General features: G+C 39.9%; 2 protein-coding genes across 2 annotated transcripts; one reads left to right on the forward strand and one right to left on the reverse strand.

Moving 5' to 3' along the window:
* Positions 1-36,051: 36,051 nt before the first annotated feature.
* On the forward strand, positions 36,052-42,449 carry c21h2orf40 (chromosome 21 C2orf40 homolog). Its single transcript, XM_023950551.1, has 3 exons — positions 36,052-36,316; positions 40,850-41,019; positions 42,184-42,449. The coding sequence occupies exons 1-3, from the start codon at positions 36,247-36,249 to the stop codon at positions 42,280-42,282; spliced, it is 339 nt and encodes a 112-aa protein (XP_023806319.1). The 5' UTR covers positions 36,052-36,246; the 3' UTR covers positions 42,283-42,449.
* A 92-nt stretch (positions 42,450-42,541) lies between these two features.
* Positions 42,542-104,395, reverse strand: uxs1 (UDP-glucuronate decarboxylase 1). The gene is made up of 16 exons (XM_023950550.1): positions 104,100-104,395; positions 103,689-103,847; positions 99,432-99,459; positions 98,112-98,160; positions 91,387-91,430; positions 90,096-90,156; positions 85,611-85,791; positions 72,961-73,065; positions 70,827-70,886; positions 58,735-58,856; positions 52,256-52,375; positions 50,434-50,477; positions 44,567-44,627; positions 44,427-44,484; positions 43,417-43,520; positions 42,542-43,204 (listed from the first exon to the last, which is right to left on the reverse strand). Exons 2-16 carry the CDS (start codon positions 103,774-103,776, stop codon positions 43,073-43,075), a joined length of 1,257 nt encoding a protein of 418 aa, XP_023806318.1. The 5' UTR covers positions 103,777-103,847; positions 104,100-104,395; the 3' UTR covers positions 42,542-43,072.
* Between the last annotated feature and the right edge of the window lie 12,457 nt (positions 104,396-116,852).

The raw sequence follows: 116,852 nt of genomic DNA on the forward strand, positions 1-116,852 counted from the left end.
ATCTAGAAACGAGGATTTCCACACAAGCATTCAAAAAGGGAAAAATAAGCTAAAAAACTCATCTGTAAGATAGAATTACTTAGTTTAATTTTGTACAACTGAATAAAGTTTTGTATTTGAGTTTTTATGGAAAAATTGTAGTTTATATTGATAACAGTGACAAAAACTATATATAGGAGAATGTCATTTAAGTACAAGTTGGGCCATCTTAATAAATTCTCATAAAATCTAAACCTAGCATTTATCTTAAGAACAGAAATCAACATTTTTGTGTCCCAAATATTACAATGAATGCCAGTCTCACATTGTTTGAACTTCCTTAAAATTAAACCAAACATTTTGTTTCTGTTTAAGGTTTTTTTAAGTCTTGAATCAAGTTTTTCCTATTGTCAAGAATTTGAAACAAAAGGGTTTGGGTGCATTTTAATAATCATTTCCTTATTTCTAAATCCTAGCTTTTAATGGGGTAAAAAATGTTTGACTCTCCTGATTTTGTGAAAGGTTCGGACCGATGTAGACAAAATCGAAGGTAAAACAAGTTCAAACCTGGCAAAATATCTTGTACTTTAAAACAAAGTTTTAGGTTTAAAGTCTGTATCTACTAGTTTACTGTAGGTGCTTGTATTTATTTTTTATCTGTTGCTGCAACACAGATGTAATGAATCTCAATGTCTCTGTTTTAAAGTCCCACTGCGATCTTCTTTTGATCTATTACCAAACTGTTTCCAGTGCTCTTTTAATTATAACGATGTAGTTGTTTTTTCGCCTAAACCAACCTAACATTACCGGTGCTTAAAAATGGAGAGCGACATCAGAGCTTTCCAGCCGTGCAGTTTAGATCCAGATTCCAGACTTCACTTCAGCTGTTGCGTGTTGCCACACATTTTAGAACGGTGTGTGAAATGTGGAACAATTTTTCCCGAATATAAATCCTGCAAAGAAGTGTTACCCCTGCTCAATTTGGACTTTCATCAAGTCAGTCTGCAGAGTGTAAACATAGTCACTACAAATGTTAAATGCATGAGTTGACGTTTGAGTCACTGAGCACAGGATGGCGCTGCTGAGTTGAGTTTGACTCATTTCAGTGAAAGCAGTTGTTCAAGGATGGAGCTTCAGGGGGGCAGATGTCAGACTGCCTGCCAGCGCAGTCTGCTAAAGGAAAGGGGCTTTATTGATTTGAATGTAATTACTGTCTAATTTGCTTATTGCTATTATTGGCAGTGTGTCTCATTTTAAAGGACGAAAAAGAACTTCTCAACAGGAAGGCATCTCTGTGAGCTGAGAGCTATGTGGGACTCCAGTCTCCATCAAAGAGCTCGCTCTTAGATGCCAAAAGAATTCAATCTTGAGAAAAATGTTTTGATTTCTACCCCGTGGATGCCGTCGACGCTCTGTTTTCACCTCTAAAACCGGTTGTGCAGACTGCACTGTGGTAAATGAAGCTCACACGCCAACAAGCGTGCAGAACTTCAAAAAGTTGAAGAAAAACAGTAAAGAAGAAAGTTGAAATGTGTTAAAAAAAAAAAAACGACAAAGCATAAAAACATTTGTTCCATCCGTGTCTTACAGTTTCAGATGGATGTCAGATCCACTATTAAAAATAAAATAAAATAGCTCTTTATAAGTAGTCATTGTGCCGTTTTCTGTCCGCATTACTGACTGGAACCTTTTCACCTTATGTGTTACAATGCGACATGATGCGTTACAATACCATACCATACAATACGATATAATTATATTTTATTACATGTGCTTTGCAGGAAAAATAGGGTAAGAAAAAAACAAGCAAAAAGAAAAAAAACAATAATTATCCAAAAGAGAGTGGGAAAAAGTTAAAGTCTTATAGATTCTCTCCCCCACGCCCTAGACCAGATTTATTACCACAACCAGTGAACCCACCATCTGTTCTAGTCCTTTTCCCTCTCTATTAAGTACACTTTACACATATAGATGCATGCACGCATGGAAATATCCCACACACATTTGTCATGTATAAACACTCACTTTGCTTCTAAAGCTAAATCCAGATTCACTCCTTTGGAATCTGCACATGTAATGGAACTGGATCCTGTTCTTCACAGATCATTCAAATATATTGACTGCCAAGCTTCAGCTGTGAGGAGATGAGCTGCATTCATAATTCTCTGGTCTTCCAAATATGGTGCTCTGTGTCTGAGTGGATGTACCCGCAGATCTGAATTGGGATAGATTTGAGTCTACTCGATGATTACTGATATATGATAAGACCTCAAATCTTGTATTTCTGTTTTGGTGTTTGGAAATCTGTTCAGTCTGGAGGTCAGTCTTTGCGTTTGATGAAACGTGGGACCCATTCCGAGGCATCCACTCGCAGACAAATAGATCCATCCACGTCTTTGTTTTCCTCGTCAAGAAGTAGGAAGTTGAGAGGTGAACTGGAAGTTCATGCATGTGGAGGAATCCGGTGGGTTTCCATCTGTTTGCTGTAAAAACATTCAGGTTAAAATGTGGAGTCATTCTTCTTCAGAAAACATCTTCTTCCTCATTTTTTCCATCACATCGAGGTAACAAAAAAACAAAACAAAAAAAATCATTGATTTAAATTGAGAAAAGCCAACATTCATTGGTGACTTTTTTTTAATGAGGATTAAGAAGTCTGTGTGGAGCATCGATGTGGCTGCAGATTTGCTTTTCTGTGCAAGCTTTACCTTCTGCACTCATGACTGTTCATCATCAAGCCTGCAGACCCCTTCATGTTGCAGCCAAAAGGAAATATCCACCCTCAGACCTTCACCTTCGCTCAGAAAGAAACTTTGCTATGGGAGAGATCATTTTCTGTGCTATTTTTTTTTAGTTTGCAGCAGCTGGCATCAGGAGCCTCGGCGGCTTTGCATCAGATGTGGCCTTTGGAATCATTTCTTGCCTTGTGGCTAATTATCAAATTTAGCTGAGATCACACAGCAGAGCACGTGCAGAGGTGTGGACAAGCTCTAATGGAAAGACGAAGGAGAAATGAAAGGCAGGAGATGAACCCCCAACTTTGTCAAACTTCAATAAATAAGCCAAACAGGCTATTAAATTCCGAGCTGATGTCTGATGATTATCATAGCATGTCACTTATCAGCATGTTGCCGGAAAAAAAAAGCCACATCACGAGTCAGAGAGCTTTCTTTCACTGTCAGTCAAAGATAAAGATGCAAAGCCCTTAAAGTACAGAGTGTCTCGTGTAGCAATCGAAGCCTTCATTAGACGCTTTGAGCGGCGTCTCCTGCCGGGAACGGTCACACCCCAATGAGGCTTGATGAGAAGACACTTCTTTAAGTAACACAGGTAGGCCTCTTAAGCATGTTTTATTAATTAAAAGAAATTAAAAGTTGGAGTCAAAGCGGAAACTTCTGTAACTGACAAAAAATTGAAGTGTATAAAAAAGAGAAATGTCAATAAAAATGACAAAACATTGCAAACCAGAATGTTGTCTACCTCAGTTTACTACAAGTATACTTAGTCTACACCAAAAGTAAGGCGGTATACGTAACCGTTGTGCTATCCTAGGCACTTTAACATTGGGAGTTGGGTCATCTAGAGTCTAGAGCACTGTCTAGTGGGTCTAGATTCTAGACCCACTAGACAGTGCTCTGAACCTTTTTTCTTCAATGATTTGTGATCTTCACTGGTGTCCATGGATTACATGAAATCTTTCCACCTTTATCCACCTTTGTCTTGGTAGGGAGAACACGTCAATGTAAGGGTGGGGTCAGCTTAGATAGCACAAGGGTTAAAGTTTACTATTTGTAAACATTCTATATTTTATAAACTTAAAATGTTAAAAAGTATTCAGTTAGTATACTTGCTACACTACACATACATGGTCTATAATATACTTGCCATTCTTTTACTCAAGTACTATTTATAAAAAAAAACGTTTTACTAACTCTATCATAGTTTGCTGAAACAGTTAACCAGAAAAAGACTTTGAGCGTGAAGAAGTGCCGCTGTCGTCTTTTATCAAAACGTTTGGATCTCTGGACGAGGGGAGGAATTCATCAGCAGCTACTAAAAGTGAAGAAAACCAACCCGAGCACGGACGGCATGGAAAAACGGCGCTTTTAAAACCACCCTGACGGTTGGAGGCTAAAGAAGTTACCTTGACAGAATGGAAAGATTTCATGGTGGGAACACAAAAAAGTTCAGGTTTCAAGATAGACTGAAGCGATGACTGGCGCTCACTCATTTGCAAGAACCTTTGTGATGCAGGGAGATGAACATGGCGAGGCCGGAACAACAATTACGAGACGCCGGTTTTCCTGTTGCCATTGGCCTTTTCAAAAACCAGACGACAGTAATAACTCCATGCTTTCTGTGTCCCTTGTTCGTGCATTCACTGTAAAGGATGATTGTACTTCCTGCCAGCTGTGCTGTGATCTGCCTCTCAGGGATAATGATTCATTTGACCAGGAATTGGAGGAAGCATCACGTTACGGGTCCTGTGACTTCAGACGATGCCGAGGGAATCAAAACTGAAAGAAAAAAAGCAACAGCTCAGCGGGAGGAAGGTTTTCTTTCATTTAAAGTATCTTCCAACGAGTTCTGGAGAAACACAAACCCATCTATCAAGCAAACAACAATTTCTTAACAAATAACCCCCATTGATTTTGTGTGAGGCACTATTCACACTGTAACAGCGTGGGCTGGAAAGGCTAACACCACAAACTGGCCAATCAACAAGTTAGAGGACATGAGTGACTTAAAAAAAGTGACTTAAAAAAAGTAAAACTACCACCTTCATATGACTAAAGCCTATGCAAATGTAGACTTAGTGTACAATCAACATACAACGTGGCCATTGGGACCAAGAGCCTGTATCATGACTTCCTGTTTAAAGCACATTTAAAAACCAAAGTATGTGGAGCTTTGTGCAGTTCTCAAACTAACCAGTAGGACTTTTTTTAACATGCATTTATTTACTGTATATGTATGTGAAAAATAACATTTGAATTGATTAGTAAATTGAGAAGCCAAACCATAAACCTTCCTGGGCTTTTAAATTTTATTTGACATTTTTTGTTTGTTTGGTCCTTTGGGTTGAAAGCAATCAACAGCATCTTCATAATAATAATAATAATAAGAAGAAGAAGATTTAGAATAAGAATAACAAGAATAAGAATAGTTATTATTATAACAAAAGTAACAAAAAACAATAACAAAAGCAATGACAACAAAAACAATGATAATAATAATACTAGTTATAATAACAATAATGTTATAATAACAATAACAATACTAATCACAACAATAATAAAAATAATAACAACAACATTAATAATGAAAACAACAATAACAATGAGAACAACAATAATATAAATGTTTTCAAAAACATGGCACCAAAACTTGACCTTATGGGTTCTCCAGGGTTAAAACTGAGGCGAGGTCTTTTTGAGTAACAGAAGCTCAAATCTTCAGCACTCCAACGGTCTCACTGAGCATCACCACCATCTTTCAGGATCAGTCATCTTTCACTATTTACCTTTTTTATGTTTTGTATCTTCAATTTGTTTTCAAATCAGCTCAACAAATGGGTAAAAACACCTCTACAATCTTCAAGCATGCCATAAACAGTCACTACTAAGTAAATAGTAGTGTGTAAATGTAAATACTCAGTGTTTCAGGTTGTAATCCTGCACTTTTAGGAAGAAAGAAAACTTTTTGCTTGAGGAGTAAAATCTCTGTGGTGTTTGGTGCTGCAGCCAAGCTGAAAAAGTTTGTCTTGACTCAGATTCTTCTGTCTCTTTTAGTCCTTGATTCTGTTCCCCCAACAGAGGACAGTGTTGCAGCTTCAGTCTCCTCCAGGGGGGTATTCCAGAAAGCAGGTTATGCTAGCTCCCACGGTAAGTTTGAGGCTAAAAAAGTATACAACCATCGCTTTCGGTTCCAAAAACAGAGGTATGTTTCAGGGAATGTCAAGTTGCCATAGCAACTCATGCTCTGAACATATCCTGGTCTGGAGCAGGTTTAGTTGAAGGTTAGTTTGTTTTCAGAGAGGTGAAGCAGCATGGCGTGTCCATTGAAGATGATTTAGTGGATAAAGAAGCTCAGATAATACTTCTTCCACCATGAGAGGGTGATAAGACCACATATGGATGTTGGAAAGATAAACCTTTTTACTTTGATCTAACTTAATTATTTGCTTCAGTTAAGATATATCAATTCTTTTTAGTTAAGTCATCTTAAAAATAACACGTGGTTTTCAGACATTTATTTTACTTTCATTCAAATTCAATCAATTAAGTAGGTGTAACTTTGGTGCTTCTGTTAGATTGGCACCGCAAGGAATTGTGGGATACCATTCCCTTTGCTTATCTGGACGGAATTGTGTTTAAGTATGGGTTTTTGACCAAATTTGTTTAGTTGTTCAGCTGTTTTACTGTGTTTTGCAGGGTTATTTGTACTGTTATGTTTACTTCTTTCTGCACCATGAGTGAGAGGGAGGGAAGATTTGTAATGACAATGTTGGAAAATTGGTAAATACATGTTTGTACACTGTATTATGCATTTGCATGTATTTATTGTTATAAAAATGACAATATCTGCCGGCTCAAACTTAGACATACACTCAAAAAACGTTCACTTTGAATGAACATAAAAAAATTATGGAAAGGATTTCCACATGATTAGATTGCGTTACTTGAACAAAAATGAATCATGTTGGTCCTACTTAATTTATTTAGGTTGGGTCAACTTAATGTATTTAGGTTCAAACTAATAAATTTAAGTTGATTCAATTTAAATACAGCAGTTGCACCCAACTTTAAATTGATATTGTTGCTCACTCCAAAAAGAAAAAAATTGATCCAATTTAATTGAATCACTTCAATTGGTCACACCTAAATAAATTCAGTTTATTTAACTTGAATTTCCATTTATTTCTTTAATTCTATTTATTCATCTGTAATTGATATGTTGTTCCAAAGTTACAACCAATGGGTCTTTTAATTTTCACATCAAAGACATGAATTACCCAGCAAAGTCCCACATCACAAGACTGGAGCTCAGATTCTGCGAACTCTGTGTTAAGTATTGGAACATTAACAGTTTGCCACACAAGGGGGTTGGTCATCATCCTCTACCAAACTTTAACTCATGGTGCAAAAAAAAATAAACTTAACGGTTTAAATCACTAGTTAAAACAGAGTAAAACAGCTAGACAATAAAACCCATGGACAAAAACTCACACTTAGACCCCAATCTGCCCAGATAGACAAAGAAAATGGTATCCCACAATTCCTTGCGATTACTAATGCATCCAATTTAATGGTATCATGTTGGATTAACATGATTGAAATTAGTAACTTTTAAATGGATTATTTTTATGTACAATCGACATGATTCATTCACGTAAGATTTACATACATAAATTTTTCCGGTTGAAATGACAAGTTACTTTTTCGTTAACTTAATTGGCTGGTAATTTCCTTTTTTTGAGTGTATGAGAGTTCAAGAAGTACAATAAATTAAAAAGAAAAAACATTTAATTAAATAGGAGTACAATGACATTTAGTCATATTATTCAGACGTATATACACATTTACATATATACATTATATATACATACATACATATATATATACGTTTAGACATACATACATACATACACACATATATAAATATATATATATATATATATATATATATATATATATATATATATATACACATATGTATATATAGGTATAGAGTATATATACACTGACCAAAAATATAAATGCAACACTTTTGTTATTGCTCCCATTTTTTATGGTATGAATCAAAGATGTAAAACATTTTCTCTGAAATATTGTTCACAAATCTGTCTAAATCTGTGATAGTGAGCACTTCTACTTTGCCAAGACAATCCATCCCACCTCGCAGGTGTGCCATATCAAAATGCTGATTAGACAGCATGATTATTGCACAGGTGTGCCTTAGACTGGCCACAAGAAAAGGCCACTCTGAAATCTTCAGTTTTGTTTTACTGAGGGGTCAGGGGACTCAGACAACCAGTCAGTATCTGGTGTGACCACCATTTATCTCATGAAGTAGGACACATCTCCTGTGCATAGAGTTGATCAGGTTGTCTATTGTGGCCTGAGGAATGTTGGTCTACTCTTCTTCAATGGCTGTGCGAAGTTGCTGGATATTGGCAGTTCCTGTCTCACTGGAGTATAGCGCTCTCTTTTTTTCTCCACGCGTTTCCATAGTGACTCCGGAAATGTACTTGCTGTGCACGTGCATTAACCCAGGGTTACCAAGTCAAGTGTAATTACGCTAACTCATATCCGTTCTTTTAGAACCCACATACCCAGAGTAAGTTCAGGCGGATTTTTTCAGAGTTCAGGGTTAAAGTCAGGGCAGTTTAAACATGCTTCCTGGAATACCCCCCTGCTGGGAGGTCTGCAGCATCGTGGTCCAAACGTACAATGATCTCTGTGAAAACGTCAAATCCTCACAATATTTGTCTGAATTGTTGCGTATTATAAATTTTTTTAAAACCATTTAAAAAAAATCTTAAACACTTCCCTGAAAGATGCATTTTCTCAAATACAGGAGAAAAAAATCCTATTTATGTCAGATTTATTTTTCAATAACAAGTCATTCAGGCAAATGGAAATATGACATGCCTAATCCAAACGTAATAATGTATTCTCACTCTTGAAGGTATGTAGTTGAGCTTTCTTCACCACTGGCTAATTGCATTTTCATTTTAATTTGCTTAATAGCTGAACAGCTTTTTACTTGTTACTCCAACTGAATTTTGCTTGAACTACATGAGTGGTTTGCTTTTGGTGGAAAAACAGACATATGTTTCCAAACAGGAATAAACTGTCAGACAGAAGTCGTTTTCTGATTATGCAAAAAGAAAAAAAAAACTCTTCAATTTTTATTTATTTTACTGTTTGGACAAATATTTTTATATCTGATGTTTAAGAAAGCAAAATGTGAGGCTCATCTAGATTTTTCTGTGGGACGTTTCACGAGGACACGTTGGCAGTCCGGGAGAAAGTGTACATGTCTGCCAGATTTTCAAGGAGAGCTAACCTGAGATCAGGGCTGTCCCACCATGCTGCAAAAAGTCTGTGTTGAAAATGAAGCTTGAAGTGGAACCGGCCATTTCGACCAAGGTCTACTCTCTGCACCTTTAACAACGTTCCAAATGTGGGTGGACAAAGTGAAGCGAGTTTTATTAAGTCCATTCATCACTCCCTACTAACACAACAAACCTTGCCTAAAATACGACTCACATTGCAGCTCTAATAAAATCGAAATTGTTGATTAAAGAGACATTCATTCACCTAAGAAAGACAAGAAGAAAAACAGCAGGAAATGTCTCCCACATTTTCCCAGTTGCAACAAACACAAGTTGTAGTTCCTTAAATGACCACTAGAGTCTGGTGGCACCATGTGAGTCCTTTTCCCACTGAATCCTCTGGTTGTTTCGATGTTTAAAAGTTGGGTTTTGAACCAATCTTGGTGTCACAAACCTCTGAGAAATGCCCCCACTTGTCATTGGATTTTCTACCTCATATTAGGCACTTAGGTTTCACTCTGACTAACTCCTAATAGATGTGTTTAACTAAGTAGCCCCCCATTCTTTGCTCGTTTTGGCAGGAGAAAGCACTGCAGATCGGTCCCCACCTTTTTTCTTACCTCTTTCAGCTTCACCTTTAAGACTAATTTTCTCAATGTTCTTTGTCAGAACATCAAGACATTTCCTTTTTGGTCTTTCACCACTCCAGCTGACACACAAAACCAGCAAAGGCCTCTGCTTTTGAGCTCACTTCACTCTTTTTCAATCAGTAGGTTTTACCTTTAATGTGCTTATAGATGTGGAACCAGTTTTTCTAGTTTCTCCTGACAGGCATCAGGAGTCAGAGCTCTCTGTCTTTCCACTTTTCTTCTTCCTTATTTATTTTTCTTCTTTTTTTGTCAGAACTATACAACTTTCTTTCTCAAAACACCCTTTATTAATATGTACTCAATACTAAATTACATGCATTAAAATGTACTCAATCTTAAATACCTGTCACCGCTGTTCATAGGATGTTATTTATAATGTCTTGTGTTTTGGATATTTATCCTATTCTTTGCATTTATTTACCTTTTTATAGACTCTTACTGTGACAAAAAAAAGTAACTATAGCTTAATTTACTCTAAAAAATGGTCTGTACTCTTTCTAAAAGTCACACTGTCATTGTAGAAATTAACCCCATTGATTGCAAAATGGCCCAACATTTTACTTACCCTATCATGGATTCCACCTAAATGTCTAAACTAAAACCACTCAGCCTTAAATTTTTTAAAGATCACAATTAACGAAGGAAAACAAAAATAAAAAGATAACATTATATTTCAGAATTCAAAAAATCCCAAACACCAAAATGTAAAAGTTTTTTGGTGCATGAATAAAATGTTTGTGTGAAATTAAAAAAAACGTAGGAATTATGGGACATCACTGATTGAATGTTATTTTATTTACCATGGCAATATCTTTAAGATATCTCTTGAGGCTTCTGGCCACAGACACGGCTAAAGTTTGATTGTTTGATTGTTCAGGCTTCTGCTTTCCCTCTTCTTCAAAACTCAAGCATCATCATCCAATCAATGATACCCCAAACATTTTTGTTTCCTTTTTTAACATGTCATTTTCATTTCTGGAAATGACTTGTGTCTCCACCCTTTCTTTTATTTATTTTTTTACATTTTTGTTTCTGGAATGTCTTTTCATTTCTAAAATGTAATGTTTTTGTATTATATGTTTTACCCTTTTACTTGTCATTGTGATCCTAAATATGCTGCATTGATTTGTTAATGTGATTTGCACTTCAGGGCCACCGTACCAAACCCCAGAACTTTTTTTTCCAAATTCTCCAAAACGCCTGATAGACATGTGCTTTTGCTTACAAATTCATCCTTTTCTCTCTTCTTCTTCTTTCTCAGCTGCCTCCTTGTTTTTCTGCAGCTCTCCCCTCAGCACGTTTTTATATGAAAAGCAGGGCTTTGTCTAAATGAAGTTGTTGCAGTAATAAACCCAGGAGAGGGCCCGAGGGTTTGGGGATTACCCGTCACTGCAGAAACAGTGTGAAATCAAATCAGAAAAGCCATTCTGGTGAATCACATCTCAAGTAAAGTGGCTCGCAGACCATTCAGAGATTTGCTCATTAAGTCCACACTCCCAACATCAGAAACATTTATATTAGGGAGTAGTTATGCATAAATGAGGTTTATGTTCATCTGCCTTCTGCTGGGTTTCCTTTTCCACGTTTTTTAGAGTGCTTTCTATTTAATTTTATGTGCAAGAAAAAAGGCTTTTATCCTGTCTTCTTCCTAAGTTTTCTGGTTTGCTCTCTCTGTGCCAGTCTGCCTCCTCATCAAAACTGTAGGTATGGAAATTGTGAAATATGAACAGCTCCATAAATCCACAGAATCAACCTGAAAAGAATTGAAAACACTGGCACAGGTCAAACCCCCTTATCCTACGGGATCCTGCAGGCTTAGCCCGAATGAGCCTCTCACTGGGGGGTAAAGGTGCTGTGGGGGTCAGGCAGCAGTCAGTGAAGAAGGCTTTGGGGTTCTGATTTTGGGTTAGCAGAAATGGCTTCTGGGACATGGAATGCCATGCTTTTGGTGAGCCTAAACTTGTGCAGGCAGTTAAAACCCACCTTTACTTCCTATAGAAGTACTTCCTGAGAAACAGGGAAATGCCACTTTTGTGAGCTCACCACGCTAACGCAGTTCAAAATCTACAACTTCTAAATCCAACATTTTTTCCCAAGGAACTTCCCAATGATGATCGAGGAGTTAGGAGGCAATGGATCAAAATCCCTAGGAGGAGTTTACATTTGTAGAAGATCTTAAAGGTGACCTTTTTCTTCAGCCTCTTCATGAGATAAAATGCTAACAAAATGTTTGTTGCGGTTGTGAACTTGAAAATGACATACCAGTCTCCAATCAAAACAGCTAAACAAAATGAAAATTCATGAAGAACATTTGAACAAAATTGTTTTTTTTTTTCTATAATGTGGAATAATATGAAATTCACCGGATCTCACACTCTGGAGCCGGTTTAGCTCGTGCTGGTTTGTGGCGCCTTCCATCCGTGAAACCAGGGTTCAACTCCGGGCTGCTCCCTGTTCCCTTCTGTGCCAGTCCCAAGCCCGGTTGCTTTGAGAGGGTTGCATCAGGAAGGGCATCCAGCGTAAAACATTGCCAAGTTTACCATGTGACTCATTCGCTGTGGCAACCCCTGATGGGAAACACAACACCAGATTTCATACTCTGCCACAGAATGACCAACAAGCTCTAGGTCCTTTAGTCATCCCATAATATTTTCAAAACTTGCTTTCCCTCTGGTTTTGTTGGTGGAATTTCTTTTTTTTCTTTTCTTTTTTGAACCCCAAAAGACATTTTGGTCCCATTCATTTTTTGACAGTTTCTCCTGCTGTGGTGTCATCTTTTTTTTTTCTTTTCAAAAGTTTTCACCAGGGACTTGGTGCATGTAAATTTTGGTGAGCTTTTACTTATCGGGCGGGCTGAAATTTTTACAAGAAGCTGTAAGAAAGAAGAATTACAAAAACAATGTGGTCCCTGCAGTTCAGGACTGCCATACGTGACAGAATAAGCTGGCAGAGAACACTCACAGTCGTTCTTTACTCTGTGTTATGCAGATAAAGCCAAAAGCAAGAAAGGATTTATCCTTCTTTGTACTCTCTGTATTGAACAGAAGTTGGTTTGGAAGGACGTTTGGTGATGTTCTGCCCTGATGTGTGTGGGAGCCCCATCAAAAAGCTGCTTGATATGCCAGCAGTGTCTGAGTTTTACCCAGAAAGAGACAAGATGGGCAGGTGTGGGACTACTCTTCCCACCAGAGCAGTTGGAATATTTCTGCTGGATAAAAGGGTCTTTTACCTGTGCCTGTGGGTGGAGGGAGTCCTGATAGTACAGAGGTGTATTGAAGACATGATGAAGCAGCCTGACTCTCCCTTTATCAGCACGAAACGTGGAAGGACAAATGACAGAATCACAGCGAGGAAATAACTAATATTCCACAAGCGCACTGAAATGATGACACTCAAGTTTTCTTTTTATGTCACAAGGGGAATTGACCATATTCACATGTGGGGCATCAATAATGCAACTTATAGGAACAATTTTGGGATCCCCAAAAGAGCTCTGATCAATTAAAAGCAGAAATATGTTAGAGCACCATGTCAACACACAACCATCGCAAAAAAAAGCTGAAAAATGAGGAGGTTTTGTGTTAAATGAGCAGAACAACCTAAGAACAGAGATGGGGTTTAAAGCTTTGGTAACACAGTTTATGTCTAACCCTTGTGCTATCTTGTGGGGTCCAGATGACCCCACCCTTACATTGACGTGTTCTCCCTACCATGACAAAGGTGGACAAAGGTGAAGAGAATTTCATGTAATCCATGGACACCAGTGAAGATCACAAATCATTGAAGAAAAAAGGTTCAGCGCACTGTCTTGTGGGGTCCAGATGACCCAACTCCCAACGTTAACATGCCTGGAGGCACGTTAACATTGTAAGTCACATGCACCTGCTGTATGACGTGGGGGTGATGTTGTTGTAAAGTGACCTTACGCTGCACTTTAGTCCTCAGGGAAGTGCGCGTACTGACCCCTTACTGACCACACACAAATGCTGCACTAACAGGGTGTGCAAGTGATACGCAAGTGCCCACAGTAGTATAGGATGCCCACATAAACTACACTGTTTAAATTTCTCATTTCTAACAGTCAGGCTGCCTGCACAACTAGCATATAAGGAGTGCACACTTACAGTATCACTTGAATAGCAATAACATACGGAGCCCGTGACCTGACATGGGTAAAATAATAAATAACTCGTTCCCACAAATTAATATCTCGTTCCCACGCAATAATAAAGTTGTGCAAACGAAATAATTATTCACGTCATAAGTCATTCATAAACACGGATGTGAGCAATATTTGGATTTACAGCAGATACCTTCACATTTCTGTCTGTGCGCGTCTCATTGCATTGCATTGAAGACACGGATGGTGTTGTTTTGTGGGAACGAGATATTAAATTGTGGGAACGACATATTTCTTTTTTTACCCATGTCACGGGCTCAGTACTAACAGGCTCCTTGCGCAGAGCTCAGGTTTTGGGGAGGTTAAAAAGTTTTTTAAAAATCTGTACGGCATGCACTCTTTGATTTATCTGTCTACATCCAACAAACTCAGAGGATTCCCCCTGGTTTGGAGAGGCGATAAAAGAAAACTGATTACTGTCAATGAACACCCGCTCAGGACCTTTGCTACTTTGCCATCTGGTCATAGATGTTTCCCCCCACTAGTGACACGGAGGGGATCATTTTAAACATCCACAAAACTATATTAGGAAGTTGGTTCAATATTCAGATTCTGATCTGTTGTTTTTCAGTTGATTTTTAGATATTTCTTTGCAAATGCCATGTATTCTGGTAATGCAGCAAACCAATTTCCCTTTTCCATCTTTGTGTTTACGTTTCTGTGTATTTTCATAGAACGTTTGTGTCTCTTTGCTCGATCTGCTGAAAAACAAGACAATGTTTGGCTTCCGTCATGGAGCATCTTCGGCTTTCAAGAAAAATGGCAACAACAAATGTCCAGGGGATTCAATGGCTGGCCCAGAAAAAAACACAAAAAGTCAGTCAACTAACGTTGCACCTGTTTGCTGAATGTGAGGAGTCTGGATGGAAGGTGTGAAAACTGTCTGTGGCCACTCTTTTTTTTCACTGTCTCGTCCTTTGCTTTTCTCACATTTTCTTACTCGCGCCTCAGATGAATGCCTCCATCCATAAAAGACGAGAAAACACACAAGTTGTTCTATGGATGTCAAGTGACCTGCACATTATTTAATCAAGTTTAGGACAAATCCAACATTTTCCTCTTCTGATTTGAAAGATTCCTGATGCACTCAGGAGAGGCATCAAGCCGCTGTGAAAATGAAAAACAAGTCTGCTCTCACTGAGATGCAGCCATCATCCTCACATCAGTGGAGAAAGGGCAAATAAAAGGATTCATCAATTTGTTTAAAATATGGCTTGTTTATAATCCCGAAGTCATTTGTAAATCCTACATGCTTTCTACTGCTATTTTCTGCTGGGCTCCTCACTTCCTGCTGGTGTGTCTCAGATGAATGGAAGGCTGACATGAAGATCTCTGTGTGAAGCATGTTCACACTTCCTGATATGTCTCTCCGCTTTGACAGGAGTGAAGCAGGGTGAAGCTGCTGACAGCAGATGTGAGAGGGATCAGTCACTGAGCCAGCTGGGTCTGAGGTCGTCTGAGGTCATCGGACGGTTGCAGGGACTGAGAGTCTGAGATAAGTGAGAGTCCTGAACCCAAACCTTCATCTAAGAAGTAAAATAAAAAAGATGCAAAAGGGAAAAAATGACATTCACCATAAGAGTTATGATGTTCTTTCTGTGAAAACCAGTATATTTTGGAACAATCTCCTTCCCCCCCAACGCTACAGACTTTCAAAACCCACCGTAACCCTTGTGCTATCCTAGGCACTTTAACATTGGGAGTTGGGTCATCTAGACCCACTAGACAGTGCTCTGAACCTTTTTTCTTTAATGATTTGTGATCTTCACTGGTGTCCATGGATTACATGAAATCCTCTTCACCTTTATCCACCTTTGTCATGGTAGGGAGAACACGTCAATGTAAGGGTGGGGTCATCTAAGATAGCACAAGGGTTAAAAACTCAGATCTTAAACTCTCACTCCCATCATATGTTGATCTGTTGTAAAATCGTTTCCAGTGTCTTATTATTACAAAAAAAACCTGTATCATTTCATTTAGAAATTCACTTCTGAGTTGTGGGTGGGACTGTTGGTGTGGAGTAAGCCCTCCCCCACTTTCTGTCACACATCTATTTACCCCCACACACCTCCAACCTGTTGGTGCAACAAAAATGGCGAGCAATATTGGAGCTATCCAGCCGTACAGTTTAGAGGCAAGAATTGAGAGACCTTATCTCTTCTAAAGCTTTGCTGGCCTGGACATACCAGTCTCCAATCAGACCATTAAACCCTTTTTCACAGTGTGTCAGGAAACTGTGAGGGCTCACAGTTTCACAGAAGTGATGCAGGCTGTAAACCTCCCTGAACTAAGTCAGCAGAGAAATGCTCAGAAAGCTCTGTCAGGTTTAAATTCACTGTTCCTTCAAATAAGAGGTGTCTCTGAGGAACGCAGTTTTATACTGTTCGTTTACTTACTGGCCTCCCCTGTGCCCATGCAATCCCATGCTGAGGGAGAGAAGGAGCACAAAGAGAACTGCCTGAGTATGAAAACAAATTCCTCCAGAAACCAACCAAAATCTGCTGAAAAGCCTGAAGAGAGGAGTGGAAGTTTGGAGAGCAGCTCCGGCTTTGTGAGAGAACAAAGTCCTTGAAGGTGTCATGCTGGACATCACAGAACTTTGATCCTACAAACATTCGGTGGAAAACCCCTTGATTCTTTTCAAATCCCCAGGCTGATGCTCAGCTGTTGGGTTTAGCTCATTTTTATTACACTGAGACTCCACTTTATGAATCACACCTGTTCGATTGTTTGTTAACCAACGGTTGTGGAAGAGATGCAGTCAGACAAGGTCACAGGGGCTGCTGATCTAAAGTCAGTCTTACTCAGCGGTCAGATATGGCAAAAGAAAGCCTTTACCAAATTGAAAAAAAAGGGTGAACATTTTTCCAACATACAATCCCCGTCCAACAAAAACAAACACAACAACAAAACATTGAATTTAGCAAAGACATGTGACCATACAGTGTGCTAGAATGTTCTGATATTGTTCCCTTTGGATTACATGGATGTGGAAAAACAACAGTAGGATGATCTACAACGAAAATGTAAATGGATTTGACATTCATTCTTGAGGAATTTATTGCAATGAAGAGATAAAGAGAGGTTGAAAAAATGTGATCAGACGTCCTGTGGCGACTGAACTTTGGCAAAGAAGATGTGGACCAATCCGGTACTCAGCTTTGACACATGACATGTTTGGCACATGGCTGATGACGTGATCAGTGGGTGGACTACAAAACCAATATGGAGGAGAATCTGATCTTTCTACTCCTGAACTGTATCATTTTTATCTTAGAATAAAAAAAATTGTCTGATTATATTATTCATTTTATGTTTTCCCTTCTCGCACTGTTGCAGGACAGCAGTCCATCAAACGTAGTCATATAGAGACAGGAGTGTGCCTGAAAGCGCTGTCATTCAGATGCAGCTCCTGCAGTAGATGGTGAACCTCACCGTACTGGGAGAGTCTCTGAAGGATCTCATGAACTCAGACATGGAGACGTGTTTACCAATGCTTTTGTAAAACTCTTCAAAACAAATGAACCTGATCTCTCAACATCAGCCGTGTCTTCCATACATTGTAAATGAGATGCACAGTCAATGGTTCCATGCAGCCGTGAGGCTTAAAAACTTTAGGTGCTACCTCCTCCTACATGCATCTGGAGCATCTTGTTTATGAAGATATGTTTGGACAAGTGTCCAGCAGCAAATTTGACGCATGTGAAAAAGAGAGGTGTGCAACAAGATTTTAACAGGTGAAAAGTGTACAGTATGAATGCAGCACAACGTGTGGCATGTTCAAAACAAGTTCTGGAAATACTGACCTATGGACTTAAAGTGTCTCTGACTCTTTGGTCTCCCTTACTTCGCCCTATAGTTCGGTGTGCCTGATTTATAACATAAGTTCAAAAATAGACCATTCTTTAATCCGGTCCGCCCTACAGCGCAGAAAATACAGTATTTTAGAAACTTTCTGTCTACAGTTGATTTACAGAAGACAACTTCAAAAAAAAGGAAAAAGAACCAGTGAGTCTTCAAGACCTGTGATCAAACAATCCCTGGTTAATGTCAAAAGTCAATGTACAGTTCTATACCAAAACACAGAAACTTTGGACCACGGCAGGTGAGGACCAAACCTTTTGCCATTTCTAGCAGGGAAGAACAGGAAACTGATGCTTCAAATCAAACAGGAACACAACAGTTTGACATTTGAAGATTGGAAAAAGGCGGCTTCTTCGGCGGATCAGCTACAACATTTAGATGAAAAGGTCAGAGCAGGGTTTATATTGAAACCATCCTGTCTTTGGGTTAAGACAGTTGGGGGTGGTGGTGTACAGGTGTAACTTTTCTATGTGCAGACGGCATCACTCAGTGTTTAAACCCCTCAGCCTCACTGCAGAGCAGCTTCAGTCAGAGACTGATCCACTCTATCTGTGGATCTTTACTTCCTGCTGCCGCCAGGCTCTAGAATGATCTACAATTACAAAATCTGCACCCAAACACAACCAACACAGTACAATATGATTCCCAATCTTTTACTGGTGACTATGACGATGATAGGATCAGCACAGCCTTGTCCTTTCAGATTAGAAAGCAAAAAGTGATAACTTTTGAAGGAAATTGTCCTACAAAGAAGCATAAAAACGGCAAAAAGCCTCATTACAAGATAACTTTTATAGACAATTATAACTCCACCCACATTATTCAGAAATTTGTCTTACATGTGATGTCATTTCATTCAGACCTGGTCAAAGCTTCAGCATTTCTTACCAAACAGAACTCATATAAAACTTGTGAATTCGACATAATCACAAACAAAAATTCATAGTTTTTGAAAGAAAATGATTAATGATGAATTTGATAATGACTTTGTGCACCTTGAGGAGTGACAAAACTTTAGAGGAAGTAAGAAGCGTTTTTATTCAACTTTTTTGAAATTGGGATGTTCTAAAAATAGTCGATGCCAATCATGATCAAGATTCAAACGCATCTTTTTCTTTTCTCAAAAGCATGTTTTTATAACTGACTGCAACGGGTTATGTTGCTAGAGACACTAGGCTGGACCGCTACCTTTGTCCAGGATACGTACAGAGCGACGTCAACATGGTCATGTCAGTAAACAAAGAGATACGGCTTAGCAGATACAGTAAAATGACCATAAATCCAGTTTTAAAAAGAAAAAAAACACAAAATGATTGTAATTTCCATTCAAATCTACACACAGACTAAGGTATACACAAACAGTTAGACTCCTCAGTCCGTGTTTATAAACGGGTCGGGTGGTTAGTTGATACTGCCACAGATGGTGCGGCAAGAGATTCGGGAGGCGTTTGCCTTAAAGCACGCGCTGACCCGAGACTGTTGCGAAGCATCGCCGCGGAGCAAATGCACACGTGGACCCCACCCAGCCTCGGGCCGGCAGGTTTCTATATGCCACACGTCTCTGTCCACCCACCGGACGGGGATTCTGCACTGGGTTCTTCGCTAGCCGCCACTGAAAGAATTCTGGTTAGTTTCTTTTCCTCTACTTAATACCTCTGTAATATGATTAAATCCAGCGGGTCATCTGGTCTGATCTGAAGTCGAACACATACACAAATACTAAGATCATCCTCCAAAACACCTAAAAAGATCAGTTGTCCTGCCAAAAAATGCAGAAAAAGGGTAAAGTCAGCTATCATTGACTTTGAATAGGGTACAAGATCAGCCTAAACATCAACTATTGAGAATAAACTCACTCAGATTTTCCTAAAATGTTTCCCATAAGTTCTCCTTTCTTAGATGACAGTGATAATTTACTTGTGAAAAGTCACATTCTTGTTTTGCCAGCTCTGTATGCCAGTCTCACATTGAATGTTTAAAATGTTTGATTGACAGATTCTCTCAAGCTTACTTTGAGAATGGTTGGGGTGTCTTCCAACAAGCTCACTCCTGATTGGCGAGAGTGGTTGCTTTAGAAACACTGACTAAGACGACTCGGACCAATCCCTGCTTGATGATGATTTCGGGTTCCAACATGGCGACATCCGTATCACAAAAAATGGCGACTGAATTGACCTCATTTGGTATAGGCCAGAAGTGAGCCATGTTCTACGAGTGACATAACGCTCACTCGGTCCAGTTCTCATGTACAGTCAAAAGATTTTATTGGAGAAATAAAGGAAAACAAAATCTTCTTTTTCTTTCCCTTTCGGATTTTCCCTTCAGGGGTCGCCACAGCAAATCAGCTTTCTCCCTCCCTGTCTTCTGCATCCTCTATTCTAACACCAGCTCCCTTCACGTCTTCATTCACGTCTTCATTCACCGCATCCATAAAGCTCCTCCATGGTCTTCCTCCACACTGTCTCTCCTCTGGACATGTCCAAACCATCTCAGTCTGGCCTCTCGGACTTTATCTCTATAACCTCTAACATGAGCTGTCTCTCTGATGCACTCATTCCTGATCCTATCTATCCTGGTCCCTCCCAAAGAGAACCTCGGCATCTTCATCTCTGCCACCAAATTACAGTTAAAATGTCAGTGACCGTCTGTTTAGCTTGAGGAGGTCGTGGAAAATGAGATGATCATGATAATGAATAAAATACACACACACTATCTTGCTGCAATTATAAACTGACTGAAATGCTGGATGAACAAAGATGGGTAGTTTCCACCTTCACCCGTAGAGGCGCCATTCCTTAAAGTATGGCGGCTGTAAAAGCTCAACTAGCTGGAAATTAGAAAGCAATCCAATTATTCAACAACACTGCAAAAACTAAAAACTGACTGCTGAAGTAGGCTTCTGATTCAGTCAAGAAACATTTATATGGTCATCTTAAAACTGTCTGAGACATGTACACATTCAGCCTCTTCTTCTTTTTGCCAAGGTGCGAAAAAAGACTAAGATTGGAAAAATCTGTTGGTCTGGATCAAGTCCTGAACCTTCCATTTGGACTGTATTCAGTCTGACTTCACCCGGAGATTTCTGTTCCAGACCAATGCTTGTAAACAAAAGCACTTGGTTAAAGATCTCTTGGGTCATTAGCCAGCAATCATGAGGGTGGGGCAAAGCAACAAGAAAAAGAATAATGGAAGTTCCACACTTTGCAATCCTTTTTGGGATAATTCACTGATTCAAACTTTATATTTCACTGACCAATTTTGAACATCTGTATCAACGTCAGGCTCGACACTTTTTACTCACTTTCTTGGTCCGGTGGAGTCATGCTGCAGGACGATTACTGGCAAGAAAACGTCTAAGATGTTACACTAATAAGTGTTTATGACATATAGATTTCGGGGAAAACAGTCAGAAGCAATGTGGATCACGTTAAAAGTGGTTTTAATGAGTCTGCATTCAACCAACCACGTTTAAATAAGTTGTTGTGTGTCATAGATAGATAGATAGACAACTTTATTTATCCATTTGGGAGGTTCCCGCATGGAAATTGACATCTCCATCGCATACAGCACTGGTTGACATACATATAGGAAAAAGGAAAAAGCAGCACAGTGACTAGAAAAATTAGAAAGATTAGAACAGTAAGAAACAATTTAAATATCTGCAAAACAGCATTTACAAAAAAAGGTCATTCAGGCCCTATCCCTTTCCTTTTCCGTCTTCCTCCCCCCTCGTAAGTGGAGGTTAAAGAGTTTGATGGCACAGGGGACAAAGGAGCTCCTCAGTCTATTAGTCCTGCACCTTGGGAGGAGCAGCCTAACGCGTCATCGTCATGGTTGCTACGTTTCTTCTTTGTTTAAATCCCGTAAAGACTGGCTATGGTGGCTGTTTTGGTTTAATTGTTCCTCTCCGGGAACAGATTGTATTCAGATTGAGGAATCTCAGAGAGAACCGAAGTTCAGTACGATTGGAAACAATCCAAGACCACCTCAACAGATGGGTCAGAGAGCGGTTCCTGGACCCGGACCAGGATCCCCTTGGGTGTATTCAGACTGAAAATTTGTTATCAGGGGAAAGGTTCTTGGTTCTGGACCAAATGTGTCTAGTCTGAATACACCCTACATGCCAACAAAAAAAACCTCAAATGTACAGTTCATTGGAACAAACCATATTTTGGGAAAATTAATAACTTTCTTTTGAAAAACATGAGTGATGGGTGTTTTGAGTGTCCAAAAAGATAAAAGAGCATAATTCTTTAGAAATGTGTATGTTTTTATTCCTTAAAGAAACATCAAGTGATGAACTAACCAAAAAACTCATTCTATTCAATAATTTAAGAATATTTAATTTATTTTAAAAGAAAACTCCTTTTGATAGAAAAAAAACGAATTTTTCTAATATGGACTGATGGATTATTGATTCACGCATCTTTTTAAGTTTGTCTTCTCAAAGCAAAATGTTGACACTGTTGCAATAATTATATTTGCATTAAATCAAGATTGTTGTTTTTCCCAATAAGCATGAAAGAGCATGAATTCAAAAACAGAAAAGGATTTTAAAAAAAAGAGAGCATGAATGAATCCACACTGAACTGAGTTTGTTATCAGAGAAATCTGAGGACCGCGTCAGGGTTTCCCCCCCTAACATTTAATTGTTCCTTTTGTGGGTTAGGCTCTGCCCAGGAAGGGGGCGGAGCATTTTCCATGGCGTTGATTGATTTAGGATACAGGAGCTGTCTCTGGCTCCTCACTACTGTTGGCTTGTTTTGGAGCTTTACTTTGTTTTAGCTCAATACTGAGAATATTCTAGAATATTCTAATCATGATTGTTTAGTTTTCTAGAGGGTTGCGATGTTTCTTTTAAATTACCCAGCCAACTGATTTTACTTCTGGATCTTCTTGCATCTGGATTTCCTCCTGCTACCTTCTGAAACCAAATTTGATACAAACCAATAAAAGACAAAGATTACAGTTTTATAAAAAAAAAAAAATTGGCAGTTGCATTACTGCAAAAATGTTCCTCCCAAAGTGAAGTCTGAGTTTAAATATAAATTAATATTTAAACATTTTTTTAAACACAAATTTATTTTATGTCATATTCAAGACTGGCAAAATATTCAGGGTGTGCCCCACCTTCGCCCAACAGAGGCTGATGCAACCTAGTGACCCTGAAAGGGATTAAGGGGGATCTGAGAATGGGTGAAAGTTGCACACACTTGTGAAATATGGGTGATTCTGACATTTGGTGCCCTTAACTAGTACTTAGAAGCAAGTACTCCCCCCTTAGTGCTGCCCATGGGACGACCACACAAACTACACTCCAATCGTCTGATTTCCTCATTTCTAACTGTCGGGCTGCACCTAAGAAGCATGCACTTATCAGCACTAACTGGCTCCTTGCGCATCTTGCAAGATTTGGGGGGTTAAAAAAAAGGAAGAATGTGTGCCTGGGTGTCACCTACCCCCCCTGCACTTCCCCGCACGTGTTGTTTAAGTGTTTGCCACAATCTGCTCACAGCATGCCCGTAGAAAAATGTCCATGAAGATTTTTGCACTACATTTTGACATTTTTTTATAGTTGGACAGAGCAAACTCTCCCCAACATTAGCATGGTTATCTTGCTGTCAAATATCATCAGTTCAGTGGATGCACAAATCAAAATATTTAAACATTGCCAAAAAGTTTAACATTTTTTCTCATTAGCATCAAAAAGAGAAACATAAATGTTACATTGCATCATTATCAGTGTCATCCCTTCTCTCAGTAGTGATAACGCTCTCCCAAAGTTTGGGAGGCAGCGTCAACAACAGACACTATTATGGAGTGGAAATGACATCAGCGTGACGTCTATGATAACTTGATGTCAATCATGTCCCATTGGGCTCAAGCCCCACCCCCACATTAAATTTGTGTTAACTTTAAAGGAAAATACTGAACTGAAACTGTACATTGGGGACTGAAAGCAAAGAGGGAGAAAAATGAAAAAAGACAAAACTAAAAAACAGCAGCTGTTACAAATAAACAGTATTCTAATTAGGTAACAGTTTTAGTTTTATTGTAATTTTCTTGACGTTTTTGATTATTTACCTTTTCTTTTTCAATTTTTCACAATTTCTGACAAGTATCCAATTTGTACTTTTGAGTTTAAAACTTTTTACAAATTTACCTTTTTTTTCCAATTGTAGTCTGTTTTTGTATTCACTTTGGGCTGATCCTGATTGGACCTCATATCAAAACCCTTTATATTGTTTAATTTAGTAAATATCACCCACACATGATGACAACTTAAAGGTTATCTCAGAAAACTACAACTTCTGAATCCTGTGTTTACTTTCCATGAATACTTGCTTTGGCCTCCTTTTGCATGAATTTCTGCCGTGATGTGGACGTGATCAGCCTGTTGCTCTGTGCAGGTGTCTGCCACCACATGCTTTTTTTCTAAAACCTTTTCATTTTAAACGTTTTTTTTTAACAGTTACAGCAATGATTTTCTCTTGTTGTGAATTATTCGTTGTGTATAATAGGCAAACATTTGAAGCTTCAGAGACTATGAAAACGTACTGGAATGTTCTCTGAGCTCTCAAAGGTCTGTGTGAGTCTGTTGAACCACAAAGAGACCTTTGAGGGAAACACAGAAACTCAATTTTAGTTTGGATCTGTACATTTTTTGAGGAAAAAGGCTTTTCATTGAACTTTTTTTCCTGATTTTTATCGTTCAGCAGAGAGGCTTTTTAAGCTTTAAAAGACTTATGTGAAGTTGTGCATCGGGTCACGCTGTCTGCTCTAACGTTAAGAACTGAAAGAGTAAAGCTGCAAGCAAGGAGGAGCAACAAGAGGAAATTGTGTTTTAGGCCAAAGTTCAATGTATTTTAAAAAAAGAAAACCTTTGATGTTCTGATTTCTAATTTCCGGTGCAGCTAACATACACGCAGGAAGAAAGTACGAGGGGATTACCCTTTGTTTTGCAACAGCAAAGATGCTCATTTTATGGGCTGTTGGACGACTTCCAACACAAACTCCTGTACCTGGATCAGTTGTTGCTGTTGAGTTTTCTTCTCCCCCACGGGGGGATCCACTTGAATAAGCAGGTTCAACCCAAGAGTCAGAGGAAAAGTTTAAAGAGTTTTGGAAGCAGATAGTCCCTGTTTGCAATTCCACTTCTTTAATTCTACTCTCATGCTCATGACTAAAAGGAAATGTGACATCTAAGAGGAATGAGGATGCCTTGAAGATTGACAAAATGACTTCTCATGAAAATTTAAACAGGGTTATTTGGGGATTCACAAGCATCTCTTCATTTTTTATTTTATTTTTTTTATCTCTAATTTGAAATATGTGACCAGAAACTGCGAATCCCTGAAAAGTCCGCCTTGTGGAGCCATGACAAATCACATCTTTGGGCATGCTGCTGCAGCATAAGCAGAAGCTCCACAGAATCCCACCATGACTCAGCATGAAATCACACGGTCCCTGGGAGCTGTGAGTGGGCAGCCGGAACTTTGTGAGTGAAAGGGCAGAGACGTGATGAATGGCTGTCTTCATAGAATCAATGAAGCTGGCCCTAACAATTAAGCAGCAAACCTTGACGAATATTAATCCATCTCATGCATTTCTTTATTTCTTTGGTTTCTTCCTCATGTGTGCAATTTGCTCTGCTCACCTCACAAACTCAACAGGGAAAGCTTTCAAATCAACTGGAGCTGCAGGCTTTTTCCATTCCAGCTGTGCTCCTGAAACACAGGAAGACTGTCTGTCCTTCCAAAGCAAACACTGACTTCCTTAATGTACTGTTGGAGTACAGTAAAGTGTTTCCTTTATGTGATGTTCATGTCAAATGCAGAGACTCTGCAGCCGCAGGTAGAGGAAAACAGTATGCAGCAGGGGTCCCCCACACTTTTTTGTCTACTTTTGAAACAACCAGCTCCAAAAGATCTACTTTCATGTACACAAACCTACCTTCATGTAGTACCGGGTTGGATCCCCTTTTGGCTTCACAATGGCCTTAATCTTTCATGGCATAGATTCAACAAAGTACTGGAAACCTTCCTCAGAGAGTTTGGTCCATGATAACAAGACAGTATCACACAGTTGCTGAAGATTTGTTGGCTGCACATCTATGATACTGATCTCCCGTTCCACCACACACCCCATTCTGATGCCCAGTTTGAGCTAAAGCAGGGGGATATTCCAGGAAGCATGTTTAAACTAGCCTGACTTTAAGCCTGAACTCTGGCCGAAGTCCGCCTGAACTTGCTTACTCTGGGTATGTCGGTTCCAAAAGACCGGATATGAGTTGGCGTAATTACGCTCGACTTGGTAACCCTGGGTTAATGCTCGTGCACAGCAAGTACATAAAGACATTCTCAATGGATCGCCGAATTCCCGAGTCACCATGGAAACGCGTGGGAAAAAAATAAAGCGGGACACTTGAGACGGAAGTGAGACGGAGTCTGAGATTTTAATGACGGCGGATAAAGATTATAAATCCATCAAATTAGTAATACGGCTGCATCATCAAAAAAAAAGAGTTTCTGCTTCGAGAAAAATAACAAAATTTCTGATCTTGTTTCCATTTTCCTTGTGACGCATATATACATACATACATATATATATATATATATATATATATATATATATATATATATATATATATATATATATATATATATATATATATATATACATATATATATATATATATATATATATATATTAACTTAAATAAATTTCTTCTATTAGTAACAAATAATTTAGTTAAATTTATTCAACCTAATTTCTTACGTCTATAAAACTCAATAATTGTTTATACAACTCAAATTTATGTATTAATCTAACTAAATGTCACATTACTCCATTAATCTTTTTTCCATCTTAATTAATTATATTTCTTGAACTGTCATATGTCTAAGTTTGAGCCGGCAGATATGCTCATTTTTATAACAATAAAAAGGACGGGAAAAAATGGAGTGCAAAAATTCATTAAAGAATATTCTAACAATGTCATTACAATGTATTGTGGTAGGGGTGGTACATAAACTCATCATCCTCTCCTTCACTCTCACTCATGGTGCAGAGACATAATTGTAGTAGGACAAAATAACTCGGCAAAACATGGCAAAACACAGTAAAATAGCTATACAACTAAACACATTATGTTAAAAACCCACACTTAAACCCAAATCCATCCAGACAGGCAAAGGGAATTATATCCCAGAATCCCTTGCGGTGCCTATCTAACTTCAGCACCAAAGTTACACCTACTTAATTGAATTAATTTGAATGAAAGCAAAATAACCGTCTAAAAACTACGTGTTATTTTTAAGGTGACCTAAAAAAATGATTTATCTTAACTGAAGCAAATAATTAAGTTAGATCAAAGTAAAAACGTTTATTTTTCCAACATCCATACATGGTCTTATCATCCTTTCATGTTGGAAAAAGTATTATCTGAGCTTCTTCATCCACTAAATCCTCTTCAAATGGACACGCCATGCTGCTTCACCTCTCTGAAAACAAACCAACCTTCAACTAAACCTGCCATGGTAACTTGACCTACCCTGAAACATACCTCCATTTCTGGAATCAAAAGCTGAGGTTATCAACTTCCTTAGCCTCAAACTTATCGTGGGAGCTAGCATAACCTGCTTTCTGGAATACCCCCCAGATCACCTTAACCATGTCTACATGCCTGACTTACTGCTATGTGATTGGCTGATTAGAAATTTGTGTTAATGAGCAGTATGACAAGTGTGGCCTAAAGTGGCCATTGTGAATGTATATATACAGTAAGGACCGTAAATATTTGGACAGAGACACATTCTTTCTAATTTAGTTTCTGTACATTACCACGGTGAATTTTAAATAAAACAACTCAGATGCCATTGAAGTGCAGACTTTCAGCTTTTATTCCATGGGTTGAACAAAAAGATTGCATAAAAATGTGAAAAACTAAAGCAATTTTTAAACACAATCCCTTCATTTCAAGGGCTTGTAAATAATTGGACAATTGACTTCCATGCTATTGCATGGGCAGGTGTGGGCAATTCCCTTGTTATGTCATTATAGGTGAAGCAGATAAAAGGCCTGGAGTTGATTAGAGGACTCTGTGAACAGACAACATGTGGTCAAATGAGCTCTCTTTTTGAAGTTAATCAGACAAATATTTTTAATGAAATGTATAATATATTTAAGATTATAACACGATAAAAAGTTCATCTGCTATTTGTTCTTCTACAGCTTATGAATTGGACCTGTGTGTTCATAGTTGTCATGTCAACGATGCTGCATGGCACAATGTGGCGACAACAGAAACGTTCTGTGTGTATTGTGCTCGAGGTTCTTTTTGAGTGACTGATCTGGAGCCAGTCGAGAAAACATAAAGTACAGTAGCAGGCACATCTACGGTTAAGGTGTCTGACGTTGAACGTTCACATTTCTCTGTAGAGAAAACGCCATACGCCAACGGAGGAGTGTGACGCTGAGTGTGGTCAAACATGCATGTGCACGTATATTTCAGAGGATTTGATAGGCTGTTCTGCATGTCAATCAAGTGACATATTCCACAGCGAGGGTGATGCTTGGCTGACATTTTTTAAAATATACATCTTTTTTTTTGGTTTATTCATTTTTTTGTTATTTTTTATTTTTATCTATTTTTTTAACTTGTTCTGTCCAACAGCTGAGCAAACAGATTCGAGCTGAAGACTTTTTGTGTTGGACAGGTTTTACTATCACAAAAAGAGGTTATATAACTTCGACAAACCCGGGTGTAGATTTGTACAAAGCCCTTTTTGTATATTATTTTTTATTTATTTGTTACATTTATTGTGTGTGGGGAGGGAGAGGGGAAGAATGGGGGGGGGGGGTTGGAAGAGAGTAAAAGAAAGAGAGGTGGAGAAAGTGGGGGATACAAGTGCTGATTTGAATAAGTCATCATTTTAAGTTGTAACAATTATACCAGATCTGCTGGAAAGACAAATATTACATCAAAGGTGAAATTCTGATAAAAGATGAGCGGAAGATTTCTGTCCATCAATACACTGTGGGTTAGGAGGAGGGATGAAGCAGACAGGGAGCAGTGTGGTAGTGTGGGGGTGGAGATACATGCACGCTGCCGAAGTGAACCATGTGTTCATAAGGGGAACCAGATCCTCCCCAGCCCAACCAGCCAGACCAGGAGAGGGGAGGAGAGATCCCCAGGCCAGGAGCACCCCCGGCGTCGGGACCCAAGCAGCCCGGGGGTGGGGAGGGGACCACCCACCCACCTAGCCAGGCGCAGAGAAGCCCCCCCCTTGCTCCCAGTGGCATAGGCAAACCCCGCGTCCGGGCCCCTAGGCCACAGGACAGGAGCGCTTAGCCGTACCAGGCGGCAGCCATGGGGGCCACTGGGCGCCAGACACCGAGACAAGGGCCAAGGACGAGGCCAGGGCCCCGAGAACCCATGAGCCACCCACCACCACCCCGTCTCCGCAAGCCAGCCCCGGCACCCGACCCGAGCAACCCAGAGATCGCCGCGCACCCACAGCCCCCCCCATTACTTTGCCCTCTACAACCCTCCTCACCCGCCATATTATCCGACCCCTCCTCCCATAACCCCCCTAATGCCCTCCCCACTCTGTGATGGAGAGGGAGAGCCCCAGCGAGCTAGCCCCCAGGTCTGTCCCACCCATGCACTCTCGCACACACACTCACAATCCGATCTGGTTTATTCATTTTTGATTGCCCGCGATCTACCCACACTTCCTTTGGTTCATCGTGATCAATGCATTGGGCGCCCTTGGTATAAAGTAAAACTAGCAGACCTCTCAGCTGGCTCCGGTTATTGAAGTGACTTTGACCTGACTAAGTGCAGTTGAATTGAGACGGTGTTTTTCCATTTGACCTGCAGCTCCTCAGCTGTAGGTCCATTCACACCTCCTGTTCCTAACAAACCCTTTATTCTGTCTTTTTGTGTCACAGAGTAGCAGTTTTTCTGTTTTAGAATCATTTTTTTGAAAAACACATTTTGCCTGATCTACTGAAGGTTTTTGTGGATGATGGCAAGAAAAAGATTTATTAACCAGATTCACTGAGGATTGTTTTTTTGTTCAATGTCCCTAAACAAGCACACAATCCGTTTGTCCTTTTGTCATTGATGAATCTGCAAAACAGTGGAACACAACAATCTAGGAGGAGCAGTTGACATCAGTACAGCACTTGCATTGTTACACAGTTTAATCTCTTTTCATGTTCTAGTTTTGCCATCTGCATTGAATGTTTCACAAAAACATTTGTTTTGACTTCTTGCAATGTTTCCTTTTTTCTACCCAAGTTCTCTGTGCTCAGACTTTGCACGTCCAAACCACAGTTAAGATCCTAAAGTTGATATTCTGTGATCGTCCTGCACTCTGCATAGTTACTTATGTGATGGTGAACAGGATATAAAAACTGCATCTCACAGGTTTTGACCTGTAAACATGCAAACACGCACGTTTTCTTTAGGAGCTCCAGAGCGGATTCAGATCATCAGTTGGGTCCTATAGCATCACATCACAGAGCCAACAGTAACTCTTCTGTGATCAGAAAGGCGTGGAGAGTCCGAATAAAACACTAAAGGGTTACGGTCTTAAGGCCCGTTCACACCGGGACGAATTTCGCCGGCGATTTTCGGCGACGTTTAACGCCTCGTGACTAAACAAAGGGCACCAATGAGAGTGTGCACACCGACGCGAAAAAACGCCATGCGTCAAAGCGTCAAAAAAAAAAAACGCCTCGGGTTCATTTTTTTTTTTTGACGCCTCGCGTCGAAATCTATTCGACCAATGAGAATGGCGCTTTTGCACACGTGTCTGGAGCTTCTGAAGTTACAGTAAAACACCACTTGGGGGCGCTCAAACACAAAACTGCCTTGCTGAGCACACATACCATCGAAGAAGATAGATACCGAGTTGCGTCTACACTGCCGCGAAGAAATAATGACGGACATTCTAAAATATCCCTGAACCAAGCTCCAGTTGGAGCTACTGGTGCTTGAAATATTCATGTTTTCTTTGTATTATTCTGACAAGCGCGTAAATACTTGCTCTCTTCTTCTGAGTGAAAAGCGACTTTTAGAAGCGTAAAGTTGCGCAGCGCCACCTTGTGTACAGGAGTATTTCTGTTTACATTAAGCGCCATCTAATGTCAGGAAATGAAATTGCATGTTCGCTCGGCTCATCGTCAGCGAAAATCGCCTGGGTGTGAACACAAAAAACGTGGCGAAAAACGCTGGCGAATAACGCCTGGCGAATATTCGTCCCGGTGTGTACGGGCCTTTGTCACATGCACTCGTACGAGGTTAACCCTTACAGGTGCTGCAGGTTTTTGGGCTGTCTGGTCTATGGAGGGTCGTAGACAGGAGTGGATGCATCTTAACCCGTGTTTTATCTTGTGGGGTCCAGATGACCCCACTCCCAAAGTTAAGGTGCCTCCAAGGCACAAAAACAATATTTTCTAAGTGCCAAATGAAAATACGAAATTTTTGCTTTCAAAAAAAATTTTTTTGCTTCAGAAAAATATTTTTGCGCTTGCAACAAAAATATTTACTTTAACAAACTTTATTTTTGCTTTCAAAAAATATTAGTGCGTTTGCAACACAACTGTTTTCACATGCATTGTGTCTTATCTCGCTTCCTCCCTATTTTGGATTTTGCGTTAAGTTTCATTTTAGCGTGACATATCTGCCATCAAACAGCCTCCTGATTGGTCTAGATTCTAACCAATCAGGTGTCTCTGTCTCTTATTGACAGTGCTTGGCAGCAGACATGGACTTTGGACTTTGTATCTGTTCTGTTCGAACTGGATTCTGGAGTCTTTACCCGTTCTGACTAATATCTCTCAGAGTAAAACCAAGAAAGAGCAGCAAAGCCACAAAGCCACAAAAATAAACTTAAAAACGACGTAGTTTTAGAGGATGGAGCACAGAATCACGGAGACAAAAGAGAGACGTTTCGCGACTGTAAGAATAAAAGAAATATTTATGAATAAAAAAAAGATGAGAGCAGACACAGTGAAGAAGGTAAGAAAACAGCTCAGTTAAAACAAGTCCAACAATCTGAGCTCATTGCAGATGTTTAAATATGAAAATTTAAATATGAAAATACTTCATTCTACAATCTAGTTTGAATAAAAAAATAAAAAAATCGGACAGCACAGATGCAGGACCGATGATATAGCACATCGGACATTAATAAAAGAAAATACAACAAGAGTTATCCCGACAACCGTGTTTCGTTCATCCCTTCAGTCATGTTTAATTAAAATATTCAGTGTTGAATTTTCAGCAGATGGATTGTAAAAAACACTTTTCCAATTTCTCTCTACAAAGACACCACGCCACACTGGAACATCTGAGAAATGACAACGACCTGAGCTGCTGCAGAATGGACTAGGCCGTGCAAGACTCATAAGAAAAATAACTAAAGAAGGAATATTAAATGTGAACTTCACAGTCGTGCCTTGTTTGGTCGCATTTATCTGGAAAATGACACCACTTTTTTTTTTGCATTGAATCTCTTTCATATTTATGAGTCTGCCTCTCAGCTCCTCTTCAGTCCTTCCTGGACTCTGTAAACTAAGTGATCGATGTTTTAAACAAGAGCATAGAAAGCCTTGAGAATTTCAATGTTGGTCGCCGCCTTAAGAAGCACCTGCCATCATTTGGATTAGCGGTAATATGGTCCAGGACGAGAAAAAGACCAGATTCTAAAGCAGACAGACCTTAAAGACAAGAGTCACAGTTACTTTACCGCGTCTTTTCAGACCAGATACTCCAGCAGAGACAAATCTCAGGTCTGATCATTTAGCCTCTGATGCAGGAATAAACATCCAATACCAGCTTTGTTCCTTAATTAACTTTGCTATCGGGCCCAGGAAACACGTGTGACCCTGGGTCATCGGAAAAAAGAAAAGGATGAAAATCAATTAAAAGTTGATGATCCTCCGCAGACCCTTGCAAACTTCTGGAGTGAGAACAACATCTGAGCTACTTTTTCTCCTGTTTTACAAGAAACCTGCTGGGATTTAAGCCCTAAACAGAAACAAACAAGACGTGTGTTTCTGATTTTTATTAAATGTTAACAAACTGTTATTGAAAGATGTCAATGTTTTGAAATTGATTTAAGAAAAGTAATATATTCCCCATCTTTTTTTTATCTTGAAAAGGACCAAAAAAAAAAAAACAGAGCCTATCATCGCACAAACACTATTTTAGGACAAGTCAAATTCCTCAAAACTATAAATGACAATCTAAACATTAGAGGAGATAAAATGATACATCAATAATCATACTGAATGACAAAAAAAGGACCAAAGAAAAACAGGTGAGGCAGGAAGTAACAGAAAGTAAGACATCACATCAAAATATTTTAAAACATTTGGCAAAACCTTTAAAACTTTGAATAACCTTTTTATTTTATTTTAAATTATCCCACATTGTATGGAAAATGAGCAGCAGAGCTAAGAATTTCTTAAATGGAGTTTTCTTTGCATTGCTGTCATCACGTGTGTTGTCACATGGTCACTTTTAACCCTTGTGCTATCTTAGATGACCCCACTCTTACATTGACGTGTTCTCCCTACCATGACAAAGGTGGATAAAGGTGGAAAGATTTCATGTAATCCATGGACACCAGTGAAGATCACAAATCATTGAAGAAAAAAGGTTCAGGTCTGGTCCCTCTAAAGTGTCAGGGGGCATGAATGGTGGTGCAAGGGTTTCCTGGCCTTCGGGTGGAGTGCTGGGCCCCTTCCTGTTGGGGAAAAAGACACTTTTGCACAGCTGTTTTTAAGGAGAGATTTCCTCTGCATGTTGCATTTATTTACAATAAAATGTGGTGGTGTTTTGTTTGGAAAACTTTGGAAAACACTATGAAAAAATATGTTTATCACCACGGAATGAGGATAATAATTTACTTTTAGCCAAACATTTTCTTGTAATATTCAGCCTTAGCGGCAGTGCATGCAGTGTGATAAAAAGATGGCCTGGATTTAATAATCAAATCAAATGACCTCCACTTAATAAATGCAATGCTGACTTATCATTTAAAATCAGAAATCAAATAATTGATTCCATTTCTGGTTAAGAAAAAACATCTTTAAATTTGTGCTGTATTTTTTAAATAATTTTCTTTGTGCTGATAATACTTTGACAAAGTTTTTGCGTATTATCTAGCTTCCCCACATCTTTATTTCAGAAAAATGTCTTTGTTAAAGTGACAGACACACAAAGATTTCTTTTTTCTATTGTTCTTATTTGAATTCTCTTCTGTAATTAAAGAAAGGAATTCCAAATATGCTCTGATTGAAGCTGCTTGCTCACCTTTCTATTAGTAAAATCACTTTTAATGAAAAGCCTCTTGCGAATTTTACAAAGACAGGACTTCAAAATAAACATTTTGTTCGCTCTCTGTTCTGTATGGTTAACTACTGTCACTGCAGCTGCTTTTATGAGTTTCCTCAAACTTCAACATAATGTGTAAATTATGGAATAACTAATGTGGTTTATGACAGTACGAGAGATGATTAAACCAAGTTATACTTTATATTTTGACAAAGTCCCACCATTGAACTGGACTAAGTGACGCCTCCCCCCTCACGTTCCAAACAGGAAGTACCTGCTGGTTCCAAGAAGCCAAAATCCTATAGATTTCTATAGAGAAAAAAACAGCTGTTACTCAGTCAGAATATACATTCTTGCTCTGTTACCTGTTTTTTTTTTTTTTTACAATATATTGTTAAAACTAATTTTAGAAGTGTGCCTTATAGTGTGGAAAATAAAATATTTGTATATAATATTAAAATTTACTTTAAATAAATATGAAGCACAAAAAATTGAGTCAGATTAAGACAAATATTTTTTTTACAAAAACACGAAAAACAACTTTAACAGGCGTTTACTTAAACAATTTAAATCCTATATGTGTGTCGTCGCACACCTTGGGCTGTGTGGACATTTTGAGTAATAAATATGTCACCTGCATGAATCCATCTGAAATACTTTAACAGCACCCTGAGTTATCTCATCTACTCTTTATCCTTGACCTGAAACAGACCAAAAGATCCATGAAATTATTTCAAAGGTTTTACTTTTGACCAACTCGTGCTGTTGGACCGTGTGCAGACCGGGGCGTGGCTCAACGAGGGCGGGGTCAATCGTGCACGTGATTCTTCTTCGTCAGCGCAATTATCGTATTTTTCTTCGCATTTTATGAGTTTCCTCGTGCAATATTGACACCTACCGGACTCGGGAGTGTATGCTGAGATGATTACATTGAGGCTCACCATGTTCATGTTTCTTTATTCAGAATTGAGTGACACTGGAAAAAGAAGCTAAATCTGGAACCACTGAGAATCTTCTCCTAATCAGAGCAGATCATTACCGACTGAAGAAACCAGATCAGCCTTTAAAAGCTGAGAAACTTAGTATTTTTGAATGGCAACCTTTGCTGTGACAAAAAATCACTTAAAGTGGGCGGAGTGCGACGCGCTTAACTCCGCCCACATTGAGGCAAACTGCAGCCGGGGGCTTCTGGACTGAACTGCATTAGAGCTGGATTTGATCCATGGTTTTTTTACTTGTGTTTTGCCTCCAAAAATTACATCTGATTGTTTACATTTTGGGCACTTAAAGATGCTTTTTTTTTTATTACACTAGCAGTGTACTTTGCTACTGGATGTTTAAAAAGTCCCGTAAATGTCATCTGGTTACATGTATCAACTAATCTTCTTTAGTCAGATGTTATCAGGTGGTTTCCTGCTCTCAGGGGGAAGAGGCTTCATTCCTTCCAGAGCTCTTAAGGCAAACCTCCCTGTGAAAGACTGGTACCTGCAAACTCCTCGCATTTTGGCCGTGTGTTGTCTTTCCCTGCAACTCTTCGTGGTGAAGGCTGAATTCCTGAGAGATTTACATGATTGTCAGAATAAATGAACTCAAGCCATGCAGCAGCAGTGGCACAGGTGGAGAAGTTATCTTCTAATCGATTCTTCAGTCCTTCCTCCTCGTGTCCTTGAGACAGACACTCCAGCTTGTAGCAGATGCAAGAGTGTGCAGACTAAACATGTAGACACAGAATCAAGTAATCAATAAAACACCTTGAAATTCTTTGTATTATTTAAACAAGGTCAACAATTGTGTTAGTGTTGGTTGACAAAAGCCGTTTCTGATGATGATGCAGTTTGAAAAAAAGGGAGAATTTACCAAACTGGGACTGTTTTCACTGCATGAACCTTTTCTGCTTTTTTCCTGCCTGTCTGCTGCTTTTGTCCTACATGTGTTCATGGAAAAGTACTTAGTAAAAAGAATTCCTTTAAGAGCGGAAAATGCTCCCAGTTGTGGTTCTGCTGCTGTAGGCTGGGAGGTAAATGGCATTCCAGTGCCGCAGGCCAGTTTCCACTTGGAAAGTCTGGGTTTCAGCCCACTGATCTCTTTGGTCGCTGAACAGCTTCTGCACAGTTGTTGCTTTTCGGGAGCATTAGAAAAACTCAAGAGTGGGTCCAACATGGCATCGCAGCAACTCGGCCTGAGGTTGTTGTTCCTGGTTGTCGTGGCAATGCTAACACTTCTTACAGGTAAGCTCAGTGTCCATATTCCTTCCTCTTTGCTGCTTTCTTGCTTTGTTGTGTGCTCCCATGTTTATTTAAAGCTACTTCAGTCAGCAAGCTTGGAAATCTTTGCAGAGATCTCAGTCTCAAAAAAATCTGAAATCAATTTTTTTTCTCTTTTGTAATCTTCTAAATTGTGATGTATTTTTGTTTTTGACACAACTGTATCGGCCTCTACCACGACTCATGAGAAACAGTGTGTACGTTTCTCTTTATCTTCACGGCTTTTTACCCTGGAAGAAAGAGCGTGGGGGAGGGGGGGCATGCATACCTAACTCATCCCGCAGACCATGGGTGCACACATACACACACACCCCCCCACACACACACACACGTATTTAGACCACATGGAGAAAAGTCTGCAAATGCAGAAAAAACAACAACAAACTAAATTCAACTTTGGAAGCTTCTGCGTTCCAGGAAATTCCTAAATTCTGGAATCCGTTAGCCAGGAACAGGAGGAACACAACAAGTGACAAGATACCCAACCCCCACTCCCTGTTTTGTAGGGAAATTTTGGAAAATGTTTTAACCATGGGTTGAACATGGTGACATAGCACTCTGGCCTCACAGTGAGAAGGCCATGGCCCTGGTTCAATTCCAGGCTGGTACCTTTTTGTGTGGAGTTTGCATGTTGTCCTTGTGTGTTCTGGAATGGCTGGAACAAGCCAGACACTCCAGCTTCCTCCCACAGTCCAGAAACATTCTGCAGAGGTTTATTGGCTACTGTAGAAGGGCATTTGTGACCAGTGCTTTACCATTGCATCATTTTTTCAAAGCCCAAACTGAATCTGATTTAAATGGTGTTACAATACTTGAAGAACTAGGCTCACTATTAAAAAGCCAGCCATTGTGTGTAAATTAAACCACACTGCAAAGATTGGGTGACCAAATATCTCCAGATTGCTTTCAATGGCTTGTTATTGTAAAAGCTTGACTGCAGGGGTTGCAGCTAAGATCCTGCCAGCCTAAGGCGCCTTTTACCCAAAGATTTGTTTCCTTGTTTATTATAAAACACGAACAATTAAAAGCATGAATACTTGCCATCTTTATTAAAAACATAACATTTTTGAATCTAAAAGATATAGTGCGACAACATGCAAACAAATGAGAATTCAGGACCGAATTCTTATTTAACCTTGGGAGTTGGGTCATCTAGACCCACTAGACAGTACTCTGAACCTTTTTCTTTAATAATTTGTGAACCTCACTGATGTCCATGGATTACATGAAATCTTTCCACCTTTATCCACCTTTGTCACGGTAGGGAGAACACGTCAATGTAAGGGTGGGGTCATCTAAGATAGCACAAGGGTTAAATGACAGCTGGTGGAGGAGATTGTGATGAAGGGCCTCAGATAGAGGTTAGAATCAAGGAACCGCAGGTGTTGTGCTCCTGATCTGAAGCCCTTCATGAATGGTTTGTATTTATGCCTTTAATAAGGTTGATAGATAACAGAGAGCATGAAGGCTTTTCCAGAATAGAGAGGAACCGGACGGCACAGAGGTAAAAAGAAGACTTTGATAGTTTTTTTAATTTATGACAACTTTGATAAGTAAGCCTGAAAAACCTATCAAAATGTCTTCTTAACCCTTGTGCTATCTTGTAGGGTCCAGATGACCCCCCCCCTTACAATGACGTGTTATTCCTACCATGAAAAAGGTGGATAAAGGTGGAAAGATTTCATGTAATCCATGGACACCAGTGAAGATCACACATCATTGAAGAAAAAAGGTTCAGCGCACTGTCTAGTGGTCTCTTGAAGTTCTAATGGCAAATGGTAATTGGCGAAAAATGTATTGCTCTTTTTTTTATCTTCCTCAAAGGCCCAAAGCGCTTTACAGTCACAAACCCATTCACCCATTCAGACACTGGTGGCGCCAACCTTCCACCAGAGGCAAGGAAGGGTTCAGTGTCTTGCCCAAGGACACTTCAACACATGGCCGGGCAAGACGGTGATCGAACCTGGAATAATAATAATAATGCAGTTCCTGCATCTAGTCTGGATTAGATTAGTTTGTCTTTTGCTTGCTTGTAGATTTAAAGATTTGTTTAAAGTTCCACTCCGATCGTCTGTTGATCTATTGTAAAAGTGTTCCCAGTGGTCTTATAATTTCTAATTTTAGGCAAAATCTAAAAACCTGTGTTGTTTTCTGGGACATAGTTTCTGCAGAGCAGCAGTACTTCATTATACCTCTGAATTGTGTGAGGGACTGTTGGTGTGGAGTAAGCCCATCCCCACTTCCCGTCATCCTTTTTCTTTTTTTCTAGCTCACAGCCCCTCACATCCCCAACCTTACATCATTAGCACAAGAAAAATTGAGCAATATTGGAACTCCATCATTAAAAAAATGCCACAAGAACAAGTTGAAAACACCAAAAACAGCCTTTTTTTTTTATCACAGTGGGTCTTTAAAGTTAATCAGCTGCTTTTGAGAAACACTGATAAAGCACCAGCAAGGTTTATTGGTGCGCTAAGGTCCTATATGAGGAACAAGCTGCTTCAGGCCAACTTGCTGAATAGGTTAATGGTGATTCTTGTTGAGCGTGCATCACAGTCGATTGTGCATGACTGTGGATGACCACCGATGAGTCAGAGAGGCAAAAATGACCTTATTAGCTCCAGAATCAGAAAACAAAGAACTGGAAGTTGGTCATCGAGTCTCTAGAATCACATTTTATTCTACATTGTGTGGATGGACACAGAAAACAACCCACAGTGAAGACTCTATTCAGGCTTTTGTTTGAAGTTTTACTAACAAACTGTAGTACTTTTGAAGTGTTCTTGAAGATATCTGCAGCGGTGGTGTATCTTTTTATATATTTATTTATTTTTTAAAAACATTTTATTTTTCTTCATATTCAGGAACAAGTTAAAAAAGGGGAAAGAATCCACCAAAAGGCATCAATCATAAAAAGCAACAGCAAAAAAAACTATGCAAAATTGCAAAAGAGTCCAATAAATTATTTTAAAACCCCCAAGGTAAAAGAAAAAAATAAAATAAAATGTAAATCTCAGCGCCTCAACATAAACAAAAAAAGGGTCCCATACTTTGGGGGCCTTCTCAAACCAAACCGTTGGTTCAAGGTCAAAGAGCAAAGAGGCATTTGACCCTCAACATCCAATTTGTTCAGTTGGTCCAGAATGCTTGCTCTGTTTTCAGGTGTGTGCCACAACACGGTTGTTTGGTCTAGAGAACAGTACAATTGTGAGTGCCAAACATGACATCAATTGTTTGAAATTAAACGGGAACTCTTGACCTGCTGTCGGTCCAATGTTCACCTCTTCAGGGGTTAGCTTTTTACACTAGATACCCTTCCTGTCACAACCCTGTGTTTTATATCCACAGGGGGAACCAGACTTGGACCCCTTGTGGTTACATAGTAAGGTAAAGGGTCTTGCTTATAGAACCATGCTGGATGAGGTTCATCCCGCCTCCTGGGAATTGGACCCTGTTCCAGTCGTGCACTAATCCAACTGAGCAATCCAGCTGCTTTTCTCTTGGTCTACAATAGTGGCAAAATATTAAACATGAGGTCATTGGGATTGAAACAAAAAAAAAAAAAGCATGAACATCATGACAATGTGGTCCATCTGCTTCTGAGCTGAAGTTGTGTTTCTGCTGGACCAAAAACATCAATGGTTACATACTGTGCAAACCCAGACAGGAGTTACCACCCACTGAACAAGTATAACCGTTCCTAGGCTACCAATTTAATTAACTGTTAAATGGCGTTTACTTACCTTTATGACTTCTTCGAAGGACCAAAGCGCTTTACTGTCTCAGTCCCATCCACGCGCTGACACACACACTGTTGGCAGCCACACTGCCGAACACTGGCGCCAACCTACGACCACCAGGGGGGCAATGTGGGGTTCAGTGTCTTGCCCAAAGACACTTCAATACATGAGCAGGCAACCTAGAATCTTCTGAGTGTCCCCCAGCCAACCCACATAGATAGTAAGGATGGTTTCATACAAATGAGGGTCTGTGAGACCCTGAGAAGTTCATGGATTTTGACTGTGTTCTAATTTGATGCAGTAAAACATAAGTGATCCTGTGGTTGCCTGCTGCTGCATGTATCCACTTTAAAAGAATGAAGCATTTAAAATGAAAATGCAATCAAATGTTATGTGCAAATAAGTCTGCAGCCGGTTTCCTTTAGATGTGAGCAGACAAACAACTTTTATAAATACTAAAATGACATTTTTATATCATTTTAAACAATGATTATGTGAAAAATAGCTTTTAGTTTGCAGTATTTATTTGACTTATCTCCTTTTAATTTACAAAAAATGGATAAACTATTCTTCAAAGCATAACTAATTAACAAACTGTAGATCACCACCTTCATTGATTTTCCTCCACAGATGCGTCCACATCATCTTGAGGAAAAGAGATGCTGACGTTTTCGTGTCAATCACATTAGAATGAGAACAGATGATGGCCTCCACATTGACAGTACTCTTTTTTTTTTTTTTAATCTTTAACCCCTAGTGGCAGAAACTGGAAAATCCCCATCCGAGTCGACGATTGACGTTCCTTCTTCCAAGGCCAAAGAATTCCTTCTGAAGCTGAGCAGATCCAAGAGGAACATCTGGGATCGAAGCAGACCTGACGTCCAGCAGTGGATCATGCAGTTCATGCAGCTGGGATATGATGAGCAGGTCAGTTAAAAGAAAACAAGCCAGGTAATGAAAATGTTAAAACCTTTGTGCTATCTTAGATGACCCCCCCCTTACATTGACGTGTTCTCCCTACCATGACAACGGTGGATAAAGGTGGAAAGATTTCATGTAATCCATGGACACCAGTGAAGATCACAAATCATTGAAGAAAAAAGGTTCAGAGCACTGTCTAGTGGGTCTAGATGACCCAACTCCCAAGGTTAAAGTGCCTAGGATAGCACAAAGCACAGGTTTCCTGTACCTGTACTAGAAACAAAACTACCTATCTTAATTTTAGGAACGTAAAATGAAGCACCGATGTTGTGAAAGGATCAATATCGTGCTAAATCTTTTTTTTTTTGAGCTTTTAAGTGTATTATAATGTTCATTCCTCACAAAAAAAACTTCTCCAAAGTGGTATTTTGATCCATTCATGCATTTCTGAGTATTCCTCTAAAAACCTGCACCTTGAGCACCAGCCCCTCCCAGTCCACGAAAACCAGCGGGTTCTCACATTGTGACATCAAAAAGTGAGGAACCGCCCCTTTTCAGGAGGAGTCTATGCCGCCAGCCCCGCCCCCAGGCTAACACACACCCTCTTTTTCGTGGAACTAGCAGTGATCGGCTATAAACGCTTTCCTTTTATATGCCCAGTATGCACATCAACCTTTGCAAAAGTTTGGATGTAGGTTTGTTTTGGTGGGCGAAAGGCAGACATGCTGCCGAGGCCAACTATAGGATGTCATGAAATGGGCGGCACCCACATGGAGAGAAAGGAGGCGCCTCAGAGCTCGAGCTGCGAAAATAACTATTTATTTAAAAAATTGTTCTTTAGTGTGCCAAAGGTATTTTATTATATACATGGATATAGTTTACTGTGACAGGCTAAAGAAAACCATGATATAAGCCGTTTAGTGGTTGATACGGTGCCTGAACCTAACTTAAAAAGACAGCTTTGGTTTTCCTTCAGGTCGGAAACTGAAGAAACCCAGCAACTCTCTGCTTTTCTTCCTGTCTGGCAGCATCCTAACAGCCTGCACGCGTCGGCTGCTGTTGGTTTCTTTTCTGATGAACCATTGGCCTTTTCAGCCGTTTCTCTCCACGCATGTCTGTTGCAGTTTTCTACAGTTAATCAATGAATGACCGTCTTTTCTTCCTCCTCAGAGGCTGGAGGCCGACCTGTCTTACTGGATGGACCAAGCCCGCGCCAGCGACCACGGCCGCCAGCACCACTACGATGAAAACTCCCCCTATGGACCATGAATCTGGCTCCTACACACAGTCAAAAACCGTCTATTATCCACATCTGCTAGTTACTCCTCCAAATGATCTACATGTAGTTTTAATCTGAGTAATCTCTTCAAACAATGGGATCTACTCAGAAATCTGTTGGGATTTGCCTGCTTGGAAATAAAGATTTCCTGCACAGACTTATTCTTTATTTTTACCGGATAAAAAAAAAAAAAAGATTTACACCTAAAACATAGAGGTACTCTCATACACGATGATACCGTACACAAACTACTGGAAATATTTTATTAAAATAGGCTTTTCACATCAAAATCTCTGATGAAACTTCACAAACACAACGATGGCTTGAGAAACACGCGGTGGTGTCGTAACAGTCTGTGGAGGAACTGTCCGGTCCTGAAGTGCAGCGTTCACAAAAATCCAGTTCAAAATAAAAAAAAAATCATCCGGACTTTCCACAGAAAGAACAAACAGGGAAGATAAACCTGAATCCCGGCTGCACAGTCACAATCAGCAGACTGAATGGGTATTAAATAATAAAAGCACAAAAAATCACAAAAACGTAGGCTGGATTGGAAACGCTCAAAGTCGTAGCCTCTTGTCATTAAGGCTTCGACGCGGCGCCGGTATGAGCAAAAATTCACCCCATGAGCGCCCGCAGCTCCAACGCAAGGCAGCAGAAGCTTTCAGGACTCCGCCACTTTTTCTCGAAAAGACAGTTCCTGAGGGGGCAACGACTCATTAGGGGGCACGAAAGAGATGCCCTTCAAGTTTTAAGAGAGGTTCAGATGAAGGCGCGGCTTCAGTTGTGTCTGGGTCTTCCTTTCTTCATGCGGGCGGCTTTGGGTTTGGGGATGTACTGATTGTTGGCCTGGTGCTCCAGCTCTCGACTGAAGTACTGGATGGTTTTGTTCAAGCCTTCCTCCAGGGGAACCTGTTCAACCAAAGACAAAGCAGCTCTGAGTAAATAGAATCACACATGTGGGGGTGAAACGAGGAGCTTCACACCGCCATCGGCACTAAGGACTCAAGCGACCACTTTCTAGGAAAGGTCTATGCAAACGCGCATTTACATAGACTTTTCCTTGAAAGTGGTCTCTTGAACGTGTGTTGTCGAGGGCCGTGTGAACGTAGCTTAAAACGTACCACTGGCTCCCAGCCCAGCAACATTTTGGCTTTTCGGATGTCCGGCCTTCTCCTCTGTGGGTCGTCCTGGGCTTCTGCGAGGAACTGGATTTGGCTGTGGCTCACTGAGAGGGAAAAACAACGTCAGCACTATCGCCAGGATTTGTAAAATACTGAGCTTTGTCAATGGTTGTCACTAAAACACACCTGGACCCAAAGACCAGAGGCTACATTTGAGGTGTTTTTGCTTTATAAAAACAAATATGGAAGTACAAAACTTTTTTTTCTGCATTCTGTCACTCAAAGCTTAAAAGAATGAAATCTTTTTAAAGTCCCACTCCGGTCATTTTTGTATCCATTTTAAAAGTGGTCTTGAAATTACGATGATGCCATTTTAAGCCAAAATCAACAAACCTGTCTCGTTTTCTAGGACATTGTTTCTGCTGAGCGGCAGGACTTTTTTTTTTATAAATTCACCTCTGATTTGTGGGCTGGACCATTGATGACCACCCCCTCTTCCCTCCCCATTGCTGAGAGCTTGGAGCAGGGGAGCTTGTGGCGAGTCCAGCCTATTTTCTATGTGACAAATATAATATTTTTCCAACTATATTTTTCATCTGCTCCTGATTCCTAATGATTTGAATAAAGAAATACTCAGAAATGCAATTTTAAGCTTAATTTTCTTTATAAATGTCCTCCATCATCAGAAAATGCCACAAGAACACGTTAAAAACACAATTTGCATTGCAGTTGATCTTTAATTAAAAACAAAAATGTCAATTTTATGTTTATGAGCCAAGACATAAATACATTATGAGTTTATTATTGTCACCACTTACTGAGCTATCACTAAAAATTATTTCAAAATGGTTATACAAGAATAAATTAATACAAATTGTTATAAAAAAATTGTTTTTTAATAACTTTTTTTTATCTGTGTCATGACTGAGTGACACGCTGTGTCCATCTAAGCAAAGCTAAACGTGTGCGCTCAGCCAGCTCTGCAGGACATTGGCGGGCGGCGGCCTTACCGACCAGACTTTTAATGAGACGTGCAAACTCCAGAATGGTATGCTCCTCCGGGTTCCCCTGCAAACAAAGCGGCTTATTGTCAGGAGATCCGAAAACAAATGCGGCCATTTCCTCCAAACGTCATGACAGAGGAACTCACCAGGTTGACAGGACTGCTGATGTTACTGTTCATCAACAACACCAGGCCGTTCACCAGGTCACTGCAAAGCAGACAAACACACTTATGCCTCTGACTCATAGGGTTCTTCTATTGTCACATACCTTACATGTTTCGACGGATGTCGAAACATGTAAGGTATGTGACAAAACACATCCGTGTCTGATAATAGAAGAACCTAAGAAGTCAGTTAAAATATACAGACACCATGAACTTTATTGAACTGCCTCCTCTCAACCGTTCATGTCTACATTTTTTCCATGTCCATTTTTTGTCACTGGAATTTCTGGGGGAAAAAAGTTAAACTGCTAAAAATAAAATAAAATAAAAATCAACCCCCCTTCAGGTGAGTAAGAGGAGATATTTGAACCCAGCGGGAAAGAGTGAGCAAAGGCGTGGGCTTATGTCGGCGCTCCTGACAAAGGTCATTTCTATTTCTGTAATGACAACAGGAATGGAAACTTTATCCTTTTAAACCAAAAAACCTCAAATAAGCAGCCGTTTACTCTGGACTCCATTCCTGACCTTTGCCCCCGTTGAAGCAAAACAACAACGACAAAAAGGATTTTTTTTCTTTTTACTTCGTGGCTCAAATGCCAAACGTTCTTAATGTGAACAAAAAGGAAACAAATAGGAATGTTGGACAGACGGCAAACAGCTGCATTTCCACCCTGACCCTGCAAGTCAGAAAGTTGAATGAAATTCATTTTGATGCTCATAACAGCAACCAAAAAGAAACATTAAAAAAGTTTTTTCTGTTCACTAGGCTACGTTTTTTACCTCAATGTGACATTTCAGAGCACTGCCAGTCATCATTGGACTGAGTTCTCTCTTTTTCTTTTCCCACAAATGCTCACTTTCCAGCTACTAAAACTAGAATTTGACATGTTTTCATTGCTTCTCCATCGTCCTCTCCTTCTGTTTGACTTCTGTTATTGAATTCTGCTCATTTTTATGTATTTTTATTTGGTGTGGAATCACAGTTATCATGCAATAAGTCATTTTTCCATAGATTCCATTGAATGGTTTTCTGAAAACTACGATGTAAAGGTTCCAATGCTGCTTAGAATTGAATTGTGTTACAATATGAGACCACAGGGGCTCAACAGACTTTATCCGCTGTGCTATCTTGCGGGGTCCAGATGATAAACCTTCAATGATTTGTGATCTTCACTGGTGTCCATGGATTACATGAAATCTTTCCACCTTTATCCACCTTTGTCATGGTAGGGAGAACACGTCAATGGAAGGGTGGGGTCATCTGGACCCCATAAGATAGGCCAAGAGTTCTAACATCAGTTTCACTATCAGGCTCACCTGCAGTTTGACTATAGCAGAAAAAACACAAATGTAGGCTTCAACATTTCCTGATCTAGGCCGAGTCTTTCTTCAATTTCCGTTATTTTTTCCCCCCATTTTCTGTAGTTGTGTAATGAAAATGTTTCCAGATTGTGAGATATTTGCAATTGACCGACTTAAAATTCTAAAATAGATAAAAGAATACTTGTCCTATCTTTCATACAAAAAGTAAAACCAACAACATTTCAAGAATGTCTTCTCTTATGAAGTACAAAATAGCATCAACTGATTTTCTTTTAGTATTCCAGGAGTTATACGGCAAGAAAGTTTTATGGGATGATAACTTTCATTCATCGTTTACACAAACTGACTCTTTTTTTTAATGACTTTGCAGATTTCATAATTAAACCAATGATAAATCAGATTTATTCTATCTACATGGCAGTAAACTGAACATTGTTCTGTTTATCCAACTTTCAAAGATGAAATCTCGTCACTATTGACGATATTCAACTTTCACTGTCTGCTGTGAGAGCAGAATTACACACGAGAACAACACACTTAGTCCAGGGGTGTCGGACTCCGGACTCCCTCCCTGCTGGTTTTTCAAAAACCTAGCCAGTCACCTGGTTCAGGTGCGTTTTTTGCCAATAAGAAGATGTCAGGGTTATGACTTTTCCCCGTTAATTCAATTACAAATCACTATTAGTCCATTTTCATCTAAATTTGATTCATTTTTTTTACATAACTAGTGACTTAAACTGAAAAAAGCTCGACTTTTAATTAATTTTAAAAACAAAAGTAAAGTATTTTTTTGCTTAAAAGTACAAAGAAATACTTTTAACACTTTGATGAATTGATAACTATAATAACCATTTTTAAACCCATCCCTACTTGATCTACAAGGTTTTTTTCTTTGGTTTAGGCTATAGGGGGACACGTGAGAAAACTATTTCTGGTGGATGGAATGAGTTTGTGCGAGAACAGTTTTCTGATCTTTCCCAGAATGACTCAAATCAACTTTTATTGTATTTTACAAATGAAATGTGCCTGGATTCTCAGCACAGCAGCAGCAGGTAACAACCCTGAAGCAGAAGGCGGCAGTTCACTGATGCTGGAGCTCTGATGTGCTGCTTCTCTGCTGCAGCAGCACAAACACATCCACTCTTTGAAAAGGCAACACCGGCTTAGAGATAAGGAAAGTGCATCAAGCTGATTCATGTGTTCACCTTGACTTCCTGTCAACAAGTCTTACACAACCTTTTGATACAACCAGCATTCAGGAGAGCTGCAGAACGCACAAATAACACACATGTGTGGAACGTCTTCTCAGGTGACGGAGTGACCTTGAAGAACAACCGCACCACATTCAAGTCACAGAGAAAGTGATGCAGGGAACAGGAAGAGACGCAAAGATTAGACAGCCAAGGAAGAAATTTAGACTGAAGAAGAAGAGATGGTTAAATAGATGACAAAGGAAATCCAGAAACACGTTTATTATTTTAGGAAACTTCATACCACCATTAGAACTCAGAAACAATCACGCGTGTGGAGGAGAACATGCTTCTCTCAGCTGTGGAAGCTCTGCTTTGGTTTCCTTCAGCTTCTAGAAGTTACAATGAGCCTCTCACCCTCAGCCGATGCACAGCTTTTATTAAAAAAAAATCACCTTCATGGTGCATTCAGCTGATAGTAACACCCAGCTCTCTGTTAGCTTCAGGCTAAGACGGTGCATTTTGTATATTATAGAAGAAAAAAACCAAAAGTTGCTATTAAATCTAACTCCACATCATAACTTTATTGGCGTTGATCAAGAGATGAAAATATTTACATAAAGGCAATCCATTTGGTCGTTTTTACGGTTTCTGACTGAGCGGAATTTTGCATTGAAAAGCTCACAGCCGCCGTGTGAGCTTTTCGGATAGGAAGGGGAGACAAGGAGCCCGCTTGGCGAGCGCGGAGCGCAGAGGCGTCCGGGGAGCAACAAGTGTTTGTTGTGAAAGGAAGCTTCTGACGAACGCGCCGCGCTGAGGGAGTAAGCCCTGGCTGCAGCCTGCAGAATGGGTCATCATAGTGGAATGCTTTGATTGCAGAGGAATGTGAACACGCTGTGGAATGTTAACCCCGCCCACGCTGAGCCCATGCATTTGATTCACCTTTGTCACAGCAGTTGTGATTGCAGGAAAGGGGAAGAATCAGTGGAGCACATTTTGTGTCATTGTGAATTGTATGAGGAAGAAAGAGAACAGAAGGAGGAAAATTTGAATGGTGCAATTTTTTTTATGTATCACTCAAAAAAATGATTCAAGCCCCTCTTTCATGTAACACAATAAAATTCTGTATGTTTTATTTAAAAATATTTATTTTAAAAGATTGTATCTACATTTAATTGACCTAACACAAAATGTATAAATAGTTTCCCCTATAACTCCAGTAATCCAAAATAATTGAGTTCAAGTAAGGGGCATGCTGTTGAATGCTGTTTTCCTGTTTCTCTTTATTCTTTTTGCCGTCTCACGGCTACAATTTTTCACCTATTTTAACCATTGAACTTTTAAAATGTTCAACTCCTTCATCTAATGTAATGCCTGGTATGACTATTAGTCCTTCAAATCCTTCGACTTTTCAAAAGTGAAAACTTTAGTTCGCTTTTTCCACGTAAAAAACGAAACTGTGGCATGAAATCGCTTCAACTCGGCTTCTCCCAATAAGACGAAAGACGATCATGATCACGTGCGTGATCACCGGAGTGATAGCTCAGTGGCTTAGATAGCGGGTTAACAACTCAGAGGTTCTGAGTTCGAATCTAGCATTAGACCGTTGTTGCTTATTTTTTTTTCCTTTGCCTTTCTTGATAAAATTTAGTTCGACTAACTCGATTATATTTCATTACATGGAAGAATTTACTTTGAGGTCGGGTTACTCATATTTATTGGATGTAAATCCTGACAAAACAATTAAATTGAGTTCATCCAATGAGTTATTTTTTGAGTCTGTGAGGCCAGACAGAATTTATTAATTCCCTAATGCATGCACATGGAAACTTGTAAAAGGCATAAGAAGGCAGGAATCACGGTAGAAATTCCCTAATTCAATTAAATATTTTTATTTTATTTTAGCACATACAATGAAAAAGGGATCATGAATACAAAGAATGCATTAGGATAATACTAAACTTTAACAAAAAAGACTAAGCTAAACTGATATCCCTGCCCTTAGACCCCCCCCTTCACAGTAAGGAAAAACTCCTTAAAAACCCGTAGGTGGCAATATTGCACATGGAAACTTGTAAAACCACCAAAGAAGAAGACGGGCTCAGCATGGGCGGGGCTAACATTCCACAGCGTGTTCACATTCCTCTGCAATCAAAGCATTCCACTATGATGACCCATTCTGCAGGCTGCAGCCAGGGGTAGTTGCGCTGAGGCGCGCGTATCGCGCTGAGGCGCGCGCTATTTTACTGATGTTTTTTAACCAGCCCCGTTAGTACCATAATGCTGCCGCGACACAAGTGGAAGGAGAGCTGTTCCTTTTCACCCCTCCATGCACTGCTGCTCCTTGCTCATTCTTAAACACGTACAACAGAATGGCGAGCCGGGCGTTGGCCCCGCCTTTAGCCCCTAAGACTCATGGGAAATGGGGGATCGCGGATGTAAATTTCCTCATCATAACTGAGGGACGTAATGTTGATTATATGGTTACTGTTAGTAATTTTATGTATGATACCTAGTTTGTCAATAAGTTAAAAAAAATAAAAAAAATAAAAATAAAAAAACCCATAACTGAGGAACTTGTGAACAGAATAGAGGTCCATGCTGTTTCAGATGTGGGTGTAATTAGATACATGAGCTTGAGAAAAGGCCAGTACCTGCCCACAGTGTGGTAATGAGCCATGCACACTCTGGTAGTCAGGACGCGCTTTGTCGAGGCAGCGGCTTGTATACTGATGCGGCTTGTGTATGTACAAAAATATTTAAGCACGTTAAAATAGGTGGGTGCGGCGCTTTATAACCCGGAATTTACGGTACTATGTCTATTTCAATAACAAAAAGGAGATTAAAGAATAAAAAAAGAAAAAACACAGGTAACCAAACAGATGATGGAGGAAAAAACATAAAAGAAAGGAGTGAGGGAGTAATGAGGGGGAAAAAAGGACAAGAAAATGATACAAGTAATAAAAACCTAGAAAAAAGAGAGTAAAACAAAAAATGAGACAAAAAAAGGGAAGAGGAAAATGTGGAAGAAGAGATGAGATGAAAAAAGCAAAGGAAAAAGAAAAAGATAGATAAAAGACAGATAACTCATCCTTTGGTTTTACTGTTTTATATGAAGGAAATCTCCTGTCTAAATCTAAAAAAGGGAAATTATGTAACGCATTTTGAAATGATTGCATTTTTCCCCCCACCTTTTTTAAGGCCCAAAAGGTTTTACATGCAGTGATCGCACTCACTCACTCACTCACACACATCAATGACCTAATGAAACCAGACACGCTGTGATGTTGTGACAACTGTTTCTAAAATTGTTGTTTACTAAATTGAATCACTAACCTCACATACTGGAAGGCTCGTGTTTGAGAACCAGTTCCATACACCTGAAAGAAAAACAGAAACCGCAGTTTATTCACTAAAACCAATATTGAAATATATATAAACTAAACTCCATATAAATAAACAGTCTATCCAGCAAATTTATAAATATTTATACAGTTGTCCGGGTGATTAATCGATTCTGATTGGCTGTTGGGTCTGGATTCAGTAAGGGGCAATGGCCGACGAAGTATGCATTCTCACTTTTTGATATACGCCGTTGAAGCCGGTTGCTTCCGCTAAGTGTGTTAAAAAGTGATAATGCACACTTCAAAGGTCATTAACCCGCTTATACCATGGTCACTTACAAAAGAGATAAATAGTCACCCGTTTTTTCAGAAAAAGTGGACTATTTGTTACATGACAAGGCACCGCACCACCGCTGCAGCCAAGATTTGGCGATATAAAGTGATATATATATACTGATCGTCCTGTTGGGTTGAATAAAGCAGCAGTTCAGAAAGTTCACCTCTTACCGCTTGTTTTTGTCCAGATGATGAAGCTAAAGGTTGTTTTAAAGAAGCCGGCGCAGTGATACAGAAGATTTAAGCTAGGTGACCGGAACCTCTTTTTTCACCGTGCGTTATCACTTTTTAATGCACACCCAGCAGCCAATCAGAATCGAGTATTCACCCAGACCGTGGTATAATTTCTGATAATGCACATTTCATCTGCCATTATCCATTACATAATACATATATATATAAATTAGATCCAGAAGTGACGTTTTATGCCCCACAGGCAAAACCCGCCCCTACCCTAACAGCCCCCTCCTGACATGGCTGCTACACAGACCACACTTTGTTCCTCTGCCCCTGTCAATCTGGTCAGAACTACGTGTTTCAAATTCATTTAAAAAAAAAAAACTTTTTTCTGTTGAATTTATCTCCATAGCAACCACTTTATTATTTGGTTGTTCTTGAGGTGACGAACAGGTCTATGTACTTTTTAGAAGAATCGGAGAAAGTTAATTGAGCTTGATCCAATAATTCAGATATTACATTTTCACGATACTCCAGTAGAAAATGTGCGAGTAAGAGGGTGATGTCACTCTGGAAGCTCGCCACACGACCACTGTTCAAAATCTTCATCTTCTAAAGCAAACATTTGATCTCAAGAAGCTTCCCAATGATGCTCAAGGAGTTAGAGGGGATAGATAAAAATCCATCATAGGATTTTAAATTTGTCGTAGTTAGAAATGATGATTTATTTTTTTATTATTCAAGATGGCGGCCATTTCCTATGGTCAGAGGTCAAAAGGACCGTGGTTGTAGACTTAAACTGGTGGAGTGTTTTGCAAATTTTTGTTAAACTGGCTGATCAAAAGTTTTCTTTTCCCGTATTGTGGGAAACGGAAAATTGTCAAATTTCCCACTTTGCCACAGAATGGAAAACATCCAATAATAACCTGATTAATTCCTTTGGGTATCCCAGAAACATGTTTTTGTTTATTTGTTTGTTTCATTAGTAGATTTTGAAAACAAACGTTTTGAGCCCTATAAGAGATTTCAGCCCCATTCAGTTTTTGAGTATGTGGCGGGGGTGAAACCTTTGCTCAAAGGCGCAGTTAGAAACTGAACCATATGATCTGTGCAGTCCTGGTCTGCTGCGGGAATGAATAATAATATGTGTATATATATATATATATATATATATATATATTTTACATAAATAATGTATCCCGGGGAACAACATAGACAATTCCTGAATGAAAAAAACAATATAAAATCTTTGACAAACAGGAGAGTACAGGCTTACAGGAGAAAAAGACTGTCATACGTACAGTGAGGGGTTCTCCTTGCAGAGCCTGAAGGATGAAATTACTGACCACTCGCCCATCGTTCATGTGCATTCTGGAGCCAAAGGTGTTGAAGATCCGTGCCACTCTCACCTCCACTCCTTCCTGAAAGCAGAAATAAAGGGGAGGACTCAGAACGTAACCTTGTGGTGCTTTCAATGCACACGATCCAGCACTACGCCAACATTCACTCCTTTGTTTCACGAGAACAGCAAAGCTGTCACAGGAACATGACTGAAAAAGAAATACTTGTGAGATTAGATGAAAGTCATTTCAATTTCATTCAGACAAAAATAACAGACAATACAGAGCAAATTAAAGTTTGGCAAGCCTCGCAAAAAGAATGGAAATACCTGAACTTACTGCTAAGCATTTGTGAAAAAAAAACTTAAATTTCAGCTATTTTACAAACAGATTAAAAAAAAAAGGACTCTAGAATGGAAATGTTCAATTCATTTTGAGCGAATGACACCACATGGAATAATCCCGCAAAGAAACACATCATCAATGAGACTCAAGGTTGTGGATCTTTTTGAAAATAGTTTTTCTGAGAATTTAGCAGAACTTTAATAAAGAATTTATGCTAGCATTTTTCAGCTAAACTCATTTGTCTCTGCACTTGAACCCGCTTTAAATGTGCACACGTCAAACTTAAGAGGATTCAGAGGGTCATCTGTTGAGCAAAAGGCTGTGGCCCTCTGAAGTTGAACCGCATTGAAGTTAAAGATGGACTCTGATCATCTTTTGATCTCTTTTCCAAACGTTCCCAGTGGTCTTTTAATTATGATTATGAAGTTTTTCAATATAAAAACCTGGCATTATGTAGGACATAGTTTCTGCAGAGCAGCAAGAGTTACATTATTAAAAAAAGCCACAAGAGCATGTTAAAAACACCATCCTTATCAGGGTGGGTCTTTAATGAAACCCGGTCTTCCCACTTCTATTCTAAAGCTTGCACTTGCATTAATTTCCAGATATGCTTTATTCTGGAAGTTGAAACATTTTCCCCATGGTTTTTAGGTAGGTGGAGGTTCCTGCAGTGTGATTGCAAAAGAAATGACAGTTAAATAAAAAACAAAGATTTAAGCAGGTTAGCGAATCTGCTTCTTGCCGGGTATTATTGTGACCTGGAAATCCTTCAATAAACGAGAACTCAACAAAATCTATAAAGTAAAATTTACAACAGAAAAGAGCTGTTCCTGCTGACTCGGAAATAAACACTCAAACTCTCCCTTCTTTTAAACTACTGACCTTGTTAAAGTCAAATTCATGGGATCATCACGTTCGGCTTTAGATGCAAAGTACGCCCATATTTGGTGCTGTAGCATGAATAAAAACATGAATTTATGCAGATGATTCAATATCCGATCCAAAACATATTCCAGACAGTGAGGCACAAGGATAAAACCTGAATCCCAGTGACACGTCTGCAAAAGGACTCTGTCAAACGACGACAGTCAGAACAAGGCCACTTCCTCTGGGGCGTCTCATCCTTCTTTCAAACTTGTACCAAACTTTGTCGTGCAGATGTTTCATTAAAAAAGTATGTGTGAGTTTATTCAAGTTATGATCTTTTGAATACAAAGAATTGAAGGAAAAACTCTGGGTTTGTGAATAAAAAGCTGAGCATTTAAAGCATTTAAGTATATTTTTATATAAACTCTAAAAAATAAAACGTTCCTGTTCTCTGTTTGATACCAAGCCTTCAGAACCTTCTGGAGAAAAACAACAATTCAAGTCCAGCAAACTAAGCTGTTAAAAAGGTTTTAACCAGACATGAATACATTAATGAGCTTTACCAACCAGGAAAACGTTCAAGCTTATTGAAAAAAATAGATCAAGTCTCTATTAATGATCTATTGGGGTGAAAACAGAGCAAAACAAACTTCGTCAGCATCTCAGTAGTTTAAGAAACATCATAGAAAATTTGTTTTCCCCAAGAACTCAGTTCAATAAAAAAAACTGTTTTTTTTAGTTCCTAAAAAGTGAAACATCATTTAATCGAGTCAGTAAAACAGACTGATAGGGTTCAAGTGTTTAATTCAACATAAACATAGCAGTTGCAAATACTGAGCTACTAAAAATTATATACAGGTCTCAGGACTTGGTTAGAGGAGCGTTTGCATGATTCTATGCAGCCATTTGGCAATCCACCTGTGCCCCCTACTCCAATATGTGAAAAAGCTCAGTAAACCTGGGGTCGTCTCCACAGGGATGCCATGGTCCCTCAAACAAGAATCAAATCATTTGTAAAGCGTGTTAGTTCCAAGTGAAGCTGGAAAACACAGTGCCTTGCAAAACTATTCGGCCCCCTTGAACTTTTTAGCCTTTTGCCACATTTCAGGCTGCAAACATAAAGATATCTAACTAGTTTTTTGTGAAGAATCAACAACAAGTGGGATAAAATCAGGAAGTGAAACAACCTTTATTGGATATTTCAAACTTGTTTAACAAATAAAAAACTGAAATATTGGGCGTCCAAAATTATTCAGACGCTTTACTTTCAGTGCAGCAAACTCTCTCCAGATGTTCAGTGAGGATCTTTGAATGATCCAATGTTGACCTAAATGACTAATGATGATAAATAGAATCCACCTGCAGGTAATCAAGTCTCATGAAGAACAAGGAACACACCAGGCACGTCCAGGATACTGTTGTGGAGAAGTTTAAAGCCAAATTTGGATACAAAAAGATCTCCAAAGCTTTAAACATCCCAAGGAGCATTGTGCAAGCGATAATATTGAAATGGAGGGAGTATCAGACCACTGCCTATCTGCAAAGACCCGGCCGTCTGTCTAAACGTTCGGCTCAAACAAGGAGAAGACAGATCAGGGATGCAGCCAAGGGGCCCATGATCACTCTGGAGGAAGTGCAGAGATCTACAGCTGAGGTGGGAGAGTCTGTCCATAGGACAACAATCAGTGGTATACTGCAAAAATCTGGCCTTTATGAAAGAGTGGCAAGAAGAAAGCCATTTCTATCTATAAAAAGTGTTGTTTTAAGTTTGCCACAAGCCACCTGGGAGACACACCAAACATGTGGAAGAAGGTGCTATGGTCAGATGAAACCAAAATGTAACTTTTTGGCAACAATGTTGGCGTTATGTTTTGGCGTAAAAGCACCACAGCCCATTACCCCGAACACACCATCCCCACTGCCAACATGGTGGTGGCAGCATCATGGTTTGGGTCTCCTTTTCTTCAGCAGGGACAGGGAGGATGGTTAGAATTGATGGGAAGATGGATGGAGCCATTTACAGGACCATCCTGGAAGAAAACCTGGTGGAGTCTGCAAAAGACCAGAGACCACTACAATGGAATGGTTCACAAATAAACTTATCATGGTGTTGGAGTTGCCAAGTCAAAGTCCAGTCCTGAATCCAATGGAGAATCTGTGGAAAGAACTGAAACTGCTGTTCACAAACGCTCTCCATCCAACCTCACTGAACTCCAGCTGTTTTGCAAGGAGGAATGAGCAAAACTTTCAGTCTCTTGATGTGCAAAACTGATGGAGACAAACCCCCCAAACAACTTACAGCTGTAATCACCGCAAAAGGTGGTGCTACAAAGTATTAACTTAAAAAGGCTGAATAATTTTGCACGTCCAATTTTCAGTTTTTTATTTGTTAAAAAAGTTTGAAATATCCAATAAATTGGGCGGCTTTTTAGTGGAAGGCAAAAAACTAGTTTTATATCTTTATGTTTGCAGCCTGAAATGTGGCAAAAGGCTGAAAAGTTCAAGGGGGCCGAATAGTTTTGCAAGGCACTGCCTACGTCCTTATCTACTTAGCCAGTCGGCAGCATTTTGTTGTTATTCATTTCGCACAGGTGGTTTTGTCAGAGTTTTTATGCCAGATTTCTGACACAACCCTGTACTTTCAGGGCAGATGGGCAGCAGCGCGAAGGGTCTTGCCTAAAAACCCACACTGGATTTTTAGCTCATTGCAGGCCCCGGGACTCAAACCCAGGGTTTCCAGCGTGACAGTCCTACACCCAAGCAACAGTAGGCAGCATGAAGTGCTCTGAAACGTTGTTGTCGTTGTGTCTAACTCAAGTGTTCCCAGTGGTCTTTTCATTTAGTCACTTTGTCATTTCAGCCAAAACAAAACGCTGTTGTTTTCTAGGACCGTTTCTGCAGAGCGGCAGTGGGACTGTTGGCACAAAGTAAGCCCTCCCCACTTCCAGTCATCCATCTGTTTATATGCTCTCCAACTAGCTTACAGCCCCTCATGCCCCCAACCTAACATTAACTGTGCCATAGAAACGGTGAGGAATATTGGAGCTATCCAGCCCTATAGTTTTGAACCACACACCAGCTCAGATGAGCTTTTTCCAAATTTGTGGAACTAAAATATACGAATAAATGAAAAATGCGCCTTCACTTTAGAAATCGGACTTTGGACCACAGTTGTCTTTGGATCCTGTTAAGATGCCTTTAACGGTGTCTGTGTTTCACGAGCGGCTTAAGCATCCTGTTTCTGTGTTCGTGGTGGATCCTCATGTTCTGAGCGCAGCAGCAATGAACTCACTGTGAACTTCTCCACATTCTTTATTCCTACGTCTACAGCTGATCACAGAAACACAGCACTTTTTTTTTTTTTTTTTCAGCAAAGATGGTATGTTTTGACCCTCCGTGTTCTGGGGGGCAGGGGTCAGGGTTCATTGATTATCTTGTCAAGAACATTGAAATCTGAAGTGTCCATCAGGATTGTCCGGTCTCTTAATCCAGACTAACAGAAGATTCAAAGAAATATTAAAACGTTCCAGGTCATTAGAATGAAGGACATAAGTATCTCCTATATTTTGTGTACTAAAAGCTTAAAAAACATAAAAGCTTTCATTTTTTTTTCAAAAAACAACAATGTGCCTTATAATCCAGAGCGCCTTATATGGATTAATTCTGGTTTTGTTTACTGATTTCGAAGTGATTTTGGGAGGTACACGGCGCTCTGTAAAAATGTTTTACCGTAGTAAAACTGCTAGTAGGTAGGCTCCAAAATGGCATCTGTCAAGAGACATACTTACAGAGCAGACTTCAAGTCTTTTAAGAGTTAGCGTAGTCACAGTAACATTTATTTTAGCGGGATCAGTCGGATCTTTTACATCTTGCAAACAAGGCTGGTAGTTCCAGGTATTAATACGCTAATGTGGAGCGTGTTACAAACACGTTACTGTTAACTTGTTTAATGCGGCTCATGGTTGGGTGTGTCTTCTATGTGTCATATATTCAAAAACAGACCATTCATTGTTGGTGCACCTTAAACTGCTGAGAATTCAGTAAATAGAGCTTTAAGACCATGAGTGTCCAATCCAGACAATTTGCTCAACAGTTTTAAAAATGTAAGTAACTAAATTTAAGCTGGATTGACTAAGATAAAATAATGTGGATAATCAATGGATTCAATCTCCAAAATATGATTCGAACTAATTCGGCTTTCAGATCAATTAACTTTGATTTTTTACTATTTATCACATATAAGTAAGCATTCATTGATTAAAGAAACAGTAAAAAAATAAAAGCAGGATGAATCGTTCCTCGTGCACCAAGCATTCATCACCTTGTAAATGTTAATAGACTTTGATTATATGACTGGACCGCAGATGTAAGGGGTGATATTCTTGTCTGTCTGCGTGACAGAGTGACAGCTGGATTTTTGAAAGACGCCAATTTCTGAGAATCCTCCCAGTGTGTGGGGGGAAAATAATGAGCAGCTGAGGAGGAGCAGGAGACGAAGAAAGATAAATAAATATCACCTGCCTGAAGGAAAGATGGGAAGAATAGATTCTATCTGACCTCTAAAGGCTGCTGCCAATCAAGTCATTATCGGAAAGAACTTGTATAACTCTAGTTATAAGGAGCCTTAAAGCCTTTTTTGCATCAAAATACACCTTTTTAAAATGTTGAACTCACTTTTATAAACAACTTATAATAAAGTTTTTAATTTGCCAGACTTGATAGGATATGAAGATGTCTAAGATAATAACACCAATAGAATTGATGCTTTATCACATCACCCAAAAGATAGGCTCTTTTCATCTGTTTGCATTGTTTATATTGGCATTTCTGGAAGACGTTATTAATTTTTCATTACAGCCAATAAAAATCCATCCAAAATGACCTCATCTCCAGTGTCTTGACTGCTAGAAAAACATGTTTTTGTTTTGCATCAAGTTATCAATAATGCATAAGAAGGGCTGACGTTTGAAGTTGATTATAGTTCCAGCTTCAAATTCGGGCTTCACACTGATGCAGTGGTTTGTGGACTCTGGAAAAGGGTGAATTTTCCTGGTTCTAATTCAAGAGTTTGGATTGATGTAATAAAGAGGAGCAGATCAGACACATGGGACATGTCATGCTCCGTTACCCTTTAAGCCTTTTACCTGCTGCACTCTGAGGCTTTGGTGTTGTAGGAACAGTGTTTATGTGCACAATTACAATGATTGTGGTTGTTATCATCATTCTACCTGTTTCATATAGGCATAACACATCGTCTCGGCGACACGTTTTCCCTCGTCATAGCAGGCACGGGGGCCGATCGGGTTCACGTGCCCCCAGTAGTCTTCACTCTGGGGGTGCACCTCCGGATCTGAAACCAAAACACACATTTATTTTCAGCTGGTTTTCTATAAACCCTTCACTATTCTGTGTTTCTAAAGAAAAAAGACGGCACAAACCATACTGTCAAATTTGCATCCATTTCTTTCTTTTTCTTTTTCATAAAAACAGCTTTTCAAAATAAAACAGCTGTAATAATGATAATTAATATGCTTCTAAAACCTTTCCCACTGAAATAAAGGATAAAGCAATCAATGCTTTGCCATCCAAGTGTGACATAATGATGGGGGAAAAAGGCCAGATGTGGCTGCGGCTGCTCTGTAAGTCTGAGTCACTATCTGTGATGACCTTGACATTTGTTAACAAATGTAAAAATAATACCCATAAAAACACAAGCATGAATACATCACAGTTTGAAGCTTTAGCTATCTTGTTGACATTTAAACAGATATCAGGGTTGAATAAATTAAGCTAAAGTTCTACAGTATCATAAAAACAAGCGACCTGTAATATAATAACAAACATTTGACTGTTTCGTTTCAAAATGATTTGATTACAATCTAAAACACTACTTTCTTTAACCCCTGAAAAGTTGTTTCCAATAAAAAAGGAACTTTTAAAGACCCACTCCGATGAGTATAGTGTTTTTGGTTCTTTTAATATACATGTTCTTGTTGCAGTTTTCAAATAATGTAGGACAAATATAAAGAAAATTGATCTTTATATGAAGACTTTTATTTTGAAACCACTGCTCTCATTTTGGCGAAGTCACATCAACCGGAATCACCCGCTGGAATTTTTCCCAGTGGAGGAGAAAATAGGAGCTCAAGTCTCGCCTGCCTTCCACTCAAAATGCGCCAAACTTTTGGTTAATCTCATACAGAAGCAACACCTGAATGTATTTTGTGGGGGAGTTTCAGTGATTTAAATCTGACATAAGTTTAAAGTTGGAGATAAACTCTGTGAGACATGTGCAGTTCGCACATTGTCAGGTAATTCATCAAAGCTAAAATGCTCAACTCATTTATTTGACGTTATTTAAAAAAACTGCCAATGACTGACTATATTTCTGTATTTTTCCAGTTTCACTTTGTATCCTAGAAAACAAGAATGTTTATCAAAGCAACATTAAAGAAGTCATGTCTTGTTTTTTAGAATAAAGGTTAGCTAGCTGTCTAGCCGAAAGCTACGTTAGGTTTCAACGAGGACAGTACGTCTTTATTTTAAACATTTCAAATCAGGAGTAGACGAAAAAATATATAGTTTGAAATAGAGCGTATTTGTTGCATAGGAAAAAAAATGTCACGGTTCCTCCGGCTGCTACTCCTCCCCTCCCTGCTCCTTCATTGGAACCAGCTGACCTGCATCATCTCATCACCTGGCAGACCTTCTTAAGGAGATCCATCCCAGCATACTACGCCAGTCCGTTATACTCACTCCGGTGATCACGCCTGGCCTCAAGTTAAGTTACCCTCGCTTTAGTAATCCTAGCTTGTACTTACCGTCTGTCTCACGTCTTCAGGTCTTCACTCCATTGGTCACGCTGGTTCCTCGCTCCACGCTGATTACATCATCCTCGACGTCCTCGCCTTGCCTCAAGCTGGTTACGCTGTCCTCAGCGTTCACGCCTCGCCTCAAGCTGATTACGCTGTCCTCAGCGTCCACGTCTCGCCTCAAGCCGGTCACGCCGCCCTCGGCGCTCCACCACGTCACGGACTGTGAACGCCGTCCTCGGCGCTCCACCTCGCCACAGCAGTTTCCTGCATCCACGACGTCCCCTGACTTCTATAATTAAAACATCCTGTTAAATACAACGCCTTCCTGAGTTTCTTCCGGGTTCCAGCATCTGGGTCTCCCTAGTAGTCCGATCATGACAGAACGGACTGGCCATTACCCAGACCCAGCTGACCCGGAGGGACTCCGCTTGGCCGTCACTCACCAAGGCATCGCTCTGGGACGGCAAGCTGAATCCCTCAACCAGATGGCCGCCGCCCAGCAGGATCTTTTCCGTCGCTTGGACGGTATTTCTCTGGCTCTGACGGATTTAACCTCCCGAGGACCTACTAACGCCTCAGCCAGCAACACGGGTTCCGCCACCGGAAGCCCGGGCCCCGCTGCAGACAAAGCAGCTCACGAAAACATCCGGCTCCTTCCTGAGCCTTTCCTGGGTGACGTAGGAGCCTGCGGGGGATTCCTCCTGCAATGTCGTTTGATCTTCCAGCAGGCACCTCGGCACTATCATGCAGACCACAGCAAAATCACCCTTATAGTGAACTCTCTCCGGGGTAAAGCGCTTCAATGGGCTCAGGCTTACCTGACCGCTAATCCCATCTCTCAAGTTCCTTTCGAACGCTTTTTAGGCGAGTTCCGGCTGGTTTTCGACCAACCCCGCAAGGAGGAGGAGGCCACCCGCCGACTGCTAGCCCTCAAACAACGCCACAGATCCGTGAGTGACCATCTAATAGACTTTCGGATTCTAGCTGTGGAGGCGGGTTGGCCGGATATAGCCCTTAAAGGGGTGTTCTACCAATCCCTTAATGACTCGATTAAAGACCATTTATGTTCGCAACCCGAGGCTAGCTCTTTTGAAGAGCTCGTCACCGCGGCCTTGCGGTCCGACGTGCGTCTCCGTGAACGTCATGCTGAGCGCCCCCGTCAAGACAAGAGACTCCTTACCAGTGCTTCTCCTTCATTCCCTGCTGCTAACTATGTTCATGTTATGTCTCACGATTCTGTCGGACTCTCCACAGAGGAACCGATGCAGATTGGACATTCTAAGCTCACCCCTGAGGAGCGGCAGAGACGAAGAGATGAGGGGGCGTGTTTCTATTGCGGCCAGACCGGTCACCTCGTTCATCAATGTAAGCTTCGTTTAAACTCCCGAACCCCCCGTTAGAAGGCAGGCCACGGGCGGGTCAATCTTCTCTCTCTACCGAGAGACCTTTTCTTTATTTACCTGTCAAGTTAAGTTTTTCTTCTAGTGTTTTTGAAGGTAGAGCCCTTATCGACTCTGGAGCTGAGCAGAGTTTCATTGATGACTGTCTTGTTTCTGAGCTTAACATTCCCACAGAACCTTTGGATATCCCTGTCAGGGCGGCCGGATTGGGTGGTCAGGTCCTCACTCACATAACCCACCGTACTAAGGCCGTTCGTCTCATCACGTCTGGTAATCATCACGAACTCATTCAGTTTTACATTACCAAGACCCCCCAGTCTCCCATCATTCTAGGGTTCCCCTGGCTTCGCGCTCACAACCCCCAGTTCGATTGGGTTAATCTCCACGTTACCAACTGGAGCACTACCTGCATGGCTAATTGTCTTCGTTCCGCCATACCCTCGGTTTCTCCTCGTTGTGATCCAGATCCTGAGGAGATCGATCTTTCTAGGGTTCCTCCGTGCTACCACGATCTTGGGGCTGTTTTCAGTAAGACCAGGGCTGGTTCCCTTCCTCCCCACAGGCCGTACGACTGTTCCATCGAACTAGTTAAAGGCGCTACGCTGCCTAAGAGGAGGCTATTTAATTTATCAGGCCCTGAGAAACTGTCAATGGAAAAATATATCCAGGAAGCCCTCTCGGCTGGTCATATTCGCCCCTCATCCTCTCCGGTCGGTGCGGGGTTCTTCTTCGTCCAGAAGAAGGACAGAACTTTGCGCCCATGCATTGATTACCGCGACCTCAATCAAATTACTGTTAAAAATAAATATTCCCTTCCGCTTATTGACTCTGCTCTACATTCTGTTCAGGACGCTCGAGTCTTTTCCAAGTTGGACCTCCGTAACGCTTATTATTTGGTTCGCATGAGGGAGGGGGACGAGTGGAAGACCGCCTTTAACACCCCACTCGGTCATTTCGAGTATTTGGTGATGCCTTTTGGGCTCACCAACGCTCCTGCTACCTTCCAGAATCTCGTTAACGATGTTCTTCGTGATTTTTTGAACCGCTTCGTCTTTGTTTACCTTGACGACATCCTTATTTATTCACGCGATCTGGATGAACACACCCACCATGTCCGCCAGGTTCTCTCACGGCTTTTAGAGAACCGACTATATGTTAAAGCCGAAAAGTGCGAGTTTCATGTACCCACCATTTCATTTCTGGGTTTCATCATTGACTCTGGTAACATTCACCCCGATCCGGCCAAGATCGCGGCCGTCACCAGCTGGGAACCTCCCACTTCCCGTAAACAACTTCAGAGGTTCCTCGGCTTCGCAAATTTCTACCGTCGCTTCATAAGGAACTATAGCAGCATTGCCGCTCCGTTGACTCAACTCACCTCCGTTACTAAACCGTTTCTCTGGACCCCCGAAGCTCAATCCGCATTCACTAGACTTAAGCACCTCTTTACTTCCGCTCCCATTCTATCACAGCCTGATCCTCTCCGACAGTTCGTTGTCGAGGTCGACGCTTCCGATTCTGGTGTGGGAGCGATTCTTTCCCAACGGGAGGTTGGCTCGGGGAAACTGAAACCATGTGCGTTCTTCTCTAGGAAGCTTTCTACGGCGGAGAGAAATTATGACGTCGGTAACCGCGAACTCCTCGCCATTAAACTCGCTCTGGAGGAATGGCGTCACTGGCTCGAGGGGGCTGAACATCCGTTCATCGTTTGGACGGATCATAAAAATCTCGCCTACCTACGTACAGCTAAACGCCTTAATTCACGTCAGGCCCGTTGGTGCCTTTTTTTTGACAGGTTTGATTTCACTATCACCTACCGGCCGGGTAGCAGGAACATTAAACCAGACGCCCTCTCACGTTTATTTTGTTCAGGGGATGACCAGGACAGCTCTCCCATTATTCCCCCCACATGTATTGTGGGTAATTTGACATGGGACATTGAGAGCAGGGTCATCCAAGCTCAGGGAGAGGAACCTGACCATCCTCCGGCCCCCCCTGGAACTCTTTACGTCCCCTCCTCCCTCCGCTCGGATGTCCTGGTTTGGGGGCACACGTCGCGTATTGCTTGCCATGGCGGCATTCATAGAACCCTGAGGCTCGTGCAACGTAGATTTTTCTGGCCTTCCATGGCTCGGGACGTGAGGGAATTCGTTGCGGCTTGCGACGTCTGCGCCCGCTCTAAGTCTTCCAACTCGCCGCCTGCTGGTCTCCTCCATCCTTTACCTGTTCCGCAGCGGCCCTGGTCCCATCTCGCCATGGACTTCATCACTGGGTTGCCGGCCTCTCAGGATAACACCGTCATTCTTACAGTTGTCGACCGTTTTTCCAAGGCTGCCCATTTCATTCCCCTTCCCAAGCTGCCCACGGCCACCGAGATGGCTGACGTCTTGGTTCGAGAGGTATTCAGGCATCACGGCATACCCAGTGATATTGTCTCCGACCGCGGGCCCCAGTTCATATCCCAGGTCTGGCGGGCTTTCTGTTCTGCTCTGGGTGCCACGGTTAGCCTCACATCCGGTCATCATCCCCAGTCAAATGGGCAAGCGGAGCGTGCAAACCAGGAGCTCGAGGCCGCCCTCCGTTGTGTGGCCGCCCAAAACCCCTCCAACTGGTCTTCATTCCTGGCATGGATCGAGTACGCCCACAACAGCCATCCGTCTGCTGCTACCGGTATGTCCCCGTTTGAAGCGTCCCTCGGATACTCTCCACCCTTGTTCCCCTCCCAGGAGCTGGACTTGGCGGTCCCGTCGGTTCAGCATCACCTGCGACGCGCCCAGCGTATATGGACTCAGGCCAGGGCCGCTCTCCTGCGCACTAGAGAGAGGAACTGCAGGATCGCTAATCGCCACAGGGTGGAGAGCCCCGCCTACCAACCGGGACAGAGGGTTTGGCTGTCTTCACGGGACATACCGCTCCAGGCCACCTCCCGTAAACTGGCTCCACGCTACATTGGACCTTACCCCGTCGAGAGGGTCATAAACCCCTCCTGTGTGCGGCTGCGGCTCCCGGCGGCGCTTAAGGTGCACCCCACGTTTCATGTCTCGCAGCTTAAGCCTGTCCAGGAGAGTCCTTTGTGCCCGCCGTCCGCTTCCCCACCGCCCGCCCGGGTCATCGACGGCGCTCCTGCCTACACCGCCAGCAAGGTGTTGGACGTCCGCCGCCGGGGGCGCGGTTTCCAGTTTCTGGTGGACTGGGAGGGTTACGGTCCGGAGGAGCGCTCATGGATCTCCCGCTCCCTCATTCTGGACCGTACCCTCATTGACGATTTCTTTCGGGACCACCCTGATCGTCGTCCGGGACCGCCTGGGGGCGGTCGTTGAGGGGGGGGTACTGTCACGGTTCCTCCGGCTGCTACTCCTCCCCTCCCTGCTCCTTCATTGGAACCAGCTGACCTGCATCATCTCATCACCTGGCAGACCTTCTTAAGGAGATCCATCCCAGCATACTACGCCAGTCCGTTATACTCACTCCGGTGATCACGCCTGGCCTCAAGTTAAGTTACCCTCGCTTTAGTAATCCTAGCTTGTACTTACCGTCTGTCTCACGTCTTCAGGTCTTCACTCCATTGGTCACGCTGGTTCCTCGCTCCACGCTGATTACATCATCCTCGACGTCCTCGCCTTGCCTCAAGCTGGTTACGCTGTCCTCAGCGTTCACGCCTCGCCTCAAGCTGATTACGCTGTCCTCAGCGTCCACGTCTCGCCTCAAGCCGGTCACGCCGCCCTCGGCGCTCCACCACGTCACGGACTGTGAACGCCGTCCTCGGCGCTCCACCTCGCCACAGCAGTTTCCTGCATCCACGACGTCCCCTGACTTCTATAATTAAAACATCCTGTTAAATACAACGCCTTCCTGAGTTTCTTCCGGGTTCCAGCATCTGGGTCTCCCTAGTAGTCCGATCATGACAAAAAATGGGATCAGAATAAGCTCCATGCTCCACTCTGATGCGTCCACTTGGACCTCTTTGTTTTCCTCGTCAGAGCTGATATCTGGCTCAAAACTGCACGGCTGGAAATATTGCTCACTATGTTTGTTGCATCACTAATGTCAACTTGGGGGTGTGAACAGCTATCTGTACAAACAGATAGCTCCGTTATGGGTGATAGGAATGGGGGCAAGCTTACTCTGGACCAGCGGTCCCGCCCACAGCTCAGAGGTGATTTCTAGGGAACTCCTGCTGCTCTGTAGAAACTATGTCCTAGGTTTTTTGAAAGCTAAGACAAATGTCTGGGATGCAGACATAGATATTTGACAATAGGTCAAAAGATTTTCAGAGTGGGACTTTAAAAACCTATAAAACCTCTGATACTATGCTGAATATAATAGGAAGTGAAATGGTGGTGTAGACTATATTTATCATTATGACTTCTGTGTTTTATTACAAGAACAATTTTGACAGGGAACCCATTATATTAAGCAGAATAGCATAGAAAAGTGTCTTCAAGTCAATACAGTATGGTTCTTAAAACTCATTGGAAAAAAAAAGGAAATGAATGAACAAGTATAAAAGTTTTGCATTCTTAAAAAAATGTACAAGTGCTGAGAGTTTCAGCTGAAATGCTAACATGAGCTTAATTTGTAGAATTGAACATCTTCAGCACTGGGGGTTAATGGTCTGGACCAATGGGAAGCGTCTTCCTAAAAACAGGCTGGATCAGGTGTGATGTGCGGCAAAAACACGTTGGCAACGATAACAGGAAAGGTGACTGAAACAGTTTTGTAGCCAGAGATGTTTTCATTTAGAGACAGTGATGGCAAGAAAGGAGAAAGTGGAACCAGAGGATATTTCAAGAAGTCAGAAGAATCAAGAACAAGAACTCAGAGTGACAGACTTGGTAGATGTTGTAGACCTAAAACCAGTCTGAGGTAGTCAGATAAGTCAGATAAGGATTAGTGAATATAATAGTACAAAATGAATGATGGACAGTAGAACAGAAAACCAATTATGGCCTTCATTTGTGTGGTCAAACAGGAGAGGAGGACGATTGGTGGGAGAGACGGCAGTGGAGAGGAAAGGGTTAAATGAAAGCAGATGACTCATTATGGATAAACCTGGAGGCAGCAGCTGAGAGGGAAAAGAAGAGTCAACTCTGCTGGCCTCTATCTGAGAGGAGGCGACGTTACAAAAGAAAAAACAGCTAGCTCTAATAATTATGTTGCTGCCACTGACAAGCTTGTCAAGTCTCACAAATTGACTGAGGGACTCTGTATAACCTTCTCGCATGGCATGCCACGCATTAATGTTGCTTCGTGATGATAAGAGGAAGCGACAGCAGCAGAGGAATGACAGAACAGGCAGCGGCGTCTCCTGTGGGAACAGGTGACGAGCTGTTCCCACATCCTCACATTAAAAACCAGGCCTTTACATGGGATAATAAAGATCCAATGATCAGGCTCAGCAGCTGGGTTTATAAGGCAGTTTATGTGTGACAGAGCTCTAAGCATCAAGTAAATGATGATATGATATTATGACACAATTACAAACCTCTTTAGGCTGTTCATTAAAACGTGCAATTTTGAAACACTGTAGGAACTGCAGAATGCTTTGAAGTGATTCCTTTGTTGAGCCATTATATTAACTAATGATAAAACAATTTTCATTTATTTTTAGTTAATTACAGCAGTGTTTTTCAACCTTTTTTGAACCAAGGCACACTTTATCTTTGACAAAAATCCCGCGGCACACCAGCATCCAAAACTTGAAAAAAGGAGAAACTCTATAGTCTGTATTGATGTACAGTCCCTCCACAATCTCACATGCATTTTTGTGATAATTGTCGCAGAAAAAGCTGGAAGTTGCTGCTGTTTTTTCCAAAAGATGTAATTAAAGTAAGTTTTCCGTAATACTTTTCAACTAAATTATTTGAAATTTTACCCTGGTCGTTGTTTATTTCTTCCAGTTTATTAACGTGGAATTTAATGTAACCTCACAAAAAACAAATATATTCTTTCTAAATAGGGATTTTTTTATTTTTTATATTTATTTCAATGTTAGTGCAAAGGCAAATGTAATTTTATGAACAATTATATGATCACAATATGTTTGATAGAATTTACACAAAAAGACTAACATTATATTTATGTTTTCTCTAGCTACACAAAAAGTGAACATGTTGAAGTTTTATTAGTTTTTCTTTTGTCTTAATCAAAGATGAAGTCTTGAAAACTTTAAAAAAAAAAAGATATTTCGTTTTAGATGATTACATTGTTTTAATTTAGTATAATAGTGTCTTTTGGCCACTTCACCTTAATCTTATTTCTACAATGTTGTTATTACTTCTTCTTAAGTTTAACATATAAAATAGTCCAGAACTTACTAGAAAAGTGTTACAGTTAGAAAAATGACTTGGACCAAACTCTGGGATGTTTGGCTGTTAATAAACACAAACCTTGAAGGAGAACTAAACTGTTGACCTCTGATTTCATCAAGAAGATTTAAAAACAGTTTCATGTATGTTTGTTGTGGTTTAAGACGTCTAACAAGGACGACTCATTGTACGCTGAGACGCTGTCACTTTAACCCAATGCATCATGGGAGATGTAGTGCGAAAACTGCTGCACATGGCAGACAGACTCGCTTCTTTTAACTTCATTATTTTTGATAACTTGTTCCATGGTCTGAAACCGGATTCTGTGGAAAACTACACCACTAAAGACGAGCTTTAGCTGGTATTTTTGTTGGAACTGAGAGACTTTATGACCAGAATCTGAACAAAGAAGTGAGGACTTTAATCACTTCTGATTGGTCAGACTGATGACGTGTGATTAAGCCTCCAAGAATGATTGGTGGAGACAGTTAAAGGGGCGGGACTTTTCCGAAAACGGCTGAAGCTACGGCTAAAACGTGGTACCGTCATTCTTATCAAAATGTCTTTAATGGAATCAAATAATCACAAAGAAAAAAGTATTTTATGATCTTTCATAGTCCTAGCAGTTTTTTATCGGGGCCTGTTTGGATGAACACAGAGCTGATTTCCTGGAGATGGAAAATGTTTTATATCAGGGAATTACCGTGGGTAATTTCCCACGGCACACCTGACCATCTCCCGTGGCACACTGGTTGAAAAACACTGAATCACAGCATGCTCTTGCTCTGGGAATCAATAACATTATACATTTATATAAGCTTATTCTAACGGATTTATGTTACACTGTTTTATTTCCATCCAGAGTTGCAAAACATTTCAGGATAAAACTTATATATACTTTTTTTTCACAACTTGAACTTACGGAGTCTTTATGGAAGATATCCATATTTTAAGATCAAATAAGGTAAAAAAACAAATAAAAACTAAATACATACTTACCAAAAGAGTACTCATTCACATCATATTCACAGTCAGCTGACCCTCCCTTTAGGGTCTGAATGTTACTGAAACTCCCTTTCCAGACCTTAAATTACATGTCGCTCTGGTCTGTGTCTGTTTAACCCCACCCTTGCTGCTGCAGGCAGGTGGAACACACGTGATCCAGGTAACAAGCTGTAGATGCGCCTGGGAAAAATACCGATAGGCTCTCCAGCTCTTTCTGGAGATCCAGCTCACTAAAAAGAGCCTGTCTTTTGGGCCTGCACGCAGCACTCCAGATCATTTTAGTAAATGTGGGAAAAAAGCTAAATGATTTATTGATATTAACCACATAAGAACGCATGTTATAACTTTTTGTAGCTTAATATAATATGTTAACAAAAAAAGGATGTTTAAAGTCAAAATAAACAGAAAAAATTTGAACATCTCTGAATGTATTTAATGTTTTTTGCCCAGTTTGACTGGGGGTGTGATTTTTCACAAGTGCAACTTATATACCTTGTGCTATCTTGTGGGGTCCAGATGACCCCACTCCCAACGTTAACGTGCCTCCAAGGCGAAACCAACAGAAACCAACCCATCTGATGAGTCATTCAAAAACCTGGCGACTGATGTGGAGTTACAGCAGATACATTTACTAGCGCTCGTCATCATTCATCAAGGGAGACATTTTAGGGTGTTGGGGGGGGAAAAACAGGTGTCTGAGCTTTGAGGTTCTGATCTTGTTTCTTCCTTTTTTAATCTCTCTTGGTCCAGAGAATCTTCTTTTAAAGGGGACTGATAGTGCTGCAGTGCAGACTCTCCCTGCTGTCACCCATGTTAGGTTTATTTGAAGACTTTTGCCTGCCTGTCATCTCTGTAGTTGTTCTCTAATCTCTCTGCCTCCTGTTCCTTTGGGATTTGCTAATGCTGACTTTAACTCCGCCCCCTCCTGCTGGTTACTGGGAGCGGTGTGTAACGTTGCATGGCTGGCCAATCAGGTGAGGTTTATTTTCAAAATAAACCAAATCTTTGGCACAACCTGGCTTTAACCTGTTATGCTCTTCAGATGGTTAAAAAGGCAGAAAGGGATAAAGCAGTGTGCTGCTACATTTTAACACAGCCCAAAAGTGGGGTTAAAAAGTGAGATTAAAAATAGTCTGTTCTTTTTTTGACACCAAGACACCTGGTGCCCAACTTGCCATCTTTCCTCCCTTTACCTGCTCGTGCGTCTGTCTCACTTCCGAGCTGTACAGTGCTTATGTACCATGATGACGACACTCGCCAGAAGATTATTTCAAATTAAAATATTCATTTAGAAGGGAATTTTTAAACCACAATAACTGCCACAGAACATAGAATCTGCTTTACGTATTAAATTCAATGAATTGATTTTTAAAAAATCATCTCTTTTATAAGTCAACTTTTTTCATGACGTATTGAAAATGATACAGTGTCTGATTTTTGACAGTATTACCGTAATACCGCACATGCACAAGGGTTAGGTGTCGCCTGCGACATCTCTGGTGGTAACGGGTTAACAAATAAAAGTTGACTGACTTCTTTAGGTGGTGCTGTGTCTTATTATGTGGCTGTGAAACGGACTGGCGCCTGTCCAGAGTGTACCTCGCTTTCACCCGTGGCTGGGGTAGGCTACAGCAACCCGTGAGCCTCGAAAGGGATTCAGCGGGTCTAGAGGATGGATTGATAGATGGAATGACTCCTGAGTTTAGGGCCAATTAGTTTGATGCATGTTTATTTTAAGCCGTGTGCACATGTCCAAAATACTGAAGTCTCCTTCAAGATGGAGCTGTCTTACCTCCATAGATCTCAGAAGTGGAAGCCAGCAGAAGTCTTGCACCGACACGTTTGGCTAGGCCTGAAAGAAAAATCAGCAAAGCGGAAATCCTCCATGAATGAGATGAAACTAAACTGAGCAGTGCTGCCTTCTTCTGGAATCACATACCTGTACTCTATGAAATGTTCTGGGTTCACAATCACAACATCATACGTTTAATAAAAAAAAAAAAAAAAAAAGCTTTTTAGTCCTGTATTTTGACACTATCTTGTGCTACATGGTTTATTTTCTCGTTCCTCCATTGATGGTGTCTGTAGATCAGGGGTGTTCATTACATGGAACGTGATGGAAGGATGTGGGTAGATCGCGGGCCATCAAAGATAAATAAGGAGCATTTATTGAGGCCTGGGTCGCCCCGCGTGCGTCCTCAATCGGGAGAGTCCTTCCTCCTTTATCAGTTAAGTGCAAGATGGCATCTTCTTCCAGAAGAGGCCGGATGATAATTATTCTCCGTGATGATCTTCCTCAGCGTATTTTGCGACTGCTTCTGAGTCCGCTGATGCCATTTCTTAGTGCGGAGGAAAAATCTTAGTATGGAAAAAAAAAATCACCTCAAAGTTTTTCCGATCCATTCATCCATCCATCCATCCAACCATCCATCCATCCATCCATCCATCCATCCATCCATCCATCCATCCATCCATCCAACCATCCATCAAAGCTTGTTGTCTCAAAACTAGCTCACATACCAGAAAAGTGTGGCCATATTTTCCAAAACTTTGAAGTGTTTTTTTCTCTCCGTATGACTGAGAATATGTAAATACACGCAGATGCTCCTTAATAAAAACTACAAGACTATATAAACAACTCTTATTTGTATTTATTGGCTCTGCGTGGGTAGCAACACATCAAAGAACCTTCCAAGGCTCAGTTCCAATGTGCTTCATCTCAGCGACACGATTTATTGCTTCTGCTGAAATATTTCTACAAGCAGGAGCTTTCAGAAGGTGGTGATTACGTTGATCTGTTTAAAGAGTTTCTTTGTACTTTGTACTAAGCTTTAAGTTGACGTTAGACCGTACCAAAAAGTAGAAAAAGGTCATGACGTTATAACTACCGTAGGTATTTACACTTTCAAATTTATCCCAATATCCTAAAAACCTGCACCACTGACTCGTGTGAAATCAAAGGAAAAGTTCAATTCCATAAAACAGAGTTTATACCAAATTAAAAAAAAAAAAATCAAAAGAAAATGTGCTCCTAATATTTAAGTAAATTAAACCAGGGGTTCTTAAAAAAATTTAATTTAAGTTTAGAATTTCATCAAAGCATAACGGATAGGCAACTCCAGGCCTTGAGGGCCATGTGTCTCCATGATTTCCAAAAGTCAAAGACCTACTCATGACTGATATAACCTGATTCAGGTATGTCCATGCCAGAGCAGGGTATGTTGGAAAACACGCAGGAATGCCTGCAGTTGCCCATCTCTGCTCTAGAGCAAAGTCTGGACAGATGAGGGGGGACACAGTATGTAAGCAACACTGGTCACATTGCAGTTTTAGAACTCATTGTTTAAATAACTAACCATAAAGGGTTTACAGTTCTCCTTCGCTATATCGCAGTTTACTTTTTGATCCTGTCCAGAATGTCCAGAATTCAGTTTGCTAAATCTGCATTTATCTTCGATTGTGATCAGATCGTTTTTTTCATTTTCTAATACTGGACTTGTATTTCTATGAAGGTTGGAATTTTGAAAGTTTAAACAAGAGAGAAAAGTGAGAAAATGTTCATGTCTGTCTGAGAAAAGTGTACAAAACATGTAGTGAGGAGTAATACAGCCATAAAACATATATTATCCTTCTTTACAGATTTCCTCTATCCCAGGTTATTTTAGAAACGTAACCCCTGGGATAAATGACAGAACACTTTACAGTAATTCTTTTTTTAGGGCTACATTATTCCTTTAAGCTTTTGATTGAAAATGATAACAGTATTTTCATTAACAAGCTCAAGTTTAAATCTTCTTTCTCTTTCGGCTTTTCCCATCAGGGGTCGCCACAGCGAATCATCGTTTTCCACTTCACTCTATCATGAACATCTTCTACCCTAACATTAGCCTAGCTCAAGTTTAAATGAATTATATAAAGTTACTTACCGAGCATGTTAAGAGTTCCAATTGTGTTGGTCTTCAGCGTTTTGATGGGATTGTACATGTAATTTGGAGGAGAGGCTGGAGATGCCAGGTGATAAATCTGGTCAACTATAAATAAAGCAAACAAGACAATCATCTTGTTGTCAGGCAAAGATGTTGAGATGCAGAACAATTGTTATCCCTGCTAATTATTTAAGCGCAGAACAAGGGCATAAATTATTCCACAAGATTAATACGTTTATGATAAAAAAAAGACGTTTTAAAGACCCACTCTGATGAAAATGGTGTTTTTTGTGTTTTTAGCATGTTCTTGTGGCCTTTTTCTGACAATAGAGAACAAACATAGATAAATGACCACTGGGATGATACATGAATCTATCTGTCTACAAGTGGATGCATCAGATTTCAGCAGACTAGGAAAATGTAGCCGGTAGCTGGTTATAGTTTCTGGGCTCTTTTTCAAACTGATTTTTTTTATCTGGTCCTGATTCACAGACATTTGAATCAAGAAATGCTCAAAAGTAGACTTTTAAGCTCAAATTTCTTTTTATATGTCCTCTATCATGAGGAAAAATACTACAAAAACACGGTAAAGACACCAAAAACACAGTTTTCGTCTGAGTGGTTCTTTTAACAATAAACATATTTATGTTGTCATGCAAAGAGCTATGCAGAGAATAACCGGTGTACAGTAAAGCCATTTGTCAAAACACTTTAGTGGGGGGAAAAAAGTTGGTTGTAAAATTGTAGGTAAGTGCAGAGCTGATGCAGGGCTATGGAGCTGAGGGTGTCAGGGGGATCCGAGCATCTCTCTCAGTTTGGATTGAAGCGGTACAGAAAGATGAAATACAGCTTGTGTGACATCCATGCATCCCCAGCAGGCTATACAAGAAAAACTCCAAATGCTGTAATGTTCAGATACCTAAACGGTTGTTGAAACATCAACAGTTGTATGTTGCGGCTCTCTGGGAAACAAATAATAAGGATTTTTCAAAAAGACTTTTTAAAATGTATTTTCAAATTTGAAAAATACGGTAATGTTGTAAAAATTGTTGTCTCTTTTCCTATTCACACCAATGTGTGATAGCTGCCTGTGCATGAATTCTTTCATTTTCAACCACAGGCAAGCCAACTATGGAGATTCCAAGAAAAGAAAACCAAACATGTAATACAATGTGGGCTGACAAACTGCCTTTTCTGTGTTTCATATGAGGAGAGAAACTAGCAAACATCAAAAAGTCAAATCAGGCTTTACTCAAAAATATCTAGATGGAAATTAGAGGACTAAAAGCTGGGTTTTTTTTCAAGACGTGCAGGAAGAAGGGATATTTAGATGCTAGTTTTGTGGCCGCTCAGGTATAGGAAGCCATTCAGAGAAGAATTTTTAAAAATTCCTTTAGATAACTGAACTTCTATTCGCAAACTTTAAAGACGAGAATAAAATCCTACAGGAAATCAAATACAAAAATGCCACAAGATATCCTAGGCCAGCAAATTTAAGACATGGACTCAAGGGTGGCCTACTGCCTGTGGTGAGTCCATAGACAGAGATGATAAAAAACAAAAAGGACTGCTCTCCCGGTAAGTAACCTCTGGCCCACAGGCAGAAGTGATGGAGTCGAGACAACTAAGAGACAAAAAACAGGGGGAAACACTGTTTTGAATTGTTGAAGAAGTGCAGGAATAACTGCTTCCCACCTGGTATCGGTGGCTACTGACAGCACACCCAAAATAACAGAAGGGCATAAAAACTTTGCGGCTTTACTGCAAAAAACCATTGACAGAAAAATTGGCAAAAAGCTTAAATCACCATCAATCCTGGATGAGGTGAAAAGCACATATTTTCATCTTCTATTGCCACAACAAAGTTCAGAGATTTCCAGAGGGGAGGTGTTGAAAGGCTTTGCCACATAGTTGGAAGAAGCAAAACATTTCCCTGAGCAGTAAAGGGCTGACCTTTTCTGACCTGAAATAGTCAGAGTGGCTTCAAAAACGTCCTGGTAGATGTGTTGTTGCACCTTAACAAACTAACCAAAGCTCTTCAGGGGAGAGGACGCTTAGCCCTACAAACACATATGGCATTGAAGTACAGTAATATGCCCTTCCAGGCGTCCATTATCCGAAATTAATACGACACGGCAGCAACCGCCCTCAATGGCCGTTATCTCACTTACACTATGGTCACTTACAAAAGAATTAAAAATTGAGCCAATTCTAGTACCTTAATCTTGTTATTTTTACAATTTAAATCAGTTTTCACAAGAAGCTGACTATTTGATACATGGTGCGACACGTTGTCATGGTAACGGCTAGCGAGTCTACACCGATCTCGCTCTTTCGCAGCTGAGGAAAGTGGTATATATGCCGTCCTTCATGGTAAGTGAGACAAAGCATCATTTCAGCTCGTTTTTGCCCAGAGGATGAAGCAGACGTGTGTGTCAAAGAAACAAAGTCCTCAAACAGTTTCCTAAATCACTTTGATTTCAAGAAATCTCCATCAATCACTAAATGTGTACCATTAAACAATTTCTTTCATAAATTAATAATCAAATGATTTATTAACAAATATGAATTCTGTATCAGCACTAAGGTAAGAAAGACAGAAAGACAGACAATAAACTATCTAAAATTAAAGACTACATTGTCATTGAGAATATATTGGATAGATATTGTCATGTCCAGCATAGAACCATTTGAAGGACAGAGATGTTTTCAAATGTCTTGCTGTTGTGATTAACTGTGGAATAATGTATATCCACTTATCTTTCAGGTTTCTGTTGTTCCAGTTACCAACTGATGTTTAGGTAGACGCAATAATACAGAACATTCAGGCTATTCAACCATAACATCTGTTTTAGGTAACCATCATCACTTTTTAATAGGCACCCTGCAGAGTTGAGTATTCACTTGGACCATGGAATAAAGGCTAGTACACTATCTCACTTCCCCAGTTTGAGAACGTTCAACCAAGCTCACTGCATAATACACCCCAAGTATTTAGTTTCTGCTATCGTTGCAATGCAGATGTCGTTTTCAAATCGATTCTGTGAGTTCAGAGAGGGGAAAAAATGCTTTATATGTCTCCATCACTCTGCAAAGCATTGATCCATCTCTACAGAGCATCACGGCTCTGAAAAGTGTGAGTCAACCTGATATGGCGATAGAGCTTGCCGACTGAGCCCACGACAGCAGACGTTGAAGACCCATCAATAGGCAGCTATCGCTCAGAATCACAGATCTTGAAAGCCTCACAAAACAGGACAAACTCGTGTTCCACAGAGTGAATGCTACCCCTGGCATTTAGATCCACATGAAAAAGTTTGGGAGTCCCACTTGGGAGTCCTTGAATTCACACGTTTGTTTGTGTGATATTCTAACACATGAACTTCATAAAAACAAACAGTGCACATCTCACATATGACAGCGTTTGATCCTAAGTGAAGATGAAGGTGATGACATACATCCCTGATCTGCAGATGCTGTGAAATAAAGTCCAGGAGCAGAAACCACAATAATCAAGGATGATATATGGATGATATATTTTTATTGATTATTGTTTGCATATGTGTGTATTTTTTGCCAGCATAGGGACAATGGAAGACAAAAGGAAGTAGGGCTGGGTTGGTAAAAACGATTACTCAATATGAACTGATCCGAGCTTAAAAGATCAAAAATGAATCGATAAAAGTAGAGTTCGATCTTTTATGCCTTTCCTTTTCCAGTGACCTAACGCTACTCAGATTGTGTGACATTTGGCAAGATCAAGCTTTTAAACAATCATGGATGTATGGATGGATGGATGGCAATAAAAGATGGTCAGGTCTCCTTGGCTTCTAATTCATTCACTCATATTGGCCTTCATCTTTAGAATGTTTTCTTCTTTTTATCATCCCTAAATGATTATCTAACTCCAGTCTTTTCTTTTTTTGAAAGACTCAAACTTGCTTTTCAGCAAAAAATATCATCCGATTAATCCTTGACCTGGTGATCGTTGCATGACTGCCAGTGTTCAGAATGACCTTGATGTTATTCCAAATCTCTGACAATGCTTTATTTTGCTACTTTACTGCAGAGGCGCTGAGGTTCAACACAAGAGACAAACGCTGGACATAGAGCGATAAAGAAAAAAAAGTTGAGAACATGAATTTAACAGCTATTTCTTTTAGCACAGGATTCCTTGGATGGATGGATGGATGCATGGATGGATGTTTCATCCATCAAACTATGTCCGGATCCTATTGAATCCTTTGCTGGAGTCTATCCCAGCTATTGTATGGCAAAGGCAGGGTCCACCCTGGACAGGTCACCCAGCACACACACTTACACACACAGTCACACCTAGAGCAATCAACTAACCTATAAAATGTGTTTTTGGACTGTGGGAGGAAACCAGATAAAACCCACACATGCACAGAGTGCACATGCAAACTTCACACAGAAAGAACCCAGCTGGGACTTTAACCAGGGCCTTCTAGCTATGAGGCGAGAGTGCTAATTAACCACTACACCACTCTTCAGTCCTAAAGGCTTCTCCAAGTAAAAACATACACACCTAGCATGGGATGCACGTCCAAGAATGAGCTAAACAGGCATTCTTAAATGCACTATTGGCATATGGTGTTCACAATCCATATATATTTCTGGATTGGCCTTTGCCTAGTTGCTGCTATACACAGTGACGAGCGCATGCAGGCGCCATTGCTTTGTGTTGGGTTACGTCAGGGGTCGGCAACCCATGGTTTCAGAGCCACATGTGGCTCTTTCATCCTTCTGTTGTGGCTCCCTGTGACTTTGGAAAATAATGAGTATTTTATAAAAATTCAAATTTATTTTAGTTTGTTCATTTTTCATGGCATTTCAAAGGCGCTGCTGGCTCCGTGCGAGGCACGTGCCACGTAAAAAACAGCTTCCTTGGTGGGCTCGTGTTTGTCGGGCGAGGGCTGAGGAGCTGATAGCAGGAGGAGACACGCGGGGCGGCTTCAATAAACACTCCGGGTCTGGAGTGATTTTCTGCCGGGGACTTGGCGTGGCACGGAACGGGGAGCGGCTTTCTGGTGACGGAGAGTTTGTGCCGGTGTTTTGGACTCCCGTGTGCGGTGATGTCTGTTTCAGAGCAGGGGAGCTCGTTGCGTCGGTCGCGATCGACGGGTCATCTTCGGGGACATGGGGGAGATTGAAGGGGAAGAGAGTGCTTCTTGAAAATCCACCAGCCAATCAAAATCCTCACCGAAAAGTACGGGACTTGATTGACATGCAGAATGGCCAATCGGACATCCTCTGACAAACTCTGCCTTCAGAACGTCTTTTTCTCCCCGCGGCACATCATGTCCCCGGTAGAAGTCCAGCAACCGGAGTTTATTAAAGCCGCCCCGCGTTTCTCCTCCTGCTATAAGCTTTGCAGTTCTCGCCCGATAAATACGAGCTCATCAAGGAAGCTGTGAGGCACACGCTTTATACTGTTGCGGAGTGTGTGTTTGTGCTGAGGGGCGCGCGTGCCACGAGGGAGGGGCGCATGCAGGTGGAGATGGGGGTGTGAGCACGGAGCGGAGGTGTGTGCGTGAAATATATTGTGTGTTCGGAGGACGGAGCACTAAATTAGTAGTCGTTGTTCCCCATCAATACTGATCAATACGGAGCCAGCAGCGCCAAATGCCTCACAATATGCCACGCTCCCCCCATTGCACCGTTTACAGCAGAGCATGAATACGATGGTCGCTGCTTTCTGTCTTTGTAATAAAATGCCTCATCTGTTAATACAAAAGTATCTTTATGTAAACTCACTGTGTAGTTTTTAATCATCGGTACATAAACAATAATGTTGAAATAAACATGTAACAAATAAACATGAAGATGAAAAGAAAGAAGTACTTTTTTTTAATCTTTTCTGGCCCGCAATCTACACTTATGTCCTTGAAAATCGATCGCGATCGACGTAATGAGCACCCTTGATATAATATATACATGCATAATATATATAATGATGTCAAAACGGGTTGTGGCTCCGGGTGCTTTTTTTTTCATTAGGGGCGGTCCGAAATGGCTCTTTGAGTAAAAAAGGTTGCCGACCCCTGGGTTACGTCAACGGAACACTGCTGTTTCAATTTAGGACAGGCAGGCGTCAACCACAAAAATCAAGGCTAGCTCACTCATTTTTAACCAATTTTCACAAAACATAGCTCAAATTGAACCTTGGTTAATTATTGATCTTGTGATATATTTAAATATTTACTGTCTCTAATGATTAATCTTTGAATAGTGCAAGAACTGCACTTCTAGGGTTACAGGTATCACATTGCTGTTAAAATAACAGCTTTTAAAAATCTGTGATTTTTGATTTTGCCCATGTACCAGAATCTACAGTATATAACTGAGATTGTAAATGCTTGTCACCGACGGCCAGAAAGAAGGGACATTAATGAAACTACAACTTTTGTTGTATTTTATTATTTTTGCAATATACAACTTTACAAGTACATATACTGTAAAATACAGTACAGAAGTCCAAAGTTTGGACACAGCTTCTCATTCAAATGAACGGGAAGGTGTGTCCAAACTTTTGGTCTGTACTGTATATTATTATAATAAAAGTGACTATTTGCACATAATTTTCTAAATACGAGTGGTCAGTGCTGAACTTTTTTCTTGGCTGACAAGGAAGGGTTAGTGGTTAAGGGGTTAGAGTTAAACCACCAAATGATTCCTGAGCACAACTGTGTCTGCAGCTCACCACTCCCCCAGAGGATGGGGAGAACAAATGCCACACACCTAGGTGTGTGACAACTACTGGGACCTAAACCTTAAATACCTGCAACCAAAAAAAACATTTAGCCTTGGATGCACTAAAAATACATGTGGACAATGCAGCTGTGTGCATGTTGGCTGCATGTATTATGTGTGGCAAACAGGAATTTCCATTGGTTCCTGTGCTGGTCGCACATAAATACACATAAATACGTGTAAAGTGTCACTTTCTAAAAGATATGCCTCGATGAACCAAACTAGCATGTTATTTGCTAGAACCCACTTTAGCAGCCACTTAACGCTCCCCAGCCTGATTTCTCTCTATTAAAATGCAATTACTAGACCGTGAAAGGTGATTCTTCGCGATTGGATCATTGTGTTATCATTTTTGCAGTTGATTGCAAAACATTGCGTCCCCTTTTGTGATTCCTTGCAGACTTGTTTGGACCTCGTCAATTTTTCACTCGGCACGATGGGCAAGACTCAATGCATGGTAATGGTGAGTGTGTGTCACGTCGGTAGTCATGTGACGACATATCCAGTAATACGTTTTTGAGGATTGTAGGACAGAACTTGCTTTTCAAAAGAGTGCAAAATGTATCCAGTTACCCAGTAACATTGGGGGTTAAAAACAGTAAAGGTTTTTAATTTAATGAAGAAAGCTTCATCAACATTTCATGCTGCAAGCTGCTACACAGCCAACCTAATTATCCAATTAGAAAATAAGATTTACAGAAAACTGGTAAAGACATAAAGATCAAAGTTTTGAATGGATGAAGAGTTCTCAAAAAGAGATCTCAATGGTTTTACAGCAGCAGGTCAGTTGGGTTTCTGAATAGAAATATACTTTCATTATTTGTTCAAAAACATACAAAAACAGTCAGACCAGACTGAGTCCGACTAGTATGTTCTGCATTGTTCTGATGGCATATTTTTTTTAATCTAAGGCTGAAAAACAACAGTAACTGAACGTAGATACAGTCCATCTTTCTAGGGATGATGATTTCTACAAAACACTTTGTCACGCTCTGTGCTGTCTATTTTAATAGAAAAAACGCCATCATTTATAGAATTAAAAAAAAGACATGAACTCTGCAAGGTTACACTCTCAGTCTTTAAGTCAAGATGACAAGAAAAGTGCTGCTTGTACTTTTTCATGCATCACTGAAGTATTCTACTTCTTTCATTAATTTTGCAAAAGTTGGTCAAAACAGTCTAACCAAGCACAGCTACATGAAGTCACTAAAGAAACAAATGGCAGACCAACATCCTCACACAATTTTTACATTAAAAATAGACAATTGAGTCTCTTTTTTATGATTTGACTAAATAAGGTTAAAGAGAAAAGATACACCACATTCCACTTAATTTTTGGATTCTATATCTGTTCTTAAACAAATCAACCTAAACATGTCTACATCATCTGGCTTCTGAAACAACTGCACCTTCACATCAGTAAAGTCCCACTCGGATAGCCTTTTGTTCTATTTTCAAAGCGTTCCCACTGGTCTTTTAATTGTGATTAGGCAGTTTTTAGCCAAAATCCAAAAACCTGTGTTGTTTTGTAAGACAGAGCAGCAGTGGAGTTGTGGGCAAGAAGAGACTGTTAGTAGGGAGCAACCCCGCCCCCATTTCCCTTTACCCATCTGTTCACACGCTCTGGTGCTTACGGCCCCTCACACCCTCAACCTAAAATCAAATGGCGAGCAATAGCAAGCATTATTTGGAGCCAACTAGCCGTCCAGTTTTGAGCCAGATTCCAGTTCAGATGAGGAAAACAAAGACGTACATGGATCTATTTGTCTCCAAGTGGATGCATCTGAATGGATCACAACAGGGAACTTGTGGCCAGCCCTTGCAGCTTCTTCTTTTCGTCTGCTCTTGATTTACAAAGACTTGAATAAAGAAATACTCAGAGATGCAATATTAAGTTTAATTTTCTTTATATATGTCCTCCACTATCATAAAAATGCCACAAGAACAACACCAAAAACAACATTTTGATCAGAGTGGGTCTTTAAAATTTATGATCTAATTAGGTGATATGTTTAAATTAAATTATTTTTTGGCATAAAAAATAGACAACTATTGACAAGGGCAGCAAGGCTTTAGGTAAAACCTTCAAACAGCTATTGATTAGCATTGTTTTGACATCTTCTTTATGAAAGCCCTAAGATCTGGGGCAATATTTGGACCAAATTAATTTAGGACACATTTATCCAGGTACTTTAAATCTAATCCCACCATCCTCAACTCAAAGGTTGCAAAAAGCATTGCCCCCAACGCACAGTATTGAAAAAACGAGCACAAATGTCCAAATTTAAGAACACTTCACACATGCTCCACTCTTTGATTTAGCTAAATTAAAAGTTGTTTTTTCTTAGTATTACAATATCTTACAACCCTATATTAGTAAAACTGTGTTTGATTTTTTCCCCCAAGGCTTTTTGGGCAAGAAACAGTCCAAAAAAGGACAATGTGAAACGCAGGTTTCTTAGTCAAGGCAAGGCAATGCAAGTTTGCCTGTACAGTACCTTTCATGTCCAAAGACAATTCAAAGTGCTTTACATAAAACAATAGGAAAAGCAATTACATGAAATGGTAGAGGTGTGATCAATTAAATAAAACCTTAAAGAAAGTTAAAAAAAACTTAAAACTTAAAGTAACAGTGCTGATGTAAATGTTTGAATATAAACCGATCAAAAATACAAACTAATTAAATGCAGATGAGATGAGATGGGTCTTTAACCAAGATTTGAATAAACTGATTGTTTCAGCTGATCTAAGGCTTTCTGGAAGTCTGTTCCAGATCTGTGGCATATAATGGAAGCTAAATGCAGCTTCTCCCTGTTTGGTTTCGACTCTGGGATATGACCGGATCCAGATGACCAGAAAGAGCTAGCTGGTACATATCTTACTTAAAAATGGCGGGTTTGATATTGGTCTTTAATTTGCGTTTTGCCTTGACTGTACGTTTTTAGGAGGGGTTTGATTACAGCTATTTTCAGTGGTTGTGAGAAAACACCAGATGTTAAAAACAAGTTCACAATCTTGACTCCAGGATCTGTAAAACCTATTTGAAATAATTTTTAGGTAGAATGTCAAGACAGCAAGAGATGAGTTCAGTGGATGTAGGATGTCCTCCAGATCTTACAAAAGAAAGCTAAAATTAATTAGTTGTGGCATGACAGGACCAGAAGATGATCCTAAACCTCAAAGCAACAAAAGGCATTGTTAAGATTAGTAAAATCTCAGAAGACAACAATGTTTGCAGATGACTAGGCGTTATGTACTGAGGGAAGACAGCTTGGAGAGACAAAGATGCAACAGGAAATAAAGTAGCAGAAAGAGAAAGTAAAGGACTTGGGCTCAACTGTCTAAAAGATAAGTGCTAAAACAAGTCAAAGGGGCAGGGGAAATGTCAGAACCGATGTATGACAAGAGTGGAAGTCTGACTTAAGGGAAAATGTTTGATACAAGCAGTGTTGGTTGGTATAGGGACAATGGCCATGAAGAAAATTACTTAAGGCAGAACAAAAGGTGACAAGAGCAAAGAAATCTCCTTAGGTGTGATGACAGACATAATTAGAAACAAGTAAATCCAAAGGACACTGGTATAAGACATTAGCCGCGGTTTCATGGGCAAAATATCTACATCAGATCAATGATCGGATTAGAATTCAACCGTGTACATGGGCGCAGAAAACCTTTTTCCGATTATAACGTTCACATGGTCTCACTTTCGGTCAGAATAAATCATTTGGGCATGCGCAGTAGTGTTGAAAATACCGGAAGAGGAAATGGGTCGTGCTGTAAACAACGTGAGCTGCCATATACATTCATGCAGCAGCTCTGTGATATACGAGATGATCTCCTAAACGTGCTTTTATTAATGTTATGAATATTATGAAGCGCCTGTTCGCTCATCGTTTTATTTTTAATCCGTGTGGTCAGTGCTTTTTTTTTTTTAGGAAGAACGGAGCCAGAAGAAGTCAGGGTTAGGAGTGGGCTAACACGCGCTAACAACATTAGCCTTGTTTGATGAACACAAAATCCATGCGGGAAATGCCGCAATCTGCATCTTGGCTGAACGTAAATATGTGTGATTAACATCAGCCTTTATTTTGACGGGACATGACTGGAAACACAAATCCACATGATTGTTTGAACGGTTTCTAAGGACTGAGCGACATTTCTGCTATAAGCTCACACCCCGCGGGTCAGCCGGTCGGTCCTGTATACGCTCCAAAGCTTTCTCTGAAGCACCGAACCTTCTATGCGTGACGTAAACCAGAGCAGTAGTGACACACGATCAGAATTAACTGTTTACATGGAACACGATCAGATCAACAATCGGAATAACCCTCCTATTTCGATCGGAAAGAAATTTTGATCTGAACGAGTCTGATCGGGGCAGAGTATTCCGAACGCCGTGTTTACACGACGCATTTTCCTTCCGATCAGGGCGTTCTTTCCGATTACTTTTGTCCATGTAAACGCAGCTATTGTTGAGAAATATCCAGAGAAGCTTGACAGAGATAGTTGGGACTTCTAGAAAAAAAGGCTATTGATAGACTTAAACAAAAGCTCTCAGGTAAGAAAAAAATATGACAAAAGAAGAAATATCTGTGTTTGATAGAGAACATGTAGCTATAGGGTCTGTTACTGCATTCACACCGGATAAAACACGCGTGTCAAATTTGCATCTGCCGCCTCTCTTTAGACTCTCAAATTTACTACTCGACACCTGCACTCGACAACTTAAAAGGCCAGTGTTCTTCTGGACTTCATTCGTTGCCACATCAAGGAAAACATGGATGATGCTGGGTGAGTAGCTTGGGCTTATACGTTTTAGAGAGCTCTATCTACAGAGCCGCCGGCAAGCACATCAGCATGTCTGGGTTCACCAGATCATTGACAGCCTGGCGGCCTGTCCGGGGTGTATCCCACCTTCGCCTAAAAGTAAAAGTAGCCGGGGCAGTCTCCGGTAACCCCCGCGGGTTAAGAAAATGGATGGAAGTACAGGATGAAACTCCTCGCATCTAGCGACCCAATTAGATTTATTTTTCTACCCTTTGATCGAGTCACTAAAAACGTCAAGTGTCCAAAGCTGAGTCCCTGATTGGTCTACACGCCACGCCCGACACCCAAATCGCACCGCAGAAACTCAGATCACGTATGTATCTTGACTTCATATTGAAACTCAACATCCCTGATGCGCAAATGTGTGAATGCAGTGTAAATCACAAACGGTGCCTTTTAAAGTCTGATACAAAATGTGTGGTTAATTTAAGATTTTGAATTTGGACCATTACTATAAAATCTTTTGTTTATCTTATCTTGCTTTGATTCCTACAGTCTTCTCTGAATCTTGGCATGAAGATTTCCTCTGCAGATGCACAACTACTCTTTCTGGTTTGAGCATTCATGTTGCAGCCCAGCATCTCTGGAACCTTGACTTAATGCTGAGTGCATTTCATGTGTCTGAATGATTCCCTCTGCTTTTAATGATTAATGTCTTTTTGTAGAGGTGTCTCTATAACAGTTGGATAATTTCTAGAATGCCATTAGCTCAAGTAAAGGTAATGTACAATCATCGTCAATGTGAAATAAATGAATGGAGTCATTATGGGTGACTCATCCATCTCAGTACAATGTTGGGTACTTTGGCAAACACTGTACTGAGATTTCAGTGGTGTGAATAATACAAACGATCCCAGTTAGTGTCCATTCAAATGTTATACAACAGTTAAATAATTTTGTTACATCAGATTTAATCCCTTTCTCTGTGTTTACAGAAAGGTTTTATTTCTTTGCAATAAATGTTAATTGAATAACAGAGTATTTATATCCCCGGCAAAAATGGCTGCAACGCAAATTATAACGTATAATAGTTTTCAGCATTTACTCACCTTCAATGTAAAGCGGCTCAACAACATCATGATTGATCAGCTCAAAGTTTTCATGGCCAATCCAGTGCTCCACGTTTCGTTTTCTCCCGGTGAAGAAGTTGTCCACCACAGTCACCTCATGGCCGTCCATCATCAGTTTGTCAGTCAAATGGGAGCCAACAAAACCGGCTCCTCCGGTGATCTAGTCAAAACACACGCACAACAACTTTCATCCTTAGTGTTTTCTACAGGTTTAAAGACCAAATTAAACAAACAAGGTTCTGATCTTAATCTATATTGTATTTTCCACACTTTAAGGCATACTTAAAGGCCTTAATTTTATAAGCCTTGTAATCTGGAGCACCTTATATGGTTATATACGGTTGTGCTAACTAATGTCAAAACGATTTTGAGAGGCACTAGGCGCACTGTGAAAACGTTTGGTTGGTTATTTTGGTGTATACACTAACGTGTAGCAGTGTCGGACTGTGTGTTTTTTTTTTTTTTTATGTGTTACTAACAAGCCTGGGAGTTAGCGTAGTCACAGCAGCATTTATTTTAGCGATATTAGTCTGGTTTCTTTTCCTGATTCAAACCATGTTGGGAGTTAGGGTATTGTAAATACACTAATGTGGCTAACATGTAGCGTGTTACAAATAGGTTCTAGAGTTACTGTCAACACATTTAAAGTCTGACTGATGGTCTTATCTCTGACTCTTTTGTCTCGCTTAGCCCTTATGCCATCCAAGGCACTTTAACATTGGGAGTGGGGTCATCTGGACCCCACAAGACAGTGCACTGAACCGTATTTCACATGGACTACATGAAATCCTCTTTATCTTTATCCACCTTTGTCATGGAAGGGATAACACGTCAAAGAAAGGGTGGGGTCATCTGGACCTCATAAGATAGCACAAGGGTTAATGTGCCTTATAGTTCGGTGTACCTTATATGACATAAGAATGTACTATTCATGAGACTATTTGTTATAATCTGGTGTGTCATAGTGCAGAAAATACTTAGTTTATTTTCTTCATTAAATTCTTCTGGGGTGGGGGTGGGTGATTTTCTCTATACGTAGATTCTGAGGATTAGCAAATATGGTAAATAGCCCACCGTCACCAATCCTCACTTACCAAAAACATAGCTGAGGCTTTGTAAAACTCATAAGAACATTGGTGTACTGCAATCATAAATAGTTTTTTATTTTTATTTCAGAGCGACGGAATAAAAACTGTACTTAATACGGGACAAGTTACTCTGTGCCTTAAAGTACAGAGCCCATCCTTCCTCCTTCATCAGTTAAGTGCGATTTGAGCGTCACTTCTTCCATAAGAGGCCGGTTTCATTCACCATTCAGTCCTTCGGATGATCAGTTTTCTCTGCGATTATCCTCCTCAGTGTTTCAGGATATTAGCTGTGAAATATTCCTTAGCAGCTGACATGGGGGCCGAAGGAACCTGCGTGCTCTTCATCTGCGCTCCCCTCCTCCCCTACAGCGCCTCCTTCATGCGCAAAAGTCTCATACAAGCGTCTTGAGTTGTCTGAGCTTTTGTGATAAACCAGAGGAGTCACAGTGACCGAAGAAGAAAAATATGCGAATACCTGAAACCGCGAACAGTGAAACGTGAATAAGCGGGGGCTCACTGTAATAATAAAAAACAAACATCTTTGTCTTCTATTACACAGTAGGGCTGGGTTGAAAAAATTCTATTATATATTTCTAAATGTGTAAACCGTGTAAATTCTAAATTGAATAGAATCGAAAGGATTGTAAGAAGAAGAAAAAATTGGTGAATCAAACTGATCCAGGCTCTGGTGAATCGAATCAAATTAAATCGATTCTGGAAGTTACTATTAAACACAATGTAATTCAAAGTGGATGCAGATGTCAATCAAAGTACATCTTTGTGTATTTTAAAGGAAACTTAAAACCAACCCCAATCTTATTCTAACAGCCATAAAATATATAAAACGCCCCCAACACAAAAACGCACGCACGCACACACGCACAGGAGCTCATCAAGAGATGGCAGTCATCAAAACTAAAAGCAAAAACATTTGGAGCTTAACTACATCAATGTAGGCCAACTGACTCCAATATTTATTTTGTTAAAATGTCTTTGGTTGGAGGTGAGGAATTGCAGAACAGTGCAAAAATTCAGGGCAAATTTGTAGAGAAACTAATCAAGGAGCCTGTTGCAGATGGCTTTGCTTTTGGGCTTCCGAATGTGGGAGGGACTGATGGCAGCACACGCCGTTGGCTGAGGAGAAACAACAATAATGATTACAGTGTTCAGTCACTGTATCACCAGAGACCTTGTCAATCAGTTTTTTTCCATGTTGTGTCTATTGTACAGATACGTGCAGTTAAACAGATCTACATACATCGTTGATCGTGATCAGATCTTTGTTTTCATTCTCTAATCCTGGACTTATTTTGCAATGAAGGTTTGAACTTTGACAGTTTAAACAAGAGAGAAAAGTGTGAAAATGTTTATGTCTGTCCGAGAAAAGTCTATAAGTCTTTTTATATATATATAAAAAATGTATAGTGAGGAGTTTTACAGCCTAAAAAAACATCTTGAATCCTACTTTCCGTATTTCATCTATGGCAGGTTATTTTTAGAACAAATCCCCCATAATAACTAAACTGGAATTAAACATTTGAACTAACTTTTGTGTATTTTCATTTCAATTTTTAAATTGGATAAATATATCTTACACACTGCCTCTGAAAATTGAACCCCTAAACCAAAAGGTGGAGCAATCATTGCTGACTCTACTGTGCAGAAATCTGAACGGACACTGTGCTAACATATGCATCCCCTGCCAGGGTCTGAAACGGCTTTTGCAGGAGCGTGAACAGCTTCAGACAACATTGCTGTAGGTCATTCTGCTCATGTGTCCTGAAAAACATCTAAAGATGATAAATAAACATGGTCTTTTTTTTATTCTGGTCAGCTGAGGCTTCATCGTTCATGTTTAACAGGATTGTTTGCAGCTTGTGACTCAATAAAAACTTCAATTTAGAGTGAGCACTGTTGTGAACTTATGATTGTAAAAAAGAAGGGACATGTTTTCTCCAAAGAAAATCATTTTTTTGTGAAATTTTGACAAATTTTAATTTTAAAACTTATGAAGTCGATTTACCTTTTGGTATAGTACTTTTGGAAAACTGGATTTAAATGGGACCTTTGTCAATTTGGGATATGAAATGCCTTATATAAACTTAACATGCCAAAAGACAAATACTATGCTTAAATATAAATCATGGTTCCAGTTTATAACATTGTTTATATATCAGCAAATACAACCCATATAGTTTATTTTTTATTTTATTTAACAGGGTTTTATTCTCCCTTCTGCTGTTAAAGTTGATTCAGAATCAAACAAGTAGATTCCAGTTTGGAAGAAAACTTTTTACTTTTATTTCCAACACAGTGATTCATAAATGTTTTAAACGTGTATTTTTTAGCATTTAAACGTTTAAGTAAAGCATAAGTAGACTATACAGTTGTGGGTAAAGTGAATCATATTTGTGATTTCTTTCTTTTTGGTAACGGTTGTCCCTTTAGCTCTAACAGGAGCATTTATTGTTTCTGCTGTATGTTCCACTTATCATACAATAAACAAAAGTGATGATTCAATGTTGACATCTTGTTGCTCATGACTGTTATGTTCTGATTGTGCTTTCTGCTTTCTGCTAATCTCTCTTTTTGTTTTTCAAGCAAACTACTTTTAAAATAAAACTTTTGCTGCAAGCATTGCAGTAAATTCCAGTGAATCACAGTAAATCATGCTATTAAAAATGTTAATAGTTGCCTGGCACCAAAAAAGAAAACCTTGTGTGTCACATGGGTCTTCATCAACACATAAATATGGGTGGTTATAGTGCCAGTTGACATTTTGATAAAAGAAAAGAAAAAACTGTTGTGGAGATCTAAAATGTCTTAAAAGCAGCAAAGTTTCCCAAAAAAGCTAGTTTGCCACGTGTCTAATAGAGGATAGTCAGTAAAACAGCTCCGAATCTCTTCAATTTTTAGTGCTTAATTACTAAAACAGAAACAAACAAAAAAACAACATTTATAAGGAGTTGGAAATCCTGTGTGTAGATGAAATCGGGAAACGTTGGGATTTGATGGTTGGTGGGTTTTCTTTTTAGATTGCATTCAAGCAAATCAAAACGCCTGCAACATCACGCAGTTACAAGACATGCTCATTTATTTGACTGAAACCAACCACCAATCAGAACAAAATAAAAAACAAACCACACAAAGCAGAAAACAGTTGCATCTTTCATGATTTGTGCTTTGACTGATGTGCAGTTTTTTCTGAACTCCATCCAGATGGTCAGAGATTAAAGTCAACCACCAGGTTCACGTGCAAGACGACAAGACTTTTCCTTTCAGATCAGCCAGTGTTCATCCTTACCAGACTGCAGCTTTTAGAGCAGGCCAAGGAAAGCAGAGTATTTAAGGGAACCGTCTCTAGTGTGGGACTTACCAAAATCCTTTTTCGATCTTTCTCAGACAGAAACTTCACGGGTGGGTATTTCTGCGAGACACTAGAAGAAAAGATGAACTCCTTAGTGATGACAGTTTCAAGAACAAAGACACCTAACTATATAACTTTCAAAAAGGGTTCCATAATAAACCTTTAAGACCCACTCTGATCATCTTTACATTTATTTTTAAAGTGAAGCAACCCCACCCCCCTTTCCCCTCGCCGTTGCTGAGAGTTTAGAGCAGGGAGCTTGTGGCCAATGCAGAGGATTATTTGTCACAAATACTCTCTTTTTCAAACAGCATTTTTTCATTTGTTCCTGATTCACAACGATTTGCATAAAGAAATAGCAAGAAATGCAACTGTTTGCTTAACTTTAGTCATCAGAAAAATGCCACATGTTAAAAACAACATTTTATTGCAGTGGGTCTTTATGGATAAGCTTTAACAAATTTGAAATGAAAGCTTTGAAATGAACATAAACAGACAAACTAAAATAAAATTAAGGAAAAACAACAACAAAAATCCTTTATAAATCATGTGCAAAGAAAAGGCAAATGTATCATCCTGTAACATTCCAGGCATTTCTATCTCAATGGCATTCAAGTCAAACCTATGTCAGAGCCACCAGATGTAGTGATGGCATTAGCAGCAGCTGCGCGACTGCAGAAGCAGACGCTACAGTCATCTGCGCCCACACAGCTTCAATAATCAGCTGTGGGCCCTCAGGAGATTCTTTGTGTGGAAAACCATTTTTCCAGTTTTAGTTTTTTAAAACGATCCCACAACAGTCTGGGCTTCATCAAGGTCAAGGACATTCATTTCTTATCCGTGTCTCAATACTTTTACATTCAGATTATTCCAAAAAAGTAAAAGAAAATACATTTTGCTAACAAATAATGGGAGTTCACAAAAAAAACAACAACAAAGCTGATACAAAAGGTTTGCAGCATCCTTAAAAAACAATCAGTAAATTCAGATAATTAGCTTTTGTGCCCTTTGTCACCATCTCTCTTCTACGGGCTGATATGATTTAAATTTTGCTGCCTTCGCAGACAGTTTGCTATGTTTTGCTTCCTATGGAAATTAAATGGACTAAAAACCATAATTTAAATAAATCAGTGAGGCAAAGAAAAAGGCTCCACAAATTCCACTAATAGCTTTTCAGCCTTTTGTTTGAACCCGCTTGTGTACTGTAAGGCAAGAATATGCTAATATTGAAAAACAGGAGGCATGCTATTAATCAGTGTCTCCAATGTTAAGCACAGGTTTGTGCAGCAGGAATACATACCTTTGCTCCAGGTCATGAATCTTTTCTTTCAGAGGGGCCACAGCCTTTAGAGAAAAAAAAAGAAAAAGAAAAAGGTGTCAGGTAATTTTTTCCAGATATTTTCCCATTAAAACTGGGCAAACATGCGGTAAAAAAAAATCAAATACAACTCTGTTTCAGGGAGTGGAAAGCTATGCACGGAGAGCAGAGAGGAGCCTTTTTGACAGGATCAGTTCTCTTTTCTGCAACACCTCTCTAGTTTCCTGCTGGGCCAGTGTCAGGCCCCGGTTCTTATAATAGCAGCTCTCCTTCCCTTCATCACACTTGCACTCCTCTCTTTGCTGGAGGACTCCAGACGTTAGGTGCAAGCTGAAAAACTGAAAGGTTTCGATGGGGGCCAACCTGAGCAGGAGCTCTGTAGCTTCTGGAGTGAAACTCCTTTAACCCTTGTGCTGTCTTGTGGGGTCCAGATGACCCCACTCCCAAGCACGTTAACGTTGGGAGTGGGGTCATCTGGACCCCACAAGATAGCACAAGGGTTATATGCACTTATGACATACAGTTAATGCTGTTGAACTGTGCCCTTACACCAGACTCAGTGCTGTTCATCGAGTAACCTCTAGGGGCGTTGTTGCAAAAGCAATTCTATTCACTCCAATGATCAAACTACCAACAAGAAAAACTATTTTAGACTCTTGCAGCTTTGTTTTGTGTTCACCGCAACTGTAAGGTGGAGTTATTTTTATGTCTGACCTAACCACACAAAAGTCTCTTGATTGACAGGTGGCAGACAAACCCTAACGCAGCAGTGGCCTTAAATAAGCAATGTGGCCCCAGAGCTACAGATAGAGAGCAAACAGGACACAATTATTCCTGTTTCAAAATTAATAACCAAGGAAAACAGACTGCGGGTAAAGCAGGGATTGGGGGAGAGCTGTCAACTTTAAATTGGTTCTACAAAATAATGAGCCATCTGACCACATCTTTCAGTCATCGTTGTTTTACAGTCAGCAGAGGTCTTGATATCCTGTCAAGAAAAGTCATATGGGATCCTACAGGACCTTCTGACCTGCAGCTCTCAGTACTTGGCGAGGCATTATTCCGTTTTCCGAGAAAACCGTGTTGAATATTCATTCGAAGTTCACACTCCATTTTTGTCTGAAATAAATGAAGTCCTGGGACAATTTAGGAAGCTATAGGAACTTCCTATTTGCCTCAGGATTGGACGCAGGTTACATGCTGAGGTGGGTTGAAGTTGACTGCCATCATCATCATCATCTACCCGCTTCAGAGAGTCTGTTCTCACAAATTGGAGCAAAGAGCGCTGCTCCGAGAGCCCCATGTTGAATATGATCCAGCCTGCTCTATAAGAAGCTCTAGAAATCACAGGAGAATGACTCTGCCACCTGGATTCTGACATCATCAGGCACACTCCAGCTTGTGAGGCAGAGGTGTAAAGGCATGGTCACATGTACCTACCTATACAGATTAGTTTAAAGCTCACCATACATATAATCCCTGGAGTATAAACAATTTATTTGTTCAAAGTACAGTGTCGACGTCTAATGTTGCTTGAAAGCAACACTTGTAAATGACCAATTGGGAGATAGGGTTGTAATTATAATTCTGTTTTGCAACGATTTAACCACTTAGTTGATTAATCGATTTCTATTCCTATGATCCAACCAGATCTGAGGCCAGTTGTTCATCAAATCAAACAATACCCTTTTTAGAATAATTTCAAAAGTGAATGGATTAAGACAAAGTCGTTTTATTTAACTCTAATGTAAAAACAACCAAATGCATCACAGCGGACAACACACATGATGCAGCAAAACCTGATCAAACCATCATTCCAGTCCAAGGTGTGGAAACACTTTGAATTTAGCAAAGACATGTGACCATCTAGTTAGGTAGAATGTTCTAAGAATGTTCCCTTTGGATTATTTGGATTTGGAAAAACAACACTGGACTGAACTTTAGGAAACTAAAATGTAAATGGATTTACCATCAAATTCTTGTTTACTTGTTTGTTTGTAAACATATTGAACTTACACTTGATTATCTTACAAGAAATCCAAGGAATTTGGAAAACTTCACCTGCACTGTCCAGTATCCAGGTATTTATCTCCAAGTCACACTGGTTGAATTTTGGCTACAGATGTCGTGGATCAATTCAAGGTCAGTGACTCGGATCATTCAAAAATGATACCATGTCAACTGAAACGAATTGTCAACCACAAATTATGCTCTGAATGGAAATGCTATTCAAATAAATCACTACACCGTATCTACGTACTCTTACAAGGGTCCCTCAGACTTTAGGTTCAACCCAGAGTTCAGTCATTTGCAGAAATACTGTGATAACTTCTGTGGTGGGTTCCGCCATTGTTGATTCAGACGTTGAGAAAAAAAACAAAAAAAACAAGCCAAAGCCAGCTTATGTGGTTTAAACAACCACATCACTTTGAGTACCGACAAGACAGAGCAGAGTCAATTCTAACAGATCCCTGCTTCTTTCTTGGAAGAAGACGCAAAGGTGATGATTAAATACGGAAACCAGGGACTTCAACTGAACAACAAACTGGACGAGGAAAACAGAAATGGTGCTTTTGTGAAGCAGGGAATTGTACTTCCTGGAAGAAATGTTCCATCCTCTAATGACTGAGAAAAGACGAGTACATTTTCTACAGGCTAGAAGTGGAGAATGTATTCTACTGGAGCTGCAGTCTCAGAGCTCGTTACGAAACAAAAAAAAAAGGTAGAAAGCTTTGGAGCCGAATGTGTAAGAAAACTCTCAACAACATGATGACCAAATGAGAAAATCTATGATCAGTAGATTATTAAAGCAATGATGACCCTGCTGTAACAAAATCTGGTACAGGGAGCAAGTACTGCGACACTTAAGTTATGTTCAACGCGCGTTCAAGGGACTACTTCCAATGAAAAGTCTATGTTTGCACATTTCAAGCAACCGTGTTCAAAACGCTTGTGTTCATCCGTCACTATGCAAGTTTCTATGATCGGTTTTCAGGCTCTAAGCAAAAAAACATCAAAACCCGGTAGAACTTTGACCAATCTGGGATTTGGATTTGGCAGTGACAAATAGATGTCGTCCTTATTTATTCAAGTGAAAGTGAAAACCATGAATTGATCATGGAGGAGAAATGAACAATTGTGATTTGTGAATTACATGACACCAAGTCTGTCATATAACAGAATGGAGCTGTCAAGAAAAAACCTGGAATTAGATTTGCATCACTTGGACATTTAGTACCAAACCTGTTCCAACTGTAGATGGCAGACTTGCACTAGTCAACAGCAGAAAAGCTCAAGAAGAAGAAGCCCCTCCCTGTCTGTCCCGGCTTGTCCAGTGTGGACACAACTGACCAGGGCGTTCAAGAATGGGCTGAATTAGCAGTGAATGACAAAGGGGCTGAGTTATCCAGATATAATTTAAATAATTCATAAGAAACCAAAAATATGACCAACTTCATGAAGGATTTCTTTACGCAGGTTTAGCAAACCTTTTAAAATCTCCTAAATGCTGCTTGGAAATCCCACAAAACAACAAACTGCTTCCTGCTTGTATTCCCAAAACTAGCATCAAGCTCGGTACAAGAACATTTCCTAACAGTTCGGTTTAATTTTTAACTAAATTCTAAAGATCATGGGGAGCAGATCCCTGCTGGAAATGCTTTGTGTAAGTCATTTCATTCTGCCCAACCCAACAGAAGTGCATCACATACAGTTGGACCTCCACCCCTCCCAGGCTTCAAACTAATGACCTTCTTTCTCACTGTTTTAATCTTCACACTTTGTGCATCCAGCGCATCTGGTTATCCTCGCTGGAAGTTATCTTCAATTGGCGTTTGTACTTCAAAATAATGTCAAAGCACGACAGCGGTAAAAAGATGGCCAACACTTTAAGGTTAATCTGATAAAAAGCTAATTATTTCACGGAGCACGTCAAATGTCTGATAAGCTCCCGCTTTGATTAAATGTTTCAATATTCTATCAATTAGAGCTGCGGTTATGTCACAGCTGTGTCATAGATTTATTCTGTTTTCCAGGAGCCAACTTATTACTTTTTTTTTTTTCAAATGCAAAGCTATAAGGGCAAGAGTCCCAATAAAAAAAGAAACTATCTAGTATTTTGTTGTTTGAAAAAAATTAAAAAAAATAAAACTAAAAATCTAGATGCAGTTTTTTAGCTTTTAGAAATAAAGTAGATCGTAAACGTCTAACTTTTTGACTACATTCCAGGAAACTTTATGCATAAAAAACAGAAATTTGAACACTAAAACTAAATATTGATGTGGTGATACACAGGAGGGACCGCATTAAAAATGTAAAAAAGCTCAGCAGGAGTTTAGGAACATTACCTCAACTCACCGTTCAAAACTGATTTACAAAAGCAAAACAGAAATGTTCTGCAGTGAAACCACAACAAGGTCAAAGCGCTTCCTTCAATCGTCCATCCTCTTTAGCTGCTTTATCACCTCAGAACACTAAAGAATGCTGGAACTATCGGCTGAGTTTAAACAGAAACCATGAAACAAATGCAGTTTGGGAGCTGAACATCCACAAACAGCATGAAAAGGTTTTCTGCATCTTGTTGTTCTGATTCATTAAAAGTGATCAATAAAAGTGACGCAGATAGATTTTTTTTTTGTTTTTGCCAGAGTGTGTTAAAGTTTTGCAAAGCTGTTTGATGTGAGTATATAGAAGTTGGACAACAACAGCTGATAATTTATGAAGCCTGTGAAGGAACGCATGCCGTCAGAAGCTCAGAGAATCAGGCGCCTCACCTCCCTTGTGCTGCTGAGGGAACACACTGATGTTTATTCATAGAGAGTCACAGCGGTCTCAGGAAGTAAAAATGATTTATCTGCAGCACATAAGATGAATAAAAGAATTCACTTTGGGGAACTATAGGGGTCCATACATCACAGACTCAAACTGAGACTCCGCCTCCCAGAAAGACTACGGACACGACTTCGAGGACTTGATCTCTGCAACTTTACGACAACTTTTTCCTATCTTCTGATGCAATTGCGTATGGAGTCAAATCAGGATTAGTTTCAAGTGAAAAAAAAAAAAAATTGAATAAAAAAAAGGGCTGCACAGGGGGGGCAGTGGTTGCCTCACAGCGAGAATGTCCCGGTTCTATTCCCGGGTGGAACTGTTCCGTGTGGAGCTTGCATGTTGTCCCCCTTTCCGCGGCTTCCTCCCACCGTCCAAAAACATGCTTCACAGGTGAATTGATGACTCTAAATTGTACGTAGGTAGTGAATGTGTGTGTGAATGGCAGCAAAAGACTAGCGACCGGTGGCTGGGTTAGGCTCCGGCAACCTCGTGACCCAATAAGGGATAAAATGGTATTCAGAAGAACAATGGGTTTTTTGTGCATTTTTTTAAAGTTCTACATTTACAGTTTTTTTTTGTAAGTTTAATTTTTTTCTTCCAAATTTACTGTTTTATTTTATCAAATCTTTAGTATTTCCTTCAAACTGTACTTTTAAATTTTAAAATTGTTTTCAGACTTACAATCTGGTTTTTGATCCACTTTAAGCTGATCCTGATTTGACCCCATCATTGTGGTTTAAGAGCTTTCAAAGTAATCACTTGAGACAAAAAGAATTAAAACTTAAGTTGAAATTATAACAAGATTGTGAGTTTTGACTGACATGAGCATATTTCTGATTTAACACAGAGACAACGTTCAAAAAAAACAAAAATATTTCATGAAATAATTTATCATTTTCAACTCAGAGTTTTGTTAAATAAATATCCTGAATATACAAAATATTTACCTAAAAAACATGCACAGAATGTGCAAAAGCAGGCCTCTGAACGTACGTCTCTGTTATAAAATACTCCTATCTATGTGTAATATTGACGATGGAGTTTTAGGGCCACGGTGAGGAAACAAGTTTTTTCTCGAAACTTTGAAAAAAACTTTGAAAAGAAATTCTGGCCAACGTGACGAGGCCCTAAAACTCCGTTGTAAATATTGTACCAAAAAAAGGAGAACAGCAAGCTCAGAAAAAGAAAAAAAACTTCCATCTCCTCCTTCAGGTTTCTCAGCAGCAGCCATAACTGTTTCAAAAGAAGTTCCCAGCCAATATGAAAGGCAGCCTCCCCCTCCAGCCCCCATCACTTCGGTCCTCAAAGTCGCATATTGATTTAACAGACTTAAATCATGACGGGCTCTTGATGGATTTAGACTTTCCTGCAGAATCCGGACAAATGAAAGTCGACTTTTATTTTCAAAAACAAGAATCCCCAACAGATATTGACCCTTAGTAATCACTGACCCATATTCAGTCTGGTGTGCCTAAATGTTTGACGGCATGACATCAGTGGGGACGATCACTTCCCACCGCTACAGATGTCTGGACTTTCTCACAGAGAAACGACTGTGGCAGCATCGTCACTTGATGAAGAACAAGCCTTTGCAGAATCCTGCGTGGCTTATTATAAGTGACTTAATGTCTTATTAACTATAAACAAAAATCTGCCATAAGCACACATTCAGTTTGATTAACAGACAGAGAACAGTCATTGCAAAAATTATTTGTTTGATCACTCCTTTTTAACCCTCATGAGTGCTTCTGCAAACCCAAAGCTTCCTAATAGAAAGGAATTTTATTTTGTAGGTCATATATAAAAAAAAATGTAATAAATGATTGTTTTAAAAAAATAAATCAAAAACTGTGACGGCAGCTCTGGTTCAAACTCACCTCCTCGACGATCTGCTCGATCTTTAAGTCTCCTTGTTCCTGTATTGATCTGGGAAGAAATGAATATTATAATATGAGCGTTAGAGATCGGAATGGGATTTAATGGGAATTCTGCTGCGCTCCAACAGATTCTAGGAGGTTAAAGGGAGGCATAAAGATCACATTCAATCCCAGATAAACTAGGGTCCAACAACACCATACTTGGTTTGTAAAACCTTCCACTTAATTTGTCTCATTTACTAAAAACCAAAGCAAGTTTGAAGGAACTTTAAAAGAAGCATCACTGGAGATGGTTATATTTAGTTCTGTTAGTCAAAACAGCAACTTAAAAGCACTGAGAATGAAGCCACTTCACAAAAATTGCAGACAACTTTTGCTACATGTGGCACGCACAATTTATGCAGCCTAACAGTCTGTTATTTCATTTTGGTGATCCGCCTTCGCCCCTTTGGTTCAGCAGCTATGTGCACACATGGACGGGACATTCACATCCCTGGGGGTTCCGCTGTGAATTGTCCAGAGACAGAAGCCCAACCGTTTGTGTCGACGTTCTACATCTCAACCATGAAAGAGCCTTAAAAACCTACAATGCTGGGTAAGCGTTCAAAGGGTGACAAAACTCACGATTCGGATCGTGTCACGGTTTTAAAGTCATGGTTGGAATCATTTTTAGGTTAAGTAAAAAGGAGGAAAAAAAAGACTAAATAAAAAGATAAAAGATTGATCTTATGACAACACTGTTGTTGACGTCCATTGTTAACGTTAGCTACTTCCACAAACAAGGAGTGACCTCGTTCACCGTTGAGTACTCTTCTGCGCATGCGGGTCACTTCCGGGTCATTTCACGTTCACACAGGAGATCACAAATGTTCACATTTAATTGGAAATGTGAACTGCCTTGCAAAAAACACAGAGTTTAAAAAAAAATCGGAATTGAGCATTAAGCCCTGCAGTGTGACCGTAGCCTAATGCCTTACAAAGTGAATTTAAACACTGTAAAAAGAGGTTTAGTGAGTAAATGGACTTCAAAAGTTGAAGGAATGGTTAGAAGTTTGGTTTTGCTTTTTTGATTTCTTTCATATTTCACATTGGAGGTTTGACCCTGCACTGTGCTCACTTTAATCAGTAATGTTTCATTCATTGCACCTGAGTGTAATATTTCATGCTTTTATTACCGATAAGTTTTCTATTCAAATTTTGGAACTGTTATGAAAAAATAAATAGGTTAGTAATAAACAGCTAAAACATGACACTTATTTCTACTGCTCAATATATTACAAAGGTGTTAAATAAAGGACATTCACATGGGAAAAGTGTTACCTCATATTTGTATATGTTCCCCAAACAGCTGGAAGAGAAAAAAAGGGATAAATGTTTGAATTATGGATTAAATGCAGAAATAAGCACAATAGTGGATATTGTACAAATATTGTAAAATATTGTAAAAACAAGCAAGTGCATCATAGCGGACAACACACATGTGATGACAACAAATAATAATCAGTCCATCATTCCAGTCCAATGCAAAGACATGTGACCATGCAGTTAGGTAGAATGTTCTAATATTGTTCCTTTTGGATTATTTGGATGTGGAAAAACAACAGTGGACTGAACTTTAGGAAACTAAAATGTAAATGAATTTGCCATCATTTCTTGTTTACTTGTTTGTTTGTACATATTTTATTTACACTTGATTATGTTGCAAGAAATCCAAGGAATCTGGAAAACTTCACCTGCACTGTCCAGTACCAGGTATTTATCTGAGTCCCACTGGATGAAGTTTTTGGACTGGATCCATTTTAGATAAGTGAATCGGATCGTTCAAAATAAATCAAGATAGACTATGACTTGTATCAGCAACCACAAACTATGAGTCAAATTGTTGTTAAAATGAATCGTTACACCCCTGTTACTCACCCTTGCGTGTTGTTTAGGTGATCGCTACGACCTGTTGCCCCACAGCTTTCTCTTAGGGAAAAATGTACAACAACATTTTCCCTCTACGGGCTAACCGAGCAGTCTCTGATTGCCTGCTTGTCGGAAAAGCAGCTTTTTTCTGCACCAGAATCAGCTGATTCCCGTTGATCAAATGAACGGTCAAAGAGCTGTGATGTGTCAGTGTGTGCTTTTCATGTATCGCCGGTGACATTTCCAGTGTTACAGAGTTCAGCAACCTGACAGGAAATTTGCAGGCTGGTCTTCGCATTACTCAGGTTGCAGGTTTTGAATAACAAAATGCAACTTATTCAGCAAATCAGCGGCAGGTGTAGATAGGGCTGACTGAAAACAAGCAGGAAATTCTCCACCCCTCCCCCTTGGTGATGTTCATTTCAGAAATATGGGACATGAGGAAGAGGTGGAAATACATCCCGTCAGGCCCATCATGTGTGTGACATGAGGAAGTTCCTTTGATCTTTTTATCTCCACAGTTTTACAATGAAATATTAGTCACATATTTATTGTTATTTGGCCTAAAAGCACTTGAGCCTGGAATGATCCCTCAGCAGAGTGCCACACTCCATGTTCGCCCAATACAGCAGTGTTTTTCAACCAGTGATGGTCAGGTGTACCGTGGGAAATAACCCTTTCACTGATCTAAACCATTTTCCATCTCCAGGTTATCAGCTCTGTGTTCATCCAAACAGGTCTTGATAAAACACTGAGTAGTTAGGAATATGAAAGATCATAAAATACTTTTTTCTTTGTGTTTATTTGATTCTATTAAAGACACTTTAATAAGAATGACGGTACCGCGATTTAGCTGCAGCTTCAGCTCTGTTTTCGGAAAAGTCCCGCCCCTTTAACTGTCTCCACCAATCATTCTTGGAGGCTTAATCATACGTCATCAGTCTGACCAATCAGATGTGGTTAAAGTCTTCACTTCCTTGTTCAGATTCTGCTCATAAAGTCTCTCAGTTCCAACAAAAATTCCAGCTAAAGCTCTTATTTAGCGGTTTATCTGTCCATTGAATCCGGTGTCAAACCATGGAACAAGTGAACAAAACAATGAAGTTAAGAGAAGCGAGTCTGTTCGAAAACTGCAGAAGTTTTCGCACTTCATCTCCCATGATGCATTGGGTTAAAGTGACAGCATCTCAGCATACAATGATTCTTCCCTGTTAAACGTCTTAACCACAACAAAAACACATCAAACCTTTTTTAAATCTTCGTGATGAAATCAGAGGTCAACAGTTTAGTTCTCCTTCAAGGTTTGTGTTTGTTAACAGCCAAACATCGCAGAGTTTGGTCCAAGTCATCTTTCTAAGTGAAGCACTTTTCTAATAAGGTCTGGATTATGTTATATGTTAAACTTAAGAAGTAATAACAACATTTTAGAAATAGAATTAACGTGAAGTGGCCAAAAGACACAATTAAACTAAATTCAAACAATTTAATCATCTAAAAAGAAATAAAACATTTTTGTTAAAGTTTCCAAAGACCTCGTCTTTGATTAAGACAAAAGAAAAACTAATAAAACTTCAACATGTTCACTTTTTGTGTAGCAACAGAAAACATAAATATAATGTTAGTCTTTTTGTGTGAATTTTATCAAACATATAGTGATCATATATTTGTTCATAAAATTACATTTGCCTTTGCACTAACATTGAAATAAATATAAAAATTAAATAAATCACTATTTAGAAAGAATATATTTGGGTTTTTTTGTGAGGCTACATGAAATTACACGTTAATAAACTGGAAGAAAAAAAACTACCAGGGTAAAGTTTCAAATAATTTGGTTGAAAATGATTATGGAAAACTAACTTTTATTACATCTTTTAGAAAAAACAGCAGCAACTTCCAGCTTTTTCTGCCGCAATTATCACAAAAATGCATGTGAGATTGTGGAGGGACTGTACATCAATACAGACTATAGAGTTTCTCCTTTTTTCAAGTTTTGGACGGGATTTTTGTCAAGGTTGAAAACCACTGCCATACAGAGTACATGTGGTCATTTTACAATCAGACTTCCAATCAACAGGGTTTAAGTTTATGGGAAGAAGTCATCCTAATAACATGTCACAATAAACTGCCATGGTCTTGTGAAATTGTTTCTCCTTTAAACCTCAGAGTTTACTTCCTTAATGTATGTCAGTAATAAAATACAGATACAGGTTTACCACAAGCAGAAAACCACAGGTAAAGCAGTTATATATAAATGAAGTACTGATGGTGTAACGTGCAACACTTCTCCAGATCAGGAGGACGATTTTGGGAAACTTTAGCCACAATGCAGTAATATTTGATGGCTAAAAAAATGTTATTGTTGTTCATTTAATTATGCAGAAGATATGATTCAAGACTTAAATAAACCCCCTTACACTCCTGTTTACCTCATTCTTTAACTGGTGCACAATGACACAGTTTTAAAGTCCCTTTGACCAGGGTGTGTCTCGTTTGTTGCTCCAAGAGTCCCACCACACCTGATAATCACCATCCGTGTCTTTTTAGCCGGTTATCAATGTTTAAAAAACACATTACAAGCTAAGAAGTCTGATAATAGGATTTCTGCTAGGCATAACATAAAATGAACAACCATTGACTGTATATGAGAACTGGACGGAACAGTCCCACTCAGAGTTTAGAGGTGGAATTCGATTAAACTCCAGCCGCTCTGCAAAACGGTCCTAAAAAAGGACAGTTTTTTTTTTGTTTGGGCTGAAAATGGCAAATTGATTCCATTAAAAGACCACTGGGAGCACTTTGGCTATGACCGAATTCCTTCACTACTCACTACTTAGTGCATTCGCCATTTTGTAGGGCTGTCCGAATCTACAATTCCAAAATCCAGAGCCCTAGACATTTCCCAGAAGTCTCTGTGAAAAGCCAGTGTGAATCAAGGCTCACTAGATCGGTAAATACAGACCACAATGCATTGCGTTTGGAAAATTTTGGCAAAGAAAATGTATTTTAATATTTTTTTTCATAAAATAACTTTTTTTTCTTTCACAACACAGATTCATAGATGGTCGTAAAATTCTCTTGTTAATTACATTTTTACCTTGTGAAATCGGTGACGTCATATTTACAGTTGTTTAGGATTATGGAGGGAATTCGGACATCACTATGCAGTGCTTAATAAAGGAATTCGGACACAGACAGATTCTATCAAGCTCTCTTTCAGTGGTAGGGGCGTGGACTTCCAACAAACTCGCTCACTGATTGGTGAGAGTGGCTGCCATAGAAACAATGATTTGTTGGAGCAGGAAGCAAGTCATTTTCTATGGGTGACGTCACACTCAGTCGGTCCAGTTCTCATGCACTGTCAGCCTAACAACTTTAAAATGAGTTTGGCTCATTCAAGTTTCTTCTAAAACCTTATTTACACTATAATGAAAGGTATCAATCTAAGTTCTGGAAAAAACTGAAGTTTCATTTAGAGTCACAAATGTAAATGAAATCCATTCTACTGAAAGTGTTTGACAGCTTATTTTAGATTTCATATTAAAAGATGGAACTGGGGGGGCATGGCCACAGTACCCACTCTGATTAAAGGTTTTAAAATACAAATATATATATAGTTTGTTTGATGGATAGGTCAGGGCACACACAATGATAAAATAGTGTACTTACAGGCAATGTAGGCGATCAAAGCGAGGGCAACGAGCAGCTTCATCATCCTTCTGTTTAAACCAGAAATCATCCAGATGACTCGCTTCATTATCCGGTCCCAACAGCCGATCAGGGAGACTACTCAAGTCAGGCGGAGCATGGTGAGCTGCAATCCATGTCCTAGGAGGATTTCGAGTTCAAAACTGTAACCAGCTGCCGAGGCAGACGGCTAGCTAGTTGTTCCAGCTACGTAAACAGCAACAGGAGCAGTTTACGTGGCTAGCAGCAAAGTGCAGGCAGAGAGCAGAGAAACCACGGAGAAGCACTTCAACTGCGTCATTGAAGCCCGGACTAACGCTGAGCCTACATTCGCCAATTTCTCTCTTTCGTAACCTAATGACAAACTGTGGCAGCGCCTTGATAACTAGTTACCTGAAGAGTAGTTTGTTATAGCTTCACGTTAGCCACAGACTGCTAGCAAGCTACTGAACTACTAGCTTCCTTTTTCTGACTTTCCCCGCCGCTTGTTGTAGAAAATCCTGAGGCTATTTTGTTCTCATGTTTGCAATACGCCCAAAAGTAATCCGTCCGCCCAATTTAAAATAGATAAAATATCATAAAAACATGCTGGAGTTTGTTCTTCTGCCCAAATCAGCACAGGAGCGAGTGCTCTGTCTTCGATTGTGCAGCCTGTCTGGCTCACTTGAATGTGACGTTGGACTTGAACCAATCTTTGAAAACAAGCGATTTATTGTTGTGTAACCTCGTGAGGAGGCCGCGGCGTTTACTTAATTGTCATCTTTTCATAGCTTGGTAGCTTCCAAATTCCAGAGTTATTCAATTGAAAGCTTCACAATGGCTTTTTATTGAAAGAACGTTGGCTGGCACCATGACATGGCAACCCGAAGTTCCCATTTCAACCGCTAAACGAATCTGGCGCTGCTGAGCATGTCCAGCATAGACTGTTGTATTATCAGTCCATGGAAAATTAAAAATTCAATCATAAAGATCCAAAACCCTGAATACGCTTCACACAACCTATTAATATTGTGAATAATCGTAGTCTTTAAATGATAGGGAAAAAACTAAAATAGACATCCCTACAATTGTCAAAGTGGGATACAGTACAGCCTTTGAGCTATTTAATTAGAAATTAGTTTATTACAGTGTAACTTATTAAGTAAACTTGGTGATATTATACTTTTTTTAAACAGAATTTGTATTTAACCCATAAGAAACCATGGAGACATAGAAATGATCATAAATGTGTTCTGTGGTCCACTTGGTCGGTGGTAGATTTAATCAAATTGTATTAGTCACAAACTTTAAATGCATTGTTATGCAGCAGTGACGTGCTTTTTTTGTGCCACTCCAAGAATGAATCCATTTAAACAACTAACTTGATAGATATATACATAATCAGCTCTGGGATGCGGACTTGAGGAAAGGAGCTCCTCATTCTGTGGGCCCTCAAAGAGCAGTAATGTGTTCCTGAATGCAGCAGGCAGGACAGACTGTGACTTGGGTGAGATCTGTCCCGGATCATTTTGAGAGCCCTGGCTTCACATCTCTCCAAGTAGATGTCCTGTGGGCCTGGATGGGTGGTTCTGATGATCCGTTCGGCTGAGTGAACCACTCTCTTGATGGTCTTCACGTCCTGCTTGCAGCCGCCCCAATCCGTGTGATCGTGCTCCCGGTGAAGATACTCTCCACAGTGCGGGTGTAGACGTTCCTGGAAGTCTCACAGCGTCTCTACCATCTAAGGTGGTAGGACGCTGACGAGCCTTTTTCACCACGATCTTGATGTGGGTAGATGTATACAGCCAGGTATATGAAGCTGTTGGCCCTCTCCACCTGCATCCCACCGATGGTAAGCGAAGACCAGCCCCTCTGCTGTTTCCGACTGATGTCCTCTATCAGTTCTGTCTACATCACTATCAATTATTTTCCACATCATTTTACTTTTCAGGGAAAATGGGAGTAAGATTTATTTTTTTCATTGTTATATTTGTCTGTTTGTTAACTCTATTTAACTCTAAATCCAGTGATTCAAAACTGCTTTTTTCTTTTTTTTAAATCTTGGAACACATGTTAAACTCAACCACCAATAACGCAATGATTAACAGTTTAAAACTGTCTTTAAATGCCGAGATGCCTTTTTACCAAGTCATGTAATTTTATTTCTAACATTTTTGTATTTACTATAAAAAAAACATAGGGTCACACAGGGAGTGAAAAACAAAGAATAAAAGTTGTTCCTACAAAATAAAATAGTTTTGGAGCCACTTCCTGTTGATGCAACAAAAGTAGCACTATCTTGCACATATACTAATTCTCACTAATAAAGTTTGCATTTACATTCGGTTGCAGTGATGCTGTAAATGTTTGTTTTATGCCTCCATCTCGAGCCATTTTCTGTCCCTTTAATCTGTTGAACAAAACTGACACATCAGGCTATATTCATCTACTTTTGCCTACTTGTTAAATCAAAAGCAGAAGACAACAAACTGAACAGATCTTGTTTCTTTTTATTGTATTTTTCTGTTTTTGTTAGTCTACTACAGATTTGACTTACAGCAGCAATGCACCTCAAATGGATCTTGTAGTTGACTGTTTCCATCTCTCCATAGGACACTGATGACACAGTTGTGCCAAATTTGCCATTATTTTACCATGCAGCAGCAGCAGCAAGCATGTTGGGTTTAAGCAAGGAGCCACCTTTTGACTTCCTGTTTGAAGCAGGTTAGAAATGGAAAGTAGAGATTGGAGTTAGAATTGGTTTATTTCAGGCAATCAAAACAAAACCTTAAAACCTTCCGTCAAGCAACAGAATTCGAGTGCTTTATGAATGTGATCAAAATAGATTATTACATTAATCTAGAAATCCTTATTATTATTGTTGTTGTTGTTGCTGAATGCTTTTTTTGTCCAAATGTGAGTCCTTGTCAAAGCTGAACCCATTTCAGGTGTGGTTAGAATATTAAAGATGAATAATATTAAGTGGATTGTAACCCATGGAGGTCTTGCTCATCAGAGAATCCAACACACTTATCACTGAGTTCTACAAATAAGCAACCTTGGGAGCATTTCGGGGCAGGCAACTCGACAGGCTTTACTTCGGTTACTCCCCTAGGGCGGTTCAGTTAATCAACTCACCTGTGCAGCGTCCTATTTAAGTCCAGGTGTGTAAGCTGTTCATCCTTCTTTACTGAAGCGCTGCTTTTGTCGCCCCACCGTCCCACCTAGCTTCCACCTGTGAGCTCCGTTAGGGTAGTTATTACCCAAATGTTTATGGAAATTTGTCTCATGGAATTGCACGGAGTCTTATGCCAAAACTAAAGGAATGAGAAATACCGACTGGAGGAATGTGAAATGCAAAGTTAAAGGAATGTGAAATGCCAACTAGAGGAATATGAAATGCAAAGTTAAAGGAATGTGAAATGCCAACTAGAGGAATGTGAAATGCCAACTAGAGGAATGTGAAATGCCAACTAGAGGAATGTGAAATGCAAAGTTAAAGGAATGTGAAAATAAATATCATTACCACTGCATGAGTTGTCTGACTGAAATGTGATGTTTTTGCCTCCTGTGTCAGATATAGTGCTTGATACTTCCTAATTGAGGACACACTTTCATGAATTGCATAAAATGATATTACAGAGCAAAGCTGGGCTTAAACACGGGTGTGATGAGCATGTGTGTCAAATCCTGGAACTCCCTTTATGTGGGGTGGAAAAGATGAGAAAAGTTGGAGCCTGTAAAGTGGCCTAAATCAACAAATCAAAGAGTCTCTTCACCACAAACCCTTTCCATGCACACCCCCCCCCCCCCCCCACCTTCCATTAACCAATTTGAAGCACGCCACAAATGTTGCAGTTCCTCAAAGCACCACAGGAGGCTGGTGTCAGAAGTGAGCAATCTCCCACTCACTCCCAAGTGGGAGGAGTAAACTCCAGTATGTGTGCCTGTTCTACATCTGGCTTTATTTTTGCCGTGATGAAACAAATGGGTGACATCAGAGATTATTTATCCAATGTTGTAGCACCATATGTCCATGTGGTACTGCAGTCTCTAAAATCATGGTCTGTTATGAAATACATCCAGGGAATGCACTTACTTTCCTAGTTACTATTAGGGGACATATTTTATTTTCCTCTTGCTTATTGAAGGTATTGCCCTAGCATTTATTTTTTGGTGTCGCTATCTCTACATCTCATCCAATTTCACCAGAATTCCCCCTGCAATCTATTTTTTGTTTTCATCAAAGATGTTCAGAAATCTTAAACTTTTGGAATTTTAAAGATGAACCAAAGTTTTTTTAATTTGGTTGGTAACTCTTTCCCCTGTTGTCGGGCTCACGCCTCATCTTTCCCAAAACCTACTTTGAAAGTCACATATGGGGTCTGAACGTAGCCTGAAACCAGTACACACATGCTCATAATCCTGGAAAAACATGAGCAATCTGCTAAAGTTAATCCACTTGTTTGGATCCTGGACAACAAACTTCATTGATCCTTTCCTCTTGGCAAACAGCTGTCCACTTCAGATCTGAACCGACAGCGAACGCATCTTTTTAGTTTATGAAACACATCTGTTTGGCAGATGCCACTCTTAAGAAGCTTAAAATGTTCTCTCACGATACAAGCTGGGGCAGAACAAGATCTGATCGAGCATGAATGGTGATTAAAGTGCAGGACTCTGAAGGAAAGAGGCCTCTGTTGACACAAAACACTGATGACAGCTCACTCAGAAAATCCAAACCACCTTAAAGTAAGATAAAGAATCAGGAAATTGAATAAACTGGAATCAAATATCTTTAAAGAGAAGGGAAGACCAAATGTGATCTCTATTCTTTCCTTTTAACATTTTTTTCTTAAAGTAGTAAAAACAGTTTTAGGATTTAGAAAATGTGTTTGGAAAAGTCCTCGCAGGATTTGAGGGACTCACAACTATTGTGTACAGCAGAGAAATCCCAGCTGCTCAGACGACAACAAAAACATATTTATTGTCACTTTTTTTGTCAGGTCGTTGATAAAAACAAACTGCTCGTAGAAAATAATCTTTTTAACAGAGAGAGTGGCCTTCTTCTGTGAAACAGACATGATCTTTGGCACGCTTAATGTGGTGACATGATTGGCTGATGAGGTCCCCGAGGGGTGATTTTCGGAAACGACCCATCTGTCGCTGCAGTTGTTTGTGGGCCATCTGACAGCTCTTGGCATTTTTGATAAAAACAGCCAGAAGAGAGATTTTGTTTAGTAGGTTGAAGCCCCGATGCAGATTTACAAGTTAAAACTTTATGTTTTTAAAGACTAAAAAAAAGACTAAAAAAAATTTCAAGTTGAACATTTTTTACATAAACACGTCTACAACCTTTCTATTGTGAAGTCCTAATGCAAATTCATCCCCAACGTTTTTTGTTGCAGGAAAACAAATGGAACAATACAGATGTATAATGTGGCCGCGAACTGTTCTATTTGATTAACGTACTTTAATTTTATCTCTTCTTTACTGCCTTTGCTGTAATAAACAAAAATGTTTAGAACTAACCCTGATTTAGCATATTTTCTGCTCTAAAAGGTGCACTTAAAAGCCTTAGTTTTGTTTAAAAATAAAAATACAATGTGTCTTATTTATAGATTAGTTCTGGTTGAGCTTACTAATATTAAGGAGATTTTTTTAAGTTGCAAATAAGTTTTGGTGTTTATACTCTTATGGGGCTAACATACAGTGGTGTCAGACTTTTTATGTGTTACTTACAAGATTGCGAGTTAGTGTTGTCATAATTTTGCTTGTTTTAGCGGTATCAGTCTGTTTTTGTTTGTGTTGCAAACAAGGTCAGCAGTTACAGGTACTGTGAATACGCTAACCCGGCTAACAGGTAGCGGTAAAGGGCTGCGTTTTTTGTTTTTTTATGTGTCACTAACAACTGTGGGAGTTATCATTATCACAATAAAGTTTGCATTAGCTACAGTATATCAGTCTGAAGTTTTACATGTTTTTATGTGTTGCCAAGAAGGTTGTAAAAAATTGAAGTTACACATATTGTTAATACGCTATCCTAGCTAACGTGTAGCGTGTTATAAACAAGTTCTACAATATGGGTATGTTTGAATTCCCACCCTAACCACTACATAGTGCTCTATACAGTGCATTCGCCATTTTGCAGTGCTGTCCGAATCTACAATTCCAAAATCGAGTGCTCTGGAAATTTCCCAGAAGTGTCTGGGAAAACCACCAACATTTTTAGCTTCAGATGACAGTGGACTCATAAATAATCATCGCAAAAAGCTCATTTCAATTAGATTTTAATTCCATGAAATCGATGACATCATATAAACGTTAAAAAAAAAAGCATGGTGTCTGAATAGCTTTTAAAATTCAGGGCACTACATAAAGCGGCACTATATAGTTTTTTAGTAGTTAGGGGTTAGGTTGGGAATTCGGACACAACCCTAGAGTTACTGTGAAAACAGTTAAAGTCTGACTGACAGACTTATCTCTGACTCTTTTGTCTTCCTTATAGTTTGGTGCACCTTCTGTATGATAAGTTCAAAAATAGACCATTAATTGACAGATCATTAATAGACCATTAATTCCACACTTATAGTGTGGAAAATCTTGTAGTTTAAAACCAACAACTCCATTCTTTATAAGTCATGGTCAGCGTTTTCACATCTCAGTTGAAAATTGGTCTCTGTAGCAATGGAGACCTTTACAATGACCTCACCATGATAAAAATCCTTTCATGGCGGCTTCTTTTTCTGTCAGCGTGATCACAACAACAGCCCCCCAAACGCGTCCACACAGAAGCTGCTGCAGGCAGAAAACTTGGACAAAATCCAGTTTATTTATCAGGAAATATGCTTGAAGCACTTTGCCCCATCAGCAGGTCAAAGGTGGAAATACTTAAATGAATTAAACTTTTGAACCACTATGTCTTATCCTCATGGATTAGTTTGCATCACTGGATTTTCTGCTTGAAGCCAAGGTCAGGTTCACTGAGGATGCAGTTTTGTGCCATATTAGATGTCATCAAAATGTAGAAAAAAAGGATTATTCATTAATTTTGATAATCAGTCCGTTCCACTTAAGCAGAATTTATGCACATTTATCTTCTTTTTATCTTTTTCAAATCGTATCTATATTTTTTGGAGAGGCCTTTTAAAGAGGAAGTGAAATCAAACTTAAACAGCCTTCAGATCCATCAAAATCTGGACACAAAAATCTGGCAATCATTACATTTATTATTTGTGCTGAATTTTTGAAAAAGGCATAAAAAATACATAAAATACATAAAAAACCTTTACAATTAGAAAATAAATATAATTAAAAAACAGATAAAAATGGTTGGAAAAAGGTAATAAAATGGTTGTAGGAACCCAATTTCTATTAACTCATTTATGATAATACCAAATAACAATATATGTATAATTTGTGTTTTTTTGCTTAGTTTAGCCGGGTATGCGACTTACACTCAGGTGTTGCTGTTATCTATTCTGTTATTGTAATTTGTCTTTCAAGATGAATGTACGTTCTTGTTCCTGTATTTTGTTAAATAAGTTTCTGTCTAAACCTATTTTTTCTGTGAGTGCAACTTACACTCTGGAGAAACGTACTGTATAGAAGAAAATGATTTAGAAAATGCTGTAACTGTTTATTAAGATAGTACACAAAAAACAAAGATTCGAGTTCACCAGATATTAATTTGCTCGTGTTTTTGCAATTTGGACAAAAGCTTTAGGTTTTAAGCTTAATGCTGCTCTCTCAAGGAATTTATGCTCCATTCCACACAACCTTTTTTTTTTTCAAATATCACGCTATAGCGTAGAAGCTGCTTCCTTTTGAAACATTCAAGAATGTCTTTCTAATCAGGGGAGTTTGATGATTCCCCAGAATTAAGTGGAGGAACATGATTCCGGTGTGGGGTCTGACAGCCCTCCTCTAGCCGCAAAACCCTCAGGGTCTTCTCTCATCATCTCCAAGCCCACACTTGGAGAAAAAAAAAAAACAGTGTAAAATGCCAAAATGGCTAAAGACAGTCCTACACAGTCCTAAACTACTGCCAACCGAATTTCTTGACAAACAAAACCCTTGGTGACAGCAATGAGGATTTACTGAGCTATTCATAGAAATTACTACTTTTCAGAGAAATACTCCTAAATAATGTGGGGATCCTGCAAACTCTTCTTCTGACTATTTAACCTTTGTGCCATCTTGTGGGGTCAAGGTGACCCCACCCTTACATTGACGTGTTCTCCCTACCATGACAATAAAGATGAAGAGGATTTCATGTAATCCATGGACACCAGTGAAGTTGTCTCACACAGATTATATTTAGTACTACATGCACAGTTAGGCTTCAGACTTTTTTCAGCATTTTAAACACCTCAAGTGATTTTCTGAATGAATATGTTCAAACACTAACAGTTTATAAATGATCAACAAGCACAAGTGTTTTAAGAAAAAAAAAAGTATAACTGAAGAAAACCCCGTTATGTATGCTTTAATTTGTACATTGAAGAAAAAGATTCAGCGCACTGTCTAGTGGGTCTAGATGACCCAACTCCCAATATTAAAGTGTCTAGGATAGCACAAGGGTTAAGACTGAGCTTTTCTCACTTCCTCTTCCTTCCTGACACTGGGTTTACACTCAGCTTCTCCCACTATCCAATAAACTTTCTTCCATTGCTTTAACTTTAACTTATCCCATTCAAATTAAGGGGTTTGGGGATTATCATCATTTCTGCTTTACCCCAGCCAGCAAGGCCAAGTGGGCCCCGTATGGTTTAAAAGTGGGTAGAAAATGTGGACCTTGAATAGGTTTGTCCGCAGTTTCCGTGGTAGCCCCACCTGTGTTTGCCCACATTGGCTAAAGTGGGGACTCGGTGCCAGATGCTAGACAGCCACCCAGTGAACAGCATAGTTCTGCCGGCCCCTGGGCACCAGAGCTTGCTACACTGTCCACTTAAACCAATGTGGGCAAACACAGGTGGTGCCACCCCGGAAACTGCAGACAAACCCATTCAGGGCCCACATTTTCAGCCCACTTTTATACCTTATGGGGCCACTTGGCCATGCTGGCTGGAAAAACTAACTCAGGGCAGAACGTTCGTTTTTTACTTTTGCCAACATTAATAAACTGATGGAGCTGCCTCCATTAGAAAATTCTCACAGTAGCAGCATGACTGTTCCCTTCCTGAGTCCAGGGAACAGCTGGAAAGCTCAGGTGCTGCACTGCCCAAAACATGTCAGAAGCTCAGACCAAACTGCATAATGTCATGAAATGTCCCTTCTGTTTTGTGTTTGGTTTGGTCAGGCAGCTGTGACTTCTTTTGGAGACCCTCTCCTCCTCTGAGCTCTCCTTCAAGAGTCACAGCTGTCATCAATATCTCATTAGGCTACTTTAGAAGGTGTGATCTTTGTCAATTCTGCGTCTGAGCGTCTGAGCGTCTTTGTGCTTTCTTAAGGCTTTAGTTGTAAATCAATCTTAAATTTATTTGAGGACCTGTATCGTGTTCTTCCTGATCCTTGGGTTAACTCCGTCAGCCAAACCATAACACAAATATAGGGTTATATCCAGTAACCTACATATGTCTATATACACATTCAAATGTAGGTGTTTATTTTCATATTGTGTACAATCTTACTTTGCTGTCCACAGTGCCACAAAAAACAAGGAACCATTGAAAGTGGTAATTAAACAATAAAGACAAAACTGAACAGTAATGAAATATACAAATATCAACAATACAGCAGTACTTACTGAAAGTGAGTTGTTAAAGCGACAATTTCCAAGTAAACTGACAATCTGCAAGACAATTGCAATCAAACCAGAGTGAATTCAATGGTCAGCTGGAGTCTTTGGCTGAATGTAAAAATGGGTTTCTGAGTTCTGAGGTCTCACTGTTTCGACTCCTGTACCTCCAACTTGAGGCGAAAAGTGGGAGGAGTCCATGTTTAGGGTGCGTGGAGACCTTCACCAATCTATGTAAACGTTGACTCAACATTAAAACTGGTGGCGCTCATTGCGCGAATCGTGTTTGGTGTGATTACAGCATTAGGCAGAGCTTACAAACTCAACATGGCTCATTTTTCATTTCTGTGGCACAACCTATAAATCAGCAGATGTATTAAAAGCGGTGATATGCTTGACCACTTGTCAAGCATGTGAGCAGCAGGTAAATCTATCTGCAGATTTACCAGCTTCATAAACATGAAGAAATGAACCAAGAAGCATTACTGTGAAACCTTCAAAAACTATTGACAGAATATACTCAACAAATGTGTAAAGGAAATAACAAATTACCATCCAAATTACCATCAAGAAGAAAAACAACATAACATCACGCGCTGTTTACTTATTGGGGGTGTTTACTCAATGAGTGAAATTACCCCAGTGTGCACTCTTAGGTTTTCAGACAAGGAAATAAAAAACTAAATAGGGAAGTATACAGATAGAAAGAGCATTTACAACAAAACAGATGGAGCAATCTTTCAACAGTATTAAATTCAGCGGTTAAGTCCAATATTTACCACAAATAAAATTTCAAATTGTTAAGAATTAAACACTGACAGTTAATATTTAAGGAAAGAAAACCCTAAATTTAGGTAAAAACGACTTGAAACTGAAAACTTAGGGATAGCCTGAGCTCATTGTTGTTTGAAAAAGGCCAGAGCTTTTCTCTTTCTTCCTGCCACACTTCCACACTATTCACATTAATGACCCACTTTTTGGGCCTGCAGAGGGTCATAGAGACGAGCGGCTGGTTCAAGGCGTGTCTTGAGAGGAGCGTAGGTGTTTCTTGCAGTTCCTTGGCGGCTTGTTGAAAATACAACATTGTCGTGTGTGGTATTGGATCATGACGCATGGGTGACTGTGTTCTACCCTTATGCCACACTCTAGTCGTTAGGGAAGGATCGGTCAGATATATAGATAGAGCCTGTCAACAGATGGAAAATTGGCACATTTTTAGGCAAGGCAAGGCAAGTTTTTTTGCATAGCACATTTCGTACTCAGAGTGATTCAAAGTGCTTCACAAAACAGGCATGTTATGCATTAAAATCACAATACATAACAGTGCAAAGATTAAAAACATACAAAATCATTATTAAATGTACTTTAGAAGAAAGGAAAGAGAAAAGAAAATGAAAACTGGTGTCAATATGGACCCTTCACTTACATACACGGCTAAACAGGAATGTTTTGAGTCTGGATTTGAACCTTAACACAGTAGAGGCCTGTCTCACAACCTTAGGGGCGGCCGTGGTGCAGCGGTAGGGCGGTCGACCCATGATCGTAAGATTGCAGGTTCGATTTCCGCCTTGCACGCCCATGAGTCGAAGTCTCCTTGGGCAAGACACTGAACCCCACCCTGCTTCTGGTGGTAGGCGGGCGCCTGTGTTTGGCAGTGGAGCCGCCACCAGTGTGTGAATGTGTGAGTGAATGTGTGTGTGACTGGGTGAATGGGTCTGTGACTGTAAACTGCTTTGTCCTTGTAGGAAGAAAGGCGCTATATACCGGTAAGTATACGCCATTTACTTAGGGAGACTGTTCCAGGTTTTAGCTGCATAAGACTGAAACGCCGATTCCCCTTTGTTAGTCCTGACTCTGGGCACCCGCAGGAGGCCGGTCCCTGAGCTCCTCAGAGTCAGAGATGGTTCATATGGCGCTAACATGTCAGAGATGCACTTTGGTGCAAGGCGATGGAGAGACTTATAAACAAGCAGAGCTGCTTTAAAGTCTAGTCTTTGAGCTACAGGAAGCCAGTGCAGAGACCTGAGCACAGGACTGATGTGATGGTACTTCCAGGTTCTAGTCAGGACTCAAGCAGCAGCGTTCAGGATCTACTGAAGCTGTTTTACAGCTCGTTTGGGGAGGCCAGTGGGCAGGCCGTTACAGTAATCTAACCTACTGGAGACAAATGCATGAATAAGCATCTCCAGCTCTGTCATAGTTCATCTGAAATTCACAAAGTAAGCCTGCCCTCATTTCCCATCATTTCTCCCACTAGCTTACAGCCACTCACAGCCCTAACCTAACATTACTGGTGCAACAAAAATTGTGATCAATATTGGAGCTATCCAGCCGTACAGTTTTGAGCGAGATTCCAGCTCAGAAAATGACAACAAAGACATTCCTGGATTTGGTTAGTGGATGCATCAGAATGGAGCGGAGCAGGGAGCTTGTTGCTTTCTGACTGTAGCACATATGTCACAACTACAGGCTTTTTTTGCTTTTGTATGCTCCTGATTTGAATAAAGAAATACTCAGAAATGTAAATGTCTTAATTTTTGTAATGTTCTTTTAGAAAAACACCACAATAAAATGTTAAAAACACAAGTATTTTATTCTTACAATAAATCAATTTGACTGTAGATTAAACGTTTTAATATGGTTTATATCTAGATTGGTCAAAAATCTGAAAATTAATGACAAAACCTAATTAAGTAAAGCAACTGAACCAAAACTAAAAATCCAGTATTTATTCCAAAAAAGCCAAAGAGCCACAATTTAGAGATAAATGAGATCCATGTAGTTCCGGAGCCTCAAGCTGCAGAATCCTGAACTAGAGTAACAGTTGTGAGTTGAATCAAAACACATCTTTTCTGGTAAAACATGTTTATTTTCTTTCCTCCTAAACATGTGTTTTTTTGTGTCTTATTTATAGTCTAAAAACATAAAACTATTTTGAATTTTTAAGACCCTCTACCATGAAAATTGTGTTTTAACATGTTCTTATAACATTTTCCTGATGATGGAGGACATTTATAAAGAAAATTAAGATCATAATTACATTTCTGAGGTGGACGGACGGACGGACGGACGGACGGACGGACAGACAGACAGATATGTACAGTCTATAACTTCAACAGGGTACAAGCTTTTGTCCTGCTTGTGCCTGTCCCAAGCCCGGTAAATGTAGAGGTTAGTGTCAGGAAGAGCATTCAACATAAAACTTACCAGACATATCAAATGGATCAAAGCTAGATAAATGGTGATGAACCGAAATGATGATGGCATGGTTTTCTGAGCATTTTGGCCTTGGAGAGGTCTATGGTACCCCAAACTCTCAACACTTTTTCTGGGCCTGATCAGAGTGGGACTTGCCTTTCAGATGAAACTATAACCATATGTGTGATAATATAGTACCTTTGGTACATTAGAGAACGATTTTTTAAACA

This window comes from Oryzias latipes, chromosome 21 (genome assembly GCF_002234675.1).
Source record: "Oryzias latipes chromosome 21, ASM223467v1".
NCBI classification, from domain to species: domain Eukaryota; kingdom Metazoa; phylum Chordata; class Actinopteri; order Beloniformes; family Adrianichthyidae; genus Oryzias; species Oryzias latipes.

Coding starts and splice junctions, on each gene's coding strand:
- uxs1 (XM_023950550.1), bottom strand. CDS start 103,776: ATGAAGCGAGTCATCTGGATGATTTCTGGTTTAAACAGAAGGATGATG. Junction 91,431..98,111: donor TCGAGCAGATCGTCGAGGAG/GTGAGTTTGAAC, acceptor TTTTCTCTAAAG/GCTGTGGCCCCTCTGAAAGA. Junction 85,792..90,095: donor AAGATCGAAAAAGGATTTTG/GTAAGTCCCACA, acceptor TGTTTTGACTAG/ATCACCGGAGGAGCCGGTTT.
- c21h2orf40 (XM_023950551.1), top strand. CDS start 36,247: ATGGCATCGCAGCAACTCGGCCTGAGGTTGTTGTTCCTGGTTGTCGTG. Junction 36,317..40,849: donor AATGCTAACACTTCTTACAG/GTAAGCTCAGTG, acceptor TTTAACCCCTAG/TGGCAGAAACTGGAAAATCC. Junction 41,020..42,183: donor AGCTGGGATATGATGAGCAG/GTCAGTTAAAAG, acceptor CTTCCTCCTCAG/AGGCTGGAGGCCGACCTGTC.